The sequence below is a fragment of the Gastrolobium bilobum genome, unplaced genomic scaffold, assembly GCF_033153095.1.
Source record: "Gastrolobium bilobum isolate Gb01-03AN ecotype WA unplaced genomic scaffold, APGP_CSIRO_Gbil_v1 utg2037, whole genome shotgun sequence".
In the NCBI taxonomy this organism is placed as follows: Eukaryota; Viridiplantae; Streptophyta; class Magnoliopsida; order Fabales; family Fabaceae; genus Gastrolobium; species Gastrolobium bilobum.
The window spans coordinates 1-115,000 of NW_026897332.1; the positions used below are offsets into that span (position 1 = coordinate 1).

At 39.1% G+C, this 115,000-nt stretch overlaps 4 protein-coding genes and 1 non-coding gene across 5 annotated transcripts; 1 reads left to right on the plus strand and 4 right to left on the minus strand.

Moving 5' to 3' along the window:
* Positions 1-37,469: 37,469 nt before the first annotated feature.
* LOC133306076 (transcription termination factor MTERF2, chloroplastic-like) lies at positions 37,470-41,235 on the minus strand. The gene is made up of 3 exons (XM_061506353.1): positions 40,062-41,235; positions 38,186-38,252; positions 37,470-37,600 (listed from the first exon to the last, which is right to left on the minus strand). The coding sequence occupies exons 1-2, from the start codon at positions 41,233-41,235 to the stop codon at positions 38,221-38,223; spliced, it is 1,206 nt and encodes a 401-aa protein (XP_061362337.1). The 3' UTR covers positions 37,470-37,600; positions 38,186-38,220.
* A 7,876-nt stretch (positions 41,236-49,111) lies between these two features.
* Positions 49,112-50,820, minus strand: LOC133306083 (transcription termination factor MTERF2, chloroplastic-like). Its single transcript, XM_061506360.1, has one exon. It carries the CDS (start codon positions 50,731-50,733, stop codon positions 49,531-49,533), a length of 1,203 nt encoding a protein of 400 aa, XP_061362344.1. The 5' UTR covers positions 50,734-50,820; the 3' UTR covers positions 49,112-49,530.
* A 22,476-nt stretch (positions 50,821-73,296) lies between these two features.
* Positions 73,297-73,403, minus strand: LOC133306084 (small nucleolar RNA R71). Its single transcript, XR_009750841.1, has one exon. It is a non-coding gene; the product is annotated as a small nucleolar RNA R71 (small nucleolar RNA).
* Positions 73,404-87,670: 14,267 nt separating this feature from the next.
* Positions 87,671-89,551, minus strand: LOC133306077 (uncharacterized). Its single transcript, XM_061506354.1, has one exon. It carries the CDS (start codon positions 89,549-89,551, stop codon positions 87,671-87,673), a length of 1,881 nt encoding a protein of 626 aa, XP_061362338.1.
* Positions 89,552-95,623: 6,072 nt separating this feature from the next.
* On the plus strand, positions 95,624-97,948 carry LOC133306078 (receptor-like protein EIX1). The gene has a single exon (XM_061506356.1). The coding sequence runs from the start codon at positions 95,624-95,626 to the stop codon at positions 97,946-97,948; it is 2,325 nt and encodes a 774-aa protein (XP_061362340.1).
* Positions 97,949-115,000: the final 17,052 nt, after the last annotated feature.

The following is a 115,000-nucleotide window of genomic DNA, read 5'->3' on the forward strand; positions in this document are numbered from 1 at the left end:
TTACTTCCAAGGGCACCGAGTAGTCGTGAGAACCAACTAGCCCATCAGGCAAGTGTTACACAAGCCGGATCTAGCTGGGAGGATGATTAACTGGGCTGTCGAGCTCTCCGAGTTCGACATTTCATACGAACCTCGGTAGGCAATCAAGTCTCAGGCGCTGGCCGATTTTATCTTGGAGTTAACCCCGTCCAAAGAAAAGAGAGAAGGGAATGAAGATCTCTGGACGATATACGTCGATGGATCCTCAAACTCTAAAGGGAGCGGAGCTGGGGTAATAATTGAAAGCCCGGAGGGAGTGTCCATTGAATATTCACTTCACCTAGCATTCCCAACCTCGAATAACCAAGATGAATATGAGGCTTTCATATCAGGGATTGTGCAAGCAAAGGAGCACGGAGCAAGAAGGATAAAAATCCTCAGCGATTCGCAACTGGTAACCTCACAAGTTGAAGGAAAATATCAAGCTATGGGACCACTCATGATGAAATATCTCCAACAAGTCTAGGAGTTGTTGGCCAAATTTGACGAGGTAATAATCCAGTATATACCCCGAAATGAAAACAGCAGGGCAGACATCCTGTCAAAGCTCGCCAGCTCGAATGGATCGGGAAATCACCGAACCGTGATACAGCAAAGCATCTTAGAGCCGACCTGCGTCATGGTCATAACCGCGACTGAGGATTAGAGAAGGCTAATAGAGGCCTACTTGGAAAAAGGGGACCTGCCAGACGAGACACATGAGGCGAGAAAACTTGTTAAGAACTCGGCCTGCTTCACCATAGTAGAAGGGCAACTATGCAAAAAGGGCTTCTACACACCCATGCTGAAATGCCTAAATAAAAATGAAGATGAATATGCGTTGGTCGAGATCCATGAAGGCATAAATGGACATCACATGGGAGGAAAAGCCCTAGCCAGGAAGGCACTGAGGGCAGGATATTACTGGCCTACTATGAAGGCAGACGCGAAGGAGCACGTCAAAAGGTGCGAACAGTGTCAGAAGCACGCGTTCATCCTTCGTGCACCCCCTGAAGAGCTGCAAACTATCACGGCACCATGGCCATTCTTCAAATGGGGGATAAACCTGTTGGGACCCTTCACCGCGGCTGAAGGATAACTCAAGTGGTTGATAGTGGCAGTCGACTACTTAACCAAATGGATCGAGGCCGAACCCCTCACCACCATTACCTCGACTAGGATTCAAAGATTCTTTGAAAGAAACTTGATTAGCCGATTCGGAATTCCTGCCGAGATCATCACAGACAATGGAACACAGTTCGCTGATAAAAGTTCTAGGAGTTAATGACCGACTTCAAGATCACACATCGGTTTGCATCAGTGGAACATCCTCAGACCAACGGACAACCCGAGTCTGCTAACAAGGTGATTATCAATGGGCTCAAGAAAAGGTTGTTCGATGCCAAAGGAAATTTGGTGCAACAACTACTCCTCGTCTTGTGGGGTTACAGGACAAGCACCCAATCTGCCACTGAAGAAACCTAGAAACTGCTAGATTCAATAAGAAGGTCAGACCTCGGTCATTTCAGAGCGGCGACTTAGTGCTAAGAAGAGTCAACATCGGCAACAAGAACGCCAGAGATGGAAAGCTTGCCGCGAACTGGGAAGGCCCCTGCAAAATCAAGGAAAATTTGGGAAGGGAGCCTACACCTTGGAAACTATCTCCAACAAACCAGTAAAGAGAACTTGGAACGCGGACAAGCTAAAGGTCAACTATAGTTAGACTTGAAGTCTATGAGGTCGCAGCCGAAAGTCGTAACATGACCAAGAACTTCAACTCGGCCTGATACATCGAAGTCGAAACTCGGAACAAACAATGCCTGAAGGCATAGGTCGGACTCGTGGCAAATCTGACATATTAAAAACCGATTTCAACATACAATACCAAGGAAGGTCAAAAAGCATCACGCGAACGATCCATTACTCGAAGGCATCACGCGATCGATCCATTATAGGTCTTATGTTTTGTTTTCCTTAGTTACTACATTGTTTGTTTTGTGGTAGATTCATTACTTGAAGCTTTATATATATATATAGATATATATATATATATATATATATATATATATATATATGTTATGGACCAGGGAAAGGCCCATGACAGCAAGATGCCCAACCTACACAAGCCCAAAGGTAAGCTCTATAAATAAGAGCTAAAGACCACAGGTATGGCTGATCTCTCTCTAACCCTATTTTCTTTCAAGCACGACATCACACACACACACCCCTTCAGGCTAAGGCCATCGTACTGTGTGTAGTGATTCGCTGTCCCCAAGATACCTACTCCATAGGTATCTAGAGAGAAAGCTATAGATCCAACATCAAACAACCGACTTACAGTCGGACACCTCTGCCCACGGCAAAACAGTGCCGCTGTCTGAGGGAAAACTTTTCCGCTACTACGTGATCGAAATCCACGATGGTGAGAACGACAAGAAGTGGATTTCGACAACCATCAAGATCGAATTCCAGGATCCAACCTATTTCTCCAATCGGGGAGAATCCATCGGATCATCGGCAGATTGATACCGATGCAGTGCACGTGAGTGATGTGCACTCTGATTCAGCATCAACTCCAGCCGTCAATCCAGACGCCCCATACGTGCAAGGGTTACAACCGATGGAGGAACAAACGGCGGATGCTGGGCAGGCACCAAACGATGCAGTTGGTGATTCTCGGGTAACAGATCTGGTTGTTGCCGCAGTACTTCGGAGAATGGAGGAGATGGAGAGAAGACATGGGCTTGAAAAGGAGGCAGATGCCAGACAGATGAGAGAGCTGGAGGCTCAAGTAGGTCAAACCGCCAACCCGAACCCGGAACGAGCCATAACACGGGTCATTAATGATCTGCGGATCACTAGCACCCAGGCGAACCCTGATGGGACACGGGGTCGGGGGAGAGGAATTGGAAATATCAAAAGCCGGCCTCAGAGAAGCACACCTCATGTGGTTCATAATCAAGGACCTGAAGTTTATAACGGCGACATAGGACAACCTGGAAGGCTGGAAGAGAACCCCCGGTCTTCAGAATGGAGACGCCCATCTCGGAACCCAAACCCGAACGACGTATCCAGGGTCTACAAGAGGAAGTATCACAGGGGGCAGTACAATGACAGCCCCTTCGTTGACGAGATCGTGGATGCACCATTTCCAGAGAACCTCAACTTGTCTGAAATCCCAAAATACGATGGAGCGCAAGACCCCCAAGTGCATTTGGATGCCTTTGATACGGTGATGTACATTAAGGGAATTGAAGAGCCGTTGATAACCCGTTGTTTTGCGACCACGTTGATGGGAGCCGCTGAATCATGGTTCTCATCTCTACCAGCGGGATCCATCAAATCGTTTGAAGAGTTCGGAGGTAGATTCTTGCTGAATTTTTCTACAAGTAAAAAACAGCCCAAGTTTGAATTCACGCTGGGAAAAATAAAACAGCAACCTGGTGAAACGCTGCTGAAGTATTTTGACCGTTTCAAAATGGCCGCCTTACAAGTTCTCGGGTTGTCTGAGAATGTTCATTTACATTTGGTGATTGCCGGCCTCCACGGATCATCCAGGTTAGCTAGATCCGTATACAAAAACCCAGTCCGAACTCTAGTTGAGTTCACTGCACGGTCCAAAAAATATTTGGAGCTCGAGCAGATGGAGATTGAAAATGCATACCCAAGGCAACACCACGGCCAGATGGAGAAACACGGAAATCGAAGGCAAAGTGCTTTCCGGGGTAAAAGGCCAGAAGAGAAAGTTTCAACTAAAGTTAAATTTGATAGATATACACCTCTGAATTCGTCCAGATCCCAAATCTGGAGAGGTAGCATCCACCGAAATGAAGAGGGTGGATAGGCCACGACCATTACAAAATCCAGCTAGCCTGGACCAATCTCGATATTGCGCGTTCTATGATGGCCCGGGCCATACAACCGATGAATGCTGGGATCTAAGGGACGCAATTGAAAGATATATCAGGGAAGGAAAGTTGCGTAAATACTTGATAAGAACTCAAGGGTGGAAGAATAATAAGAAGAGGAGAGGAGGACAACTTATAAGCACTCCTCGAGAAAAGAAGTTCAGGGATAAAGGCTGAGGTAAGAAGTCGGCCAAAGAAGAGGATGATGAATTCATAGAACCTTAGTTTGAGTACAATGTTATTAGCGGGGGTTTTGGTGGAGGAGGTGATACAATGAATGCCAGGAGAAAGTATTTAAGAGAGGTGCTTTCCATTCGAGAACAACCCAAGTTTAAAGGAGCCGAACCAGAAGCACCACTGCTATTTTTTACAAAGAAAGAATTGGAAGATGTCATGCCGGGACACGTTTACGGGTTAGTTATCACCGGCACAATAGTCAAGAGTAAAGGCAAGAAGATGTTCGTAGATAACGGCAGCTGTACCGATATAATTCTGTGGCAGGCATTCCAGAATATGAACCTGGATGTGGAAGATTTGAAACCCTGCAACACGGCTTTGATTGCGTTCAATGGCCGCGATAATATTCCTAAGGGATACATTGACCTGAGGCTTACCTTGGGAACAAAGGAGGCTTACAAGTCGGAAAGGATAAGATTCATAGTGGCTGACTTCCCGTCGGAGTATAGCGTAATTCTGGGAAGGCCAACTATCCACGATTGGGATATGCTGGTCTCCACCAAGCATCAGAAGCTCAAGATGATTGGTAAGCAGAACACAGTAATCACCATTCTTGGGGATCAAAAAGAATCTCGGGATTGCTATTTTAAGTCGGTCAGAGCAATAGGCAGTAACCTAAAGACACCAGCCGGGGTGAACCCCAATAATAAGCAGGATAACTCAAAGAAGAAGGGAACAACATCGGTAAACATGGTGGAGTTGGACATGAGGGATGAAACTCAGATCCCAAGGCCAGAACCTGATGGAAAGATGGAGGAAGTAGTCATTGGAGAAAAAACTCAAACAGCCAAAATCGGATAGAGGTTGGCAGAAGAGAACAAAGTTTGACTTACTGACTGCTTAAGGAGGAACACAGACGTCTTTGCTTGGAAATCCTCAGAGATCCTTGGCGTGGATCCTGACTTTTGTTGTCATAAGCTCGCGGTGTACCCAGGATCAAAATCGATAGCTCAAAAGAAAAGGAAGCTCAGTGCAGAACGTCGGTAGGTGTTAGAAGATCATGTAAAGGAGTTGCTGGAAACGGGGTTTATCAGAGAAATACAATACACAACCTGGCTGTCCAATGTGGTGATGGTAAAAAAGCCAAATGGGAAATGGAGGGTGTGCACGGACTATACAGATCTGAACAAAGTATGTCCCAAGGATGCGTACCTCATGCCTAATATAGATCAGCTCGTTGACAACTCATCCGGGTTCCAGATGTTGTCCTTCATGGATGCGTATTCAGGATATAATCGAATCCCACTACACCCTGAAGACCAAGAAAAAACCGTTTTCATCGCAGAGAAGGCAAATTATTGTTATAATGTGATGCCTTTTGGACTAAAAAACTCAGGTTCCACCTACCAAAGAATGATGAATCAGGTATTCGCAGATCAGCTTGGTAAAAATGTGGAGGTATACATAGATGACATGATTGTCAAATCAATTAACTCAGCAGTTCATATTGAGGATATCGAGCAAACCTTCCAAAAACTAAGGCAACACAATATTCGTTTAAACCCGGCTAAATGTGCTTTTGGAGTCCTGGCAGGAAAGTTTCTAGGGTTTATGTTAACTCATAGGGGTATAGAAGCTAACCCGAACAAATGCAGAGCCGTACTGGAGATGAAGCCACCAGCGAGCAAAAAGGAGATCCAACAGTTGACAGGAAGACTAGCTTCGCTCACCAAATTTTTACCTCGATTTGCGGAAACAGCTTTACCCTTTTTCAAGCTTCTGCGAAAAGAGGTGTAATATGGGTGGACCTCGAAGTGTGAGGTCACTTTCCAAGAAATAAAAAACAGCTAGCATCACCGTCGGTCCTGTCTAGTCCAAGGAATGGGGAACCGCTGATAATTTACCTTCCCGTAGGAGATGTTGCTGTCAGCTCGGTCCTAGTTCAAGAAAGTGAGGAAGGATGATGGTCAGATCAGACTTACCAATCCGGCAAATCCTACACAAGCCCGACTTAGCAGGAAGGATGATGGCCTGGGCTGTGGAATTGTCTGAGTTCGACATAGTTTTCGAAAGCCGAAAAGCAATCAAATATCAAGCACTGGCAGATTTTGTTAGAGAACTAACTTCAATCCAAAAGGAGAGCTCACCAAACCCAGACACCTGGAAGATCTACGTCGATGGATCATCAAATTCCAAAGGTAGTGGGGCCGGGGTAATCATTGAAAACCCGGAAGGAGTGGCGGTAGAATATTCCCTACAAAAGAAATTTGAAACGTCAAACAACCAGGCGAAGTATGAAGCATTCATAGCCGGGCTTCAGCAAGCAAAGGAGCTCGGGGCAAGGAAACTGCAAATCTTTAGTGATTCGCAACTGGTCACATCGCAAATCGGAGGAAGCTACCAAGTGTAATAACCCAAAAATCATGTAATCAAAATTAGTTTAATGAAATGGAATCAAAGAGGGTCAAGCCCATATTCAGTGAACGATTAGCTTTGAAAAGCAAAAATTAGTTCTAAGTTAGAACCCACTCTAATTAAGATAAGTAGTAACTTAACCGAATGTGGTTTAAAGCCCAAACAATGTCATAGCCCAACCCACTTAAGAATATAAATAAGTTAAGATCAAGTGAGAAAGGGTATAAGCCCAAAGCAATGCAAGCCCATTTTATGAATTGAATAAGGAATGGCCCAATTAGTAAGTACATAAAGACGCACACATGACAAGAAAAGGAAGCTTTCTTCTTACACACTCAAGTCATGCATGACACCTTACAAGATCAAGTCTCCCTTCTCCCTAGGCACACACAGTCACCAAGGAGTCACATGACCAAACTCTTCTCTTCCTCTCAACCTCGGCCAAACAACAAAGGAAGCAAGGAAACCCTAGTTCAAATTCACACTCAACCCTCCTTGAATTATGAGATTTCATCATGAATAGACTTGAATAAAAAATTAGGAAAATATCTTCCCTCTTTCCCCCTATGTCACGACCATCAACTAAGGCAAGCAAGGATTGCTTTTCTCCCACTCAAAACCTCTCACCAAGACCAAACCAATGCCAAGTGTAATACATGCAAAGGTCACAAAGAACAACCATCTCTTCTCCCTTTACATGTTCGGCCATTCCATCAACAAAGACAAGGAAAGATTTCTCACACTCAAGCATCACTCACTCACCACCAATGCATGTGAATAACTTCCTCCACACTCTCAAGTAACACTCAAGCACCTATAACCTAATACCCCAAGGAAATGATGACTAGGCTTGAATAAAAGAACAAGCAAAGAGCTTCCTCCTCCCCCTAAGGCCATGAAGCACTAAGCATCAAGACAAAGAATCCTTCTCCCTCACACCTTGGCTTCGGCCATCCCTTTCCCAAACAAACCAAGGAAGTAAAATACTCAAACACTTCATCCTTCTCTACTCCTAAGCCTCGGCCATAGCAAGTTCAAGGACCTACGATCATCTCAAAATTATTCTAAGCTCTCCAAACCCTCTTGTCTTCACCCACATAGGTAAGGTAAAGGCTTCACCTCATTTCGTTTGGTGTAGACTAAGGATCCCTAAGTTTCCACTCTCTTTGTGTAGCAAGAGACCAAGAGGTTGTTGGAAGCAACTCTCAACTCAAGGCTCCTTGAAGATCAAGTGTGAAGCATTAGATAAAGTTGTATTATCATCACTAAGGTAAGACCTCATCTCTTCAAGCTAGTAGAATGAACCCTAACCACTCTACATGACTAGATCTTGGACTAATAAAGCCATGCATGCATCTATCATCCTAGAAATCATCTCCTATGTATACCATCTCTACATGGCCGAACTTAAATGATATGCATGCACTCTCCAAATCTTCAAAACATTGGCTAAACAACCTAAACCTAAAATGGCCGAATGTGATGTATAGGGAAGTATAGGCTAAAGTTTGATTTAAGGATCAACCATTTTATATGAGCATTTAAGCCATGAACATGTTATCAAAAATGTCCTCTAGGGTTACACCCCTAAATGGCCGAACCCTAACAAGCTTAGAAAAGAAATTTGTGAATGTTTTCTTAAGTATCATGATGTATGGCCGAAATGTATAGGGCCTATGCATGAGAACAACTAGTGAAAATCATCTCCTAAGGCATTTCATCTAAAAGGGCCGAACCTATGTCAAGAGGAATATTAAGTTTAGATCTTTAATTTTAGAACTATGTTATTAGGATGGTTATGTTATTAGGTCGAACCAAAGGAACAAGAAAGGACCAGAACCACCTTGAACTCTTGGGAAGTGATAAGACAAGACTATTGAGTAAGTGATTTACGGTTGTTGTAGTGGTTTCCCTATGGTTGCCACCCCTTTATGTTAAAGTGTGGTCTGACTGTAATTTGTTGTATGATGTTGTACATGATATGTTTGGCTGTCTGGAACTAATCTTTTGTTCATGCAAGTTGTATTATGATGGCCTGTGCACTAATACCACAGAGGCAACCTGACAAGGACCCTGGGTATTCGTCCGTAAGACCATGGAGAGTAATTGGCATGGCAGGATTGGTATGATGAAATGAAAGCATGATTATTTTCCAAACTATGTTTCAAATGTTTTCCATTCTATTATTGTATATGTTATTATATGACAGTTGCAGGAGTAAGCATCATGGTTTGGAGGTTGCTCCAACTGTGAGTCCTTACTGAGACCCCCAATCTCATCCCTCTTTGGGGAATCCCTTTCAGGTACAAGCCAAGAATGAAGATGTGGGTAAAGGATGGCAGCGACTAGTACGCCTGGAAGTAAAGAAAGATGCATTACGTTTATTGTCAGATGACTGTATTAAATTAGTTCGTAATAAGTTATATGTGAACGCTATGTATTTCGTTTTGGATGAGATGTTAGGATATTATGAGCTTTTGGATGGATCTCTAGACATTGAGTAGTAGTACTTACTTTTGGATGACTGTACCTAACTATCATACTTTGAGGTTATCATGATTAAGCTTTAGACGTCTTATAATTTTAGCTAATATGATTGGAATTAATGTGAGAAACCTTACCCTTATACGGACGTAACAATAAGTGAAAGAGAAACCTATGCAAGGAACGTTTTTATAAGAAATCTTAAAGGTTTCAAATTATATGACTTAGATTAAGACCAAGCCTTTATGGTAGGATAAGTCACCATCCGCATAAGACACTTAAGCAGCCATCTAATTAGTAGTAGTCGAAGACGAAATTTATTCCGCTGTGATTAAGCTCCCGAAGTAACATATAAGTACAAGCAATGTTAACACAACAACTAGTAAAAATAGGGTGTTACATCAAGCTAAAGGACCGTTGTTAGCAAAATACTTGGATTCCACAAGACAGTTAATAACGGAGTTTGAAAAGGTAGAAGTTCACCACATTCCGCGAAATGAAAATAGCAGGGCAAATATACTGTCAAAACTGGCAAGCACTAAAGGATGAGGAAACCACAGGACGGTGGTTGAGCAGGACATCCCAGAACCCGCATGTGTCATGCAGATAGTCGAGGGCAAGGATTGGCGTAGTGTCATCATCGACTACGTAGAAAACGGAACCCTACCCCCCAGAAGGAAGAAGCTCGGAAGCTGGTCAAGGACGCAGCGTTATACACAATGATGGAAGGGCAGCTTTACAGGAAATGAGCCTATTCCCCCTTGCTAAAGTGTCTAAACTCGGAAAGGGCGAGATATGTGCTGTCTGAAATCCATGAGGGGATCAATGGTCAGCACATTGGAGGTAAGGCACTAGCCCGGAGAGCTCTCAGCAGGATATTTCTGGCCCTCTATGGTTTGTGACGCGAAGGAGCACGTGCAAAAATGTGATCAATGCCAGAAGCACGGCAAAAACCTGTTGGCACCACCAGAAGAGTTAAGTATGATCACGGCTCCATGGCCGTTCTTTAAATGGGGATGGACCTTTTGGGTCCGTTTGCTGTGGCTGAAGGACAGTTAAAATGGTTAATAGTGGCTGTCGATTACTTTACTAAATGGATAGAAGTGGAGCCGGTGGCAACAATCACCACGGCACTACCTTCGAAAGGAACTTGATCTACAGATTTGGGATTCCAGCTGAGATAGTTACCGACAACGGAACCCAATTCACAAGTAAAAATTTCCAAGAGTTAATGGCAAATCTGCACATCCGGCATCGTTTTGCGTCTGTGGAACACCCTCATTCCAATGGTCAAGCCGAGGCGGCAAATCAAGTTATCATAGCTGAGCTGCGCAAAAGAATGGAGCAATGTGCCAAGGGAAAGTGGGTAGAAGAACTATGGTATGTACTATGGGGGTACAGAACAACGATGCAAACTTCTACTGGAGAAAGCCCGTTCAGATTGGCCTACGGTACCGATGCCATGATCCTGGTGGAACTTGGAGAACCATCGTGGCGAAGGGTCCAAGCTCTATCACAAACTGAAAAAGAGAATAGTAACAAAATAGCTGTGGAGCTGGATTTGATTGAAGAAGCTCGAGTCACTGCTCATTGTAAGAATGTTGCGGCAAAGAAACTTGCGGCGAACCGATTCAATAGAAAGGTAAAGTCGCGGTCATTTGTCGTGGGAGACCTTGTTCTTCGAAGGGCGGATATCTGAGGGCGGAACGCGGCTGAAGGAAAATTGGCTCCAAGATGGGAAGGACCATACAAAATTAAAGCCAAACTATCAAAAGTAGCCTATGTGTTGGAAACCTCACAGGGGAAGTAGGTTAAAAAGACTTGGAATGCGGACAAGTTGAAGAAATATTTTAGTTGAAAAGTTCATACTCATAAATTGTAGTTTAAAATTCAAAGTTCAATAAATGGAATAATCCGAGGTATTTGAAGAAATAAGAGTTTTCGAGTTCATTTCCGAGAAATAACGTCGAGGTATTTGAACCCTTTTGCCTACGGGAAAGGTTGGATTTTGACCAATGTTATACAGCCCGGCCAATAACGCAAGCCTACGGGAAAGGATTGTGTCTTGATTTTTAGCCCGGCCAATAACGTCGAGGTATTTGAACCTTCTTGCCTACGGGAAAGGATCCTTGTTGTGTTATACACTTTGATTTTTATAGAAGAAGAAAAAAAAAGGAGCTTTCATCCTTTACATGGTGGATAATAGGTAAAAATAAGTTCTTCAGCATATTGCAATGGTTCCACATTTAGACCACATGAACATCCTTTCAAACTTCCATTTTTGTTCTCTGTTTATCCACTCCCACACACATGATTCCTTGCAACAGTAGCCAACCTCCATTGTAGAAGCCTATGAAGCACCGATATCGGCACGGCATTTTCGATACGTTTCCGATACGCGATGTCGATAAGTTACTTCAAAAATACTATTATTTCGATACGTTCCAATACGTCTTAGTATAATATTTTTTTAAATATAAAGTGTATTTCACATTAACAAAATATTAGAAAAATGTAGCCCTTTCCTCCATATTAGAAAAATGTCTCCTGAAGAACTTTTTTACTTCTAAATTAATCTCCACATTAATAGCCTTTTCCTCGATTTAGATCTTTAGCAAGCCATTGATCACTGTAGTATCTACCAAAAAGAAAAAAAATTACAAGTGCTAAAATGGTTTCAATTAATAGAATTATTAAACTAAGTTACAATTATAAGAAACTTACTTGGGATTCAAAGCATGTGCCAAACAATGAAGAAGAGTTGAACTTTTGGTCCAACGATCCACAAGAACATTATACACCACATAATAAAACGTTGATGACTCACCATTCATCCTCCCTTCTTTCAAGTATATTACATTCTTTACCTTCTCAATCATTACATTCTTCACCATTCACGCTGAAGACAAGGTTTATCAGTGTCACAAAATCTGATCATATCGTAAATGGGAGAAGTGAAAGCAAGGATGTAATCAATATCTGCCCAGAACTTATCATCCAATATCTTCTCCTTCACTGGTCTTGCCCTTCCTTGATGATCATCTTTATAAATACTCCATTTTTTACAAATGACCATGTTTTGGAGGCCATCCTTTATCAACTTGAACCTCTTTAACATCAAAATCGTAGAAGCAAATCGGGTGTCAGCAATAGAAAGCAACTTCAATGGCACAAACTCATTAAACATGGACAATCTCATAGAATGACTCATGATGAAAGTCTTGATTGTTGAAACATGACCAATAATTTCATATATCCAAACATTCTCATAAGTAATCTCATTATTCTCTACATGCTGCACAAATGTTCTTCAAAGCCAAATTCAACTTATGAACAACACACGGTGTCCAACTGATGGTCGGATATTGTTGCTCAATAAGCTGCCCTGCACCCTTACAATTAGCAGCATTATCCGTTATTACCTGAACCACCTTCTCCACCCCAACCTCTTGAATTACATCCTTTAGCAAGTTGAAGATAAAATATTTATCCTTCGTATCACCAGAACAATCAACACTTTATAAAAACATGGCTGCACCATCACATACTGCCATGAAATTAATTATTGGCCTCCTTTGAGAATCACTCCATCCATCACTGACAATACTCACACAATTTGATCTCCAGAGAGATCTAGCAGGGATACATAACCTATCAATATTATCCTTCTCCTGAGTCAGAAGAGTAGTTCGCAATAAGTTATAGCCAGGGGGCCGATAACCTGAAATGTTATGACTTTCAGCATAAGTGAATGCTTGTTGAAAGTACGGGTTCCTTGCCAAAAGAAATGGCAATCCAGCAGAATAAAACATATGAGCAATAATATGATTCAATTCTTCCCACTCCCCCATATTGAAAGCCCTCTCAACAGGACCCATATTTGTTTTTCCTTCATCACTTATTTTTCTTTTAGCAGATGTACTAGCTGTAGTTGAAAAGGTACTGGGTGGTAAAGGAACATGTCTCAGTGCATTATTCCTCACCCTTTCAGAATATTCCTCTTCAAGTTTTCCCATTTCATTCAAAGATGCCCGCTTAACCTTCTTACACACTCCAATCCCTTTACATTTAATCTAAAACAAATGGGCATTTACTCTCGTGTATGAACTTCTGTATTCAAGTTGGCAAAACTTACACTTCCAACTCATATTCCCTCCTGCATTTGTTCCATCCTCAACTCTAGTAACATAACTCCACAATGGTCTGTTCAAGTTTTCAACTTCAGTGTTCACAACTTGTACATTGGATTGTATTGAACTATTGCTTTCATTTATGTTTGACTCCATTCTATTAAATTCAAAACAGAATTTACAAATAAATTAAAAAAACATAATTTACAAACAGATTAAAAACAACATAAACAACATAATATAATATATTAAATTAAAATCAAAAAATATAATTTACAAACATAATCATTTAAAAAAAACAGAATCATATTTAATAATAGAAAATATAAAATCATGTTAAAAAGAAAAATTAAAAGCAGCAACTATAAAAAATATATAAAGCAAAGGCACATAAATGGCAAATATAAAGAAATATAGAATCATGTTAAAAATAAAAATTAAAAAAAAATCATATAAAATAAAATAATGGCAGAATCATGATTCTTTTTAATTTATATAAAGTAAAAAATAAAAGCAAAAAATTAAACGGCAAAACAAAATGGCAGAAGCAACAAATTTATATAAAGCAAAAAATAAAAGAAGCAAATATAAAAAAAATGAAACGCACTTAAACGGCAAAATAAAACGTACATAGAAACGAAAGAGAGACGAGTGAGAGTCTGAGAGATTAGAAAAAATTTGATCGAAAGTCCAACAGAGATGAAAAAAGGAGTAGAGATGGCAGACGACGAGCAGAGACGAGAGGCGACGAGCAGAGGCAACTAGCAGAGACGACGAGAGGATGACTCGAGTCAGATTTCAGATGGCGTATTTGATTTCGATTTGGGAGAATGATTTTCAGACGACGATATTATGAGTTAAATCTAGTTTTAGGGCTTTTTTAAGCCAAAATCTTCGCCCTTTATTTTTTAAAATTTTACAAATTAGCCATTTGACCGAATTAAATTTCTTGACTTTTTTGATACGTAAAATAGCGTCTGGAACGCGTACCCTAATAAAACGCGTATCTGGTACGTAAATTTTTTTTTAGCCATATCTATGCTTCATAGGCAGAAGCTACATCAGTGGTTTTTTTCTTTTCTCTTTTTTTGTTTTGTTTTAAATTTAAATTTTTCTGGACAAAATTTGGTGACTACAGCTGCCCCTCTTTACTTGTTTCTTACTAGATAATATGAATAACTATAGTTTTTCGTATTATCGTTGTAAGGAAGAAGTAAAGATGTGAACTCCAATTTTGTCGAGGAGCATAGGGATGAAGGATCAAAAGTTAAAAATAAAGAAATATGAGTGTGGGGGTCAAAAGGTAATTGGTGATGACACGTGCTTTGAAAGGTAACATGTGTTGCGCTGACATTTTGGTTTGAATGAACTTGTGGCGGGGTTGTAATCCATGCTTAACAGAAATTTAAAGGTCCGGACTTGAACTCGACTTTTGGCTGAAAATTAAATGTGTGGGCTTGCACCCGAATTTAGCTGGAAAATAAAAGTGTGGGCTTGGGCCTGAATTTCTCTGGAATTTAAAAGATGCAGGAGAGTGGACCCGACATGAACTCGACTTGTAACACATGGCAATTTGCAAGAATCAACGACTGTCCCCACACACTAACACGAGACTTTTCAGCGTGTTTTGTCCTCACTCGCACACTTCCCGGGAAAACTTCCCAGGAGGTCACCCATCCCAGAATTAGCCCAAGTCAAGCACGCTTAACTACAGAGTTCTTCCGTTATGGGCTACCAAAAAGTAGATGCATCTTGTTAGTATAGGTAGTACCAATTAATTCTTATAAGTTATTCCAAACTGTTCAATCACAAACCTACACAGACTTTGGAATCCCTCTCTTTCGGGTGTCGATTCGATTCGATTCATTCATGCATGTAACCCCCCACTGGAAGCCTTCCAGGAGCCGCTCCTTGTCCATGCCCTTTCGCATCGACGATCACTCCTCGCCCTCATCAGCGCTCGAGATGTTACATGCCCACCAGCTTCCGCCTGGTTCGTCCTCGAACCACTCCGTACTGGAAGAGAGGCCCTGCTCTGATACCACTTGTAAGGCCTGGCAACTTGCAAGGATCAACGACAGTCCCCACACACTAACACGAGACTTTTCAGCGTGCTTTGTCCTCACTCGCACACTTCCCGGGAAAATTTCCCAGCAGGTCACACATCCCAGAATTACCCCAAGTCAAGCACGCTTAACTATGGAGTTCTTCCGTTCCGGGCTACGAAAAGTAGATGCATCTTATTAGTATAGGTAGTACCAATTAATTCTTATAAGATATCCCAAACTTCGCAGTCACACACCTGCACAGTCTTTGGAATCTCTCTCTTTTGGGTGTTGATTCGATTCATTCATGCATGTAACCCCCCGCTGGAAGCCTTCTAGGAGCCGCTCCTTGTCCATGCCCTTTCGCATCGGCGATCACTCATCGCCCTCGTCAGCGCTCGGGATGTTACAATGGACTCGTCTTAACAGAAATTTAAAGGTGCGGGGGAATGGACCTGTCTTGAGCAGAAACCTAAAGGTGTGGAAGAGTGGATCTGACTTGGCAGTAAATTAAAGGTGTGGGGGGATGGACCCAACTTGACAAAAATTTAAAAGTGCGGGGGAATGGACCCGTCTTGACAGAAATTTAAAGGTGCGGGGGAATGGACCCTTTTTGAGCAAAAATTTAAAGGTGTGGGAGAGTGGACCCGACTTGGCAGAAAATTAAAGGTGCGGGAGGATGGACCCGTCTAGAGCAGAAATTAGAAGATGCAGGGGAAAAGACCCGTCTTTGCAGAAATTTAAAGGTGCGGGAGAATGGACCCGTCTAGAGTTTGTTTGTCACTTATTTTATTTTATTTTTTGAAATGTGAAAATGATGCAAGATGCAATGCATGTTATCTAATGCAAAAACACTTAAAATTTTAAAATCTGGAATTTTCCTTGTATCATATGAATGTTAGCTTCCGCATTTATTTATTTAAACTTTTTGCGCTTAATATCTAGGGGTGTTCGCGGTCTGGATTGGATCAATTTTGGAAGCAAAATTCATCCAATCAAATACCTTCGGTTTGATCATATAATCATTGATTCGGTTTAGATTTTTTTTCAAATCCGATCCGATCCAATCGAATTTTTTTCGGTTTGGATTGGGTCGATTTTCGATTTTTTTAAACTCCTAAAATTTATTTTTTGATTATTGTACAACTAACATCTTTTGTATACATTGGCTTTGTAATTTTTTTTTGAGATACAAAAGCATTAGTAAACTATAATATAGTTTTTTTTTTGGGCAATGAGATATGAAGCTCTGCAAAGATAAAATTTTGTTGATGAAAAGTGACTAGATTTTTTTTGGGTTTAGTTGATGGGTTAATGGGTCTTGGGTTTAAAATTTTTTGGGCTATGATTGGGAAAAGACCCAAGTAGGTAGAGGGGAATTAATATATTGGATCGGTTTGGATTGGATCGATTTTCATCAACCCATCCAAAAATCGGTCCAATCCAATTAAAATTTGCGATTTTTTTACGATTTTCGGTTTATTTGGTTATCAATTTTTCGGTTCGGTCACTGCGGTTTGAATCGGTTTGGATCGGTTGATGAACACCCCTATTTATATCATATGAATGTTAATACATCGGATGCACACACAGTGTTACATTTTATGGTATCAGATCACTTTCTAGATAAAGACCTACTCTGACAATTTGATAGTGTTGTCGTGAAGCGATTCCTAGTGTTGATGTAAAGTGACATTCACAGATACTGAGTATGAATCTGATCAACTCATTCCTTCGTAGGATGATTGTAGAATCATGGTGAACACCAGGATAGACTCTGATTGTTGGGGAAATGAACCTTGTGATCCTTTTGTTGATCATGTTATATTTATATCACTTGTCATGACAGTAGTTACTTTTACTTGAACCGAATTGAATATATGCGTCCGAGGTAGCTGATTAGTATTAAGAAAATTATGGACCAGATATAGAACTCACCATGTTACGTTGGTTTTGACTAGATCTCAAAGGCAGTAAATGTTGGATGGTTAATTGAATTTACTATCTGAAAGTTGTTGTGCAAAAGTGCCTAGTAAACAGTGCAATGAACATAAACGTGAAATTTGAAATTTCCTGATGTATCCTTGCAAGCCAAATGCCTAGGTGATACTTCAATGAAGTGTTATATGTTGTGAGACTCCTGCATATGTTGGATGTACTTGTTAAAGATTATATGCTTAAAATTCTTATTTCATCTACAACTTTGATTACGTAAATAAGATGTTATATTTGAATCAGATTATGTTCTTTACGATGTACAAGTTTAAGGTTAACTATAATTATATGTGTTTCTTGAATCTATAAAGTTGATATTATTATACGTTCAGTCACCCTATCGTTTCATGAAATAGACAAATGCCTTTACGTTTATGGTTGCTAGTTTGTTGACTATGCCTATTAATTGCGTAAATTGTTATTTCAAGCAGCAAATAAATTGCTGGTGTTTTAATATGTCAGTCTCTTAAATTTTGGTTTTATAATGTTTATTTGATTCGTGTCAACGATACGTTAATATTAATGTAGCTTAAACGAGAGATGTCGTAATAAGTTAAGTGAGAATACATGTGGCTTGATGTTAAGATACCTTCAAACAAAACTATTGCTGATAGTGCTACCTATTATGTGATCAAACATGTTGCTTTGAATTCAATCAAATATTATCTCATCAGTAGCTTGTGCGAAACTGGAAAATATTTTGCCGCCCTCACCAGGGGATGGGGACGACAAAGTCATCTGGCATCTTTCGAAGGATCTTATGAGCACATCCTCCCTGAAAACGTTAATACGGGTGCGCAAGACTGGAGTGTGGGGTGGAATTGGTTGGGGCCTAATCGAATAAAATACTTTTTGTGGCAACTCAAGGCAGAGATTCTTCTTACCAATGCTAGGAGAATGGAACGAAACCTTTCAACGTCCAACACATGTCCCAGATGCCATACCAGCATGGAACACTGTCTGCATCTGCTCAGGCATTGCCCTGTAGTAGGAAAGTCTGGGAACACCTCCACCTCCGTATGTCTGAGGGCAATTTCTTTAACCAACCCCTGCATGAGTGGCTGAAGGACAACCTCTCTCAACGTCATTTACAGAACCTTGGAACCGACTGGTGTTTGACCTTTGGGGTGGCTTGCTGGCTATAATATCCCTCACCTAATTAAATAGTAAAGTACATGTAATTAAGTAAATTGGCATGTATTAGTGAGTAGAAATAAGTAAAAGGCCTAATTAAATTAATGGGGGTCACTTTTGAGGTAAAAAGTGTACTCAGTGAAAATTATGGGGTATAAATGGGTGTAGGCAAAAGTACCCAAAATATAAAAATGAAAGTGAAAATATTCCCATAAAATTATTCAAGACCTTTGGGTAAAGTTTGAAAGAGAACAGAGTTGAATAGATAGATGAACTCATACACGGTTAAAGTCACTTAACCTATGTTAAGTGACAAAAACACAAACCAATCTCATATTTCTTCTTCTCCTACCGACGCCAGAAACAGAGAGGGAGAGGGTGAGAGGCCAAAAATGGAACCCTAAGCCACCATTTCTCCTTTTCTTACTCAAATCCTTCCATTCCAAAGCCAATCTTGCTTCAAATCTTTCCCTCTTTGTGAATCCAAGCTTGGTTTTGAGTGGGAAGCATGGTGGATTGAGATTTCTCCTTCCCAAAATTCGACCATTTGGTGATTGGAGTAGTTTGAGGGCATTTCATTTCAAGGGAGCTTAAGAGACTTTCATTCCCTTGTAGTGAGACCTTTTGTGGTAATTTTTTCATTCCTTAAAACTAGCTTTCATGGAGATTTCAAAAAGGTTGAAGATGATGAATAGTGTTTGTAGGTTATATGTGTTTGAGTTTGATTTAGGCTTAACTCCTTTGTGAAAGTTGTTAAGGATGATAAATAATTGATAGAAATGAGTTGAGATAGTAATTTAAGTTATGCTCAATATTTTGGAAAAATTCATGCTTGAAATGTGGAGTTTCTTGCATTGTTGAGTCATGGCTTGGATTGGTTGTGTTGATGGTGTCCATTGTGTTGATAGGATTGAAGCAAGTGGACCCACATTGAGTGATCAACCATTGGTGGAAGCCATGGAGCTTGAGTAGCTCATTTGGATTGGTGTATTGGTAATTAGACAGAATTGCCAAGTGGACATATCAAGAAAGGTTGGTGTGGATAAGTGAGCTTGAGGAAAGCATGCAAAAGGAAGGGAAGCATCAAGAGGTAAATCTTTGGATCTTGGAGGTTAATCCCTCTTGTTGTTCCACCATTGCTTTTATGGAAGGGATGGTTTATGAATGGATGATTGAGTGGTAATGTTAGTATTATGGTATGTTTGCATTCATATAGTATTGTTGTGTCATTGAAGGAAGGGCCAATGGACAAGCACTAGGGGCTAGGTTGTATGCTTAGTGGAAAGGACTAAGATGCAACCGAAGCGTGTGTGATGATTTGATTGTTTAATTCTCTGGCCATTGAAATGCATGAGTATGCTGTTGTTAAATCATTACTGTTATTGCCTCTGGATATATGATGTAGTTCATGCCATATGTATACTAACCCTTCATGCAGAAAGTGAACTCTGGGGTTGGAGCAATTCTCCAAGAACCCTGGGTTTATTGAGTTTAATCTCACCCCGTTTCGGGACTGCTATTTTAGGTGCTAGCAGAGATGATACTAGGCGAGGCAAAGGGCACGAGTAGCTTGCATATGATAGATGATATTTGAGATATTTTGATGCATTAATGATAGATGAATGCATGTAGGACTTAGAAGTTGATCATTGATGTTGTATTGCCCTTGTGGGACTTTGATCACTTATTATTTTTAAGTCTTTGGTATGTAATCATTTTGATGCACATTGATGTAATTTAGCCCCTCTTGATATCATGTGGGCCTTGAAATGGCAATAATTATGCATTGAAATTGTTATATAATGTCTATTAGGTGAAAGAAAACCTTTGGGATTGAGAATTAATGTAAACATAAGGATATTTTGGCTTGTTGTCCATTTTTAATATCCTATATGGTAGATTTGGATCCTTGTGTCTTAATGGAAGTTGTAGATCTCTTTCTTAGCTTTCCAACGAGACCAAGATTGCGTAAATAGCAGTAGTATAACTAAAGTTATGGATGAAATACAAAAGGAGATCAAATTGCCATGTTTTGGTGCTTGCTCCAGAACTGCGGCGCTCTTAGCCTCAAGTTCACGCTATGAGTGCCAACCATCAGTAGGTTTGACGCTATGAGTGTGAGACTCACGTTATGAGCGTCAACCTCTCTGACTTCTCACGCTATGAGCGTGAGACTCACGCTATGAGCGTGGGGGGTCTTGGGGATTTCTGAGCCTATTTTTTTAGAAAATGTGTAACTTGAGCTGCGGTGCTCGATTTGAGCGCGGTTTGAACCCACACGTAGCTAATAAAAAATCCTATAACATGTTGAAATATGGAGACCTTAAAAGTAGTATACGATTTTCTTAAATAAATAAAGAGTGGAGATGTTTGGTGTTTAATAACACTAAAAATGAGTTTATAAGCCTTGTTGGTCTTAGGGGACTACTTGGCACACTAGGGTAGCAATGTATGGTTTAAGTAAAATTACGTTAGGTGTTCACACATAGTTTAAGTTATGATTAAAACTATTGAAATTGTTTTAATTACGGATTCGATTTTAAATATAAACGTTCACTAATGCAAAAAGGAAAAGTTTATCCGTACTTTAATTCAATTGTTGTGATTGTAACTGCGCCTAATGCCATACGTGATGTTAACCAACCGGTTCTAGATCGAGGTGTTACACTGGCATATCTAGAAAGCCAAAAATGAGTTAGTGTTCCAAGGGAAAACCTTGCAGGAAAGGAGTACGTCTTTGGCCATTAAATCTTTCGTCCTTAATACCATCGAATCTCAGAGATTAATACATACCAGTGGCATTCAGAATACAAGAACGGTCCAGGAAATTGGTTGGCAGCTCCCTCATTCTAGATGGGTTAGAGTTAATGTTGATGGCTCAAGTAAAAATGGAGGAACAAGCTCTAGCTTTGGTGGGGTTATGAGGGACGATGAGGGAAGATGGCTTGGAGGTTTCTGCGGTAGACTTGGGTTTGGAAACTCCCTCGTTGCTGAGTTGCGTGGCTTCCTGGAGGGTGTGGAGCAAGCGAAGAAGGCTGGATTCAGAAATGTTTTCTTTGAAGGAGACTCGTTGGTGGCAGTTAATTTAATCAAAAATGGCTGTGAGGAGAACCATCCTCTAGCTCATTTGGTCAACAGAATTAAAATGACCATTGCTGATGATTGGAATACGGTTATAACACATACCCACAGAAAGGGGAACATGCTAGCAGACTGGCTAGCAGCTTACGCACACCAACTAGATAATTGAGAGGTTCATGTTTTTTCTGTTCCACTTCTTGGGAGTAGAATTTTTCTAGATAGAGATGCTTTGGGCATTACTCTGCCTATAAGCTGTATTATGTAATTGACTTTTCCCTTATTCCAAAAAAAAATATATATATATTTTTTATGAGTGACAAACTAGTTTATTTGCTTACACCAATATGATTACCATCCTTCCTAATCTTGGTAATTCATGATATAACAGTGAAAGACAATATTTGGTTGTTGTGGTACATGTAATAACAAGAGACAATTATAACATGGAAAAGTTAAGTGACAAGGCATCAATCTAATCCAAACCTTAAAGGGAAAGGATAGTTAAGCTGGACCCACATTGCTTGTCTAATGGATTGAACATAGTATAGGTAATAATATACTAAGGATTTCTTAAAATGTTGTGGTCATTGTGTGGTGACAGCTATTATATAATATGTATATAGTCATATCTCATATTGTAGGTTCTAGCAGAAAATTTCTACAACATTTTTTGTCTGAATACTTTCTGTAAATGATTGCATAACTAGACTTAGCAATATCAGAATTTGGTGAAACCGGTGCCATAAAAAAGCTGACTCATTAAGCTATAATTCTGCAAATTTATAGTCTGTTTGAGAATACATAGTGGCTTCAGTTCCGTTAGAAAGTTGACAGATTGTTTTGATTGCTGTCATAGATTACTGATTTGAACAGCCAACTTTCTGGATGGATATCTCGACCTAGAGACCTCAAAACAATGTGGTTCGAATTGCATATCAAATATAGATAAGTGTATTATATGCCTCTAAAATATCAGATCAATTGAGCAAAAAATCAAGAAGTTGTGCAAGATGTAATTTGACTGCCCTGTTTTGCACTTCTAGCTGAATAGCTAACTTGATAGCTGCACATCTCAGGCCTCAGGAATCCATTTCGTGTGATTCTTGAGGCCACAAATCAGGGAACTAAAGTGCTTTCAGACTGGAGAGTTTCGTATTCTTGAATCCATTTTTTTATTGCAACCCCGATTTCTGTGGGGCTTGAGTTTCTCATGTCTGTGCTTTCTCCACCGTTGCGGGTGACTACCGCCACTGGAGAAAAGTGTGATTCTACCACTGTTCATCGAGATGTCGTGTTTCAGTGGGATGGCCGTGACTTTTCGGTAGATCTGAAAGGATTGCCGATGGCTAACTTGGAGATTATTCTGGTCGTGGATTGGTTGTCCAGAAATTGTGTGATGATTGACTGTTGTGCCAAGCGTGTGGTGATGTCTCCGTGTGATTCCACAATCAGTTCCTCGCCTTATATTTCATTGCTGCAGGCTAAGAGAGCCTTGAGAGCAGGGGCATTCGGTTATGTCATGTTGGGGGGTTTGGTGAGTGGGATACAGGAGGATATCACTGGCATTCTTGAGGTGGGGGAATTCCTCGAGGTATTTCCCGAGGAGATTCCTGAGTTTCCGCCACAGCGGGAGATAGAGTTCTCCATAGACTTGTTGCCTAGTGTGGGGCCTATTTCATTAGCTCCATATTGGATGTCGCCACCGGAGTTGGTGGAGCTGAAGAAGCACATTGAGGATCTTTCAACGAAAGACTTCATTCGACCGAGTGTGTCTCCATGGGGAGCACCGGTCATCTTTGTGAAAAAGAAAGATAGGACAATGCGATTATGCACCGACTACAAGCAGCTGAACAAGGTGATGATCAAGAACAAGTATCCCCTTCCGCGTATTGATGATCTGTTGGATCAGCTCAGGGGTGCTTGGGTGTATTCGAAGATTGATCTCCAGTCCGGATACCATCAGATTCGAGTGAAGCCGGAAGATGTCCCTAAGACCGCGTTTCGTTCGAGATACGGTCACTTTGAGTATTTAGTGATTCCTTTTGGACTCACGAATGCACCCACAGTGTTCATGGATTACATGAACCGGATTTTCCAGCCGTACCTGGATAAGTTTGTGATCATCTTCATTGACGATATCTTGATTTACTCCAAGACTGAGGAGGAGCATACGGAGCATCTGGGGATTGTTTTGCAAGTGCTGAAGGAGAAAAATCTTTATGCTAAGCCTTCTAAGTGTGAGTTTTGGCTCAAGTCTGTGAAATTCCTTGGGCATGTGATTTCTGCTGAGGGAGTTGCAGTGGATCCCAACAAGATTGAAGCTGTGTTGGATTGGGAGAGGCCCACGACGGTTACTAAAGTTAGGAGTTTCTTGGGTTTGGAAGGTTACTACAGGAGATTCACCAAGGGATTCTCCACGATGGTTCTACCACTGACTCGCCTTACCCGGAAAAAGACTCTGTTTGTGTGGACTCACGAGTGTGAGGAATGCTTTCAGAAGTTGAAGGAGAGATTGACTACCTCACCTGTGTTGATCCTTCCTGATCCTGATGAGCAGTTTGAGCTTTACTGTGATGCTTCTGGTAAGGGACTATGCTGTGTTTTGATGCAGACCGGTAGAGTTGTCGCTTATGCTTCGAGGCAGATGAAGCCTCATGAGGAGAACTACCCGACTCATGATTTGGAGTTGGCTGTGATTGTTTTTGCTTTCAAGATTTGGAGGCATTATCTGTTTGGTATGCAGTTTGCTGTGTTCAGTGACCACAAGAGCTTGAAGTACTTGTTTTATCAGAAATAGCTGAACATGAGGCAAAGGAGATGGATGGAGTTTCTTAAGGACTACGACTTTGAGTTGAAGTATCATCCTGGCAAGGCCAATGTGGTAGTTGATGCTCTGAGTCGGATATCCGTGAGTCTATCCAGTTTGTCGATTGATGACTTTGATGTTATTGAGAAGTTCTGAGACCTGATGGTGACTTCCTTGTTTTGGGGTTCACTTCTCGAGATGAAGACTATGAGAGTCAAGAATAAGCTTATGCAGAAGATCCAAGAGGCGTAGGTGCAGAGAGAGTGCCTGGACTACGTGAAGAACCAAGACGGTGTGTCTTGGAATGAGGATGGACTTTTGTTGTTCCAGAAGAGGATTGTGGTTCCTCGAGGTCCTTTGACCGAAGAGGTTATGGCAGAGGCCCATAAGGGTCAGTTCACGGTTCACCCTGGTGCTACAAAGATGTATCAGTACTTGAAGAGAAATTTCTGGTGGCCGGGTATGAAGAAGGACATAGCTGTGTATGTGTCCAAGTGTTTGATTTGCCAGAAAGTGAAGATAGAACACCAAAAGCCGTCTGGTAAACTTCAACCTTTAGAGATTCCAGAATGGAAATGGGAGAGCATTTCCATGGACTTTGTGGTGGGTTTGCCGAAGACTTAGGGTGGTTGTGACTCTATCTGGGTCATTGTGGACAGACTGACGAAGTCTGCCCATTTTTTTCTAGTGAAGGTGAGCTTCACTACCGAGCAGTTGGCCAAACTGTATGTTTGCGAAATTGTGAGACTTCACGGGGTGCCTGAGAATATCATCAGTGATAGGGACCCGAAGTTCACATCTCGGTTCTGGGAGGCACTGCAGACAGCTTTCGGTACACAGTTGAGATTGAGTACTACCTATCACCCTCAGATTGACGGACAGACTGAGCGGACCATCCAGACCTTGGAGGACATGTTGAGGGCTTGCACTTTGGAGTAGGGTTCAACATGGGATAGATACCTGCCAGTGGTGGAGATTTCGTATAACAACAGTTTTCATGCTAGCCTGGGCATGAAACCCTACGAGGCGTTGTATGGTAGGAGGTGTCGGACTACTACCTGCTAGTCTGAGGTTGGAGATAAGGAGTTGTTTGGCTTGGGCCTTGTCCAAGATACTATCCAGCAGATCCAGATGATCCGAGAGAAACTGAAGCAGGCGCAGAATCGCCAGAAGAGCTATTACGATGTCAAGCATCGTCCACTGGAGTTCAGTGAGGGTGAGCACGTGTTTGTGAGACTTTCACCTGTCACCGGTGTTGGTCGGGCCCTCGGAGTGAGGAAGTTGAGCCCGCGATTCATTGGGTCATACCAGATCCTTGGTAGAGTAGGACCTGTTGCCTATCGGCTTGCCTTACCTCCGAACTTGGCCAACATCCACGACGTGTTTCACGTGTCTCAGCTTCGGAAGTACATAGCAGATCCTTCGCACGTGGTGCAACCGGATGATGTGGAAGTTCGGGAGAACTTGAAAACTCTCGTCGGACCACTCAAGATTCTCGATCGTGGCGAGATGAAGTTGAGGAGCAAGATCATTCTGATGGTCAAAGTGCAGTGGACAAGAAGAACTCCTGAGGAGTGTACTTGGGAGCGAGAGGACGAGCTTCTCCGGCAGTATCCCGATGTAACAGCCCCAAACCCTGTAGCAGGATATTGTCCTCTTTGCCCCGCGCACAAGCACCGTCGAGCTCACGGTTTTACGTTTCGGGTTACCCCCAAAAGGCCTCCTACAAGGAAAGGTATCCACACCCTTATTTAAGGCATGCTTTGTTCCCCTCTCCAACCGATGTGGGACATTACATCCTCCCTCACTGGGAATACAGTGTCCCCGCTGTACACACCGGTCCAGGGCCAGGCTCTGATACCAAATGTAACAGCCCCAAACCCTGTAGCAGGATATTGTCCGCTTTGCCCCGCGCACAAGCACCGTCGAGCTCACGGTTTTACGTTTCGGGTTACCCCCAAAAGGCCTCCTACAAGGAAAGGTATCCACACCCTTATTTAAGGCATGCTTCGTTCCCCTCTCCAACCGATGTGGGACATTACACCTGACTTCCGAGACAGCTATGTTTCTCATTTTGAGGACAAAATCCTAAAAAGGTGGGGTGAATGTAAGAACCTGCATCGTTAATTAAGGAAGTTAATTAATTAATTATGAGAAATTAGGAAATAATTTCATAATTGACCCTAATAATTATTATGAGGCTTAAATAATTATGTTAAGTGATTAATAATGCTGAAAGTCACTTTTCTGGCGAAAAGTGCAGATACCGATTCTGCTACTCGGTTTAAATGCGTACCAAAGAAGTATCCCAGAAAATTATAATACGTGCATGAATATTCCTAGAATATTATATAGGACTTGTAAAACGAGTTTCAAGTTAAAATAATGAGAACTGGTGCCAGAACTGATACTGGCTATGTAAAAGCGCGTACCGAAAAAGTGCTGCGAAAAATAAAATAAAAATACGATAAATCTTAGAAAAATGAAGAGGTTCAGATTTCAAATTTTGGGATTAAAATGCTAAGTGTAGCTATTAATGCTAATACTGTGTGTTTAAGACTTAAACCACTATAAATACTCATATTTGGCTCTAAACCCTAGGCCATATCAGTTTTCTACGTGACTCCTTGGGTGGCTGACCAGCTAAACACTGTTCCATTGCTTCCTCATCCATTTTGTGAGCATCGTGACCTCTTTTCTTCCATTTCTCTTCACTTATTACCTTGTGTGAGTGAGAGGGATCATTGTGAGTGTGAAAGGGGGCTCTTTTCTGGTTGCTCAACCACTGTTTTTGGTTGTTGTGGGGCTGAGTTTCTTTGATTGGGTGTTGGGGGGCTTTTTATTGGTTTTGGGAGCTCCAAGGAGTGATCTTTGGTACAAAGAACCAACTTTTGATCACCATTTTCGTACCTTGGAGAAGTCAGAGCTTGAGGAGCTGTTTGGTGAGCTCCAAGAGCCATTGTATCTTTGTTTTGACCTTGGATAAGTGTTACCAACCTTTGATCATGAGTTTCATTGGGTAAAAGTGGAGTCTTGCCATGTTTAATAACTTAAACAAGTAACCAACCAGTATATGAACCTAAAAGAGTGTAAAGATGTATGCTTTAACGTTTAAAAGTGTTAAAAATGGAACCTTGGGAGTGATATCTCGCGAAGTGCAGAAACTGCATTCTGCCGCGAATTATCCGGATATTGATATCCGGATATGGGCTCTGTGATATCCGGATACATATATTCGGATATTCTGGATTTTCGAAGAACAGTAGTTGTACTGTTCATACAGAAGGCTGTTTGGGGTTTGTGGATCCAAGATTGATGAAGTGAGACTTCTGTAATAATTGAACTAAGTCAGAATCAAGTGATTAAGGGTTTGTGGCTTTGTGAGAAGCCTTAAGACATGAAACGTAAAAGAGAAGCGTTGTCTTTATGTTTATGCTTTTGAGCTATGGTTGTTGATATGATTGCAGGTCCGAAACAGATTGTGATTCTACTGTGTTTGGCCTTTGAGCTTGTGTGGACTCTTGGCTTGGATTGTTAGCTTGCAAGGTAAGCTTTCGTGTCCTCGGTTTAGCCATTGTGTGGTTCCACCATACCCCATGGGGGAATGGTTTATATGCATGCTGTGTTTACATGCTTTGATAATTGAAAATGTTGTTGAGTTTTATGTGCAATTGCTTATAATATGTATGTGTTGTTCCACTTTGACGGTAAGCCTGAGTATGTGGCGTCATACAAGACGGTGACACTGTGGGTGGGTGCAAGTGGCGTCTTGCACTAGTGTGGGTAATAGACGTATTCCTGCATTTCTCTGACTAGTAGATTAGTATTGACACACATGACATCATTATCTGCTGCATTGCACTATTTTAGAACTTATAATGTATAACTGTTTTGGAACTTATATTGCACATGTAAGTGAGCTTAGGGTGGAAGATCCTTGAGGACCCCTTGTCTTACTGAGATTTCTGTTTAGATATCTCACCCCACGTTTGGGGCGCTTATTCAGGTTCAAGTAACCCAGGGGCTGAGACCTTTAGCGGCAAGAGGCCGGAGCTTAGCTGATATTGTTGTTTTTATGATGTTATGTCTGAATGCTGGATTATGCCTGCTGCTTTATGTTATTAGCTTGTTAGGATTATTGTTGCTGCTATTGAGACTATGTTGGGCTTTGTTGCCTTATTTGGTGAGCATGGAGATTGTCCATGCTACGTTGTTTGACTTTGTCTTAGTTGATTCGAGGGTATAATTGTATCAGGATTATGTCCGGACTGCGTGTTGTAGATCCGTGACTTAGTTACTCGCTTATTTATTGATGAGGTATTTCAGTTAGCTGTCTTTTGCAATTTACATACAGACGATGTTTTTATGAAAATGATTAAGTAATCAACTTGGTTAAGTATAATGACGTCATAATTGAAGAAAGAAAAAAGATATTCTGCACTTTTAATTAAGCATATCTTAATACGATGACATGTTAACAAACCGGGTATACACGGGGTGTTACAATCATATTGTGGTATGATCGTGTAGGTTGCCTCTCACGAATCCCATTATAGAGGATTGACGTTTGTGGGCTTTCTTGAGAAGCAAGGAAGCGAAACCTTGAGGAGCTTATACCAGGTAAACTTTCGTTGTCCTGGGGTTAATCCCCTTGTGTGTTTCTGTAACACCCCGTGTATACCCAGTTTGTTAACATATCATCGTATTAAGCTGCTCTTAATTAAAATTGCGGAATATCTTTTTCTTTTCAATTATGACGTCATTTTCAAAACAATGCCTGTATGTAAATTGCAAAGGACATCTAACTGAAATACCTCAATACATAAATAATTGTGAGTATCTATGTCACGGAACTACAACACGTAGCCCGGACAATATCCTGATACATTATTACAACTCGAATCTAAAAGCATAAAGTCAAGACAATGTGGCATGAACAATCCCCATGCTCACCAAATAAACAACCTAATCAACAAAGTCTCGACAAGGTAATCAATAACATAAAACTAAAGCATGAAGGAATAGACATGATCCAACATCCAAGCATAAACGGCATAATCAGCATAATCAGCAAATATCAACTATCAACTAAGCTCTGGTCTCCTACCACTAGAGGTCTCGACCCCAGCATTACCTGAACCTGAAATGGTGCCCCAAACGTGGGGTGAAATCTCTAAACAGAAATATCAATAAGACAAGGATTCCTCAAGGATCTTCCACCCTAAGCTCACTTACATGTGCAATATAAGTTCAAAAGCATTTAACAGTATAAGTTCCAAAACTATGCAGTGCAACAGATATTCATGCCATGTGTGTCGAAACTATTTTACTGGCCAGAGAAATGCAGGAATACGTCTATTACCTACAGTTAGTACAAGGAACACCGTTTGCACCTCACCCATAGCCTCACCCTATTGTATGTACCACATCCTCAGGCTTACCGTATAGGTAGAACACCACATGCATATCATAAAGACACTTACGTATAACAGCTCAACAGCATTTCACAAACCAATATATCATGAAAGCAACATCATGCATATAACCATACCCCCATGGGACATGGTGGAACCAACAATGGCTAAACCGAGGACACGAAAGCTTACCTTGCAAGCTAGCTATCCAAGCCAAGAGTCCACACAAGCTCAAAGACCAAACACAACAGTATCACAATCTGTTATGGACCAATAATATATCAACAAACATACTCTACAAGCATACAACATAAAGACAACGTCTTTCCTTTACGTTTTATGTCTTAAGGCTTCTAACAAAGCCACAAGCCCTTAATCACTTGATTCTGACTTAGTTTAATTATTACATAAGTTCAACTTCATCAATCTAGGGTCCACAAACCCCCATTAGCCTACTGCATGAACAGTGCAGCTACTGTTCTTCGAAAACCCAGAATATCCGGATATCTGTCGGGGGAATATCCGAATATCAATATCTGAATATCACTCTGTTAATATCTGGATATCAATATCCGGATATGCATATCCGGATATCAATATCCGGATATGCATATCCGGATATCAATATCCAGATATCCATATCCGGATATCAATATCCAGATATCCATATCCGGATATTTCGCGACAGAATGCAGTTTCTGCATTTCGCGAAGATATCCATCAAAGGTTCATTTTTTACCACTTCAAAACGTTCAAGACTCCATTTTTAGGCACATTAAGGTTCATACTCAAATTACATACTTGTTTAACTTATTAAACATGCCAAGACATCAACTTTAACCCATTAAACTCATGATCAAAGGTGGTAACACTTACCCAAGGTTCAGACAGCCAACCAAAGGTGCTCTTGGAGCTCACATGACAACTCCAAGGTACTGGCTTTGAAGGGAACGAAAATAAACCAACAAAATGAGTTCTTCCTTCACAAAAGAAGCTACTTGGAGCTTCTACAACTAAGAGCAAGGCTCCAACAACTCAAAACAAGGAAACTCAGTTTACTCCCCAACCAACAGTGGCTAGAAGTTCTGAATATAACCCACAACTCCTCACCATGCCAACTCTAGAGTGTATAGAGGCTTAAAGATGAAGAGAAATGAGAACAAAGGTGCAAAATTGGGAGATTGGGAGATTTTCAAGCCAAGGAGGTTAAGAAGTGAAGGTGGCAGCAGCTGGCCCCAAAATACACGTATAATGGCTGAAGAATCAGCCTAGGGTTTAGTGTCAAGAACTATATATAGGCGGTTAAGTCATAAACACACAGTATTATCGTTAATTGTTACGCTTAACATTTTAATCCCAAACTTAGGATTCTGAACCTACTCAATTTTACAAGATTTATCATATTTTTATTTTATTTTTCGCAGCACCTTTTCGATACGCGTTTTTCCATAGCCACTATCAGTTCTGGCACCAGTTCTCATTATTTTAACTTGAAACTTGAAATCACAGTCCTACATATTATTCTAGGAATATTCATGCACTTATTATAATTTTTCGGGATACTTCATCGGTACGCATTTATACCGAGTAGCAGAACCGCTATCTGCACTTTTCATCAGAAAAGCGACTTTCAACATTAATACTCACTTACTATAATTATTAGAGCCTCATAATAATTATTAGGGCCAATTATGGAATTATATCCTAATTACACATAATTAATTAATTACTTTCCTTAATTAACAGTGCGGGTTCTTACAGTTTCACCTTGCCCAATTTGGGGGTAGTGGTTGAATGTGTGCTCTTTAATAATATGTGATAGAGTATGTTCATGCATTATTGACATGTTGAATGACGTGTGTGGCATGTTGTGTGATATTATGTCTGTGATCTCTAGCCAGTAAATGTGATTGTTTGTACTTCCGCTGGAATAGGCTCCTTTGGGGAAGTTCTAGTCGGGTTTTGCCGTGGGGCCGTCTTTAGGAGCAGTACTAGGGAGATCCAAACGTAGGACTTCCGCTGGATAGGTCTCCGTTGGGAGTTCCAGTCGGGTTTTGCCGTGGGGTCGTCTCAACCATGGGAAAGGCATCAGGAAGGTTCTCGGGAGTTATATGATAGGGTCCTTGAACGGAATCCTCATGTGGATGTTCTTGGATGTGTGCCCAATTGTGATATAATATTGTGTGTTATAATGTTCATATGTTTATCATTGCATGCACATTGAGTGAGCTAGTGGGTGGAGTGGCCCTCCAAGACCCTTGGTTTACAGAGATATATATGTATATCCACATTTGGGGCATCATTTCAGGCACTACTGATCATGTTAGAGTGTCTGGCAAGAGGCCTACTTAGAGGCGGGGATGGATTTGTGTTGTGCATATGGATTACTTGCCATTTTGAAGAAGATTGCATTAGGATGCACATACTATCATTTATTTTGTATCTTGGACTTAGGATATGAACATGGTATGCATGTGGTTGTACTTGCCATGCATTGGTTGTTCTTAGTTAGTTCTAAGTCATTTGATCATGGTTTGTATTTTGGGTATATGTATATATATGCCTCACATGTTATTTTGAGTTATTGGTGAGCACGGGAGATATCCATTGCCACTTTTGATTATATTTGAAGTATTAGTATTGTGGCTTATGTAAGAATTGTCAATTGAGGTATCATGGTTATGTAATTATATGGATAATGTAAATGATATACCTATGGGATAATACATGCATGATGGAAGGGCCTTAGGTACATGATTGAAAATTGCCAAATGTTGAAAACATAAACAGAGTGCTGCCCAATTTTCATATCCCATAAGATAGAATTGGATCCCTTGGTCTGCTTGGAAGTTATAGATCTTTCTTTTAGCTTTCCAACGAGACCAAGTTGAACGTGAAATACCAAAGTAGGTTGAAATTCCCTGTTTTCGGTGTCTGTCTCCAGACCCGTGGCGCTGTAGCACTGGAAAATACGACTTTAGGGCGCTACTAGCGCTATCAGCACTGGGCCCATGTTGAATCATCACCTTTTTTTTAGAAAATTCATAATTGGAGTTACGGTGCTCCAAATTGAACGTGATTTGAACCTACACGAAGTTAACGAAGAAACCTATAACATACTAGAAGATGAGAATCATAGAGAAAGTATAGAATTCCTAGGGTAACAAAAAAAAGTGAAGACATCTAGTGTTAAACATGAATAAAATAAGTTTAAGCTTTGTTGGTTAATGGGAACCACTTAACACCTTCAAATGTATGTTGTATGGTATTAAGCTACTGCATTCATAATTTCGCTATAAGTTTTGAGTTATGATCACATTTAGTATATTGTCTGATACAGTTATTTTAAAAGATCAACGATATTAAAAAGAAAAAATGTTCCCGTAATTTCAAATAACTGTTGTGATTGTGACTACGCTTAATATCATAATTGATGATAACATACCGGTCTGGTAACGGGGTGTTACAAAACACATAACAGGAACCTTATTTCCATTTGCAACAGTTATAGGTGCAATGCACTGAGTATCAGATATGTCACATAATAGGGTGGAATCATGGCACATATATTATGTGGCACCTGAATCAATAATGAAGGAACTAGGACAAAAATTGGTAAGTGCAGAGGACATACCGTCATGAACAAAGTGACTAGTGTCAGAAGATTTTCCATTGGCACCAAGATTTTTCATTTTTAAGTGAGGGTGCAGAAGCTAGCATTGTTCACGAGAGTGGCCATCTCTGTAGCAATGATCGCAGTGGAATTGATTGCTACCATGACCTTTCCCTCTTCCTTTAGGACCTGAGCTACCCAATTGACATGTAGGTGTTGAATTAAAAGAGGAGGAATTACCTGTATTGGGAAACAGATGCACCTGCACAAACAAGTGGTGTGCAGAGTGGTCGATGCGATCACTAGTAGCAGGCAACACGGGCTTCATGGCTCGACAACGTGTCTCCTAGTAGGGTATCATGCAAGTGAACCCAGAAAAAAAATGAGATAAGTCCACGCTAACACAGATATGCGAACGACAAAGACGCCAAAAAATAAAGGCACAGTGACACAAACAGAGGCACAATCGATGGACACGAACAGGGACGCGACGGGTTGCTAGTCCGACGACGGCACAAGATCTATGAGGGTCTCGAACGGTGTGGTTGGACGGCGCGTGAACAAGTGCAACGAAGAACCACGTGAACAGAGATCCAGATGAGAACCTCAATGGAAAGAAGATGTAGATCCGATGGGAAGCTATATGATAGATGCAATACGCAAACGAAACAAGTGGCGACTACTAGAGAGGGGGCCAATGACGATGTTGCAGGGGCAACGACGCAGTGCAAAAACAAGCCAAATGGTGGTTGCTAGTCGGAACGAGACGAACAGGAACAAGCAGTTCAACGGCCGACAGTGGTTACTGGTCGGAGCAAGCCAGATGGTGGCACGGACAAGCAGTTGATGGCCGAATTATTGGACAAGAATGGCGGCGCTGTTTGATTTAGGAAGAATAGGGAAAAGGAAAATGAGGGTAATATGGGAGGGTGTTTTGGGAAAAAAAGGATTTTTTTATAAGAAAAAAATATTCAAGATAATTTAGGAAGAGAAAGAAAAGAAAAGAAAAATGCAATTTTAACCAGCTCTTGATACCAAATAAAAAAAAAGACACATGAATTTATCATGATTCAGCCATTAAGCCTACGTCTACACTTATAATGTTCCTCCCTGTCTCAGTGATGATCAAGGAGGGGGGTTCTCTTCAATATAAATAATAAATGATATAACAGTTGGACCAAATTATTTTGGTCACAATCAAAGATATCGGGTGATTTGTTGCCCTCTTTATAAAGTATATTTGACACATGATTACAATCAATCAAATCCCCTAATTTACATCCACTAATTTCTCCAACAAAGAGGTAGCGCTCTCGTTAACTTAAACATTGCCAAACCATACGATAGTAACGTACAACAAACAGATACAGTATTTAAAAACCACAAGTTGGAACATAAGGTGATTCATTACCCGTATACTCGAACTGCTAGATTGAATTCTTCAATATAATAACAAAACCAACCATATACTAACATTTGCTTCTATCTAGTTTGAGGGTATGATAGTATGCAACAGACCAATATGAAAGTGCATCAAACACCAGATTCAGCCATCATATTCAAATATTGCAAATTATAGGTTCGCAAGATAAATTGGACAAATGATACTATTGCGTCCATTAAACAGACTTACAATTTTGTTGAGGCTAAAAGATATTAGAATGACTGAGGCTAACACCTTCAGAAGATTCGAGATAGGTATTCATGTCATGCTTTATCTGCATTATCAACTGTAAATTTTCATCTTTAAAAGCAAAGGTAATACAAAATTTTAGAAGAGAAAACATCTAGTAGTGAAGAGATTATTGTGCGAACATAGTAGACTACAGTTAAATGAGATCTCAATTATCAATTGTTTTTCTTTAATCAAAAGCCATCTTGACAAACTATTCATAATGTGGTTCTCAAAATTTAGTTAACAATGCCTTTCCTATAACTTACTCTTCGAACAAATTTCTGCTTAATCTAACCCCTAGTAATATCATTATCTGCTGCTTAAAATTTAAAATTATAAAAAATATGATTGTTTGAACTTTGAACTATCAACTCTGATTGCTAATCATGTAAACTAAATTTTTTCCACTGCAAACTTATGACCCTAAACAGACGTTTTCTAAGTGATAACTCTAAGTAAGAACTTTCAGTGCATATATTATAACCATAAGGAGTAGCATTCTCTTAATAGGGAGTATTGAATGATTTGACTATGAAGATTTTCGGTATGATGGTATAACCACAACGTAGCCCCAAATAACATTTGAACATGAATCCAATTGTAGAGTTTCAGCCCTTCATAACTGTCGCTCCAATGACACGGATTGTGACCCAAATAGTCTTAAGGTCAACAACCCTTGGAGTTTAGACTCCAAACTTTGATTTTGTGCCATTTGGCTTTGATATCCTTTTATGAAATCTCCACAATTTATAGCTCGCAAGTACAGGAAATGCATCATAAATAACAGAACATGCTAGTACATGTTAGGATCCATTTGCAAGGTATGGGACTTAAAATCCCACATTGATTGTACGGGCAACTAATGTAGGGTTTATAAAGCCTTGAGCACTCACACCCTTTGAACTAGCTTTTGGAGTGATACATATCCCAAGATTCTTATTATCATAACACAACAACAATGCACTAGTCCAATATCAAGTAGTTGTAACATTTCCTCAAGTAGTTGGGCTGCTTACCCAAACTTCGAAATTGAATTGTACATTAGAGTGGCAATCCAGTTTATTTCACTTGGCCATGGAAAAAATTGGTTAATGTAACAGAAATTCGTTACCCATTTTTTGTTTCAGTTCATCTCCCTGACAAATCCACCAAATAGGTACTGATATCACACTGATATCATTATCCACATAAGGATAGTATAGTAGATTTACCAAAACTGAATGTGTTTTGATCCAGTTTCTATCAGACTGGGGCGTTTGGTACGCGGTATTCTCCAAGATTCCAGAAAAAACTGAATTTTTTTAAATTTTAAATTTTCGGATATTATCATAAACTGAATGTAAAAATCATATTTCTGAAAATCGAGATTCTCGGATAAAAAAAAATTCTCCTCTACCAAACGCCCAAGTATTTGTGAAATCTGAACTAGTTTAGTTAGTGAATAAACCAAGATTAATGGGTTAAGAAGGATTACAAGAATAATCATCATGCTCTAAGTTACAAGCCCGTTAGAAAATGACTCTGAAGCCCCAAAGAAATGGTGGCCGGATGCACAAGGCTCCCACTACTATAGGGTACAGAAAATCAGATGTACATAACCATACTAACTTGAGCGGAAAAGTTGTTTTTAGGACTTGAAACCATGACCACACGATGTCAACAAATGTACAAAATATAACTATGATTATGTTCCGAAATCAAGCATCAAACTCAAATAACAATTAAGATCTATACGAAGCTTACAAAATATTAAAGTATGAATAAACCCAAGAACAAATTCTTAAGGACAAATTGAACAAAATATAACTGTTTTGTATAAGACATGACTACACATAAGTACACTACATCTTCGTAACCATAAATTGATATATTTAGTTTTTTAGACTTGAAAAGCTAGACAATTTAAACATACTTAGCAAGAAAAATAAAAAAACAGAAGAACCGTGAAAGTGCATGAATTGAGAGGGGAAAAACCGAGAGTATAAAAGATTACAGAGAGAAGAGGACACTTTAATTTTCATTAGGTATCTGTACCAACTACAACCCCAATTACGCCTAAATGAATGAATACTTCTAGTGAACTTTACCCATAAATGTAAAGAACCTTCGGATACACCACCCTAAAAGCTAGCTCAAAGGGTGGGAGTGTCCAAGGTCTTATAAAGGCCATATTAGTTGCCCATCCAATCAATGTGGGACTATATATCTCAACACGCCCCCTCACGGAATTGCACAGGCTCAATTTTTGGTTTATCTTTTTGTGCTTTTTATTTTAATTCCACTTTAAAGTGGGGGACGGTGAGGCTCTGATACCATCTTGGAATTCTGTAAAAATTCATTATGCTAATCTGAATCTTACAAGGAAGGCTTTCACCTTATATACAGTAGGTGATAAGCGTGAAAAATGAAACAGTAACTACCACTAACTATAATTAGCTAACAGAAGCTATAATTAGCTAACAGAAACTAACAGAGGGAATAACTAATGCCAACTCATCTCAAACAGAAATTAGTTGGATCTATTTTCCACGTGTATCTGTACTTTATCCACGTGTATCTGTACTTTATCCACGTGTGCTTCATTCATGTGAAGTGGAGTTACTTGAAATAGAGGATGGTAACAATAAATCTGGTCTGGTAGCCAAAAAAGCCTTTCTGTTCCATTTATTTTACATGGTTTTCAACTAAGTGCGCACTAATGAAACCTGAAAATTGAAGTCATTATATCTCCACTTTATCAAAAGCACCACACGGAAAACCAAAACATTATGAATCAAAGCTTTTGTAGAATCTGTGCGAAAACAGTTAGCTTGCAATTGCAAGGCAAAGGTTATGGAGGTGAAAGGTTTAAGCGAAAATGTAGCTATTAAGAGGTGCTACCATTGCACAAATCACAAATGAGAAAATGGGAGTGAGTGATAATTATACAATGCATTAATGTTTCAACGCAAAATGTTAGGTTTAATGTTTCCAAGGCCATAGCAATTAGTAAAAAAACTCGTTAAGTTGAATATTTTAGAAGGCAACAAATGAGGTGTGTGCAAGAATATGCTGACATGCTTAGAAATGAAAAATCACACAACCAAGAATTAAGAAAGAAGAAAAGTTGCTAACATTAATAGCACAATGGGATGGCATTTGAGGGGCTAATATTATTATTTAAAATTGCTGACATGTTAATTCCATAGCCCTGTGCTTCAAATTTTATAAATTATAAATAGATGTGTTCATATGCGCTTTCTCCTTCTTTAAATAACTAGATGGCGGATATTGTGCACAAATAATCATACCTGAAAAGCAGCATATCTATATAAGCTTAGCTGATTCATTCCTCCTCAGTAGAGTAACGTGATATTCCTGAAATCAATTACACTAACAAGTAACAACTTGATTCAAAAGATTATCCAAAAGATTATCCTTGTAAGGATTGCAAACAATGAAAAATAATGACCCCTCTTCAATCTAAACGAAGTAAAATACCACGGAGTGGAAAACACACCAGATAATTTGGGGAGAAAAACAAGAGAAGAGGAAAGAAAACGAGAATGTTATTCTCCTAATGTCCTTAAATTTAAACAATTTTGGAATCAACTCAAAGCTCAGAGGAGGATTTTATCTCCTCAGTTAAAGCAAAACATTTGATAGGTGGCAGTTGAATGTTTAAACATCCTCTTTTACTTATACGGATTCTGAAATATTCAAGGATTTCAAACTTTTTTACTGCATTCAGTTATAAACAAGCAAGATACAAGTTTATTAAATAAGTCTCTCTAAGTAGAAAACAATTTGGTCTCCTTATACTGTTCCAGATAAATTGGCAGGAAGTTCATGATACTCAATAGTTGAGAAGTATTAAGTATAATCATTAAGACAATTTCACTTGTCATTTAAAATTTTGAAGTGCTTGCCTTATTTTACAACAAAATTAATCACAATAATATCAGAATCAAGATCCGGGGAGAAATTTTTCATACAGGCAGGAAAAAAAGAAAGAATAAGTGGTCATTTATTTTTCTAATACATTACATATCCCAAGTTTCAGCCTATTGTAAGGCATCTTAAACCATTAGTCCTTAGGCCTAATAGGGAGTTTAGAAGGCTGGTTAAAGAGTACAAAAAAAAATAATGAATGCTGCCACTAGCAAGGCCTAAGAAAGAAGGGGGGGGAAAAAGGAACAACTAAAGTAACGAAACTGCAGCTAATTTGTATTTCCAAGAACACTAAATCACATATGCAGTAACATTAGGCAAAGATCATACCATTTCAACTCATTATTAGAGCTATGTAATCAATTTATAATTTTAATGTTCACAAATAGTGCATATTATTATGAGAACTGGAATAAAGAAAAATGCCAGACTGTTTTTTACCAAATTATTGTAAAGTTACAGGCAGCACAACCTTTAAAAAAGAGACAATAGGGAGAAAGCTAATATGTAAGTCTTTCAAACTTGAATTGTGATACACTTCCGTCCTATTGAATCTATTTACATCAGGCAAGGTAGCATTAGCCATCAAATCACTCAAAACCTGCACTGCACACCACAGAGTTCAACTCCAACAATAAAGAAGAAAAAGAAGAATAAAGGGGAGAACAAGCTAAGGCCTAATAGAAAGTAGATTATGAAAAACACTGGATGTAAGAGATAGAGCATTGACATCTACCGTCTTTCCCAGCATGTTACTTAATAAAATATGACCTGTAAAAACCAATTCAACCTAAAAGTTTAAGCTGTTGGGAGAGGCTATATTAATGGTTTTATACATCTCTAACATGTCCCCTCACAAGAGTGCCCATTGGACTTGAAAGGTGAATGATGCATCAGGCTCAGCCTACCTATGCTAAGAAATTCCACAAAGAAAATGGGGGCTAACGAGGATCGAACTCGTGACACTGATGCTCTGATACCATGTAAAGAACTAATTCAACCCAAAAGCTTAAGTTGTTGGGAGAGGTTACATTAATGATTTTATATATCTCTAACATGAACAAAAGTCCCTTTACCCAAGAAAACTACAACTCAAAAGTCAAAATGTTGAGAAAGAAAGCGAAAGCCGAAGAAACTCAAAGCTCAATTTAGCACTGAAATAGAATAGTTAGAAGTTAAGATAATGGCCTGCAAAATCCTTCAAAGACTATATTACATTCTGATGATCAATCAAACCTTTGTAGACATCTGGTAAAAGAGGCACATCTTCCTGAAAATTGATGACAAATCTCTTCAAAAACTTTTCCTCAGTTCGGCACATAAAGGAGCTTAATTGCAAATTATTCTCAACCAAACATTTTAATTTCAAGATTTTAATCACTGAGAGTCTAGGAGTAATCCTCTTCTCCAAGCTGTAGGATAGAACTGAAGGATATTTGGCAATATCTTCTGATGGCCAAACCATATTCTTCACTATGAAACTCATTTTTTTGGTAATTGTCTCCTCTGACAGCTTCATAAAATTGGGAAATTTTCTAAATGCTCCAAGAGTCATTTCACGGTTCCAGCCCCATCTCTCATAAACCTCAAATCTCGATTCCCACGCTGCTTTACTCATAGTTAAAAGCACTTGGACAGCCATTACAAAAGTTCTTTTCAAAGGATTACACCCAATATCCTTAACAGTCTTCACAGCTTCCACAAATTTGGAATGCTTTGCATATGCTGCACTCGGAAAATTGACTATAAGCAGAGAGATGGAAGCTTGTGGCACGCTACATTGTCTCAGAACCTTAATGTTTGGAATAAAATCATTCATTAAGTACGAAAATGTAAAATTACGTGGGGAATTTCTCAAAGCTCTAACAACTTCCCAATCATCACGAACTACACTTCTGATGATCTCATAACGTGGAATAAGGCATTTCTTCAAGCTACTTGTCAAGAGGTTGTAGTTACAAATCAGGATCTTTGGCATGTCATTGGTGGAAACCCCAATAGAATGGAAGAACTTGAGTTTAGGCAAAAGTGTAGTCCCTGCTTTTGAAACAAGCACCAATGGACATTTCCCGACAAGTTTTGTAATCTGGGCTTTAGAAAACCCATAGTTCCTGAGAAGATCAAGAACAACATTTGGGCCATCTGGGTTTTTCAAATTCACCCTTCTGGAACGCTCCCTAGCCAATTCTGGGGACAACCCACATGAGTTTATGAGGTAAGATATGGTAAAGGTGTCACCTTTTTGGGGGTTTCTATCTGATTCACAATCAGAAGAGGTGCGTGAAGTGAATGAATTGAAGAAAGAATGACAAGCATTGTGTTGAAGCAGATAACCCAATTGCGTTTGGGTACTCTTGGAGTATGTAAATGATGATGCAGTTAATCTTGAAATAAGAAAATTAGGTATCATTTACTCACTCACCGATTTCAATGCACAATGCACGTTGTTGAGAGCTGCAGAATTTGAACGTTAGAACAGCTACTTTCAGGGGTAAGGAAGAATTGAGGAAATAATGGGAAAGATGGACTTTGCAACTCTGTTTTTAGAGTGAACTTTTACCAATCCATCAAAAAATCGGAGATCTCAAGTATTTTCACAAACTAGGCAAAACATATAGATGTCTTAACGCTTTTTTTGCTTTTTATACGCTCGTCTGACATATTTTATTTATCTTTACGATGTTATTTAATTCTTATTCTTATTTTTATTTTTTAATACTAAAAAATAACTATTTTAGTATGTAGATTTTAAAAAATTACATGAAATAAAAAAAAATACTTCAATTGACCCCTCGAATCAAAAGACCTTTCAAAGTTTTATAACAAATTTGAGCCAAGTAATCAATTACATCAAAAAGACAACAGTTAAGTGTAAACTTTTAGTAAAAAGTCAAATTTGTAAATAGCATAAAAATAGGCACATATTGCCAACTTTTATTTTAAAAAAAGTTCAAAAAGCCGATATCTTAACCAACTAATGATTATAATTTTTTTTAATTGTAAACTATACATTATATTTTAATAGAGTCAAACACAAAATACAAAATGAATTTATTTAATTTACATGAAGTAATTATTAAACCATCATTTTTTAAAGAATATGAATTCTAAGTTTTCCCTCTCAATAAATTCTCTCTGCGCCTTCTTTCTAAGCCTTCTTTCTAAGAGTTCAATTTCAAGTAAGTATCTATTACTCATTTATTATTTTATTTTATTTTATTTAACTTGTAGGAATGTAATTATTATATTTGGGTATAAATATTGTAAATTATGTAGTGACATTAAGGTAGTAAATAATATGTTAACATTCAGAGTTATGGAGTGTACCGACGTGCAAAATGTGAACATTGTCACTTATATGTTACTGGGCGATGCAGACGAGTGGGGCCATGATTCTAAGAGACTTCTAAAGCAGCAGGGCTAACAAATCACATGGCAAATATTTGATCGGATACTCTTAGGGGGTGTTTGGTTCAAGTTTTTGGAGAGGATTACCAGTAATTCTTCTTTGGTAAATGTAATTATCACGTTTGATAGAAGGAATAAATTACGATTCCCGGATATCTAAGGATTACCGGTAATTTAATTTATAAAGAAAAATCACTATTCAGATTACCAAAAATAATATGGTAATTCGGAATACCAATCAAAATACCAAGTAAAGGGAAAGCACAACAATAAATTTTGAGACAAAAATACCCCAATACACATAAAAATCTAGACACAATCTATCAATTACAGAAGTAAAAATAGTTTGGGGTTATTTTTGTAAAATAACCTCATATTCCAAGTTATATTTCGTTCTAAACCAAATATGGAATCAGTAATTTTTACCCAATATTCCCGGTAATATTTTGGCGAACCAAACACATCTTTTGTAAGATTCCAAGTAAACTCAATTTCTACTGAATTCTCATTAATCATGGTTCCTGGTCACCAAAAAATTTCTCTTGTACCAAATACACCCTAGAGAAGTACTATCCTAGAGACGAGAGTGAGAAAAAGACAAGGGAATTCCTAATATTGCAGCAAGGCGACATGACCGTAGATGAGTACGTAGCGAAATTTTAAGAGCTCGCCAAGTTTGTCTTCTATGGCATATGATAGTTTGATGATGAATGGCTACCAAGTACAAGCAAGGTCTGCAGCTAGATCTAGCTCAGGCGGTGGTCGGATATGTGATTAGGAACCTGTAAACCCTTATCAACTAATGCTAGGTGATTGAGATTGTGATGCAGAGAACCAAGACTGCGGCTTTGAGCAAAGAACACAATGTCAGGAGAAGACGAAAGCTATGGTAGGTAGGTAGGAGCTTTAAGCAGCAGATTTAGGAATTTTTTTTTGGGGAAGGAGGAGAATGTAAGAACCCTGCACCGTTAATTAAGGAAGATAATTAATTAATTATGTGAAATTAAGAAATAATTCTATAATTGACCTTAATAATTATTATGAGGCTTTAATAATTATTGTAAGTGAGTAATAATGCTGGAAGTCAGCAAGAAAAGTGCAGATATTGGTCCTGTTACTCGGTATAAATGTGTACCGATGAAGTATCCCGAAAAATAATAATAAGTGTATTAATATTCCTAGAATATTACAGAGGACTTGTAAAACAAGTTTCAAGTCAAAATAATGAGAACTGGTGCCATAACTGATACTAGCTATGAAAAAGCGCGTACCAGAAATGTGCTGCGAAAAATTTAATAAAAATATGATAAATCTTGTAAAATTGAGTAGGTTCAGAATCCTAAGTTTGGGATTAAAATACTAAGCGTAGCTTTTAATGCTAATATTGTGTGTTTAATTCTTAAGTGGCTATATATAGCCTTGGCACATGATCCTAGGGCAATCCCTTGCGCCTTATGCATGAGTTTCTGATTTCTCCAGCAGTTGAGTGCCTCTCTTCTTGTCACCTTCACCTTCTCTCACTCTCTTGAGCCAAAGGTGCCACTTTTACTCTTGGTTTCTCTACCAAAACATCATAGCCTTGTAAGGTTGAGTCTTGTGAAGGTGTGGGAGTGTTCCTTTTCTGAGTTTGGCCTGTGTGAGTGTTGGTTAAGGGCTGACTTGTTAGTTTGAGGTTGTGGGAGCTTGGTGATGGCATTTGAGGTCTAAGGGGTGACCTTTGTGAAGAGAGAACTCATCCTTGTGTGCCATTTTCGTGCACCTTCAAAGTCAGAATCTTTGGAGCTGATTGTGTGCTCCAAGAGCAGCCTTTGCTTCTATTTTGGAGCCTTGGGTATGTACCTCAACTTGATCATGAGTTTTAATGGGTAAAAGTGGAGTCTTGCCATGTTTAATGAGTTAAACAAGTATGTAATCCGTATATGAACATAAAAGAGGTTAAAAATGCATGCTTTAACGTTGGAATGGCTTAAAAACCCAACCTTGGATGGATATCTTCGCGAAATGCAGAAACTGTATTCTGTCGCGAAATATCCGGATATGCATATCCGGATATTGATATTCTAATATTGGCAGAGAGATATCCGGATATTGATATCCGGATATGCCGTCGACAAAAATTCAGATATTCTGGGTTTTCGAAAAACAGTAGCATACTGTTCATACAGAACTGATGTATGAGTTTGTGGACCCTAGTTTGTGGAAGTTGAACTTCTGTATTAATTAACTAAGTCTGAATCAATGTGATTAAGGGCTTGTGGCTTTGTGAGAAGCCTTAAGACGTGAAACGTAAGGGAAGGCGTTGTCTTGATGTTGTATGCTTGTAGAGTATGATTATTGATGTGATAATTGGTCCATAACAGATTGTGATTCTGCTGTGTTTGGGCGTTGAGCTTGTGTGGACTCTTGGATTGGATAGTAGCTTAAGAGGTAAGCTTTTGTGTCCTCAGTTTAGCCATTGTTGGTTCCACCATTTTCCATGGGGGGATGGTTGCATGCATGATGTGTTTCCATGTACTGTTTTATTGAAATGTTAATGAGTTGTTAAGCGCAATTGATATGATATGTATGTGGCGTTACGCCTACAGGAGGCCAAAGGGTGGTCCTGTGGGCGGGTACAACAAGGGCTAGTACTGTATGGGTTTAAATGGATTCCTGCACTTCTCTGATCAGTAGAATTGTTAGAACACACATGACATGATTATCTGCTATACTGCACTATTTTGAGAACTTATACTGTTAACTGCCTTTGAACTTATATTGCACATGTAAGTGAGCTTGGGGTGGAAGATCCTTGAGGACCTCTTGTCTTACTGAGATTTCTTGTTTAGAGATCTCACCCCACGTTTGGGGACGCTTATTTCAGGTTCAGGTAACTCGGGGGTTGAGACCTCGGGCGGCAGGAGGCCGGAGCTGAGTTAGATTATGTTGTTATCATGTTATTATGTTGTATGCTGACATGATGTGGACTTGGTTGCTGTTTATGTTTTCTGTCATTTATGATTTTCTGAGTTGAGACTGCTGTTGGGCTTGTGCCTTATTTGGTGAGCATGGGGTTTGTCCATGCCACTTTGATTTCCGTTTTCTTTTACTTTACCTGTGTTGTATAAATTATCAGGTTGTCCGGTCTACGTGTTGTAGTTCCGTGACTAGAGACTTATTCATGATATTAATTAATGAGGTTTTTCAGTTAGCGATCTTTTGCAATATTCATACAGGCGATGTTTTTATTTAAATGATTAAGTAATCAACTTGGCTAAGTATAATGACTTCATAATTGAAAAGAAAAAGATATTCCGCATTTTTAAATTAAGCATGGCTTAATACGATGACATGTTAACAAACCGGGTTAACACGGGGTGTTACAGGGGACAAGATTTACTTCATGGTTGACCGTATCAGATTTTGTTGACCTATCCAATACGACAATATCAGTATCGAGCACGTATTCGTATCGGACGTGTGGTTAGAGAGTATACCATGGGAGGGGGGACATGGTGGAAATACGTGTGGTTAGAGAGTATACCATGGGAAGGGGGTCATGGTGGAAATTAAGGTTAATCCCAAGCTGCCAAGAAGTTCGGTAAGGCATGGAAAAAGAGAACAAAAGAATATTATATTGAATTGGGATATTTGACAACTGAGTTAACAAAAGTTAACGCTCTGTTTGATTTCTGTTCTTCCGAATAGTTTTTAAATTTTAAAAACAATAAAACAAAAAAAGTTGTTTGGAAAAAGTGTTTTCATGTTATCTGTTTTCAAAACAGTCTCTGCATTTTTGTTTTAAAAACCAAAAAAGCAAAACTAACTAAGGGATGTTTTCAAAAGTTGTTTTTTTTTTGTTTACTTGTTTTTGCAGTGGCATTTTTGTAAATACTAGGATTCATTAATGACATTTTTGTAATTAAATCGATTTTAATTTTAATTTTCAATTACTTTGCAGTGGCAATCTTGTAAATATGAGGATTCATTAATGGTATTTTTGTAAATAACTACAACTTCTTTATAACTTTAAAACTAATTATATTCAAACAAGTTTTATTATTTTTTTACTCTCAAAATCAGTTTTCAAAATTTATCCTCAAAACAATTTTTAAAAACAAAAATAACAAAAACACATTCAAACACACTCTAAAGCATCGTCGTCAGCTATTTCAGAAGTGCTACAAAAAAATTTCAGTAGTATTCCAAATTCCAGCAAGCTTGCCCACAAGTAGACAATGTGACCATCAAATTTTGTTGAAAGAAGGAGCAAATATGCCAATGACAGTTCTTATGCCTCAAGCACAACGAGATCAGTATGCTTCAAACAATGAGAACCGGGTGAAAGTTTTCTCACATTACCTGTCCTCTTTCTTCACCTTGAGGACAAGTTGAATTATGCTAATTGTTGTTTGTAATTCGGGAATATGATGGGGAATTATGAGAGGAAATAGAGAAGCTCAAGGCTAGGTAGTTGTCTTGGAATAGAGTTTTTCCTCTTGTTCTTTCTATGTTGTTATTGCTTTTCTGCATTTAATCTTTGTAAGGAGTTTGTCTCCGTTATTATACTTAATATAATTTTCTGGTTCCATCAATAATTGTCGTTCCAATGACAAGGATTGTGACCCAAATAGTCGTAAGATCAACAGCCCTAGGAGTTTAACAGAACATGCTAGTAACACAACAATAATGCACTAGTCCAATATCAAGTAGCTGTAACATTTTCTCAGGTAGTTGGGCTGCTTACCTAAACTCTGAAATTGAATTGTATATTAGAGTGGCAATCCAGTTTATTTCACTTACCAAAACTGAATGTGTTTTGATCCAATTTCTATCAGCTTCCCAACCCCAAAAGTATTTGGGAAATCTGAACTAGTTAAGTTAGTGTATAAACCAAGATTAATAGGTTAAGAAGGATTACAAGAATAATCACCATGCTCTAAGCTATAAGCCCGTTAAAAAATGACTCTGAAGCCCCAAAGAAATGGTGGCCGAATGCACAAGGCTCCCACTACTATAGGGTATAGAGAATCAGATATATGTAACCTTACTCACTTCAGAGGACATGTTGTTTTAGGGACTTGAACCCATGACCACACAATGTCACCAGATGTCACCAAATGTACAAAATAAAACTATGATTATATTCCGAAATCAAGCATCAAGCTCAAGTAACAATTAAGATCTATATGAAGCTCACAAAATATTAAAGTATGAATAAGCCCAAGAACAAATTCTTAAGGACAAATTGAACAAAATATAACTGTTTTGTATAAGACATACCTACACATAAGTACACTACATCTTTGTATCCATAAATTGATATATTTAGTTTTTTAGACTTGAAAAGCTATACAATTTAAACATACTTAGCAAGAAGAAGAAAAAATACAAGAACCATGAAAGTGCGTGAATTGAGAGGGGAAAAACCAAGAGTATAAAAGATTACAGAGAGAAGTGGACGCTTTAATTTTCATCAGGTATCTGTACCAACTACACCCGCAATTACGCCTAAATGAATGAATACTTCTAGTGAACTTTACCCATAAATCTGGTCTGGTAGCCAAAAAAGCCTTTCTTTTCCATTTATTTACATGTTCTTCAAGTAAGTGTGCAGTAATGAAACCTAAAAATTGAAATTATTATATCTCCACCAAATCAAAAGCACCACATAGAAAACCCAAAACATTATGAATCAAAGCTGTTGTAGAATCTGTGCGAAAATATAAAGTATAAACATTAAGACAATTCACTTGTCATTAAATTTAAAATTTTGATGTGCTTGCCTTATGTTAGAGTATAATATAAACCATTAAAGAGGCCATCACCAAATAGCTTAAGCTTTTGGGTTGGATTGATTTTTTACATGGTATCAAAGCCTCGTGTTCCGGGTTCGATCCTCGCTTCAAACCCAAAGAGCTCTTGTGTGAAGGGTGTGTTAGAGAATAATAGAAACCATTAAAAAAACCCTCACTCAATGCCTTAAGGTTTTGGGTTGAACTGGTTCTTTACATGGTATCAAAGCCTTAGTGGCCACAAGGTAACGAGTTCGATTCTCACCGCCCTCCACTTTCTAGTGGAATTAAAAAAAGCACAAGGTAAACAAAAATTTGGGCCTGTATAATATCCACGCTTCAAGCCCAAAGGGCTCTTGCATGAGGGGGTGTGTTAGAGAATAATATAAACCATTAAAAAGGCTCTGACCCAATACCTTAAGATTTTGGGTTGAAATGGTTCTTTACATGGTATCAGAGTCTCGTGTTCCGGGTTCGATCCTAGCCACCACCCATTTTCTTTATGGAATTTCTTAGCACAGGTAGGTTGGATCTGATGCATCATCCACCTTTCAAGCCCAATGGGCTCTCTTGTGAGGGAGCGTATTAGAGTATAATATAAAATATTAAAGAGGCCCTCACCTAATAGCTTAAGCTTTTGGGTTGAATTGGTTCTTTACACCTTATTTTACAACAAAATTAATCACATTAATAAAATCAGAATCAAGATCTGGTGAGAAATTTTGTATACAGGCAGGAAAAAAAAATACAATAAGAGGTATTTATTTTTCTAATACATTACATATCCCAAATTTCAGCCTTTTGTAAGGCATCTTAAACCATTAGGCCTTAGGCCTAATAGGGAGTATAGAAGGTTGGTTAAAGAGTACAAAAAAATATTAGCGAATGTTGCCACTAGAAAGGCCTACGAAAGATGGAAAAAAAACAAAGGAACAACTGAAGTAATGAAACTGCAGCTAATTTGTATTCCAATAAAACTAAATCATATATGCAGCAACATTAGGCAAAGATCATACCATTTCAACTCATTATTAGAGCTATGTAATCAATTTATAATTTTAATGTTCACAAATAGTGCATATTATTATGAGAATTGGCATAAAGAAGAATACCAGACTGTTTTTTACCAAATTATTGTAAAGTTACAGGCAGCACAACTTCTTTAAAAAAAGAATCTATTTATATCAGGAAAGGTAGCATTAGCCATCATATCACTCAAAACCTGCACTGCACACCACAGACTTCAACTCCAACAATAAAGAAGAAAAAGAAGAATAAAGAGGAGAACAAGCTAAGCCCTAATGGAAAGTAGAGTATGAAAAAAACTAGTATTGACATCTACCCGTCTTTCCCAGCATGTTACTTTATAAAATATGACCAAAAGTCCCTGTACCCAAGAAAACTATAACTCAAAAGTCGAAATGTTGACACAGAAAGTGAAAGCTGAAGAAACTCAAAGCTCAATTTAGCACAGAAATAGATAGTAAGAAGTTAGGATAGTAGCCTGCAAAATCCTTCAAAGACTATATTACATTCTGATGATCAATCAAACCTTTGTAGACATCTGGTAAAAGAGGCACATCTTCCTGAAAATTGATGACGAATTTCTTCAGAAACTTTTCCTCAGTTTGGCACATAAAGGAGCCTAAATGCAAATTATTCTCAACCAAACATTTTGATTTCAAGATTTTAATCACTGAGAGTCTAGGGATAATCCTCTTCTCCAAGCTGTAGGATAGAACTGTAGGATATTTGACAATATCTTCTGATGGCCAAACCATATCCTTCACTATGAAACTCATTTTTTTGGTAATTGTCTCCTCTGAACACTTCATAAAACTGGGAAATTTTCTAAATGCTCCAAGAGTGATTTCACGGTTCCAGCCCCATCTCTCATAAACCTCAAATCTCGATTCCCACGTTGCTTTTCTCATACTTAAAATCACTTGGACAGCCATGACAAAAGTTGTTTGCAAAGGATTACACCCGATTTCCTTAACTGTCTTGACAGCTTCCACAAATTTGGAATGCTTTGCATATGCTGCACTTGGAAAATTGACTATAAGCAGAGAGATGGAAGCTTGTGGCACACTACATTGTCTCAAAACCTTAATGTTTGGAATCAAATCATTCATTATGTCAGAAAATGTAAAATTAAGTGGGGAATTTTTCAAAGCTCTAACAACTTCCCGATCATCACGAACTACACTTCTGATGATCTCATAACGTGGAATAAGGCATTTCTTCAAGCTACTCGCCAAGAGGTGGTAGTTACCAATCAGGATCTTTGGCATTTCTCTGGTGGAAACCCCAATAGAATGGAAGAACTTGAGTTTAGGCAAAAGTGTAGTCTCTGCTTTTGAAACAAGCACCAATGGACATTTCTCCACAAGTTTTGTAATTTGGGCTTTAGAAAACCCATAGTTCCTGAGAAGATCAAGAACAACATTTGGGCCATCTGGGTTTTTCAAATTCACCCTTTGGGAGAGCTCCTTAGCCAATTGTGGGGACAACCCACATGTGTTTATGAGGTAACACGTGGTAAAGGTGTCACCTTTGGGGTGGTTTCTATCTGATTCAGTATCAGAAGAGGTGCGTGAAGTGAATGAATTGAAGAAACAAAGGAAAGCATTGTGTTGTAGCAGAGAACCCAATTGCGTTTGAGTACTCTTGGAGTATGTGAATGATGAAGCAGTTAATCTTGAAATGAGAAAATTAGGAACCATTTACTCACCGATTTCAATGCACGATGCACGTTGTTGAGTGCTGCAGAATTCGAACCCAAGAACAGCAACTCTGCGTTTTGGCCAATTGCCACCACACTGCATATTACGAGTGAACTTCACGCACACACATATATGTCATAAAAATATTTCTCAAGGTGGATGACATATATTTATCTGCGATTATCTTAAAATATATATCGTTTTATTTATTTTATTTTATTTTTAATGGTTATGATTTTTTTTTTTCTCTCTTTCTTTATTTGTACGGTTATGACTTAGTGGCCAGAGATAAAATCATCTCAAACAGTTTGAGAAACGATAAGTCTTATTTATTTATATATATATGAGGTATAATCTTTTGACACTGTCGTTAGATCAAAAAAGATCAATGGTGTTACATGCTTACAAATCAGAATAGTTCATCTTTTTTGATCTAACGGTTCTAAGATGAGATGTCAAATTTTAAATTTAACACTGTTGTCAATGGATCTTACCTCATATATATATATATATATATATATATATATATATATATATATATATATATATATATATATATATGGTCAAGATCATTTTACACCAGTGTAAGTTACACTCTCAATTTTGTCCATTGATTTCACTTATATCTAAGGGCTCTAACTTTTTGGTAATGTGAGCTATTGGATACAAGTGGATCAATAGTCAAGATTGAGTGTAAAACTTCTAACTCTTACACCGGTGTAAGAATATCTACCCCATATATATATATATATAAAAGGTAGGTTATACTTACAACCTTTTTTTTTACAACCTCTTACAACCATATCTTAACCCCGTTGATTTCCGCCAATCACCGGTTATGATTTTCGACAATTGAACTCATTAATTAATTATTAATTCACAATAAATAATAACCGTTGATTGGCGAAAATCAACGATGTTAAGATATAGTTGTAAGAAGTTGTAAAAGAAAAGGTTGTAAGTATAACATTCCTCTCTCTCTCTCTCTATATATATATATATATATATATATATATATATATATATATATATATATATATATATTGTTTCCCGTATGTGGGGTCCATGTAGGGTAATGTGAAGAAAAGAGAGGGAAAAAAACATGGACTCCACACACTTTTATATATGTATAGGAAATAATTTTATCTTCTACAATATGATAAACATCAAAGTCACACACACACACACACACACACACATATATATATATAAGGAGGGATCTTTTGACTCCAGTATAAAATTTGCAAGGCTTTCTTCCTCATCTCATCTGTTAATTTTCGTCCATCTAACGATCTTTTGACTCCAGTATAAGACTTGTAAGCCTTGCTCCTCATCTCATCTGTTGATTTTCGTCCATCTAACAATTATAGTTTATTTGAAGTTAAAAATTAATTAATTGGTATAAATCAATAAACTAAAATTGTTAGATGGACTGAAATCAACGGTTAAGATAAGGAGAAAGACTTGTGAACTTTACACCGAAGTTAAAAAATCTCTCCTATATATATATATATATATATATATATATATATATAGAGAGAGAGAGAAAGGGGGGAGGGATATTCTCAATACAAAATTTTTTTACTACCAACTTACTATATATCTAATCACCATTAGATTAACACTTTCTCTCTCTTTAAAACTTTTTAACATTCTCTCTCTTTGATCAAATGGTGATGTGATGGGTAGTAAGTTAGTAGTGAAATTTTTTGGTAGTTAGAATATCCTCACTATATATATATATATATATATATATATATATATATATATATATATATATATATATTATTTTACACAAATTATGTAGTGTAAGCCTACCAGTGAAGAATGCTTTCACCAATAAAGTTTATATTTTTGGGAAAAGTTGAAATAGCCTTTGTAGTTTGCTTTTGAATCACTTATATTCTTCTTCTTCTTTTTTATCATTTGTCTTCTTATGCTTTTTTTCATCCAAATCCATTCTCAATAGTATTAGAAATTTAATCGGTATGTTTATTTTACCCTTCTTATCGTTAAATGTACTTAGATGGAAAAGAGTGAGAAAATGCATGAAAGTGAAAGGGAGTCCATCATAATCTGACTATCGAGATTCGAGAATGAAATTAGTTAGTTACACATTGAGCTTCTATATAAAGAGCAAAATGTCTCATTCTTGGAATGGTGTTAGGTCTCTCAAAGTTAGAGAGAACGTTTCTGAGAACAAAACAGAACAATGAACAACTTTTTTATTGAATGCTGAATCAGTTTACAATTTGGGTATTTATGCAACACCTGTACATTTGTAATATTACTCTATGCCACATGTATTACAAATGTCATATTCTCCTGTTCCTATTTACAACACATATTAACTGATATCTATTAATACAATGACTCCTAACAATAGAAGTCTCTCAGCCTCGAAGAAGGAATTCTTGGTCTACAGGTTCTGCTTGCTGTGGACTCTCTTCCTCTAACATACCTCCCCTCCTCAACCACAACCTTGTCCTCAAGGTTCAGATCCGGGTAAGCACTACGCATAAATTCTTCCCTCTCCCAAAAAGCATCTTCCAGAGGAGCATCAGACCATTGCACAAGATACTCACGTTTTTCCTGATGTCCCACTTTGGTCATCTTGCTGTCTAAGATAGCAATTGGCAGTTGGAGTGGTCGATTATCTACCATAAATTGAGGCACAAAAACAGGTTGCTCTGGTGGTGGTCCAAACCAAGGTTTCAACAAAGATATATGAAATGTAGAATGGATTTTACAGCCCTCTGGCAATTCAAGTTGGTAAGCTACTGCACTAATCACTTTGATGATTTTAAATGGACCAAAAAATTTCTTGGATAGCTTATGATTGCAACGACGCTCTACTGACACCTGTCTATAGGGTTGGAGTTTACCCAAACAAAATCACCCACTGCAAACACCTTGTCATGTCTGTGCTTATCTGCTTGTAATTTCATTCTCTTTCTTGCTTGCTGCAGATTTTTCTTCAAACTTTGTAACACGGCATTGCGTTGATCTAACAAAGTATCCACAACTTCGACTTTAACTAAACCTTTCGGATAAAAAGGAATTTGGGAAGGAAGCTTGCCATATAAAGCCTGGAATGGGGACATCCCAATGGCAGAATGCACTGCTGTATTATAATGCAATTGTGCCCATCCTAGCAACCTGGACCACTCATGAGGTTTATCAGTACAAAACAGCCTCAAATATTGCTCGACATAACTGTTAGTCACTTCTGTTTGGCCATCAGTTTGGGGGTGATAGGAGGTGCTAGCCTTCGATGTAGTCCCACTATTCTTGAAGATGGCTGACCAAAATTGGCTCAGAAATATCCTGTCTCTGTCAGAAATGAGAGATCTTGGAAAACCATGATTTCGGACTACCAAATCACAAAATAAATTGGCCACTTTTGCAGCAGTGAAAGATGTAGGAAAAGCACCAAAATAAGCATATTTGCTCAGCCTGTCAACAATGACCAAAATTGTTGTCAAACCGTTTGAAAGTGGTAATCCCACAATGAAGTCTAAAGTCAACTCTTCAAAGACTCCTTCCGGTATTGGCAATGGCTGTAATAAACCAAAGGGAGCTTGTGTCATAGTCTTCATTTGTTGACAAAGTTGACAAGCTCTAACATATTCTTTAACATCTTTGCGCATTGAGTCCCAATAGAATGATGCAGCTACCCGAAGCAATGATCTAAGCACTCCAGCATGCCCTCCTACTAAAGAATCATGAGCTTCCCGAATGACTACTGGAATGAGATTAGATGTAGAGCTCAGTAACATGCTCCTAGGCCCCTTTCCCGTCGCCGATAGGTTTGTTTCCATTATGGTCTTCTCCTTCGCATGCAATGCCCCAATCGATTCATTCAATTGTTGCATCTGTGCGATCACCAAAGCGATTTGACTCTGTGACTCACCAAATCGATGTTGTAGTGACGACACTTCTTCCGCCAGTTCTTGAATCTTCATGATCAAGAGCTCACAAGATGAAAGCACCAATGTTAGGTCTCTCAAAGTTAGAGAGAACGTTTCTGAGAACAAAACAGAACAATGAACAACTTTTTTATTGAATGCTGAATCAGTTTACAATTTGGGTATTTATGCAACACCTATACATCTGTAATATTACTCTATGCCACGTGTATTACAAATGTCATATTCTTCTATTCCTATTTACAACATATATTAACTGATAACTATTAATACAATGACTTCTAACAATAGAAGTCTCTCAGCCTCGAAGAAGGAATTCTTGGTCTACAGGTTCTGCTTGCTGTGGACTCTCTTCCTCTAACAAATGGGTACAACAGATGCTCTTGCCAAAATCTGGGATGTAAAAAGTCAAGTATAATTTTTTATTTGAATTTTAATATTCAATTTCATTCCTAGAGTATGTGTGTGTGTGTTTTTTTTTTTGGTAGTTGAGAGTATGTGTTTTCACCTCCTCTTCGCTGTAGGTAAATGTTGCTAAGTTTGATGGACATGTAGGGCCAGTGACTGCTATATCCTTTTCTGAGAATGGATACCTCTTTGCGGTCTGAGAGAAAATGTAATCAGTAAAAGTAGGATGGTTATTTATATAGTTTTTTTATTGTACTCTTAAATTTGACATACTGCAGTTAATGATAATGTAAAGCTTTGGGATTTCGTAAATAGAAAAATTTTCGGAACTTTACTCCATATGACTCAGAAACTCCAACAAACTGTGGTATTCATTTTGACTTTTAGTTTATGGTCCTATTATATACATGGTAAGAAATTATAGCTATTTCTAAAGGTCTTCATCAAATTCTCTGTATCTTACGGTGGAGTTCGACCATAATGGATCCTACTTTGCAGTTGTTGGCTATGATATTAGGTGAGGAATACCGTCTTGTACTGGATTTCGTGATGGTTTCAAGATGTTCCAGCAAAAATCTTCTCACGCTTGTCATTTGTCAACCCCTTCCATTAGTTTTTTTTAAGCAGATTCCCAGTGCCTGTTAATTTATGCAGGATTAGCCAAGTTGCTAGTGTGAAAAATGAATGGAGAAGTATTGATTAAGTTACACCGTTAAGGATTGACTTGAATGAAAAAAAACATAGGGGATAAATGATAAAAAAAAAACTATAGATATGTAAATGACTCAAAGGCAAATCATACGGGGATATTTTAACTTTTTTGTATACTTTTACGGGAAAAGTGTGTATCATTGGATGTAAAGTTGTGTCATTTTAAGATAAAGAAAGAGATAGATAAAGGAAGAGAGAGTTGACAAAAAAAAGTAAAGGTGTAGGTCCAACCTCTTTATGAGAGTGAAATGATATAAATTATATCATTTAAAAAGATAAACATTTTTCCCTACTTTTATATCACATGTTTAAAAATTTTATTATAAAATATCATAATGATATTGTTAAGTGCTAATTTGGATAAAAGAAACTTGCATGGTTTAAAGGTTTTTGGACAGTACTAATGCAGTCAAATAATAAAATGGCTAAACACACGTTACCCTATTATACTTTTTTTTTTTTTTTTTTGTCTTAAAAAGTTTAAGTGGGGTTAGACACCGGTATCCCACTAGGGTCAGGGAAGACCCCCCAACCTCTTTGAGGATTTCTGGGAGGAATTACATATCACCCACCAACAAAGTCCTCACATTGGCCAGCGGGGTTTGAACCCACGCCCTTGAGGTCATGTTTCAAAAGACCACTTTATACTTTTAATTATTGCAATTAACCTTCTTGAACTATGTAATATCAATAATTAAACATATCTGTTAATTTTTTTACGAACTCTGTTATCCATCATGTGTGCTTCTCTGTCTTCTCACTTAATCAATGTTATTATTGCCCTAACCCATATCCTTTCTATTCAAAGGTTACACAGGTTTATGAAGGTTACACAGCCCTAACCCCAACCCATTTTTATCATTGTTTGGTAAACTCTTTGCTGTGTTTGAAGGTTCATCTTGCTTAGTGTTCCGGATGGCCCAACAACACAGCGGCCCAAAGGTCCAAGCCCAATCCCCTTATCCATGTCAGTCCTACCAACTCTCAGCCCCCCAACCCCCAACGCGATGACACTCCCTAGGAGAGACACCAAAATGTCTCATCTTGGGATTCTAGCCCCCAAGGAGACCGCCCCAGGTACCATAAGAGGAAACTGTCTTTTATCACATGTTGACATCGCCAGGCACAAAGGGTGCATCATTGCTATCATGGCAGTGCTTGCCACGCCCAGCAGCCTCTGCCACCCTTAGCAGATCCCAAAGAGGGTTGACCCCCTCCTCACCAACCCATACAAGATCAACATCACCTTCTCCTATAAATAGCCCTCTTCGCACACAAGGGAGGCATCTTATGTATCGTTATTCAGCCCATTAATCTTGAGTCATACACACACACACACCCAATCCCCATTATTATCTGTTAGCTTCATACTTGGAACTATATCTCCTAGCTTGGTCTCTACTTGTGCTAGAGGTATAACCCATATAGTGATTCCATCATAGAAGGAAACATAGTGGGCTTATAGTCCTCATACGGTACACTTAGTTCGTGAAAGTTGGAAGTATGCTTATGTAATGAAGAAGCCTTTGTCATATATCTTGCCACCATCCTTAAATATTTTGCAAAGGAGGTAACTTCCTTGACCCCTCTCATTTTATAATCTTTTTCATCCTTGTATCTCTCATTGGATTTAGAGATTTGAGATTGAGTTTGATTTTCCTAATTTTAGCAAATGATTCATAGAATAAATTTCATAGAAAGATAGTAGCATAGTTATTTGTTACTGGCTACGAAGCACCGACACTTCAAAAATCCTGACATGTCGTGTCCGACACTTTCTGACACTCCGACACTTTCCGACACTCCAAGTTGTAAAGACTCAAAAAAGGTTCAAAGATTACGTTGCGTTGTATTTTGAGTTCCAACTATTAGATTCGTTAGATTACGATTACAATTTTATTGAGTTTAATATAAACATTTGGAATATATTATATTTTTTGCAAAATTGATGGGTATTATAAGTTTAGCTTTATTTTTTTGTTAAATTATTAAATACTAAATATAATATACACTACATAAACTAAAAATATTATATAATATCAAAATGTGTCCTAACGTGTCGAAAATTAATATTTTTTAGAATTAACGTGTCGGAGTATCGTGTCGTGTCGTATTTCGTGTCCCGTATCGGTGTCGGTGCAACATAGGTTACTGGTTCACTGGCTTCCATTATCAATGATATGGATTTGAATAACAATAAACTGGTGAAACGTATGAGAAACTATATATTTTTCAAATATAATTAATTCACTAAAAGTTAAAAAATTTAATCAAATGATAAAAGTAAATAAAAAATTCTTTTGATTCTTTGTTTTTAGAACAAAATAATTGTCTCCCTCTTTCAACAATAAGACTATTGTAGCATTCTTTTCCCCATTCAAGTGAAGAAATCACGTTAATGTCTCTATATGATATCTTTTTAACATAATTATCGTTGGAAAAATTGCTCTAGCCATAATCTTTATTGTATTTTTAATATTTTTTCACATAGACAATAAAGATCAGCTTGCTTTGAATTTTAAATATTTTGCATGAGTGCTTTATATCAACATCATATTAGTCTTAATAGCTAAAAAATATAATCTTAGAATTTTGAAGAAAATTAATCAATTCAGTATTGGATCCAAACCAAAGCTAAGTTGAATTTATCCAAACTTGTATGACATTATACCTAAATTTCTTAGTTCATGTTTAGAAATTAATTAGGCTTTATATATTAAAAGCTGAGTTTAATTTTCAAAATTTGTTTGTTTATTTGTACAAATATTAACCATGGGCACTATTATGGAGGAATCTCCAATGCTTATGGACGTTCCAATTGACATTGAAACACATCAGACTAATAGTAAACCAGAGTCAGCCATAAATTTAGATGGATGTGACTTCCCCGATAGTGATATTGAGATGCTAGACTTGTTCTGTGAGGCCAGGTTAGGATTTGTTCATGTTGATGTTGAGACTTTCCTAAGAGGTGATAATGCTAGGCTCTTTGGGCAGCATATTGAATGGAATGATGATATTCAATTTGATTATGCAGATAATGATGAGTTATATAGCCTTGGACAATTCCGATGATGACAATAACGATAAACCAAACTGGCGAGATTTCAATGAGAAAAATGGCATGCATAGAAAAATATATTTGGAAGTTGGAAGGAAGTTTGCAAATTTTAGAGTTTACAAAAAAGCATTAAAGGAGTACTGTATTGAAAATGGGATTGATTTTTCATACATTTGCAATAACTCTAAGGGGATTGCGGTAATGTGTAAGAATCAATGTGGGTGGAGGATACATGCTTCACCTACAAAAGAGGGAGATGCATTCCAAATGAAGAAATTTCGTCAAAAAGACCACAATTGTTGTGGGGTTATAAGCAATACCGAAGTCACTGCATCATGGTTGTCTAATAAGTACATGACAACATTCTTGTTCAACCAGATTGGAAGAACATTGCATTTATCAATCAGGTGCATAGAGATTGCAACGTGCATGTCTCAACATCTAAAGCTTATAGAGCCAAGAGAATGTCCATTGGACATGTCGAGGGAACTAATTTGGAGCAATTTTTCAAGGTGTGGAAGTATTGTGCTGCAATTAGAAAATTTAGCCCCGTCAGTATAACAGTTTTCTAAACAGAATGCTTCATTTTTCAGAGGACATATATTAGCCTAGATGCATAGAAAGGCTTTTTAGTTGCATGTAGGCCTATTATGTGTGTGGATGGTTATTTTTTAAGAAAGTCAGTTTGGAGGCCAATTATTATGTGTAGTTGGAAAGGATGGAAATGAGAATATGTACCCTATAACATTTGCAATGGTTGAAGCTGAAACAAGGGATAGTTGGTGTAACACCTCGTGTGCACCCGGTGTATCACCTCGTGTGCACCCGGTGTATCACAATATGGTATTAAGCGCAATATAATTAATAAACAAAGCGGAAGTTACATATATAAATGACCCAATTACACTTAGGTAAACTGGGAACTAACATTTTCCTTTCCTTATGTATTGTCATAACTTCATTTATTTCAAGATTACTCAAATTGTCATACTTTCTTATACCTCAAATCTCTAACACTTGAGACTTTACTGTAACAGCCCGTTACGTACCGGTGTTGTTAACATTGATTATGATATTAAGCGTAGTTACAATCGTAGCAGTTCATTTAAAAATGCGAGTAAACTTTTTCCTTTTCATTACGTAAGCATTTAAAACAATAATTAAAATGTAATGATGAAAGCTGTGATCATAACTGAAATCTAAATACAGAATAATTAAAATAAATTCCTAAATATCATATATTGCTTGGCAAAAAAAATTAATTTATTACTTTTTTAATAAAAAATTACGAATAAGTTGTCGTTTTGCAAAAAATTACGAATCTATAGCACCCAAACACGCCCACATGGGGCGTGTTCTGATGGAGAAAGACACGCCCATGTGGGGCGTGAGCTTGTAAAGGAAACACGCCCAAGTTAGGACGTGTGCGGCAGGAGAGAGAAACGCCCATGTGGGGCATGAGCTTCTGAACAAGACACGGCCAAAGTAGGGCGTGTTCTAGGAGAGAGACACGCCCACGATAGGGCGTGTTCTCCGCGATGTATATAAATCTTTTTTTCACTTTTTTACCTCATTTCCACCCTCCCATCTTCTCTCTAAATTGGTATATGTTGGTTTTATGACTTATTTACACACTTAGAAATTAGTTTGTGACAATTAATATTTTTTTATGAATGACACTTGCAAACATATTGAACTTTCAATTAACCACATTATAATTAGGGTTAAAGACGAATGAATAACGTATGCAATATTAATTTAAATTGAATTTGAATTAATATTTGTATTGAAATATATTGATAGAATAATGTAATGTTAAATGAATTAATTGTCAATGATGTTAATTTAATTGAAATTAATATAACAATTGAAGTTAGTTAAATGCTATTTAATTAAGTGCAATTAAATTTTATTTAGTGTAAATTAATATAATATCAATAGTAATTTGGGTACATCTTTTTCATCTGTAGTAGTATTCTATTATGGCCCATTCGTCTTCATCAGAGTCCTCGCGCTCTGGATCCGATGGTGATCTTGAGCCATCCGATCCTTGTACGCATGTACTTCCTGGTCCATATAGGTGGGAGGTACTCCATAAGAGGACACAGCACAGTCACGTTTCACAAGTTGTGTGGAACGAGGATACGGTTAGGGGGTTAAAGACGAGGCGAGGGAAACTTCAGGGGGGACCCCATCACGATGATATACCAGACGTTGTCGCTGACTATTTGACACAGGCTGGGTTCATACACGTGGCACGTATGAGTCATGTTCAGGTATGTAATGTTTAAATAGCTTAATTAAATTACCGTATGTGGACTTTGTATAATTGTTGTTTTTCCATTACCATATCGATGTCTTCGTCATCGACCACTTGCAAGCTAATGTATTGTTCACATTGCCATAACCTTGCCGTGACAAGAGTGATCAATTGTTTGTCTTGAAGACATAATTTTTGACGTATTTTCTGATGCAGCTCAGCAACCGTTGAGTTTCGTTTAATGCGTGATGGCATTTTCTCCCCTACAAAAATAACACCACGACGACCTTCTTCTTTCCTACCGTTAAAATATAGAACAACACGAATAGTATCAGAATTCACACTCATTTTTAAAATCAAAATTTTAAAAGATAAAACAAAATATGAGTAAACAAGTGCAAACTATCAGAGAGTTTAGCATAACAATGACAGAATTGTGAAGAGTGTGTAGGGGGGTGGGTGTTTAAATAGCAGTCAGTTTAGTCACTCACGCCCATATTTGGGCGTGTCGACCCACTGAACACGCCTTATCCTAGGCGTGACCACACACGCCCTACGTTGGGCGTGTTTCCTTCACAAGCTCACGCCCCACATGGGCGTGTCTCTCTCCATCAGAACACGCCCCATGTGGGCGTGTTTGGGTGCTATAGATTCGTAATTTTTTGCAAAACGACAACTTATTCGTAATTTTTTATTAAAAAAGTAATAAATTAATTTTTTTGCCTATATTGCTTATCTTAAGTCACTAAGAGGTTCCCATAAATCCACTTAGCATAATTCTCACTTTTATGGTTTTTACATAATTGAACATGGTTCAGTATTTTGGACACTGTGCGTGATTTAGTCGTTACAAGGCTCTCATATTTTAATATGTTATTCTAGACTCAATTACCTTCCCAACAAGGTATCACACGCCCCATGAAGTTTTCATTTGCTCCGGTTATCACCGTTTGAAGTTGGACAAGCAAAACTGTCAGCCAACCCAAAACAGAGCACCAAACATACCTCACCATTTCTATGATTCTGAACAAACCACTTGACCAATTGCTCTCAAATTTTATACAATAAACTAGACACTTTAAGCTTTAATTTTACATATCATGAGCCTAATTTGAGAAAGAATTGAGGGAGAAATAATTTTTGTAAAACAGTGACCCGACAGCCCCCATGTGCAGAGCCATCTGGGTAGTCTCTACTCAAACGCGTCTAAAGGTCGCTATACAGCTTCAAATGCTACCAAATTTTGCACAACATAGTTGACATCTTAAGCTTCAAAATGATGTATAGCACGTCCCTATTGGACCTCTGTGGAGGGAGATATGCTCTCCCAAAGTTAGCCTAAAATATAGCATGAAAAAATATGACATGATAAATAATCATAATGCATTATACAATGCTCATGCTCTAAGTCTAGCCTATGCCAAAAGTGGCCTCAAAACGCAAAATGCTCTCTAACTCTATGTGCTCATCATGTGGGCCTCTTGCCAATGGCTCCAACCCCGCTACAACTACCTGAAATAATGCCCCAAACACGAGGTGAGATATACAAATATATCTCAGTAACCCAGAGGTTCTAGAGATCACTCTGTCCAATGGCTCACTCAGATGTATTATCAACAATGAATCATAACAACCAAAAAGGGATAAAGCAAGAGATTTAGTGATTTAGAGATGCATAGGAGAAAATATAAGAACTCGCACCGTTAATTTAAGAATTTAATTAATTGAAACAGGAGATTAAAGAGATAAATCCATACTTGACCCTAATAATTAGGAGAAGGCTTAAATAATTATAGTAAGCGATTAATAATGTTGAAAGTCGCTTTTCTGACGAAAAGTGCAGATACTGGTTCTGCTCCTTGGTATAAATGTGTATCGATGAAGTATACCGAAAAGTTATGAAAAGTATGTATATAATCCTAGAATAATATTTAGGACTGGAATACAAAGTTTGAAGTTGAAATAATGATAACTGGCGTCAGGACTGATACCTAGGGGTGTTCATCAACTGATCCAAATCGATTCAAACTGCGGCGACCGAACCAAAAAACCAATAACCGAAAAGCCGAAAACTGAAAAAAAAAACCGCAAATTTTAATTGGATTGGATCGGTTTTCGGATTGATTGATGAAAACCGATCCAATCCAAACCGATCCAATATATTAATTCCCCTCTACCTACTTGGGCCTTTCCCTAATCATAGCCCAAAAATTTCTAAACCCAAGAAAAAACCTAGTCACATCTCATCAACAAAATTTTATCTGTGTAGAGCTTCATTTCTCATTGTCCCACAAAATAATAATTATATTATCGTTTACTAATGCTTTTGTATTTCAATTTTTTTTACAAAGTCAATATATACAAAGGATGTTATTTGCACAATAATCATGAAACAAATTTTAAGATTTTCAGAAAACCGAAAACCGATCCAATCCAAACCGAAAAAATTTGGATTGGATTGGATCGGATTTGAAAAAAATCCAAACCGAATGGATGATTACATGATCAATCCGAAGGGATTGGATCGGATGATTTTTGCTTCCAAAACCGATTCAATCTAGATCACGAACACCCTTACTGATACCGGCTACGTAAAAGCGCGTACCGGCAAAGTGCTGAGAAAAATATAATAAAAATATGACAAATCTTAAAAAAATGGCTAGGTTCAGAATCCAAAGTTTGGGATTAAAATGATAAGCGTAGCTATTAGTGCTAATACAATGTGATTAAATTTAAAGTCCCTATATATAGACATGGGCATATAACCCTAGGCTAATCTTCTTCAGCCTCTACGTGAGTTTCTGAAGTTTAGGCAGCCACCTTGTGTAACATCCTGTGTATACCCGGTTTGTTATCATGTCATCGTATTAAGCCACGCTTAATTAAAAATGAGGAATAACTTTTTCTTTTCAATTATGACGTCATTAATATTACCAAGTTGATTACTTAATCCTTTTAAAAACATTGCCTGTATGTAATTGCAAATAGACAGCTATCTACACTGAATAACCTCATAATATAAATATGTGAGTATCTAAGTCACGAATCTACAACACGTAGTCCGGACATAATTCTGATACATTAATACAACTCGAATCCAAATAAGGCATAGTCAATCAACGTGGCATGGACAACCCCCATGCTCACCAATTAAGGCAACAAAGCCCAACAGAGTCTCAGCTCAATAAACAACATAAAGACAGTAAACATAAACAACATCCAATCATATCATCATAGCAGATATACAACAGTCAACTCAGCTCCGGCCTCCTGCCGCTCGAGGTCTCAACCCCTGAGTTACCTGAACCTAAAATATGTGCCCCAAACGTGGCGTGAGATCTCTAAACAGAAATCTCAGTAAGGCAAGGGGTCCTCGAAGATTTCTCCACCCCAAGCTCACTTACATGTGCAATATAAGTTCAAAAGCAGAAATATAATATAGGTTCCAAAATCAGTGCAATGCAGCAGAATAATCATGTCATATGTGTCAACTATTCTACTGGCCAGAGAAATGCGAGACTTACATACGTCTATTGCCTACATTTAGTGCAAGTCACTACTTACACCCACCCACAGAATCACCCTATGGCATGTTTCATACATACACAGGCTTACCGTCTAGGTGGAACAACACATGCATATTATAAGCACTTGCACATAACAGCTCAACAACATTTTAAAATCAATACATGAAAACACATCATGCATATAAACCATTCCCCCATGGGGTATGGTGGAACCAACAATGGCTAAACCGAGGACATGAAAGCTTACCTCGCAAGCTAACTATCCAAGCCAAGCTCACACTAGCTCAATGCCTACAAACAGCACATTCACAATCTGTTTATACAATAATTAATCATCAATAAACATTGCCCAAGATTCCATTAAGTGATTAAGGCTTTCCAACTCATTTTAAGCTATTTCATGCAAATTCTGCAGGAGGTATTCGAATACTCCTCGATGAGTATTTGAATACTCCATGTCTCCCGAAAGTATCCGAATACTTTCCCTCAAGTATTCGAATACCACTAGGTATCCGAATACTTTTCCCCAGTATCCGAATACCACCAGGTATCCGAATACAAATACCACAGTATTCAAATACTACCCAGTATTTGAATACTTATTCAACGGTATCCGAATACTTTTCTTCCCAGAAAAGTATTCCCATACTCCTCTAAGGAGTATCCGACTACTTAAGGATAAGTATTCGAATACTACACGAAAAGTATTTGAATACTTATCAGACAGAATGCAGAAATTCGAGCATTCTCTGCATAAGTCCATATTTAAGGGTCCAAACGTGATCTGGAGTCCAATAACTCCATCAACAGATGTTCATTAACATGTTTTAGACTTAGATTACCTGCCTTTAGCTCAAATGGTTCAAGTTTCACTTTTTAATGGACTAAACAAGCTAAAATCATGAATATACCAAAGAGGTGATCATGGTGTACCTCAAGTGACTCAAACTTAGAAAAAGACTCCTCCTTGTAGCTTCCAACAAGGCTCAAAGGTTCTGACTTTGCAAGAGCACAAAAATGTACTACAAGGCTGGACCTTTCTCCATCAAAATGGCACCATGAGGCTCAAAATGCCAAGAAGATGACCCCTCACAAACCACACTCAGAACGCAGCCCTCAAAACCTCTCAACTCAGAAACTAAACTCAGAAATGGGTTACCTTTCACTCACTCAAGGCTCAAGCACACTTAAGTATGAAGCTTTTATGAAGGATTCAAGAGGAAAGGTGACCTAGGATCATGTGCCACCTCTATTTAAATGTGTGCTTATTTTAATCACACAGTATTAGCGCTAATAGCTATGCTTATCTTTTTAATCTCAAACTTGGGATTCTAAACCTAGCCATTTTTCTAGGATTTGTCATATTTTTATTATATTTTTCGCAGTACTTTTTCGGTACGCGCTTTTACATAGCCAATATCAACTCTGGCACCAGTTCTCATTATTTTGACCTGAAACTTGTTATGCTAGTCCTATATATTATTCTAGTGACATATACATACTTTTCATAATTTTCCGGGATACTTCATCGGTACGCATTTATATCGTGGAGCAGAACCGGTATCTGCACTTTTCGTCAGAAAAGCAACTTTCCACATTATTAATCACTTACCATAATTATTTAAGCCTTCTCATAATTATTAGGGTCAATTATGGAATTATCACATTATTATCATAATTAGATAATTAGATTTCTAATTTAGCGACGCGAGTTCTTACACTCACCCCACCTTTTAAGAATTTTGTCCGCAAAATTAGAAACATACATGTCTCGCAACTCAAGGTACTGCCGGAGAAACTCTTCCTCTCGCTCCCAAGTACACTCCTCAAGAGTTCTTCCCGTCCATTGCACTTTGACCATCAGAATGATCTTGCTCCTCAGCTTCTTCACGCTGCGATCGAGAATCTTGAGTGGTCCGACGAGAGTTTTCAAGTTCTCCCGAACTTCCACATCATCCGATTGCACCACCTGCGAAGGATCCACAATGTACTTCCGAAGCTGAGACACGTGAAACACGTCGCGGATGTTGGCCAAGTTCAGAGGCAAGGCAAGCCGATAGGCAACATGTCCTACTCTACCAAGAATCTGGTATGGTTCAATGAATCGCGGGCTAAGCTTCCTCACTCCGAGGGCCCGACCAACACCGGTGACAGGTGAAAGTCTCACAAACACGTGCTCACCCTCACTGAACTCCAGTGGGCGATGCTTAACATCATAGCAACTCTTTTGGCGATTCTGCGCCTTCTTCAACTTTTCTCTGATCAACTGAATTTGCTGGAGGTATCTCCTTGTCTCCAACCTGAGACCAGCAGGTAGAAGTCTGACACCTCCTACCATACAACGCCTCGTAGGGTGCCATGCCCAGGCTAGCATGGAAACTGTTGTTGTACGAAAACGCAACCAATGGCAGGTACCTATCCCATGTTGAACCCTGCTCCAAAGTGCAAGCCCTCAACATGTCCTCCAATGTCTGGATGGTTCGCTCAGTCTGTCCGTCAGTCTGAGGGTGATACGCTTTACTCAATCTCAACTGAGTACCAAAAGCTCCCTGCAGTGCCTCTCATAACCGAGATGTGAACTTCGGGTCCCTATCACTGATGATACTCTCGGGCACCCCGTGCAGTCTCACAATCTCGCGAACATACAGTCTGGCCAATTGCTCAGTAGTGAAGCTCACCTTCACCGGAAGAAAGTGGGCAGACTTAGTCAATCTGTCCACAATAACCCAAATAGAGTCACAGCCAGCCTGAGTCTTCGACAATCCCACCACAAAGTCCATGGAAATTCTCTCCCATTTCCATTCCAGAATCTCAAGAGGTTGAAGTTTACCAGACGACTTCTGGTGTTCAATCTTCACTTTCTGATAAATCAAACACTTGGACACATACACAACTATGTCCTTCTTCATGCCCAGCCACCAGTAATTCCTCTTTAGTTCCTGGTACATCTTTGTAGCACTAGGGTGGACCGTAAACTGGCCCTTATGAGCCTCTGTCATCACCTCCTCAGTCAACGGACCTCGAAGAACCAAAATCCTCTTCTGGAAAGTCAACAATTCGTCCTCATTCCATGACACACCGTCTTGGTTCTTTACATAATCTAGGCACTCTCTGTACTTGCGCCTCTTTGATCTTTTCCATGAGCTCATTCTCAACTTGCACAATTTCCATTTCGAGAAGTGAACCCCCAAACAAAGACGTCACCGTCAGATCTCGAAACTGCTCAATAATATCATAGTCACCCATCGTCAAATTGGATAGACTCACAGATTTCCGACTCAAAGCATCAGCTACCACATTGGCCTTGCCAGGATGGTACTTCATCTCAAAGTCGTAGTCCTTCAGATACTTCATCCATCTCCTCTGTCTCATGTTCAGCTTTTTCTGGTCAAACAGATACTTCAAACTCTTGTGATCACTGAACTCGGCAAACTTCATGCCAAAAAGATGATGCCTCCAACTCTTGAAAGCAAACACAATAGCAGCCAACTCCAAATCATGAGTCGGGTAGTTCTCCTCATAAGGCTTCAACTGCCTCGAAGCATAGGCAATCACTTTGCCCAACGGCATCAACACACAGCCCAGCCCCTTTCCGGAGGCGTCAATGTACAGCTCAACTTCCTCAGCAGGATCAGGAAGGACCAACACAGGTGCAGTCGTCAGTCTCTCCTTCAACTCCTGAAAGCATTCCTCACACTCATGAGTCCACACAAATGTAGTCTCCTTCCGGGTAAGGTAAGTCAATGGTAGAACCAACATGGAGAATCCCTTGATGAACCTCCGATAGTAACCTGCCAAACCCAAGAAACTCCTAACTTCAGTAACCGTCTTAGGCCTCTCCCAATCTAGCACAACCTCAATCTTGTTCGGGTCAACTGCAACTCCTTCTACAGAAATCACATGCCCAAGGAACTTCACAGACTTGAGCCAAAACTCACACTTGGAAGGCTTAGCATAAACTTTTTCTCCTTCAGCACTTGCAACACCATCCTCAAGTGCTCAACATGCTCCTCCTCTGTCTTGGAGTAAATCAAGATATCGTCAATGAAGACGATCACAAACTGATCCAGGTACGGCTGGAAAAGCCTGCTCATGTAATCCATGAACACTGCAGGTGCATTGGTGAGTCCAAACGGGATTACCAAATACTCATAGTGACCGTATCTCGAACGAAACGCAGTCTTGGGAACATCCTCCGGCTTCACCCGAATCTGATGGTATCCGGACCGGAGATCAACCTCCGAGTACACACAAGCTCCCTTAAGCTGATCCAACAAATCATCAATACGAGGAAGGGGATACTTGTTCTTGATTGTCACCTTGTTCAGCTGCCTGTAATCGGTGCACAATCTCATAGTCACGTCTTTCTTTTTCACAAAGATGACCGGTGCTCCCCATGGAGACATGCTCAGTCGAATGAAGTCTTTCGCCGAAAGATCCTCAATGTGCTTCTTCAGCTCTGCCAACTCTATTGGCGACATCCAATATGGAGCTAATGAAATAGGCCCCACACCAGGCAATAAGTCTATGAAGAACTCCATCTCCCGCTGTGGCGGAAACTCAGGAATCTCCTCAGGAAACACCTCGAGGAACTCCTCCACCACAGGAATGCCAGTGATATCCTCCTGTGTCCCACTCACCAAACCTCTCAACATGACATAACCGAATGCCCCTGCTCTCAAGGCTCTCCTAGCCTGCAACACTAAAATATAAGGCGAGGAAGTGGCTGTGGAATCACACGGAGACATCACCACTCGCTTGGCACAACAGTCAATCATCACACAATTCTTGGACAACCAATCCATGCCAAGGATGATCTCCAAGTTAGCCATCGGCAATCCTATCAGATCCACCAAAAAATCACGGCCATACCACTGAAACACGATATCTTGATGTACAGTGAAGGTATGACACTTTTCTCCGGTGGTGGTAGTCACCCGCAACGGTGGAGAAAGCACATCACTTGGCAACTCAAGCCCCATAGCAATTAGCGTTGCAATGAAGGAATGCGTAGCCCCGGAGTCAAACAATACATCAACAACAGATCCACTAATGGAAACATTACCTCTGACAAGGTTTGGAGCTCGGCCGACTGTTGCCGATTTAAGGTGTAAACACGTCCAGTGGTAGGTGGCACCACATGTGCTGTTGTAGGTGGTAGGCGAACCATCTGAAGTGGAACTGCCTGAACCGCTGCAGTTCTCGCGGTCGATGACGGACAATCCCTAGAATAGTGGCCCGCCTGGCCACATTGAAAGCAGATCAACTGACTGGTAGCACACGGCCCCACATGAAACTTCCCACATCCCGAGCATCTGGGAGTAGGATGTCTAACTGAACTCCCCTGCGTCGAAGTCCTCTTGAACTGACTAGGCGCCTGCCTAGCAGCCAACTGCTTTCCCTTTCCCTTACCAGCGAACTTCCTGTCCTTCCAAGAAGTGGAACTACCAGTTCCCTTAACATCAGCAATCTTGGCCCTCTTGGCTTTACTCACAATGCAGACATCCCCGATGTCTCGACACTGCTGTACCAGTGTCCCAAAGTCTCTCGATGCAACTCCAACAATGCGATCAACTATCTCCTCATTAAGTCCCCTACGGAACTTAGCAGCCAAGAAGGTCGGAGTAGGCATAGCGATCCTGAAATGTGCAAACTTGACCAGTTTATTAAATTTAGCCAAGTACTCGTCAACAGACAACGAGCCCTGTACCAATCTGTCGAACTCCCCCTACTTCCTCTCCTGAGCATCGTATAGGAAATACCTCCCAAGGAAGCCATGTCATGACATAACCCTGCATCTCATAAGTTTGAGAGGTGTTCGTCCACTTCTCGTGTGCATCGCCCTCCAGCATATACGTCGCAAACATCAACTTTTGCAGATCAGTGCATTGCATGACTTAACCACATAAGATCATAAGATCCGTCAAAAGAAGGTGGCTTATGCTTGCAGAAAGCATTAAGCCGGCGGTCTATCACATCACGGTCCTCCATGGGCTCATGGTAGGGTTCCATCACCCCAGTACGCTGACTAATACCCTCCACGTGACTCAGGCTATCATCTTGAAGACTGGGTGGAGGCGGTGGAGGTGGTAGCGGTGGACGTGGTGGTGGAGGAAACTGACCCTCATTGCGGCCAGCCCTCATCTCCTCCAACATGACCCTCATCATGGTCATGTTCGCCAGCTTGTTCGCCTCAAGAACATTTTTCGTGGCCTTCCGGTTCACCTCTCGAACGACGTCCATCATCGCCTGGTTGGCTGATGGGACGAAAATTCGTGCCCATCTAAGACCATTTTGATGGCAAAATGCCATTTGTTCCCTCACCTGATGAGCAACTTTAGCACTAAAAGCACATGTTTAATATCTTTTTGACAAAAACACAGTGGGGAACAGATGATGACGTAAGTCTTTGGAAAATATATAAAAAGGGGAACAAATTTGGAACATTAAATACACCTGCTCCACTCATTTAATATTTCTGACCACTTTGTAGGAAATGTTGGAAAGAAGTTTCCATAAAGCATAAGCGGTGCAGCAATCAAGCAAGAGGAAACGTGCGCAGCAGAGAATAAACTGTTTCTATTGGTTAAAGAGGAAAGCAAGGAATGAGGATGATCAGAAGGAAAGACAAATCTCAACAATAACTGTCCCATCCAGCCATTTGCGCCCCTCAAAGCACTGTTCACACCGCCCCTTTCATGCAGTCAAGAAAACAACTCCAAGAGATTTACAAGCTTGCCATTCACTCTTCTGCCTATAAATAGGACGTCCCAGTACGAAGACAAGCATCAAATTCCTTAAGAAGAGATCACTTAGTTTATTTTATAGTTTTCTTTGTATTTTTGTATAGTTTTAACTTTAGTTAAGTGACAACACTTCTTCTTCATTCTGTATCACCCACTTGAGACTCCTCACGAGCAATAACCATATTCTTCACTTTTCATTTCGTTGTAATCAAGTTATTTTCATTTAAATACAAGTGTTCTTTCTCTCCTTTCCATTCGTTATCTCTAAACTGAATCTTGGGTCTATGGGACTTCAGTTTGGAATAATTATGTTTAAACTAGTAGCCATGGGATAAACTATCTGTGGAACGGAAAAACTGCAAAGTTCTTAAAGACTTATTTTCGAAACTTTTGTATTTAAGCTTTTGGATTTGTCTGGTTAACTAAGCTATATTCATTGTGTATCAATGGAAATTGAACACATACTGAGAAAGGAACTTCCATAAGGAAGGGATTTTAGACAGCTTAACCAGAGGGGGAAGGTAGTGTTGTGGAAACAACACTGCTGGTTGCCATAGGAATAAGGGGCCACCTCGTTCATTTTAAGGTCCTGTACCCAGTACTTGTTGGAGTCAAGGGAGCCATAGGAATATGGAAACTTGTGAGCCATCCAGTCCATAAGCTGAGGAATCAGACGTTGGCAGTTAAGAGACTGGAACAAAGACAAAAGTGTGAAGTCTTGAGTAGAAAGAATAATTATTTAAGAATAGAACTGTGGATCCGTTCCTTCTGTTAAAACTGTTTTACACCATCCATCCTGTTGTCTCTTAATTACTGTTATTACTATTGTTATTTTTCTGCTATTTGTTCAATCTTGTATCTATAACTCTCCAATGAATATTGCTTTTCCTTTTCTCAACAAGAAGAGTATCATACATAACGAAGCGATGAACTGTTTGCTGTCAGATTAAACCTACTATCCTTGAGGAATGTTGTCAAGATAGTAGGGAACATTTGACCAGACAGGTCAATTACTAACTTTTCTTTTTATTTTCATTCATTGTAAAATAGTATAAGACATTAATTAGAGTTCCATCCTTGTGGGAAGGTTAATCTGGGCATTAATACTCCCATTTATTACTTGATGCGTGCACTTGCGCACTTGGGTTGAAACTAAGAGAGCAACTGTGTTCTTTCTTAGTGAATTAGGAACGTCTTCATCATAATATATTTTTCACCCAACAGCTTTCGACCCAACAAGTTTTTGGCGCCATTGCCGGGGATAGATACACTAAATTTTGTCCTTATTACTGTTTTAAGTACATACATACCCTGTATATTTCATTTTTATTTTTTATTTTATTTTTGTCACATATTCTGTTGATATATATACTATCTTTTTTATGGTTTATGAGTGAAGAGTCTGAAAACAGATTCTCACCACTTCACTGAAATACCTGAATTTTTCTTTGATCCTGAGCCAAAACGTACCTTACATAGAAGGAGAAGAAATCTCAGGGAAAATAATTTTGAAAACATGGCTGATTATAACAATAACAATGAAGGAATCCCTCATGAACAGAACTTTAGAACTTTGGCTGCTCCTTTTAGGAACATACCAGAAAGAGGAGTAATCCTCCCTCCTGTAGCTCCCAATTTTGAATTAAAGCCCATCATGTTCCACATGATAAGGGAAGCTGGAGTCTTTCATGGACTCCTTGCAGAAGATCCTTACACACACCTCACAAACTTTCAAGACATCTGTGATAACTTCAAAGCTGAGGGTGTAACAGAGGAAAGTATGAGAATGAGGCTATTCCCCAATTCCCTAGGCTCAAAAGCAAAAACATGGATGAAAACTCTCACCCCTGGATCCATACACTCTTGGGAGGGACTTTCTAACAAGTTCATAGAAAGGTTTCTCCCTATGTCTCGCCAAGCTGATGTTAGAGCAGAACTCTCTAACTTTAGAATTTTTTATGGAGAAAATCTTTATGAAGCTTGGGAGAGATACAAGGACATCATCAGAAAATGTCCAAACCATGGGGTGGAGAGTTGGGGTGTTTTACAATCTTTTTATAAAGGCATAGATCATACTTCTCAATCACATTTAGACTTTGCTGCAGGAGGATATTTCTTTACAGGAACCCTTGAATCCAGGTATGAAATCATAGAAGGCACTGCAGAAAGATGTCTCCAATGGCCACTGGAACGGATGAGCCCAGTAAGGAAGCCAGGCATGCTAGAATTAGACAAACAAATTGCCATGGAGTCCCAACTGGCCACATTGATGAATGAGGTGAAGAATCTGAAAGCTAATCAAGAGCAACCAATGATGGAAGTCTTACAACTCACAGCAACTGAGAGTGAACCATACTCAGCCTGTAGTGACCTTCATGATTCAATAGACTGTCCATCTACTGCCTTGGTGTGTTATGCAGAAAAGTTTGGGAACATAAACTTCACCCAGGCCAGAGACAATCAGAATGCAGGAAGAAACAACAATCAAAACCCTGGAGGAACCATAGTGAAAGATCAGAACCATAATCCACAATGGAGATCACCCATGAACCAGAGTCCATACAATAATCAGCAGCAGCATTATCAACAAGGCAGCAGAAATGGAGCATACAAACCACAAAGAAAAACCAATTATGCTCTGTTCCAAAGAGATGACCAACGCATCAACACCCTGAAAAATTATGTCAAAGAACATATCACCAGGAACGATGTTGTGGTCAGAAACATTGAATCCCACCTAGGATAGATAGCTGCTAGCCTCGATACCAGAACACCAGGAAAACTACCAGGGGATACTGAAGTTCCCTCAATATCTTCTCCACAAGAATGAGATGTAAGTAACATGTCTAGCTAAAGACAATAAACTAAGCGCTGACTGGGAGGCAACCTAGTGGATATCTTTGTCCTTTAACAAATAGCAAAGTTTTGGGGTGGTTAAACTTAACCACACAGCTCCCAAAATGGAGGAACGTCTGATGTTCAACTCCAAATCCAAATAAAATACGTTCCATTCCAGGAACGTAGTTTTGGGGTGGTTCAATAACCACACACTCCCATTTAAAAAAATAAAAATTCATTTTACACATTTTATTCGCAAATGTGACAAGGACACCTGTCACAGCTGAGTCACTTACATATACGCAGCCGTTATCAAATCTGCACTCATTGCAAATTTTGAAAACGTCCCCTGAGAAAGCAACTGTCTCCTCAGCCATTAATGCAACTGCTCCTACCCTATTTCCTTCCCTCCCACGTTTCTAACCTAAAACCGTTCCACTCCTTACCACCATCAGTAGTAGTTGAATACCACTCACCCTGACCATTTGTTCCATAACGTTCCCATTCCACTACCTCTTCAACTCCCTGTCTTCAACCTCCACGTCCTGAAAAACTCCTCATTTTCCCTCATCTGCATGCTTATTTAAACTCATTTCCTTTCTTCTTCAATCTTTACCATTCTCTGCTAGCTTAGAAACTTTTGCTCTTATTCTCACTTCCCTCTACATATTGCCCTAGTCTTCTCTTTCTTCAACCATGATCAGACTTTCAGTATCATTTATTCCTGTGGCCAGGCGTGGCTAGGAGCCCGAAATCACTGAGGAGGTTGTTCATCTCTATCCAGAGAGGAACATCTTCCTACAAGATAAGGCTCATCTTCCCTCCTTTGTGAAGAAAGTCTTTCTCAGCCTCAAATGGCTTGCGTTTGCCACTGACGAACGAGAAGTCAACATCTCATTGGTGGCTGAGTTCCTGTATCACGCAAAAAGGCTGCCTAAGGAGAACACCAAGGATGAGGTGACGGTGAGGGGGAAGAAAGTATCATTCTCTCCTTCAGCCATCAAGGAAGTACTCAAACTCCCCACCATTTCCAAATGCACGTACCAAGAATATATAGACAGCAAAGATGTTTTGAAATTCACAAGGGATGTTAAGAACCTGATCGCCATCAAGAATCACGTCTACTCCAAGGGATCCCTCTGTAAAGGAAGCATGAGAGACGAAGCCAGATTCTGGGCTTTGTTTGCCAACTCTAACCTCACTCCCTCCATCCACGATGCCACTGTCAAGTGGGCACTCCAAGTGCAAATCTACTAAATTATGAGGAACATTCCTTTTGATGCAGTACCCTTTTTCTACGGTAGTCTAAAGAAGGAGATAAGGAAGACTATTGTCTGTCTTCCCTGCCTGATTACAAAGCTCTGTTTAAGAGCTGGAGTGAAGACTTACAACGATGATGAGCTGGTGGTGGCATCTGACATCAATTTTAAGACCTGGAATGGTCTGAGGAGCACCTACATTGAGACAGCCGAACCAGTCCCTGAGGAATTCAGGCGCACTGATGTTGATGATGAAGATGAAGAAGAGGGCCTTGAGATCCCATAGAAGGAAACCATGAAGGCCACCTCTTCAAAATCATCCACTTCTGCCTACACGCAGGCAAGAAGATCCATCCCCCCTCCCACCAAGGTAAAGAAAGAAGCCTCTGTTGCTACTGAGAGCAAACATGGCAAAAAGAAATTTCCTGCTAAACCTCCTCGAAGAAAGGGGAACGTTCCAGTCAGAGGCTGAAGAAAACCTTCAGCAGCATCAAGAGGTCAGAGGGAGGGTCCTCTGAGAAACCTATCACCCTCTCTGACAAGGAAGAAGACAGTGAATACAATGAGCCTATTGCCAAAAGGCTGAAGTAAGGAGGAAAGTCTAGGCCTGCTGAGAAGAAGGCATCCCCAAGTAGCTTTGCTACTTCTGAGTCTTTTGACGTTCTGTCCCCTCTTCCATTACCTGTTCACTCTTCACTACCACCAATGAAACAACAACCCTCTCCTAGGCAACAAGAAGGAGAGGGAATTGAAGAAACAAATGCAGCACCTGCTGCAGAAGAACATGTGGTTGAGCAAGAAGCTCAGCCACAAAAGAACCTTGACAAAGGGAAGGGGATTCTTGTTGAATCGCCTAAGAAAAAGAAAAGCCAATTGTGCCCAGGCAAATCAGCCTGGGTGGGCCCCTCTCTTGCCCCATCATCCGACCCGATACTTCTGGGGACGAGGCCATTGCTAGGGCTCTGGCAGAAGAGGAGGGCATGGAAGTTCCTCCACTGATGGAGGAACCAGCTACAACAGGCCCCTCTTCCTAAAAAATACAGGAGGTTGTTGTCAGGCAAGCACCTGAAGAACCTTCAGATTCTGGCAGCAAAAATAACCAGAAGAAGAATGTCAGATCTCGAAACTTCACAATAACAACAAAATCGTCATTCGATTCTCTGGGATCACCAGTCACTCTATCAATAGAGGTGACCCGACCCCACATACTCTATTCCTCACAATAACTTGGGTGAGTTTAGGTCCTATTCCATGACTCTAGCCTCAACTTGACTTACAATTTAGTAAATCATTATTCTAAAATAGAATCATATTCATTTCACAATACGACATCATAATCATGTTCATTGCAATCAATACATGTTAGTTAATTTACCAATTCACGTAGTAACGTACCTTAGTTCACGTACACCTGCAAATTTTCCAATTCAAATAACATAATAAATAATTACTATATGCAACATCATACCTCAATCCCCATGGCATCTGCAAAATCGAAAGTCAATAAAGGATGGTACAACATCGATGTATTTACACAGTTCATAGCAATTACTTCATGCTTAGCACTATCCATGGTGTTAACATGCCAACTACATATGAACATATCAATAATTTACATATTAACCTAGAGTCATGGAGACCACTCGACCAAAACACTTAACTCCTTGAAGAGAATTTCACTTTCTTAACAATTCTGACTAGAGAGTGTTCCTCACTCACCAGCAATAAGATATCTTCTCTTATGTCTATAAAATAAAGCACCATTACCACATGTAATGGCATAAGGCATCTTACCTTTCATGCCAATCTTGGCATATCACTCTTCATATATTTTACTCCTCCCACCACTTGGTGGTTGTAGAGTTTAAACTCATATTTCAAGTCTCTTAATGCATTATTATATCATGAGGCAAACTAAAATTGATCGATCTGTGCACCTCGTGCACCCGGATCACCCGATGAGTCAAACTCAAATCGGTGCCCTCATGGGACTTCCAAAAGTCAACACTCTTAGGATCCCATCCCCAAAGGAAACCCATGACATAGGTTATCAACCAAAAAACTAGTAGGCATACCAGTCTCCAGTGTACCTCATACACAAGGACCACTCAATGAACTACGCATCAACTGAGCGTCCTATCAAACTCCTCAGAGGCACCCTCTTCGGATACATCCCTTCCAGGGATAGTCCGCAATACGCTGATGGCCAATAACCCACTCAATCAACCTAGTTCCTCAAGTTATATTATCAAACACTTCAATACAACATTCAATGTATAAACATAATTCATACATCATATTATGCAATCACAACAATTCAACACAAAATTTCTCAACAGCTCGTCCATACCCAAATGATCCCACGATTGACCATGGGTAGACACTTAAGACCTGCTACGCAGTCTCGGCCATCTAACTAAAATAGCACATCCAAATAAATAGATGAAGTATCGCATTTCTCTTTCGTAGCGGTAATAACCCTCGAAAATGAAGAAAGCTCAATTATGGGCAAGTTCAACCCCACAACAATCGGACTCGCAATAAATAAGTGCGCCGTCCATAAGTCAAACAATACATCACCATAGTATCTCCAACATGAATTACCTCTTGCAAGGTGTGGAGCTCGGTCCATCTGATGACTATCCGATGTATAGACTCAGTCTGTCTCTGGTGGTGCAGGAATCATCTGAAGAGGGGCCGCCTGAACTGCTGCAGCCCTATCAACTAAAGTATAACAATCCTTGGCTATATGGCCACTCTTCCCACACTTGTAACATAGCAACTCTATAGTAGCACATCGTCCCAAATGCTCCTTTCCGCAACCTATACACTTCGGGATAATCAACGGTCTAGCAAAGTTGTCTGCCAGAGTAGCAGACCTCTTGAATTTGTTGCACAGTTGTTTGACCTGTAGCTTCTTCCCTTTACCTTTGCCTCCAAACTTCCTGTCCCTCCAGGAAGTGGAACCACTATTTCCCTTAGCCTCAGACTCTTTGATTTTCGTTGCCTCGTGATTCACACGAATCTTCCCGAGATCACTGTCCTGCTGAATGCAAGTATCGAAATCCTTAGAGGTTGATCCAGCTATCATTTCTATGCGACATATTGAAATATTTTGTATTCCTGCAGCTCGCTCCGCCTTGGCAGCGCGCCTCTTGATAAGGTGACCTGGCTTGCCACATCTGAAACAAACTTTTTGTCCTTGCTAGCAAGTACCCGTATGAGTCTTTCCACACGGGATGCACTTAAGCAGTGAGGATTCATTCCCAACTAACACCTCTCTAACTCCACTCCCACACTGCTGTGGGGATGGAAGTGGTGACAGTGGAGGATGTTGGTCGTCATGACGGCCAATCCTCATCTCCTCCAATACGACCTGAACCATGGTCATATACGCCAGTCGATTCGCCTCTACAACATCTTCAATGGCTTTCCGGTTTGTCTATCTAATGAGATCCATCATAGCCTGGTTGGCCAATCTAGCGGCCTCCTGATTGGCTAGTCTAGCCGCCTGCATCTCAGCTAATGCAGTCAGGACAGGATCAGGTTGATCCTTATTCATCTCTCGGTTTCTCTTAGGCATTACCATGACTCTGCATAAGTTACACAAAGAATGAGTTGATCAGGCCCACACAATGTGGTCACTCATACATCATCACAGCAAAACCCAACAGAGGAAACACACAGCACAGACTCGCAGCAGAACATCCTAAGTTATTGCAATACCTACAGGCTTTTCCCTAGAAAGTGCTCTGATACCATAAAATGTAACACCCCGTGTATACCCGGTTTGTTATCATTTCATCGTATTAAGCCACGCTTGATTAAAATGCGGAATAACTTTTTCTTTTCAATTATGACGTTATTATCAATTACCAAGTTGATTACTTAATCTTTTTAAAATATTTTCTGTATGTAATTGCAAATAAACAGCTAGCTACACTGAATAACCTCATAAATATAAATATGTGAGTATCTAAGTCACAGATCTTCAACACGTAGTCCGGACATAATCCTGATACATTAATACAACTCGAATAAACTCAAACATAACAGAAATCAATCAATCAATGTGGCATGGACACTCCCCATGCTCACCAAATAAGGCAACAAAGCCCAACATAGTCTCAAATCAAACAACATAATAACAAATAAATAACATGTCAGCATCCCACATATCATCATAACAACAGATATCTAACTCAGCTCCGGCCTCCTGCCGCCTGAGGTCTCAACCCCCGAGTTACCTGAACCTGAAATATGTGCCCCAAACGTGGGGTGAGATCTCTAAACAGAAATATCAATAAGGCAAGGGGTTCTCAAGGATTTCTCCACCTCAAGCTCACTTACATGTGCAATATAAGTTCTAAAAGCAATGTACAATATCAGTTCCAAAATCAGGGCAATGCAACAGATAACCATGTCATGTGTGTCAATACTATTCTACTGGCCAGAGAAATGCAGGATTTATATACGTCTAAACCCTACAAATAGTGCAAGACGCCACTTGCACCCACCCACAGGATCACCGTATTGTATGACGCCACGTATTCAGGCTTACCGTCTAGATGGAACAATACATGCATATTATAAGGCCCTTGCACATAACCACTTAACAGCATTTCAAAATCAATACATAAAAACACATCATGCATATAATCTATTCCCTCATGGGGTATGGTGGAGCCAACAATGGGTAAACTGAAGACACGAAAGCTTACCTCGCAAGCTAACAATCCAAGCCAAGTCCACACAAGCTCAATGGCACCAAACAACACAATCACAGTCTGTTTATACAATAATTAATCATCAATAATCATTGCCCAAGGTTCCATTAAGTGATTAAGGCTTTCCAACTCATTTTAAGTCATTTCATGCAAATTCTGCAGGAGGTATTTGAATACTCCTCGATGAGTATTCGAATACTCCCTGTCTCCATAAAGTATTCGACTACTTTGACTCAAGTATTCGCATACCACAAGGTATCCGAATACTTTACACCCAGTATCCGAATACCACCAGATATCCGAATACAAATACCACAGTATTCGAATACTACCCAGTATTCGAATACTTACTCAAAGGTATCCGAATACTTTTCTTCCCAGAAAATTATCCCAATACTCCTGCAAGGAGTATTCGACTACCAAGGGATAAATATTCGAATACTACACGAAAAGTATTCGAATACTTATCAGACAGAATGCAGAATTTCGTGCATTCTCTGCATAATTCCCATTTTAATGATCTAAACTCAATCTGGAGTCCAACAACTCCTTAAACAGATGTTCCTTAACATGTTTAAGACTCAGAAACACAGTCCTTATCTCAAATGATCCAAGTTTTACTTTTTAAAGGATTAAACAAGCTTAAATCATGAAAATGACAAAGAGGTGATCATGGTATACCTCCAAGGCTCAAAACTCCGAAAATGACACAGATTAGGAGTCCTCTACACAGCACTATGGTTCTGCCACTTCAAGACCACGAAAATTAACTACAAGCTTGGACCTTTCATCATCAAAATGGCTTCTTGAAGCCTTCAATGACAAGAAAATGGCTCCCACCAATGAGAACCACCAACTCAGCAACACAACCCCACAAACAGATGCTACAACTCAGAAATGAAGCATCACACACCCTCACAAGACCAACTCACACATAGCTATGGTGTTTAGGTGAAGGAACAATGAAGAAAAATGGTCTCTTGGTTGAGTTTTACCAAGAAAAGGGAGAATGGCAAGGGGAGGCTTAAGGTTGCTGAAGCACCACCAGAAAACTCACGTAACAATGTAAACAAATCAGCCTAGGGTTTAGTGTCAAGCCTATTTATAGGCACATTAAGTTTTAATCACAATGTATTAGCGCTAATAGCTACGCTTATCATTTTAATCCCAAACTTAGGATTCTGAACCTAGCTATTTTTCTAGGATTTGTCATATTTTTATATTATTTTTCGCAGTACTTTGCCGGTACGCGCTTTTACAAATCCGGTATCAGTTCTGACACCAGTTCTCATTATTTTGACCTGAAACTTGTTATGCTAGTCCTATATATTATTCTAGTGACATATACACACTTTTCATAATTTTTCGGGATACTTCATCAGTACGCATATATATATCGTGGAGCAGAACCGGTATCTGCACTTTTCGTCAGAAAAGAGACTTTCAACATTATTAAACCCTTACTATAATTATTTAAGACTTCTCATAATTATTAGGGTCAGTTATGAAATTATCTCATTAATCTCATAATTAATTAATTAAATTCCTAAATTAACAGTGCGGGTTCTTACACAGATCCTCAAAGGAATCAATTGAGTTTCTGGGCAGCCTGGTTATTTAGGCCATGCCGGTAGCGGTGTAAATGGGTCGGGCTAGGCTAGGCTTTTTTCAAATAGGCCAAGCCTGTGTAAAAAAATATTGGGTATGGCCTGGCCTATTAGCCTGTGTAGGCTTCAAATTACAAGTTTGGTCTGACCTATATTAAAAAAAATAAAAGCCTTGGCCTAGGCCTGTTAACCTGTTTAAGCCTATTAAACATTCAACAATTAAATGAATAACTAAAATAATATTATTTTATTATTCAAAATTATTAAATAATAATTTTATTTATTATATTTTAAATAAGTAATATGAGAAATTATTATTATATTTTAAATAAGTAATATGATATAGGTCGGCCTGTAGGCTTAGAGGCCCGACATGTACAAAAAAGCCTATGGCCTCTTTTTTAAATAGGTTTTTTAAAAGCCTAGGCCTATTCTATTTTACTACTTATAATAGGCCAAGTCTGGCCTAATATAGGCTAGGCCGGCCTAGCCCATTTACACCCTAATTGCCGAACCTGTTAAGGTCGTTGCGAAGATTCTGGCCTTAATAGGTCCAGTTATCCCATTGAATAACATCTCAGTTTTGAATGCCTCCAAATGGGCATCTGGGTCTTGACTTCCGTTGTAAGGAGGTATTTTGGCACTCTTGAATCTCGGCGGGATCGCCAAGTTCATGAGCCTCCCAATAAACGGGCTGTCGTTGGCATCTTCATCATGGAGATAGTTATCTCCTTGGTTGTTACCCTGTCCTCTGCCTTCATGTTAGTTCTCATTGTGAGGATCTTGAGCATTTTCAGTTGTCGGGTTTCGACATTCTTGCCCCTTAGTTTCAGGTCGACCTCCATGTTCAGGTCGACCTTCTCTCCCAGCTCGGCCTTCAGTGTTCTGATTTCGTACCTCACCCTCCAGTTCCTCCATTCTCTGGGCATCTAGTCGCTGTTAAGCCAGGAACCTGTTCTCCTTCTCTTGCATCCTTTGAAGGATCGCATTTAGGGCAGTGTTAGTTATGTGGTTGTCAGCTCCGGATTGGTCATTCTGTGGCTGCTGAGGCGCCGACTCCGTCGCAGGGTTGCTCCGGGTCGTGGTATGCAAAGGTCCAGCGCTGGCCTCTCCAACCTGCACGTCCACCAAGACTGTGTTGGCGACCTCTTGGAGACGCTCGAGGACAGATTGATGTGGTGGTTGGGATTGAGCATTGCTAGATGTTGCATGAGTATTTGTCATCGTGGAATGGGAATCAAAATTTATTGTTTCCCACAAACGGCGCCAATGTAAGGTCCTAGAAGACCTTATTGCTATACCGTATGGTATGCGCTCAGAGATACCTTAGAGATAGGTATCTAGATTGACTTATAGCCAATACTCCAATCACTGCGCACAAGCAATAGGCTTATAACCAAGACGTGAGTGTGTGCACAATGTTGACAACAATAGTAAAGTAGGTCAAAAAGATGATTTTTTATCCTTCTAACATAGAGAAATATTAGCCTAACACTTCTATGAATTTCTCAATTTTTTCAAGAGCAATTATGTCTTCTATATATGATGAGAAGATCTTTATGTTATTTACAGTATATGTTTACGGTAGAATTAATCTTTATTTTCAAACAGACTATGGGATTTATCTTTTGGCAAGAAAAGGAAAGGGGAATACTTATACAGAAGAAAACCGAGGAAAAAAAGGAAGAACAAATAATACAGATTTGAGTAGACATTGAAGTGAAATGATAACACAATGTAGGTGAAAAGATTTAGAGGTGAGATGAGAAGAGAACGAAGGAGAGAGAGAGAGGATATAATGAGTAGAAACATTTTTTACTTTCAACGGGAAGCACATGAACAATTAATAGAGTTTGAATTTTTTTAACAAATATGCTTAGTTGTTTAAATTTCATAGTAGAAGGAGGTTAATTACAACATGGTGATCTTTTGAAAAATAACCCAAGTACAAGGGGGTAACATATAATTTACCCTAAAAAATTTTGTCTTTCAATGTTGTTTTAAAACAAATACTAGAGTATGGCAGTTAGTCTTGTACATAAATCATACGGATCTATTTCGTATGTTTGTGATGCGGCATTTTTTGCAAGCCTGACAGTTTTGCATAAAAAATGTAGGGGATCAATCTTGTATGATTTATGTACATGACATCTGCAAATAAATAGTTAGGATGTAAATGGTTCAGACAACTTGTCAGGAATCTATCGTCTAGCTTGATTTAACCTAATTCATTTTAAAAATAATATAGATTTGTACTTGTTTTAAAAATCAGGGCACAAACCTATTTTAAAGGTATGGTCATTGGTCTTTATATCTCTACGTTTATCTTGTATTTTTTAATAAAATAATATTTATTATTTTAAACTTTTTAACTCTCTTTTGGGACTTTTGGGCATGGGTGTGTAATAAGTTTAGCACCTGAATGTATGTTTCCAACCATTGCAAATGGTAAATGATTATAAAATTCTTAACCAAATCAAACTCATTTCAAGTGGTTCGTTTCAAAATTAAAGCTAAATATTTTAGTTGATTTGAGCAAATATTTTTTACCAAGTCTCCAGATTTGACGCTAACATAGTTCTTGCCAGATGAAGATTGAGATTAGGAACTCCAAATATGTTGTGACGAGTGGGCCTATCAAGACATTCTAATGCCAGTAAAAGAATTTTGAAATTAAGTCTTTATTTGTATATCCTCTTCCTCCTAATGTAGGCTCTGTTCAATTGCCGAGTTGGAAATATCTTTTTGAAGGCAGACACAATTATAATGTAATTTTTTTCTTTAGAATTACAAATATTTATACGATAAAAGAATTAAAATGGTACTTACAGTTAAAGACTTCTATAAGTTTTAAAGGGGGGTGAGCTCCAAATGTATGACCAAAAAATCAGAAATAATTCTCACTTTTAAAAGTTTATATAAACTTAAGGGAGGCAATCGTCCCCCGGTAGAACTCAGTTTCTACCTAGGGAAATTTGGAGAAAATTGAGAACAGAGATGAGAACAAGAGGAGAGATGAGAAGAAATAATTTTTATTTATTGATCAAATCATACCACACTAGAATAATGGTTCCCTCTTTACTTTTATACATTTGACACCTCCCTAAATGATTGTCACGTGTCTCCTATATTTTTACAGCTCATCTTTCACTTTCCTACTTAATGGTCACGTGTCCCATATCACCCCTCCCTTATGTATCTTCCCTGAACCTGCTTGGCTTCCTTATTGTGCGTATGGCTTTTCTCTCAGCAATGCTTAATTCCACTTGCTCATTCTGCTCTGTTTTTGTTGCTGAATTTTTCTTCTCTATTTCCTGGTCTTCATTCGTATCAATACCCCAGCCATTGAAACTAACCTTGTCCTCAAGGTTAAAAGCAGGAAATTGCTGTTGGAATTCTTGGAGCGGTTCCCATGTAGCCAACTCAGATGGTAACCCTTCCCATAACACTTGGACCTCCGGAACTGGGCTGCTCACACCTGCTGTGCGAGTAGCTAAGATCTCTTTGGGCTGTAGAATTGGTAATCCACTTGTATACATGTCAGGCAAAGGAAAAGGAGGAATATCTTGGTCACCCCGAAATGGTTTAAGCAGAGAAACATGGAAGGTATGATGAATTTTTGCTGTTGAAGGTAGAATTAATTTGTAAGCAACCTTACCTATTCTTTTTTCAATAGGGAAAGGTCCAAAATATCTGGGTGCAAGCTTCTGAAATTCACGAGTAGCTACTGATTGTTGTCTATGAGGCTGGAGACGGACCCAAACCAATTCCCCCTGTTTATACTGAGCATCTCTTCTATGGTTGTCAGCATAATTTTTCATGCTTTGTTGAGCTTTCAGCAGATTGTCTCTCAATTGTGCAAGTATGACTTGCCTATCGACAAGTAGAGAATCTACCTCTTGTATAGTAGCGGAAGTAGGAATATAATCCAAGAGTGATGGTGGTTCCCTTCCATATACTATCTTGAAGGGTGACATGCCTGCTGATGAGTGGAAGGCAGTATTATAGCAAAGTTCAGCCCATGGTAAGAGGTTAGACCACCTCTTAGGAGAATCAGCCACAAAACATCGCAAATATTGCTCCAACACCCTGTTCACCACCTCAGATTGGCCATCTGATTGTGGATGATAAGCTGTTGATCTTCTCAAACTTGTGCCACTTAATTCAAAGAGCTCAACCCAAAATTTACTAAGGAAAATGGGATCTCTATCTGAAATGACCGATTTGGGAATGCCATGTAGTTTACAAATCAGATGGGTGAAAAGATTGGCCACCTTTCCTGCATTGTATTTTTTTGGTAACACTCCAAAGTGGGCCATTTTAGATAGCCTATCAACAACTACCAGAATGGTAGTGTAGCCATGGGAAGGAGGAAGTCCCACTATAAAATCCATATAAAGGTCCTCCCATACTCTCTCGGGAATGGCGATGGGCTGAAGTAACCCTGCAGGTGCTTGTGTGGGCATTTTCACTTGTTGGCAAGTCACACAAGAATTGACAAATTTTTTTATATCCTGCCTCATATTGGACCATGTAAAACTGGTTGAGACGCGAGCCTTTGTTTTTTGAATGCCAAAATGACCACCTGCTAGTGTGGAATGACATTCATGTAGAATTTGGTTGACTAAAGGTGAGGCTGGATCAAGAAGCAACTTACCCTTTTTTAACACTAAGCCATCTCTGATTTGTAAATCATGGTTGGAACTGGAATTATTCAATAATACTTGCTGCTGTTGTCTGAAAAATTCAGAACTACTATTTTCTTGTCTCAATGCTGCCAAAATATCAAATTGATTGACTGATAGGGTCATGAAACTCATCACCTCGGGCTGTCTTGATAAAGCATCCGCAACACGATTGTCTTTACCCGGTTTATAGACAATGGAGTATTCAAAACCGAGAAGTTTGGTGAGATAGTATTGCTGCTCCGGTGTTTGAATGACCTGATCCAACAAGGATTTTAAACTTTTCTAATCTGTTCTGATTAAGAATCGTCTCCTCAACAAATATTGCCGCCACTTCTTTACAGCTTCTGTTATGGCATAAAGCTCCCGGACATAGGCTGCTGCCCTTTGCATTCTTAAGGACAATTTCTTGCTAAAATAAGCAAGAGGATGATCATCTTGTAGTAGAACAGTTCCAATACCAAGGTCTGAAGCATCTGTCTCAATTTTGAAATCTTGATGGAATTTTGGCAGTGCCAACACAGGAGCACTTGTCATGGCTTCCTTAAGAGCATTAAATGCAGTGTGAGCTTGAGCAGACCACAAAAAGGCATCTTTTTTTAATAATTCAGTCAGAGGAGCTGCTATGGAAGCATAGCCTTGTACAAACTTGCGATAATAGCTTGTAAGTCCAAGAAATCCCCTTAGTTGTTTGATGTTTTTTGGAACAGGCCAATCCAACATAGCTGTGACCTTATTTTGATCCATACTGACACCACAGTTGGAGACAACATGCCCAAGGTATTCAACCTCGCTTTGTGCAAAAGAGCATTTGCTTTTCTTAATGAAGAACTGGTGTCTTTGTAAGGTGTAGAGAACCTGCCTTAAGTGCTGGAGATGTAACTCCATAGAAAAGCTATATACAAGTATGTCATAAAAAAAAACTGCAACAAACTTGCGTAAGTAAGGCTGAAAAATCAGATTCATCGTGGCTTGGAATATGGACGGGGCATTAGACAATCCAAAAGGCATAACTAAAAATTCATAATGGCCTTGGTGAGTTCTAAAGGCTGTTTTATAACTGTCTTCAGGTTTAAGGAGGATTTGATGGTAGCCCGCCCTCAAATCTAGTTTCGAAAATACTTGTGACCCTCCTAACTCATCCATCAACTCATCAACAGTAGGGATTGGAAATCTGTCTCAGATGGTAATGCTATTTAAGGCTCTATAATCAATGCAAAATCTCCAAGTACCATCTTTTTTTTTTACTAGCAATACAGGAGATGAGAATGGACTAATGCTATTCTTAATAAAACCAGAATCAAGCATTTGAGCCACTTGTTTTTCAATTTCTCCTTTTTGGAAGTGGGGATATCTATAGGGTTTGACATTAACAGGAACAACATGTGGTTGAAGATGTATTTCATGATCAATTTGGAGGTGGGGTGGTAAATCAGTAGGTTCTTGAAATAATGAATCAAATTCTGTTAGAAGGTGTTGTACCTGAGGATGTGATGAAGATGATGATGTTGCCACAGTAGCAGGGTTGATCACTGATAATTGAAACAATGATGCTACTTGACCTTTTTGTTGGATGCGTCTAAATTGGTTCAAGGAAATAGGACTGGTATGTGATTCCCCTTTGAGCTTGATAGTTTCATCCTTCCACAAAAATTCCATGGTCAGCCTGCTGTAGTCCAAGGTAACTGGTCCCAAAATTTGCAGCCATTTAACACCAAGAACCATGTCAGCTCCCTGAATGGGCAACACATAAAAGTCGACCAAAAAAACATGGTGTTGAATTTGAACCGGTACTGCTGGACAAAAACCTTCACATTGGAGGAGTTGTCCATTTCCAACCATAACTTCAAACTTTCGATCAGCAGTGATTGGCAATTCAAGGATAGATGCAACCTTCGGTTGGAGAAAATTATGAGTGCTCCCTCCATCCACTAACAAGGAGAATTCGGATTTACCAATATGACATTTAAACCGTAGAGTCTGAGGTACGACCATACCAGCCAAAGCATGAAAACTTATTTGAGGAGTTGTTGTTTCACCCCCAAATGTGGCTGGTTCTGCTTTTGAATATGTGCCAGTATCCTCCAGTACAATATCTTCTTCTACTGCTTCATCATCTGGCACAATTAATATATGCACAGAGGCCTTACACTTATGACCGAAAAAATATTTGTCACCACAAGTGAAGCATAGGTTTTTATCTCTACGCTCTTGAATTTGGCTCTGGGTAAGGCGTTGGGTATTGGGTTTGTTTTGGTGTGAAGGGTTATTGGCAGTGGTGAATTTAGGTGGAATTGTGGTTGGGTTTGTTTTTGGTTGTGGTGTTGGTAATAAAGGAGGGAAGGGAGAATTTAGTTTAGGTGGGTTGTTCTTCAGGGCCAATTTGGATTCTTGAATCTTGGCTAATGCCATAGCACGGGTTAACGTGGAAGGGGCAAAAGCTGATACCTCATGCTGAATTTCAGGTTTCAGACCAGAAACAAAACAACTCAAAAGGAAAGATTCAGATAAACCATCGACTCGATTGGAAAAACTTTCAAATACCTCATGATACTCCATCACTGTCCCAGTTTGCATCAGTTTCGCTAATTTGCCTTGATAATCCTCCATGTCTGAAGAACCAAATCGAACTTGCAAAGCTTCCAAAAATTGTGGCCATGAAACAATTCTGGAATTTTTGTTAAGCCATTGATACCACGCCAATGCTTTCCCATCGAAGTAAAACGGGGCCACCTTCAATCTCTGGCCTTCCTCCATCTCATAAAAATCAAAGAATTGGTTGATTTTAAAAATCCAACCTTGTGGGTCGCTCAACCCATCAAAACGAGAAACCTTAATGCGCAAATTTCTTGCTGCTGTCTGATCGCGGAAGCTTGATGACTGTTGGTTCGCTGATGCATTTGGGGGCGATTGACGTTCGCGATAATTGTCGAATATCGCGTCTAGTTTGCATGTCAATTCTTGAAACTGTTTGTGCATTTGCTCCTTCAAAACTTCTATTTCCGCTTGCTGATTATCCATGCGATCCTCAACCGATCGGCCTCGCATTTCAGGTGCCATTGTTTAGGGATGAAAACACCAAATTGGTAGAACTCAGTTTCTACCTAGGGAAATTTGGGGAAAATTGAGAACGGAGATGAGAACAAGAGGAGAGATGAGAAGAAAGAATTTTTATTTATTGATCAAATCATACCACAACAGAATAATGGTTCCCTCTTTACTTTTATACATTTGACACCTCCCTAAATGATTGTCACGTGTCTACTATATTTTTACAGCTTATCTTTCACTTTCCTACTTAATGGTCACGCGTCCTGATGCCTTGCTAACAGTTGTGCAAGTAATGCGCGCAAGTATACGCGACAACAAGTAATATAGGGCTGTTATAAGTCCCAGATATCGTTCCCACAAGGATCGTTGGCGTTTTGAAATGACTAAAGGTTGTAATTGCTTAAAACTGAGTTGATATTTGAAAATAAAAGAAATAAAAATTGTAAGGTAAGAATAATCTAGAATGGATCTAAAATCCTACTGTTCACTTTTCTTTTAAAATTTTTCTGAATTACTTTCCTAAGTTATAAAATAAGAATGAAGAATGGAGCAACTTAAATGAAAGATGTGACAAAAATTTTGAAAACGGAATAGAGATTGAAATATGAAATAACAAAGGAAATTGGAAAATCTGGATTGATAAAGAGGTTTAAAAAGGTGGGCTGAGTTCTGGTTCTCCTTCCCCACAGTGCTTGAAAAATAATTTGATTAACAAAAAGCTCATTCTAAGATTCTCAGTTAACAGGGCTGTATTGTTAATTTTTAATCTCTTAAAAATTGTTTTATCCCAAGGTTGCCCACTTCCATATCTCTATGCCAAGTGGGATTAGGACTCTTGAGATTCAGGTCCAATATTACATGAGGACTCATTCATTTCTGAATTGAGATCCCTTAGATGATTTCTCATCTAAGTCCATGTGTCTAATGCAGAATCCAGAATTAATTGTTTCTCAACAACTAAATCCTAACCAAACATCTGTCATTTGGCCAAAATGCAGATAATTTTAAACATTAGAAACAGCATTAAACAACTGAGATATAAACATTAAAACCAGGAAATCAAATATCTGACAAGCACTGAGGTTTGGGTATCACCTAAACCCAACCTCTAAAAAGTTAGCCACTATCCATATGGATGGAGCTTACACACAGAAACAGAGAACTACAAAAATCACAAAATAAAAATTCTAAAAACTAAAATTACAGCACTGGCCTAACAACCGGCAATCTCAGTGCTGTAAAGACATGCATCCCGTTTATCAAATGAACAAGAATCTCATTACAAAACAGAAATTTAAAGAAAATAAAAATTGTTCAGAAAACACAAAACTAAGAAAAATGATAAATCCGAAATCAGGAGTGGGAAGGACCGTCCTTTTGACTCACCCTCTTTCCCTTTTTATAGGGTTCCTTTCCTTCTTTGCGCGATTTTTCTCTCCAGCTCAGCAGATATACACGCGCTCCTTGCGCGTTACACACCGGTGGTCCCCAACAGCTCCCTCCTCAGACAAACTAAATGGATTGTTGCTCCCTCACCCCGTACGTAAACTTGCGCCCACAAATCGCTCCAGTCTCCACTCTCAAAAAAGTATCCAGCTCATCCACTCAGCAAGGGGTTGTTGTTTTGACGTTTTCTGTATGAGGAAAGGGTGTCTAGGGTTTGGTTAATCTTTCAATGAACCGTGATTGAGGGTTTATCTTGACAAATAAGCCAAATACAAAGAACGGTTTGGCTTTGCAAATCGCTTTGTGGTCAGGAACTTTGGTCGGTTGTGTGCTAGGGTTTTCTAGCAGCCCTTTCTCGTTTCTGACTCTGTCTCTTCCTTTCCTTTTGATTTCTTTTCACCTGGCTTTCTTTCTTCCTTTCCTTTTGGGCTTTTTAGGTCCGGCCCATCACTTCCCTGTACTTCTTTCTTTTTCTCGTGCTGACTTCTTTCTCTCCTCTTCTTTTCTTTTCTTTTGGGCCACTGATTGGGTTTTAATTCCTCTGGCCCATCTTCTTTTCTGATTTGCTTTCTCATTTTGGGCTTCTGATCAAAGCATTTGCCCAATTTTTCTTCACTCTTTTTCTGCATGGAGAATTAACACCAATTGGGCCTGAACATATAAAATCAGCCCATTAATATCAAAATCAGAAAAATTCACTTCAATGCAATCTTTGGGGTTTTTTATTAACAAGGATATTCTTTTCACTCCCATTTTAATATCAAATTACATGTTCTAAGTCACAAACAATGGACTTATCACGTCCCATATCACCCCTCCCTTATATATCTTCCCTGAACTTGCTTGGCTTCCTTATTGTGCGTATGGCTTTTCTCTCAGCAATGCTTAATTCCACTTGCTCATTCTGCTCTGTTTCTGTTGCTGAATTTTTCTTCTCTATTTCCTGGTCTTCATTCGTATCATCCCCACTAGCCATGTATGGTGGGCTTGTTAGTTCCTAAGCTAACGGCGGATTATTATTATTATTATTATTATTATTGTTGAGGACATAAAAATTGAGGGGCAGCTGCCCCGTAGTCTCTTATAAGTTCCGGGAGTTTTAACCTTTTTTATTTATTTATTGGCTTTAAAAGCAAGACAATTTTCAAAACCTAAGGTTCAAAGTCTACTTATTCTTACTACTTTTGTAGTCTTCGGTTGATTTTTCCAAGTTTTAAAGGATAGTCACATGTGTGAACATTAGCATGAAAAAGATACACCCTTTGCAATTGGATGATCAATATATGTTGAAATTCAGTGATTATGCATGATCGAAGGTTGAAATAACTTTGCATCGGTCAAGAATATTTAATTTCGACAGGAGGTGGTACTGTTGTGTTGACGAAGACTCTTTCAATGGTGGTTGGAACTTGGAAGTTACTTCTATGTGGGCTTCCAGTGGAACAAATGGTTGGTATATATCTACAAGACACTTCATAAATAATTTTACAAACAAGTGTATGCAAATAGAAGATGTATATCTTATAATGGTTTGAGTATTTATACTCATGGTATGAGAGACATGTTTAGAGGCTTGTGAAATCGGGTAATGGAGAAAAAAGCACATAAAACTATACAAATTTAAGGTGGAAAAATATTTTCTCATGTTGCATAAGAGTTCAATTCTCATGTTGTGACCCTTTAATTTGCGTACAAAGCTTTTTTTTTTTTCATTTTTTAATAAATGTGGGGCTCATCACTAGTTGAGTCACAACATGAGAATTCAATTATCATGCAACATGAGAAAATCAAATCTCATTTAAGGTTTTGAATTTAAATATAACATTAATCTCACTAGGCTTGGCAAAAATGAGCCAACCCATCAGGTTGGCTCGTAACCCGACTAAAATGAGCTGGATTGGGTTAGGGAAAATGAGTTAGTAACTCGAGTCAGCCCGACTCGTTTCAGCTCGAAAAAAATCGAGCCAACTCACGGGTCAAACGGATTGGCTCGCGGGTTATGGTTTTTTTTTTAATATAAAAGTATAAAAATTAATGAAGGTAAAGTGGAAAGCTAAAACCTAAAATTTCAATTTCAAAGATCCAAACAAAAATACCCTGCAACTGTCAATAAGTCCAAAACTGTGCATTAAGGATCTTTTTTATAGTATGTGTGACAGTGTGAATGTGCTGCCAACTGCCAATAAGTCCAAGTCCAAATACAAAATTTTCTATGATTTATCTGTATAATGTCTTTGTATTGAATGAATTAATAATTTAGGAACAAATTAAGAAGTTATAGCATCAATAAAATTTTATTTTATTTTTTCATTTTTTCGAGCCAACCCGCGAGTCAACCCTAATCCGACTCGGGTCGGGTTGAATTTTCTGGCTCGTTTGTTTTTCAAGCCAACCGTAACCCGATTCGTTTTTTTCGGATTGAATGCTGGTTGAGTCGGGTTGGTGCGTTTTGCCAACCCTAAATGTCAGTATGTTTCCCTCAATCAAGTTCATTGAATGCAGCCTCCTATCACGGTTAATGTCTCTTAATTTTTAAGTCTGGATGCGCTTCCCTGAGTCAATATAGAATGGTAGCTCTTTTTTCCATCCAGAAAGAAATTTTTGCCATCATAAATATCTTTTTAGGTCCCTAACAAAAAATATGGTTCCCACTTTAGTCCCTTACAAAAATAAATTAGTCAGTTAGTCCCTAACAAATTCAAAATGGACCCATTTAGTTGAAATCGTGGTTCCTCACTAATTCAAAAAAGACCCATATTAATCCCTCAAAAGGACTAAAATGGGTCCACTTTGAATTTGTTAAGGACTAACTGACTAATTTATTTTTGTAAGGGACTAAAGTAAGGACCGTGTTTTTTGTTAGAGACCAAAAAAATATTTACTCTAAATCAATTGAGATGATCCCCTCCCTTGTCTCTTATGTCTTTTTCTTGTGTTACAAACGACAAGCTTCATGTTCATGTAGAATTCTCTTGAGCCCCACTTGTAATCTGTTTCAACGTGGTTGGTTTGACTTGGTTTACCGAGGAAAACATGTATGCTATACAAAAACATAGTCATGTATAGTTAGTTGTATACATTTTCACATTGGACCCAATTTATTTAAAGACTTATTTCACCTAAAGCGTTTTGATGTTTTTTGGTTATAAGAGAATTTTGAATTTATGAAAAAGCTTATTTGATATCTAATATTTACAAGTAGGCTTATTTCTAATATTTTATATTCAAGCCTATTAAGTAAAGGGATGAGATAACTAGGGCCCTAATATTTAATATTATTCATAGACTTTTATCTCCTTATATTTATTGCTACACATGCCATTTCAAACAAACCCAATCAAAACGAAAAGTCTATTAGGTAATGCTTAGTTCGGGAGAAATTTTTTTTTTACTAGGGAAATGTAATTGATAGGGAAATGGAAGGAAAGTAAGTTTGGTAGGAAAGTAAGTTTGGTAGGAAAGTTTAAAAAAAGTTGTTTGGTACCGCAAAATATTGATGAAAAAATTGGGTTAAAAATCCTAATGTATGTTTGGTTGAAAATAAAAAATAGATGGGAAAAAAAGTTAAAACTACAAAAGTAACCTTTTTTATAAAATTTTAAAATGTTAACATATATTTTTGAGTACGCTACCACATGTGCTAACAAGACTCCATAACCCAGCAACTTGTCACGCAGCAACCGTCAGCGTCACACGGTGAGTGAGCTTCTGGTGTGAGTAAGATCGTTCTCAGTTGATTGTTGAGGGATTGGCAGAAGCTCTAAGCTGCTCAAAATAGAGAACCTATACTACAACTCGAAGTGGAAGGCGTTCATTCTGTGCAGCATGCATCGATGCATCCACTGTCAATTTCTTCACATCCATCACTCCACATATCTTCTTCCTACTTTCAACTTTTGTCAAACTTAGGTGCTCCTGAAAAATGAAAGAGTATAGTTAAGAGAAGGGGCAAATTTGTCACATTTTTCATCCCTTTTTCCATTTAGCCGGTTTTCACAACAATACCACCGTGGGAGAAGGCTTCCTGAACAGTGAAATTGATCCTTGTTTACACACATATGTCAATAGCTGGAGAACTCAGTTTGATGGATAAACTTCAAGTTCTCTTCAACCAAACGTGGAGAAATGGAAAACCCACTTCCACTTCCCTGGGATAATGACCAGAAGTCCCGAGCCAAACACTGCCTTATACATTTTATTTGTCTGACAAAGCTAAGATCTTTCAGTTATTAAATTTTTAAATTCTCACCTACTATAAATAAATAAATTAAATTAAATTCTATTTTAGATTTTTCGCACTTGTAACTACTGACTTTTCTTTCCCGTTTGCAGCTTCAGGATCAAATAAAAGTTCAACTCTTTTGAGGAAAAAAAATGATATAGAATGAAGGATCTATTATTCTACATAAGATTTGACAGGATAGAAAAAATTATTATAAGTCAAATTTTCATATGTAAGCCAACGACCTATATAATAAGAGTCCCATACATCCCCAAATGTGGTAAAGAGACATCAATTAAAAATCCTTTTTGAGTTGTGTTCTCTTGTGCAATAAGCCATATATGATGCCTTTTACTTCACACATTTCAATTCTTTGGCTGATATTTTTATCTGCAACCACTTTCCACATAAGCATGTCTAGCAATCAGAGTTTGGTTCATTGCAATGAGAAGGATCGACACACACTTTCAATCTTCAAACAAGGTGTCATTGACCCTTTAAATCGGCTCTTAACATGGTCCAGTGAAGAAGATTGTTGTGCATGGAAAGGAGTCCAATGTGACAACACTACAGGCAAAGTTACAAAGCTTGATCTTAAACCACAAAGATATGGATATAGACAATACCAATTCCAACCTTTGCAAGGTAAAATCAACTTATCCTTGCTACAACTTGAATTTCTTAATTACTTGGACTTAAGTTGGAATGACTTTGAGGTTATAATTATTCCACCTTTCCATGATCATATCACCTCTAGCCTTCATTACCTTGACATATCCTACAATAATCAAGATCTTTACCTTGATAATCTTCAATGGCTTTCTCAACTTTCTTCACTAAAATATCTCAACCTCAATTTTATTGACCTTCACAAAGAAACCAACTGGCTTCAGTTAGTGGCTATGCTTCCTTCATTGTCAGAGTTAAGGTTAAGCATTTGTAAATTAACCAATATTAGTCCATCTCAGAAGTATGTGAATTTTACTTCACTTGTAACTCTTGATCTTTCTCACAACAATTTCAACTCTGAATTACCATACTGGTTGTTTAACCTTAGCAGTGACATATCCCATCTTGATCTTAGGGAGAGTAGTTTACATGGTGAAATACCTTCAACTTTGTTGAACCTTAGAAATATGAAATACCTTGATCTATCATGGAACAAACTCAAAGGGTTGATTCCATATTGGCTAGGCCAACATGAAAACTTGCAGTACCTTTATCTCTCTGGTAACCTGTTTTCTGGTTCCATTCCTTCAACTTTAGGAAATCTCTCATCCTTAATTGACTTACGTATGGTCAACAATTCCTTGTCTGGTGCACTCTCTGATACAATTTTTTCCAAACTCTTCAACTTGAAAGTGTTGAAGTTGAGTAGTTCAACTTTTGCATTTGATTTTGATCCTGAATGGATTCCACCTTTCCAACTTCGTGTGCTTTATTTGGCAAATACAAGTCAAGGTCCAAACTTTCCATCATGGATATATACTCAGAAGTCACTAGAAGCTTTAGATATATCAAGCTCAAAAATTTCATTCTTAGATGAGGAAAAGTTTTGGAGCTTTGTTGCAGGAATTAAGGATCTTTGTCTGTCCTACAATTTCATAAGTGGAGACATATCAAAGGTAACACTAAACTCTCTCTCTCTGAAGTTGGACCATAATAATTTCACAGGAGGGCTACCTAACATGTCAGAAAATGTCTCCTATGTGGATGTATCTCACAACTCCTTCTCAGGATCAATTCCTAATGGTTTTCAGAATTGGAAATATTTGTATTATGTTAACTTAAGGAATAATAAGTTAACTGGTAAAGTTCCACTTGACCTCTCCAACATGACAAGGTTGGAATTTATGGATGTTGGAAAAAATGAATTTTCTGGAACTATGCCAATGACATCCCCACAAACTTTACAAGTTATGATATTGAGATCTAACCAATTTGAGGGCATTATTCCACAACAGCTATTCAATCTCTCTTTTCTATTTCATCTGGATCTTGCCCATAATAAGCTTTCTGGATCTATACCTCAGGGTATCTATAACATTACTACCATGGCTGCAGATGATGCTTCAAAAAGGGGTTATGCTTCATACTCATTCAATTTGTTTACCAAAGGTCAAGAATATGAGTACAAATACAATGGCTTGTCCAGAACTATTGACCTTTCTGCTAACAACTTGTCTGGGGAAATTCCTTATGAATTTTTTAACCTTGTTAAAGTTCAAACACTGAACTTGTCTCACAATAATTTGATAGGGACAATACCAGAAACAATTGGAGACATGAAAAGTTTGGAATCCCTTGATCTCTCCAATAATAAACTCTTTGGGAAAATTCCTGAAAGCTTGGCTGTTTTGTCTTTTCTAAACTATATGAACCTATCCTACAACAATTTTTCTGGAGCAATCCCACTGGGGACTCAACTTCAAAGTTTTGATGCATCTAGCTATATTGGAAATCCAGAACTATGTGGAGCCCCTCTTACAAAGAACTGCTCAGAGGAAAATCTTGAAAATGACAAGTTCCATGGTGGCAATAATGAAGATGGTGACACACTAAGAGAGTCGCTCTATCTTGGGATGGGTGTTGGGTTTGCAGTAGGATTCTGGGGAGTTTGTGGTTCCTTGTTCTTTAACAGGACATTGAGACACATGTATTTTCGATTCCTTAATCATGTTGCACACCGATTTCATGTGGTTGCTGCTCTCAAATTCAGCAATGCTTTGGCAGAATAGGAGCAAGTTCCAGCTATTTCAGGTAAGAATAAGACATGTATCATTTTCTTCTTAGATTGAGTACTATTATGCTTCATTAATTTTTTTGGGATGTCTATAACTTATTTTCCCGTGTGACAACCATTATGTATAATGTATGTACACATGAATATCCATTAAGGTTAACAAATCTGTTGACTATATAAGCATAGTAAGCGCTAGAAGATTGATGAGTAAAAAATCACCTTGGGTAAATTGCTGAAGCATTTTTCACCAAAATAAATAAATAAAAGAAAATTGCTGAAGTATTCATGTTTGATGATACATTTGCATACTAGCTAGTTTTCTTACGAAATTCTTGTATCACTTTCTTTTAAGATAATAAAATAAGATTAATATAATATCTAATAAAAATAAGATAATAAAATCAAGGCTAATTGAGCAATGTAAGTATAGTTTTAAATTTTTTTATTGAAATAGCATAGATTAGAAATTATCTCAAGTGATAGACTTTGACCTATTTTGATTACGTGAGTCACATACGTATGACAAGTGTCAAATACATTGTAATGACATCTGTCATGTTTGTGGAACCCTCACAATCAAAAGTGATCAAATTATATTACTTTGACAAATAATTTTCAAACCATATTATTTTAATATTTTTAAAATTATATTATAAAAGCAGAGCATGAAACAATGGTAAAATTATAATTTTTTAATCAAAAGGTTTATTCTATTTGTTAAATAGATTAAGCAAAAAGCAAGTCGGATCATAAGCCCTTGACAAGTGGCCTGATCCATGCATTTACACCCTTATGTACAAGAATTTCTCTACTCTCGTTACTCAGAGTTTAATAGGGAATGATTTTTTTTTTATCATATTATAAAATCCTCTTAAGCATCCATTAACACTACTATTATGCATCAAATATATTATTGCTCTTGGAAGCAAAAGCTAAACTGTTAATTAATAAATCTAATGGATAAATAACGACATCTTCTTTTACTAATAATAATTTGAATTCATTTACTAATAAAATTATGGGAAATTATACTCTTATGTCACATAAGATTCCTCTTTCATTTTACACTCACATAAAAAGACGTGTCTCTCTTTTCTTTTCTTTTTTCTTTTTTAAAAATTGGTGGATCCCACTTAATTTATCTCACAACATGAGATAACTTCTCTCATACAACATGAGAGAAGTAAAACCCTAAAATTATTGACAAAACTATATTATATGGCTTTTATTGTTTTGTAGATTGAAGCATCAGCCTCCATCCATTGTGCTGGTCATTTGATACTGAACATGTGAAATGTTCAATCAAAAATACTTTAATTCTAAGTTTTCAAAAATCAAAACAAACTAATCCTAAAGGTTTGAAATAAATATTTTTCTATAGTTCTATGTGAGTTAAATATATAGAGTAGATCGATTCTTGATTAATGCGAAACTTGACTAAAACTAAAAGAGAGACACAAAACAACCTAATACAAACTTTCCAAAACCAGTTAGATATTTGGCAAAAGTATTAAATGACACAACTTATATTTTTTCACTCTTATAAAGAGGTGGGACTCACATCTTTATTTTTTTTGTCAACTCTCTATTCTCTTGTACCTACACACACTTTTCCCTATGTATCCATTAAAAGTTGAAACTTGTGATATGGAATTTGAATCAATCAGCGCAAGCTTTAAACACACGCACGCATTACACTTTTTGCATTATATATTAATCAATCAATATTTCTTGAATGTTTGAACGGAAGAGATTTTGCATATTACGCAGATTTTGGAGACAGAAAAAAGGATAGGGTGACTTTCAATAACCAAGAGTAGTGGGCGCTGACGGATTTAATAATGGGTTCGATCTTATAGCATATAGGAATTTTTCAACTGGAAATTCAGCCACTGAACCTTGGTACAAATTCAAATTACCACAGACAGCTCTTACATTTATTGTGCTTATAAACTGCTTGAAATTTCTTATGTATATGGTATTGTTTTCTTTTACTATAAAGCTAGCATTGGATTCCCAGTTGTTAAGTGTGATTCCTTTGCTACAATTACATTTAACTCAGTATTTGTCCGTCATTATCTGCTTCAAACCTGCATTAGAATGTTGGTATTGTGCAATTTTTCTGTCAAACGCTAGCCGGGTAAATTCATATTTAAAAATAACCTTACAATTTTTGCATTTAAATTTCATAGAATAAATAAAGGGTGAATTGGTTCTTGGGATAAATAGTAGAAATTTTATAAATAAATAACTTAATGCAGGATGAACACAATTAACGACTCATTGACCCATATTGTCAAATTTTCAAAAAAATTAAATTAAACTGTTATAGTGACGTTGCAAATTTATTTACCTACCTTGGTCATTGAGACACCTATAGAGGGTAAATTGCATTTGAAGACGCTTAACCCCTGTAGAGAGTTTCACAGGATGCTACCACATTTGTATTATCGTCCCACCCCAATCACACTCATTTCCCTTATAAATATCTACAGTGTTGGGGTTATAGGCCCAACAATTTCTTCGCTATGTTCACAGGACCAACTGTGTGTCTGCGGTTTAACAAACCCATTCGTTGGCACCTACATGCAGTTAGGGATATGCAAAATAACCAAAAAACTGAATTGAACCATGAACCGAATCATCTTTTAAAATAACAAGTTTTTAAAAATCAGTTCATGAACCGAACCGTTTTTAGAACCAGCGATTTTTAGAACCAGTTTAAGAACCGAACCATTTTGAACCGAACCGAACCGAACCGTTTCCGAATCGAACTGAACCGTTTTCAAACCGAACCAAATTGATTTTTATAACTTTATTTTTTTGAATTTTAATTTTTTTCTTTTCAAAAGAGGGTCGACCCGAATCGGTTCCGAACCGAACCGTTTCCCACCGAACCGAACCACTTCCGAACCGAACAAATTTTGGACCGAACCGAACCATTTAAACCAATTTGGTTCGGTTTTTCAAAAAAACCGGTTCGGTTCGACCCATGCACATCCCTATATGCAGCCCCTCTTGTCCATCCACCGCTTAGTGTGGGGCTCTTGATACCCAAATGGAGGAGCAAATCTTAAGTGCTACTGCTGCATACATCACTTCTAAAGAAAGAAAAAATTTGGATTTGAAAGAAATTATGAGAAAATACTTGATTCAAGTGGTATTAGAAATTTTCAATTTAGGAAAATGTTGTACGGTACAACAGTAGTTCAGAAGAAAATTCCCAAATGGAGAAAAAAATAAAGTTGTCTCATGACTAATGACTAACAGTTGCAACTTTTTCCTAGTGGTTAGTGATTGATCCTAACTCTTGGTATCAAAGCGTGGGTCAAAAAAGGTGTCATGTTTGAAGGTGAAAAAAGGCCAACACGTATCCAACGCAACACAACCATTGTCGAACTGCATCAGAGAATTTGGCAAAAGTTAAGTCTTCAAGGTAACCAATGTATCACTCAGATCACGACAAGGTTATGGAAATCCGAACAATACATTAGTTTGCAAGTGGTTGACGATGAAGACATGGAGATGATAATGGAAGAATTTTTCAACCAGTCAAGGAAAGATTTTCTGGAGTTGTATGTCGACATCGCCGCATCGGAGGATGTTCCATTACCGGTGAGGTCAGCTGCTTTAAATTCTCCTCATCTTCCATCAACGTCTGTCGCTCATGCTTCTCCAGTTGGTAACATTTCTGAGGGAGATGAAAATGATCCGTCTTGGGAAATGCATGACGAAGACGACAACGACGATGATGAAAATACCGCAATGGAAGAACGTCTTCTGATGGAGGATGTTAGTGCTTCAGAAGGAGATGAAGGTGGTGATAGGGCTCGTCACAAATCCCAGTATACCATGCACCAGTGGTCGCGCAAATCCCGCAACTGCATGATGTTGCATCCCCACAATTAGGTAATCATGATGAAGGTAATTTATATAATTTGTATATACATGATTTAGGAAGTTTGTATTAAGATGTTTTAAAGGTACATATACAGGCGACAATGTTGTTATTCCTTTTTGGGAAGGAATTCTGCATTATTCTTATATTGATTGGAGTTATCGGAGCGAACAAGAATCATGCACTGATGGTACGATTTTATGATCGGGATCAATACAAGGTCCGTGGCAACGGGTGATAAGTTATTTGCAAACCAATAATTTGCAACAAAAAAGAGGTCCAAATGGCTGTGAATCACAACCTCATTAGGGAGCATCAAGAAGCAATTGTAATTGAAAGCACACCTGCAAAGTTAAGCATGGAATGTTGTGCATATGATAAAGGTTGCCTGTAAGAACCCGCACTATTAATTAAGATATTTAATTAATTAATTATGCAAAATTAGGATATGATTCCATAATTGACCCTAATAATTATTTATGAGGCTTAATAATCATAATAAATGATTAAGAATGCTGAAAGTCGCTTTTCGGAAGAAAAGTGCAGATACCGGTTCTGCTAGTCGGTATAAATGCGTGCCAAAAAAATACCCCGGAAAATTAAAGTAAGTGCATGATAATTACTAGAATAATATGTAGGACTTGTAAAACGAGTTTCAAGTCCAAATAATGAGAACTGGTGCTAGAAACCGGTACTGGCTTTGAAAAGCGCGTACCGGAAAGTTGCTCAGAAAAATATAAGAAAAATATGATAATTCTTGGAAAAATTTGTAGTTTCAGAATCCAAAGTTTTGGATTAAAATGCTAAGCTTAGCAATTAAAGTTAATACTGTGTGTTTAAGTGTGTTTGGGCTATAAATACTCCCATTATGGGCACAAAACCCTAGGATCAGATTTCTCTACGTGAGTTGGGGCTGACCATTTGCTGGTTACTGTTCCATTGGCTTTCCCTTCCATTTCTTGAGCCAAGTTGTGATCTTTCTTGAGTTTCTTCATATTTCCACCTTGTAAACACTTGAGAGCATCCTTGTGGGAGTGAAATGAGGGTCTTTTCTGAGGTTCCAGCTTCTGTGTTGAGCTGGTGAGGGGGCTGAGTTTGAGAGTTTGAGAGGAGTCATCTTGTTCTTGGTGTTTGAAGCTTCAAGGAGCCTCCTTGTTGTGTAAAAGAACCACCTTTGTGCACCATTTTCATGTGAAGTGAGAGACAGAATCTTGGAGGTGTCTAGTGAGCTCCATGAGCATCTCCATTTTGAGTTTTGAGCCTTGGTATGTTGTACCAACCTTTAACTTGAGTTTTAAGGCCTAAAAATGGTACCTTGATGCATCTAATGACTAAAAGATGATAACTTGTTGTTGGGTAATGTTGAACACGCCTAGAAATGCATGATTAGGTGTTTAAAATCGGTAAAAAGGGAACCTTTAAGGGATATCTTCACGAAAATGCAGAAACTGCATTCTGTCGAACAGATATCCGGATATTGGATATCCGGATATGTGGTTTTGGGATATCCGGATATTGGATATCCGGATATGTGAATTTGTATATCCGGATATTGCATATCCAGATATGGGCAGTGAGATATCCGGATATTGCATATCCGGATATGGTCCCGAGGAATATCCGGATATTCTGGGATTTCACAGAACAGTAGCTGTGCTGTGTGTACAGTAGGCTATTGAGGGTTTGTGGACCCTAGTTTGATGAAGTTGAACTTCTGTATGTATTGGTCTAAGCCAGAATCATGGGATTAAGGGCTTGTGGCTTTGTTAGAAGCTTTAAGACTTGAAAACATAATGAAAATGCGTTGTCTTTAATTTGTATGCATGTGGTACATGTTTATTGATTTATATTTGGTCCATATCAGATTGTGATCTGCTGTGATTGGACTTTCAGCTTGTGGCATTGGATAGCTAGCTTAGAGGTAAGCTTTTGTGTCCTCGGTTTAGCCATGTTGTGGTTCCACTATGTCCCATGGGGATATGGTATATGCATGTTGTGTTACATGCTTTTGATGTTTTGGAAATGTTGTTGAGCTATTATATGTTAGTGCCTTGTTGATATGCATGGAGGTGTTCCACCTATACGGTAAGCCTGAGTATGTAGAACATACAAGAGGGTGAGGCTGTAGGTGAGGTGCAAGCGGTGTTCCTTGTACTACATGTAGGGAATAGACGTATTCCTACATTTCTCTGGCCAGTAGATAGTGATTACACAAATGCCATATATATCTGTTGCACTATATAGTTTTGGAACTGATAATGATATAAATGCTTTTTGAACTTATATTGCACATGTAAGTGAGCTTGGGGTGGAAGATCCTTGAGGACCCCTTGTCTTACTTAGATTTCTATATTAGAGATCTCACCCCACGTTTGGGGAATACTTATTTCAGGGTCAGGTAATGTTGAGACCTCAGGCGGCAGGAGGCCGGAGCTGAGTTAGATTGCTGTTATATTATGTTGCCCTGATTGGATGCTGGTTTTGCATGCTGTTTATATGCTTATAGCTTCAGTTATGTTTATGGAGTTTTATGATGAGACTGGTTGTGTACTATGTTTATTTGGTGAGCATGGGGATTGTCCATGACACATAGTATTGTTATGTCTTGATTATGTCTTGAGTCTTTTGAAGTTGTAATAATGTATCAGGATATTGTCCGGATTACTTGATGTAATGTCGTGATTTAGATACACACTTTATCTATATATTGAGGTATTTCAGTAGATGTCTTATTGCAATTTACATACAGGCGATATTTTATGAAATTGATTAAGTAATCAAGTTGGTAATTGATAATGACATCATAATTGAAAAGAAAAAGAATATTCCGCAATTTTTAATTAAGCACCGCTTAATACGATGTAATGTTAATATTCCGAGTATACACGGGGTGTTACATTTTATGGTATCAGAGCAACGGTTCAAGGGAAAAGCCTGTATGTATTGCAATGATTAGGATGTTTGGTTGTGTCTGTTTTGTGTGTTTGCTCCGTCGAGTATTATTATGATAATGCATATGTGACCACATTGCCTGGGCCTGATCAACTCATAATTTGTGTAACTTGTGCAGAATCATGGTAAGACCCGGGAGAAACCGCGAGACTTCGGAGGATCGGCCCGATCCTGTCCTGGCTGCATTGGCTGAGATGCAGGCAGCCCAACTAGCCGACCAGGAGGCCATGAGAATGGCAAACCACGCCATGTTGGACGCCGTCAGAGAGGCGAACAGGAAGGCCACTGAGGAAGTGTTGGAGGCCAACCGTCTGGCGAACATGACGATGTTTAGAGTCATGTTGGAGGAGATGAGGAATGGCCCTGATGTTGGTCATGCTCCACCGCCACCACCTCCACCGCCACCACCACCACCACCTCCACCCAGTCTGCAGGATGACTCTCAGAGTCAGATTGGAGATGGCAGTCATCTTACGGGGGCCATGCAGACCGTCCCTGTTTTTGTTGAGGATCGTGATGAGATCGATCGCCGGCTGAATGCTTTCCGTAAGCATAAGCCACCTGCCTTTGATGGATCCTTTGATCCTGTTGCTGCGGCACGTTGGCTTCAGGCGTTGGACAAGATTTTTCGGGTCATGCAGTGCACAGATCCGCAGAGGTTGATGTTCGCTACTTACATGCTGGAGAGCGATGCCCATGAGTGGTGGACAAACCTTTCTCATGTCTACGAGATGTAGGGTCATGTGATGACTTGGCCAATGTTCGAGGATTTCTTCTTGGGTCATTACTTTCCATATGACGCTCAGGAGAGGCAGCAGGGAGAGTTTGACAGATTGGTTCAGGGCTCGTTGTCTGTGGATGAGTACCTGACTAAGTTCAACCAGTTGGTGAAGTTTGCACACTTCAGGATGGCGAGGCCTACCCCTACATTTCTGGCTGCTAAGTTCCGCAGGGGACTTAGTGAGGATATTGCTGGTTGCCTAGCTGGTTCTGCTTCTAGAGATTTTGGGACACTGGTTCAACAATGTCATGATATTGAAAATTACTACAGCTCGAGTAAGGCCAAGAAGGCCAAGGTTGCTGAGGCGACGAAGGTTACAGCTGGTAGTTCCACTTCTTGGCGAGACAGGAAGTTTGGGAACAAGGGCAAGGGTAAACAGTTGGCAGCTCGGCAGGCGCCGAGTCAGTTCAAGAGGACTTCTGCTTAGGGGAGTGCAGCATGACCTCCTGCTCCCAGGTGTTCGGGATGCGGGAAAACTCATTTTGGGCCGTGCTCTACCGGCCAGTTGATTTGCTTTCAGTGTGGCAAGGAGGGCCATTTCTCCAGAGACTGTCCGTCGGCGACGGCGAGGGCTAATGCAGTGCAGGCAGTGCCACTTCAGATGGTTCCCCTTCCACATACTTCGGCACCGGCAGTGCCACCATCTTCTGGGAAAGTTTATACTCTGGATCGTCAGCAGTCGGATCGAGCTCCGAACCTTGTCAGAGGTACTGTTACGATTGGTTCATCAGCTGTTGATGTGTTGTTTGACTCTGGGGCTACGCATTCTTTTGTTGCTACCCCGATTACTGTGGGGCTTGAGTTGTGCAATGATGTGCTTTCTCCACCGATGCGGGTGACTACCGCCACCAGAGAAAGATGTGATGCTACCACCGTTCATCGCGATGTGGCGTTTCAGTGGGATGGCCGTGAGTTCTCGGTGGATCTGATAGGATTGCCGATGGCCAACTTGGAGGTTATTCTGGGCATGGATTGGCTGTCCAGAAACTGTGTGATGATTGATTGTTGTGCCAAGCGTGTAGTGTTGTCTCCGTGTGATTCCACAGCCAGTTCCTCACCGTACATTTCGATGCTACAGGCTAGGAGAGCCTTGAGAGCAGGGGCATTTGGTTATGTCATGTTGGGAGGTTTGGTGAGTGGTACACAGGAGGATATCACCGACATTCCTGTGGTGAGGGAGTTCCTCGAGGTGTTTCCTGAGGAGATTCCTAAGTTTCCGCCACAGAGGGAGATAGAGTTCTCCATAGACCTGTTGCCTGGTGTGGGGCCAATTTCTTTAGCTTCATACCGGATGTCGCCACCGGAGTTGGCAGAGCTGAAGAAGCATATTGAGGATCTTTCAGCGAAAGATTTCATTAGACCAAGTGTGTCTCCTTGGGGAGCACTGATTATCTTTGTGAAGAAGAAGGACGGGACAATGCGATTGTGCACCGACTACAGGCAGCTGAACAAGGTGACAATCAAGAACAAGTATCCCCTTCCTCGGATTGATGATCTGTTGGATCAGCTCAGGGGTGCTTGTGTGTATTCCAAGATTGATCTCCGGTCCGGATACCATCAGATTCGGGTGAAGCCGGAGGATGTCCCGAAGATCGCATTTCGCTCGAGATATGGTCATTTTGAGTACTTGGTGATTCCGTTCGGTCTCACCAATGCACCTGCTGTGTTCATGGATTACATGAACCGAATTTTCCAGCTGTACCTGGATCAGTTTGTGATCGTCTTCATTGACGATATTTTGATTTACTCCAAGACGGAGGAAGAGCATGTGGAGCATTTGAGAACTGTTCTGCAAGTGCTGAAGGAGAAGAAGCTGTATGCGAAGCCTTCCAAGTGTGAGTTCTGGCTCAAGTCTGTGAAGTTTCTTGGGCATCTTATTTCTGCTGAGGGAGTTGTAGTGGATCCGAACAAGATTGAGGCCGTGCTGGATTGGGAGAGACCCAAGACAGTTACGGAAGTGAGGAGCTTTCTGGGTTTGGCAGGTTACTATCGGAGGTTCATCAAGGGATTCTCCACCATGGTTTTGCCATTGACTCGCCTTACTCGGAAGGAGACTCCATTTGTATGGACTCACGAGTGTGAGGTCTGTTTTCAGGAGTTGAAGGAGAGACTGACTACTGCTCCTGTGTTGGTCCTTCCTGATCCTGCGCTTGAGATTGAGCTTTACACCGACGTCTCCGGGAAGGGGCTAGGTTGTGTGTTGATGCAGTTGGGCAAAGTGATCGCCTATGCTTCGAGGCAGTTGAAACCTCATGAGGAGAACTACCCTACTCATGACTTGGAGTTGGCTGCTATTGTGTTTGCTTTCAAGATTTGGAGGCATTATCTTTTTGGTTTGAGGTTTGTGGTGTTCAGTGACCACAAGAGTTTGAAGTACCTGTTCGACCAGAAGGAGTTGAACATGAGGCAGAAGAGATGGATGGAGTTCATAAAGGACTACGACTTCGAGCTAAGGTATCATCCTGGCAAGGCCAATGTGGTAGCTGATGCTTTGAGTCGAAAATCCAGTAGTTCATCCAGTTTGTTACTTGGTAACTTCGATGTGGTTGAGAAGTTCTGAAACTTGGCAGTGACCGCTCCGTGTGAGAGTGTACTTCTCGGATTAGAAGCATTTGAAGTTGTGAACGAGCTGCTTGAAAAGATTAAAGAGGCACAAGTTCAGAGAGAGTGTCTGGATTATGTGAAGAACCAAGACGGTGTGTCTTGGAATGATGATGGATTGCTTCTGTTTCAGCAGAGGATTGTTGTTCCTCGAGGCCCGTTGACAGAAGAGGTTATGGCAGAAGGCCATAAGGGTCAGTTTTCTATCCACCCTGGTGCTACTAAGATGTATCAAGACCTGAAGAAGAACTTCTTGTGGCCGGGCATGAAGAAAGATGTTGCTATCTTTGTGTCCAAGTGTTTGGTTTTCCAGAAGGTGAAGATTTAACATCAGAGACCATCTGGTGAACTTCAACCTCTTGAAGTACCACAGTCGAAGTGGGAAGGTATTTCCATGGACTTCGTGGTGGGATTGCCTAAGACTCAGGCGGGTTGTGACTCTATTTGGGCCATTGTGGACAGACTGACGAAGTCTGCCCATTTTCTTCCAGTGAAGGTGAGCTTCACTACAAAGCAGTTGGCCAAGCTTTATGTCCGCGAGATTGTGAGGCTTCACGGGGTGCCCGAGAGTATCATTAGTGATAGGGACCCGAAGTTCACATCTCGGTTCTGGGAGGCGCTGCAGGAGGCTTTTGGTACGCAGTTGAGATTGAGTACCGCCTATCACCCTCAGACTGATGGAAAGACTGAGAGGACCATCCAGACCTTGGAGGACATGTTGCGAGCTTGCACGTTGGAGCAGGGCTCGGCATGGGATAGGTACCTTCCGTTGGTTGAGTTTTTTTACAACAACAGCTTTCATGCTAGCCTGGGCATGGCGCCCTACGAAGCACTGTATGGTAGGAGGTGTCAGACTCCTACTTGTTGGTCTGATGTTTGGGACAAGGAGCTTTTTGGCTTGGATTTTGTCCAAGATACCACCTTGCAGATCCAGATGATCCGTTAAAAGTTGAAGCAGGCGCAGAATCGCCAGAAGAGCTACTATGATGTCAAGCATCGCCCGCTGGAGTTCAGTGAGGGTGAGCATGTGTTTGTGAGACTCTCACCTGTCACCGGTGTTGGTCGGGCACTCGGAGTGAGGAAGCTGAGCCCGCGATATATTGGGCCATACCAGATCCTTGGTAGAGTAGGACCTGTTGCCTACTGGCTTGCCTTGCCTCCGAACCTGGCTAACATCCACGACGTGTTTCACGTGTCTCAGCTTCGGAAGTACTTAGCAGATCCTTCGCACGTGGTGCAACCGGATGATGTGGAGGTTCGGGGGAACCTGAAGACTCCCGTCGAACCACTCAGAATTCTCGATCGTGACGAGAAACAGCTGAGGAGCAAGATCATTCCGATGGTCAAGGTGCAGTGGACCGGAAGGACTCCTGAGGAGTGTACTCGGGAGCGTGAGGACAAGCTTCTCCGGCAGTACCCCGAGTTTCGATCAGGTATGTTTCTGATTTTGAGGTCAAAATCCTAAAAAGGTGGGGTGAATGTAAGAACCCGCACCGTTAATTAAGGTATTTAATTAATTAATTATGCAAAATTAGGAAATGATTCCATAATTGACCCTAATAATTATTTACGAGGCTTAATAATCATAATAAATGATTAAGAATGCTGAAAGTCATTTTTCGGAAGAAAAGTGCAGATACCGGTTCTGCTAGACGGTATAATTGTGTGCCGAAAAAGTATCCCGGAAAATTAAAGTAAGTGCATGATAATTACTAGAATAATATGTAAGACTTGTAAAACGAGTTTCAAGTCCAAATAATGAGAAATGGTGCTAGAAACCGGTACTGGCTTTGAAAAGCGCGTACCGGAAAGTTGCTCAGAAAAATATAAGAAAAATATGATAATTCTTGGAAAAATGTGTAGTTTCAGAATCCAAAGTTTGGGATTAAAATGCTAAGCGTAGCAATTAAAGCTAATACTGTGTGTTTAAGTGTGTTTGGGCTATAAATACTCCCATTATGGGCACAAAACCCTAGGATCAGATTTCTCTACGTGAGTTGGGGTTGACCATTTGCTGGTTACTGTTCCATTGGCTTTCCCTTCCATTTCTTGAGCCAAGTTGTGATCTTTCTTGAGTTTCTTCATATTTCCACCTTGTAAACACTTGAGAGCATCGTTGTGGGAGTGAAAGGAGGGTCTTTTCTGAGGTTCCAGCTTATGTGTTGAGTTGGTGAGGGGGCTGAGTTTGAGAGTTTGAGAGGAGTCATCTTGTTCTTGGTGTTTGAAGCTTCAAGGAGCCTCTTTGTTGTGCAAAAGAACCACCTTTGTGCACCATTTTCGTGTGCAGTGAGAGACAGAATCTTGGAGGTGTCTAGTGAGCTCCAAGAGCATCTCCATTCTGAGTTTTGAGCCTTGGTATGTTGTACCAACCTTTAACTTGAGTTTTAAGGCTTAAAAATGGTACCTTGATGCATCTAATGACTAAAAGATGATAACTTGTTGTTGGGTAATGTTGAACATGCCTAGAAATGCATGATTAGGTGTTTAAAATCGATAAAAAGAGAACCTTTAAGGGATATCTTCACGAAAATGCAGAAACTGCATTCTGTCGTGAAATATCCGGATATTTGTCGAACAGATATCCGGATATTGGATATCCGGATATTTGATTTTTGGATATCCGGATATTGGATATCTGGATATGTGAATTTGTATATCCGGATATTGCATATCCGGATATGGGCAGTGAGATATCCGGATATGGTCCCGAGGAATATCCGGATATTCTGAGATTTCGTAGAACAGTAGCTGTGTTGTGTGTACAGTAGGCTATTGAGGGTTTGTGGACCCTAGTTTGATGAAGTTGAACTTCTGTATGTATTGGTCTAAGCCAGAATCATGGGATTAAGGGCTTGTGGCTTTGTTAGAAACTTTAAGACTTGAAAACATAATGAAAATGCGTTGTCTTTAATTTGTATGCATGTGGTACATGTTTATTGATTTATATTTGGTCCATATCAGATTGTGATCTGCTGTGATTGGACTTTCAGCTTGTGGCATTGGATAGCTAGCTTAGAGGTAAGCTTTCGTGTCCTCGGTTTAGCCATGTTGTGGTTCCACCATGTCCCATGGGGATATGGTATATGCATGCTGTGTTACATGCTTTTGATGTTTTGGAAATGCTGTTGAGCTATTATATGTTAGTGCCTTGTTGATATGCATGGAGGTGTTCCACCTATACGGTAAGCCTGAGTATGTAGAACATATAAGAGGGTGAGGCTGTGGGTGAGGTGCAAGCGGTGTTCCTTGTACTACATGTAGGGAATAGACGTATTCCTACATTTCTGTGGCCAGTAGATAGTGATTACACACATGCTATATATATCTGTTGCACTACATAGTTTTGGAACTGATAATGATATAAATGCTTTTTGAACTTATATTGCACATGTAAGTGAGCTTGGGGTGGAAGATCCTTAAGGACCCCTTGTCTTACTGAGATTTCTATATTAGAGATCTCACCCCACGTTTGGGGAATGCTTATTTCAGGGTCAAGTATTGTTGAGACCTCAGGCGGCAGGAGGCCGGAGCTGAGTTAGATTGCTGTTATATTATGCTGCCCTAATTGGATGCTGGTTTTGCATGCTGTTTATATGCTTATAGCTTTAGTTATGTTTATGGAGTTTTATGATGAGACTGGTTGTGTACTATGTTTATTTGGTGAGCATGGGGATTGTCCATGACACATAGTATTGTTATGTCTTGATTATGTCTTGAGTCTTTTGAAGTTGTAATAATGTATCAGGATATTGTCCGGATTACTTGATGTAATGCCGTGATTTAGATACACACTTTATCTATATATTGAGGTATTTCAGTAGATGTCTTGTTGCAATTTACATACAGGCGATATTTTATGAAATTGATTAAGTAATCAAGTTGGTAATTGATAATGACGTCATAATTGAAAAGAAAGAGAATATTCCGCAATTTTTAATTAAGCACCGCTTAATACGATGTAATGTTAATATTTTGAGTATACACGGGGTGTTACATTGCCCGTGGCGCGTTAGGGCGATCAAACCAATGTATGGTGAAAAATGGAAGATTACGAGATGGAGTGGTGATCACAATTGTTTAAATGACCACATTTCTCAGGGTCATAGACAGCTCGATGCTGACGTCATTGCGGACCTCGTTCTAGGTACATATTTTGTTTTAATGAGATATCAATTGTTAGAGTTGTTTGTGTAATTAAATTCATTCTACGTAATGTGACTGACATCTCTTCATTGGCAGGGATGATAAGGGAAGAACCATCTGTCTCAATTTCTTTGGTTCAAGAAAGGATAACCTGTAAATATGGCTTTAAAGTTTCGTACAGAAAGGCATGGTATACGAAGCAGAAAGGTGATAGTCATCTCACCCTGGGTCATGTGAAAAGTATGTGTCTCTGGTCTCCACCTCTCGACCATAGCACTAATCGATGGGGCATAAATCTGAGATAAATTATACAATTACCACATGTTAACCAATCGTATTCCTTGTTAATGACATAAATACATACGTCGAAAATTGCATACCTGGATATGTCGCATGCGTACAACATGTATAAATCCAGCCTGTGTGAGGTAGTCAACGACAACCTCTGGAATATTGCCGGTAGGTGGCCCCCCTGTGGTTTCCCATGTCTGGTTTTCAACTTCCGCACATGTTATGTATTCCACACTCGCTGTGAAATATGGGCACTCTGCGTCCTCTTACGAAGGACCATCTATACGGCCCAGGGATGATGTACATGGTAGGATTGATAGGCTCTGGATCCGATGCAGATCCCGCAGATGATGATGAATCACCCATGAGGAAAAATTATACAATATAAAACAACATTTAAATTAATCACATGTAACAGCAAATTTTATGTACAAATTAATTTAGATATTCCCTAATAGGTAGTACACTAAATTATTTGTAATTAATGACATAATATTAATAGGTAGTACACTAATTTATTTGTAATTAAATAACAATGAAACCACGGACACTAATTAAATCGTAATGACATAATCCTTAACTCTAAGTCACTAATAATTTCATATTTATGTACTAATAATAATAACACCTAAATCTCTAAAAAGTTCTTAATACACTACCGCATTCATAACATCATACAAAAATTACAAAGTCCTAATCACTATTTTCTAAATTACTAATATACGTTAAACCTTAATGCATAATGAAATAATAATAATAGCTACGTAACAAAAAAATTACTAAGTCATTACAACATTCATATCATGGTAAAAAATTCCTAAGTCACTATCATTATTTTCTAAGTCTCTAATATACAATAAATACTAACATATTCGTAATTTAGCACTGAAATTGAAACTAGTACGTAGCAGGTAATATGAACTTGCCTAAGTTGGTAGAGCTTCGCTACGAAAATTTCACCGTTCCCTTGAGAGCACAATTTGGTTAGAGAGAGGTTAAAGTGAGAGTGAAATGGTAAAAATGAGGGTTTTTATAGGGCTAGTGGGTGACGCCTCTTTTGGGCGTCACATGTCACGCCTGATTTGGGCGTGACCCACCAGGACGTGACGCCCCTTTTGGGCGTGATATGTGACACCCAGGAGGGGCGTGACATTGTGCAATAAATGTATAATTTTTTCGAAAAGTGTAATAAATGTGTAATTATTTTATTAAAAAACATTAAATTAATTTTTTTACCGTGATTATTATAAGGTCCCCATAATTTCTCCTATGTGCTTGCAGGACAAACTGGATGAGTTTAATAGCCCGGCTTGTTGGCACTTACTTGTAGTTAGGAGTCTAATAGAGCATACCACCTAATAGGAGTTTACGGTTTAACTTATATCAGTTCAGACCCGACCTATTACATATAATCAAATTGTAACATCTCGAACGCTGACGAGGGCGGGGAGTGATCGCCGGTGCAAAGAGGCACGGACAAGGAGCGGCTCCTGACAGGCTTCCAGCAGGGGTTACATGCATGAATGAATCTAATCGACACCCGAAAGAGAGGGATTCCAAAGACTGTGCATGTATGAGACTGCACAGTTTGTGATAGCTTATAAGAATTAATTGGTACTACCTATACTAACAAGATGCATCTACTTTTCGGTAGCCCGGAACGGAAGAACTCCACAGTTAAGCGTGCTTGACTTAGAGCAATTCTGGGATGGGTGACCTCCTGGGAAGTTTTCCCAGGAAGTATGCGAGTGAGGAAAAAGCACACTGAAAAGTCTCGTGTTAGTATGTGGGAATAGTCATTGATTCTTGAAGCGGCCGGACGTTACAAGTGGTATCAGAGCAGGCCTCTCTTCTAGTACGGTGTGGTTCGAGGACGAACCAGACGGAAGCTGGTGGGCATGTAACATCCCGAGCGCTGACGAGGGCAGGGAGTGATCGCCGGTGCAAAGAGGTACGGACAAGGAGCGGCTCCTAACAGGCTTCCAGCAGGGGTTACATGCATGAATGAATCTAATCGACACCCGAAAAAGAGGGATTCCAAAGACTGTGCATGTATGAGACTGCACAGTTTGGGATAGCTTATAAGAATTAATTGGTACTACATATACTAACAAGATGCATCTACTTTTCGGTAGCCCGGAACGGAAGAACTCCACAGTTAAGCGTGCTTGACTTGGAGCAATTCTGGGATGGGTGACCTCCTGGGAAGTTTTCCCAGGAAGTGTGCGAGTGAGGAAAAAGCACACTGAAAAGTCTCGTTTTAGTATGTGGGGATAGTCATTGATTCTTGAAGCGGCCGGGCGTTACACAAATAAAACAGGCTTAGCCTTAAAAAAGGCTATTTAGAAAACAAGTCATATACTATCTTTTACATATCGAGT

What these genes read in the sequence shown, in the direction of transcription:
- LOC133306076 (XM_061506353.1), bottom strand. Translation starts at nt 41,235, where the DNA reads ATGATACCTAATTTTCTTATTTCAAGATTAACTGCATCATCATTTACA. An exon ending in TTTACCAGATGTCTACAAAG is followed by an intron (nt 38,253 to 40,061) that starts GTTTGATTGATC and finishes AATTGATTTCAG; the next exon opens with GAATATCACGTTACTCTACT.
- LOC133306083 (XM_061506360.1), bottom strand. Translation starts at nt 50,733, where the DNA reads ATGGTTCCTAATTTTCTCATTTCAAGATTAACTGCTTCATCATTCACA.
- LOC133306077 (XM_061506354.1), bottom strand. Translation starts at nt 89,551, where the DNA reads ATGGCACCTGAAATGCGAGGCCGATCGGTTGAGGATCGCATGGATAAT.
- LOC133306078 (XM_061506356.1), top strand. Translation starts at nt 95,624, where the DNA reads ATGTCTAGCAATCAGAGTTTGGTTCATTGCAATGAGAAGGATCGACAC.